The 144,179-nt window shown below is 40.2% G+C and overlaps 2 protein-coding genes across 3 annotated transcripts; one reads left to right on the top strand and one right to left on the bottom strand.

The window, feature by feature from the left end:
* The first annotated feature begins 37,777 nt into the window (after positions 1–37,777).
* On the top strand, positions 37,778–105,363 carry FBXL4 (F-box and leucine rich repeat protein 4). 2 transcript variants are annotated; one of them, XM_082856090.1, is made up of 9 exons: positions 37,778–37,845; positions 53,058–53,146; positions 53,827–54,410; positions 66,208–66,550; positions 71,977–72,221; positions 79,986–80,199; positions 96,375–96,446; positions 99,927–100,239; positions 104,847–105,363. In XM_082856090.1, exons 3-9 carry the CDS (start codon positions 53,899–53,901, stop codon positions 105,008–105,010), a joined length of 1,863 nt encoding a protein of 620 aa, XP_082712216.1. In that variant the 5' UTR covers positions 37,778–37,845; positions 53,058–53,146; positions 53,827–53,898; the 3' UTR covers positions 105,011–105,363. The 2 variants fall into 2 exon arrangements, with proteins under 2 accessions (XP_082712216.1, XP_082712217.1); XM_082856091.1 differs by lacking the exon at positions 37,778–37,845 and having other exon boundaries at positions 53,093–53,175.
* Positions 105,364–139,173: 33,810 nt separating this feature from the next.
* POU3F2 (POU class 3 homeobox 2) lies at positions 139,174–140,490 on the bottom strand (the record flags this gene model as incomplete). Its single annotated transcript, XM_082855413.1, has 1 exon — positions 139,174–140,490. One exon carries the CDS (start codon positions 140,488–140,490, stop codon positions 139,174–139,176), a length of 1,317 nt encoding a protein of 438 aa, XP_082711539.1.
* Positions 140,491–144,179: the final 3,689 nt, after the last annotated feature.

Raw genomic sequence — 144,179 nt, forward strand, 5'->3', positions numbered from 1 at the left:
ATTCCATAACAACATCTTCAACAGTGGCTTTCAGCTGAATAGAGTCCATTCTCACTGAAATCTTTAGTTTCATATCCAAGTTAGTGTTCATCCATTCTTCCCTCCCAGCACCAGCCTTTGATAGAGGGGCTTGGCTTCCTCTCCCACGGGGTTTCCTTCTCCTCCCATAGATTGGCAGAGAAAGGGGGATAGTGGAAACGGACAAGCATCTCTTATTTACCATGGTCTTCTCACTGCTGTCTCTGCTTCCTTGGCCAAGAATGACTGACCATGAGGTTCTCTGGGTGGTAGGTATCCACATGGCCTCTCTCTCATGGGATGAAGTTGTTCCAGGTCTCTTACATGCGGGTTCTTGCTCTTTGGGGAGACCCTGGAGGGATGCCCCGCTGCCCCGCTGCACAGTACACTGCCCGGCGGTCCTCTAGGCTCCATCTCTTCCACACCCCCTCCACCTTCCTCTCTAGGAATAGGTCCCACTACCTCCTGTTGCTGGTGTCCTCTCACTCTGGACTTCAGCCCAGCTGACCTGCTGCTGCATCTGCTTGATCCAAGGGGAACGCAGCCAACCTTGCCTCCCCAAAAGGGGGGAGTCAGCCCACTTGTGTCTGGTCCTCTCTCCACTCGGCCATCCCTCTCTTTTCTTTCTACTTAAAAAGGAGTCCAGAGTAGTAGGCTGCATAGTACATGTTCAACCAGTCTCTACAAGTAATTCTCTCAGAGCCCTCCTCCTAACTGGGCAGAGGACTTGAGGGCTGGCAGGGAGGACGAACGAGAGAGAAGACCCCCCAGGGCGCTCCGCACTCAGTTGATGACTTTTGACTCCAGTGATCCCTTTGAATCCCCCATCCCTGTTGGCCTATCTGGCCAACTCTTTCTTTCTTTTTTGCATGAATTAAAAAAAAATTTATTGAAGTATAGTTGATTTATAATGTTGGTTTGGCCAACTCTTAATAAGCTCTAAAGAGGTGTTTGTTTCTGTTTTCTGCTGTCTTTATAATATAGGGTAATTGATTCCTCTTCAGTGTCAGTATTGGGTCCTAGATGCCAATTCCAGAGGAATAAAAAAAATTTTCTAATCAATATCTTGTTGTATCCTACACATTTCTCACCATTTGCTATTTACAGATATATGCTACCAGCTGATACTGGGGTTGGGGGCATTTCCTCAAACCCCACCTTCTGGAACACAGGCCTCATCACTAGTTCTGTAAGTCATTCATCACATCCTTTTATATATTCTTTCTGCTCATATTTTTATGTGCTTATAGGTACCCAGTGTCCTTTGGGGGCAATGAATGAAACTGATGAATTGGCTGCCTCCATGGAGGGTGCGCTCTGGAGATGGAACAAACGTTCCATATGTAGCTAGATTATTACAGATAAGAACCTGAAAGGAGTTAGGTCTCACTGAATGCCTTGGGCGGTTCCAGATTCTGGTTCTTTTATAATGAGACTTCTCCTTCCCTCTCTCTCCCTCTCTCTGTCTCTCCCTCTCTCTCTGTCTGTCTCTCCCTCCTTCTCTCTCTCTCTCTCCCTCTCTCTCTTTCTCTCTGTCTCTCTCTCTCTCTCTCCCCCACTGATTAATCCTTAGTCAGTCTGAGCTATATCCTTCGGTCACCTACAAAACACTTCTTCCTAAAACTGCCCTCTGCCTCTTGACCCACTGTAAGGAGTTTACTTTTCATCTCTTATAACCTGAGACTAGAACAATCAGGCTCCTCCTGGATGAGCCATACTCTTTCCCCATCTTTCAGAAAGGATGTCTCCTGCCTCTTTGCTCCCATAGCCCTTATCTGCGCCTCCATTACAGCACTTCCACACTTGAGGACAGGGACTAGGTCATTCCCCTTTCTAACTCTCTCCCCTCAGAAACACACCCTCCTCGCCCCCACTTCCACCTCCAGCTCCATCACTGCCCGTGCCACAGCTTCCAACACTGCCATCTTTGTGCCTTATACAAAGTAGAAATTCAACAGAAATTGTTTGAGTTGAATTGTTTATCCATCAGCAATTAACCTTTCACAATGCCGGTGCAGTCTTTCAATAACTCTGCCTGGTCAGGCATCTGAAGAGCTCCTCCACTTCCAAACTGGCAACAAGGACAATTCATCACAGATAATTCTATAGGAAGTAACTGACCCTCGTGGCCCAGCTGTCCGTTAGCCGTGGCTATTGTAAGAATAACCAGAGGCCTTCAAATTCCATGTCCTCCCATGATCCATGAACTCCCAGAAAGATAGATACATAAAGGACAAGTCTGTTTCAAAAAGCTTTGCAGTGTTAGCCAGCCTTTAAAACCTTATTTATTGTGTTCATAATACGTCAATTTAGGACTCATGTTTGGTCAACTCTGCTGAAAAATGTTAGAACTGCTATCTGAGCTTCCTTTGTTGGTTTGAATTTTCCATAAAAGAATTTCTCCTATAATGAAAATAACCAAGAGGGCTTTCATTCATGAAAATATTTGAGGCATTCGAAAGCCTAGTACATGTAGGAGTACTTTTGTACTGGTCTTTTTGAGGAAAATTTCTTTTAACTCTTTTTTAACTGTATCAAAAATGTTATGACAGATCTCTCAGCAGCTGCCTCTTTGCAAACGAACATAAAATAGACACTAATTTTTAAAAAAGTTATTTTCATTAGGAGTGGACAAGAGTGGAGGGTAGATCAAGGTTGGTCTCAGTCAAAGAGAATAAAAATCAAAATGCTTCCTGGGGTAATGACCTGGAAAACAAAAACAATGAGTTTTCCAAAGCCAGTTTAGGGCAAATTTTCTATGGTAATTGCTGATTAAACAAAAGAATAAATAGAGGCTTTACATGTCATTTATTCTCCACCTGACTTGGAGAAATTGTGAATCCTACTTTCCCTAATTTTATCCCTTGCTAACTTTGAAACTCAGCTAAAGACTTGGTCATTGAGTTAGAGCCTTAGAAAAACAATTCCTTGAACATTAAACCACTCAAAAATTTCTAGAAATGTGGTCTTTCAGGAGATCTCGGAAGAAAAAAAGTAAAATTTATCATAACAGAGGAGAATGTAAAGGAGGATTACATTGGGGGTAGGAATGAATAGGATTATAGGTATTGATTTAAGTGGTTTAGAATAGAATTAGACTTTATTTGCTTCTGTTTGAAACAGGAAACTAGTAGATGATTCCCCCATTAATTCATTCAATCATCTAACAAATATTTATTTTGCATCTACTATGTGCCATAATGAAGAGTAACAGTGGATAATTAAGGCTTATAGGAGAAAATACCCATGTAATACAATTAAAATGACTTATTTTGAAGATCTTAATATCACATTACCAGCATATCATTTACTTTGAAGCATTTCATAATCCTCTGTCTTAAGGATTCCTAGAAGATTCTTAAGACTAATTCAGACTTAAATTCCAGCTTCCATAAAATCTATAAAATTCCACATTTCTGGGGTTTTCTGAGAATTAGGAATAGCAAAGCAGTGAAGTTTTGCACATGATGTTGGAAACTGCAGGACTGGTGATTACGTTAAGTGTATTCTACCTGTGGTAAAGTGTATGTCATAAAACAAAGTGTCTAACATATTGAAAAATTAATATTTTAATAATAAACTATTTACTAGTTATAATATATCAATATGATAAGAGGGATAGTCTTTCCTATCCCTAAAGAACAAACACAAAATTCATTAGTTTAGTAATTAAGAATACACATTAGGGCTTCCCTGGTGGCGCAGTGGTTGAGAGTCCGCCTGCCGATTCAGGGGACACGGGTTCGTGCCCCGGTCCGGGAAGATCCCACATGCCGCGGAGCGGCTGGGCCCGTGAGCCATGGCCGCTGAGCCTGCGCGTATGGAGCCTGTGCTCCGCAACGGGAGAGGCCACAACAGTGAGAGGCCCGCGTACAGCAAAAAAAAAAAAAAAAAGAATACACATGAAAAAATAGGAAGGAGAGAACCGTTCGCCTGCGAATCAACAAATGCCGTTTTACAATGATAGTGGCTATTTTTGGTGGGAGTTCTTGAAAATAAACATCTTCAAATAACTATCAATAGGAGGGTAAATTGATACAGTCTTTCTGGAAGATATTTTAACATATATATCAAGAACTTTAAAAATATTCATTCTTTCTGATCAATTCTGTGTTGAGGAATGAGAGCTACACAAAAAGGTAAATCCAAGGATATTCATTACTGCATTACTTATAATAATAAAAAATTGAAAACCATCAAAATGTCCAGCAATAGGAGATGGTTAAAAATTTAGGTTGCATCCATGTTTTGTCATATTTTAAAGCCATTAAAACCACATTGTAGAATAGTTAATGCATGGAGAAATATTCATCATATACTAAGCGAACAAAACACAAATGACATAGCAGGGTATGATACACCTGTTATTAGTCTGTTCAGGCTCTCAAAACAGAATACCATAGACTGGGTGGCTTAAATAACAGGAATTTATTTCCCGCAATTCTGGATGCTGAAAAGACCAAGATCAAGGTACCAGCCAATTTAGTTCCTGGTGAGAAGTTTCTTCCTGGCTTGTGGAAAGCAATTGCCTTCTCTCTGTGTCCTTACGTGGGAGAGAGAGAGAGACAGAGAGACAGAGAGAAAGAGAGAAGAAACTCTCTGGTGCCTCTTCTTATAAGAGTATTAATCCTATTGGGTCAGGGCACCATCCTTGACATCATTTAACCTTATGACATCATTTAACCTTAATTACCTCCTGAAGGCCCTGTTTCCAAACACAGTCACATTGAGAGTTAAGGCTTCAGCATATGAATGGGGGGGTGTTGAGAGTGCGGGCAAACAACCAGTTCATAGGAACATGTCTATTTACAAATACACATCGTGTATCATAGATACATGGAAAGAGGCCTGAAGGACATACGTCAAAATATTAACAATGTTTGCATTTAGGTAGTAGGATTGGAAGTAATTTACATTTTTTTCTTTCTTTGTGAGCTCCTGTCATTTCAGAATGTTCTATTGAGAAAGTGTATTACCTTTGTAATTAGAAAAACACTGTATAAATAGTATATGTATTTTTAATCTCATTGCCATAGCGCCGATCTTCAACGATCTGACCATGTGCAGCGCAAAGGCAGGTCCTGGAATCGCTCTGGGCAAGGTACACATGGCGCAGTAGGGAACAGAGACTTATTTGCTGAACTTCCCAGGGAACCCATAAGAGATAATACAAAGACAAAGCTTTCATGGGATTTCAGTAAACAGCTACTTCTCCAGGAGAGCCTTATTATAAATGGGATTTTCGAAGAATATGGAAGCCAAATAAGAATAACTAACGCTCGAAGGGCACTTTTAACTTTTCCAAGCCCTCTCATATTTATTAATTCATCTGATCCTCATAACAACTATGCAGGCAGGACAGCTATTAGTATTCCGATTTTAACAATGAAGACAGAAAGGTAGAGAGCGCTTAAGAGACAAACCCAAATCACACAATCCGTGGAGCAGGGCTGCGCTTGGCAGCCAGGCCTCTGGCTCTGAGTCCAGAGCTCCTTCTCCGCCCGTGAGCCCTCACTCACAGGACTCTTTCCACAGCAGAGCCTCGTGGAAACTCTAGGATCTTTTCAGCTCTTATTAAAAACAAAAAAAAGAAAAAACCCTAGCTTTCTTGTGAAAAGAATGACGCCAAGTAAGAAATAATACAATTCGAAAGGCACGATGCAGCCTGCTTTCACCCAGACCGGCGGCTCTGCGCCTATAGCGTGTTACATGATTGTTTCTGTGTTTTAGAAGGTGTCACTTTTTCCACTGATTTTATACTGTTGCTTATTTTCTCTGAGACCTGGGTAGGCAACAACGCAAGAAGTTAAGTGTAGCGAATGCTCCCCTGGTGAAGTGCTTAGGGACAATGCACATTTAATTCTAGGTCGAGTGACTAAATGTGCAGTACAAGATTACGCGGTCCTAACGTCTATCTTAATTAACAAAGGATTTCCTATCTAAGGACATTATTTTGTATACTAGACGACTTCACAGTTCTACCCAAATGCAGTGTAAGAATATGATTTAATCATTTCTTTGCTTTAAACACTCAAACATGGCAGTTTGGGAGATAGTTTACAACTCTGTTTTTAATGAACTGATTTAACTATAGATATTATAACTGCAAATAAAACACATTTACAAAAAGCTGTTGTCTTTAGAATTGTAAATCTGGCAAGGTTTTTAGCAGTAGAGTCTTAGATAAATAAAAAGTTGCAGCTTTTTAAACTGCGGGTGTTAATTGGGCTTTTCTTATCATCCGGGAGGAGTTAAAAGCAGATGTTGATCTGAAACAATCACTTATCGTGGCTAGTGGTCCTGAGAGAAGGCATTTTCTTTGATGCCCTTATTTGTTCTGATTTATTATCAACCAGATTTATCTGCTGGTCACATACTTATTCTGGCTTGGAAATATCAACCAACAATAAGTAATTCAGGAGACAGCTATTACTAGAGAGGAAAACGACAAACAAGAATGTCACAAATGTGTTTTGTCAGTGGACTCTAGCCGTGTCAAGGTGAGATAAACTAATCGTTTCACCTTGACGTGCTAAATTAAGTAGTGTGAAGAAATCAGAAGACAATGGTGAGTAAAATGAGCTGAGTGAATAACTTGCTATTTCCTTGCATAAATACATTTTTTGTGATGATTAAAGCTTAGTGAATAAGTTCAGGGGTGGGGACAGATGAGGCAATTATTCCACACAACAGGAGAAAGCATCTGTAATTACTTCATGATAACTATTTAGAGTCAAACTGGGGGAGTTATCAGAGGTTTGTGGCTGAATATTTATCTAGTAAGGCAGGAAAGGCAGAATTTGTCATTCTGGCTCAGAAAACGTGGGTTCAAATCCATCCCTTTCAAAATGACAAAGAAATAGAAACATGGTCATTGAAGAGAAGTTCAAGTAGAAAAAGGATGAATGCAAATACTGGAGGCTGTAGGGTTTGAGGCAAGTCGCTGAGCAATGAATGAATAAGAAAGCTTGCCCCTCACTTCATCTCTTTCTTAACTTCACTCTTTCTCACTCAGTTCTTTCTACTTTAAGAGCAACATTTATTGGGCATCATTCTAAGTTCAGGTCCTGTGCCCATAGGCGCCGAGGCTACCATGGAAGCACTTCTGCTCTCAGGGAACTTCAAGGAAGGGAGCTAGTTCCATTAGGTGAATTCTTACTTTAGTTAAGTGCTGCCCAATCAGAAGACTTTCCACATCAGACTGGATATGAAAAGCAGTCTCAGCGCAGTTTATAAAGGCTAAACAGGAAAAACACACGTTGTTAGGTAAAGTGTTAATGAGTGACAACTCCCTTCTGGGATTGTCCGGTTTGCCTCTCCCTCAAATGCACGTGCACATGTGTGTGCATGTCCATGCATATGGGGAGCCCAAGTGTGTAAATGTGAACATGCGTGTGGGCACAGGTGCATGCATAACTGTATATGTGTGTCTCTACTAGACCAGCAGTCAGCGCAGCACGGGATTTTGCAAATCTGAGGGCCTAAGCCCAAGACCTTAACAATCCTACTTTTACTCAACTATTCTATTTCACAAGTTGGCGACTTCCCATTTGTAACATAATACATTTTTCAATTAAAGTTGAGCAAAGTAAGGTCAAATGCCAAACCTATTAGCCCTTGGCTGCTACTTGCAAGAGTTTGAACTCAGGTTTCCTCCTTAGTGTCATGTGATGTGTCATGACACTCTACTGAACCCAAAAGAGGGGTATGGACCAGGGCTGCACAGATGGAAGTCTTCCTGGAGGAGGTGTTGTCTAAGCCAAGAACTGAAGGATGAGTAGGAGTTAGGCAGGCAAAAGACAGAGGGGAGGAAATGCATTTCAGGCAGAGGGCTTGGCAAGGGCTATTTTAGAGGTTAAATAAAGTTATACATTCAAGGAATTTGTATTCATTTGCTAGGGTTGCCGTAACAAAACACGACAGACTGAGTAGCTTAAAACAGAAATTTATTTTCTCACAATTCTGGAGGCTGGAATTTCAAGATCAAGGTGCTGGCAATGTTGGCTTCCTCTAAGGCCTCTCTCTTTGACTTGCAGACGGCGACCCTCCTGCTGCCTCTTCAAGTGGTCTTTTCTCCATGTGTGAGCATCTCTGGTGTCTCTTTTTGTGTCCAAACCTTCCCTTCTGGTAAGGACACTGGTCAGATTGGATTAGGACCACGCTAACAGCCTCATTTTAACAAAATCACCTTTTTAAAGGCCCTATCTCCAAATGCAATCACATTCTGAGATATTGGGAGTTATGGCTTCAACATATGAATTTTGAGGGGGACACAATTCAGCCTATAACAGAGCTCAAAGCAAAAGTTACTGCCATTTGAGCATTTATTAAAGAGGAAATACTTGCCTGAATTCTACAACCAAACCACAATATCAAATACGTCAGTATTTTGGGACAACTCAAGAAAATGCATTGTTTCAAAAGGCCCTGTGGGGCTTTTTCTTCTTGCCTCCAAATGGAACTGAAAACAGTACTTTGCTCACGGGAAGCTATGGGCTTAAAAACATCTCAGCAACTTGATAGTAGCAGTCTCCGGAATAATTCGTTAAACAAAAATCCCTGCCTTTTAAAAAGAGCATGTTCCCTTTATTCTATGAGCACAATACCAGACAATTCTCCTTCCTGTCACTGGGAGAGAACAACACAACGGTGACTGATTCTTGTCCCAGCACCTGGAGTGACATTATCATTAAAAAACCTGTTGACCGGTGGTAGCACTGTGTGGAATCATTGTTATTAACATGAAAGAAATTTCATGCATGTTTAGGGCATCTGTCTGCTGTAAATTTGTCATGAGAAAGGTCCTCACGAGTGAGGTTCGAGCCTTAGGGGTGCATCACTATGGTTTAACTCTAAGAGAATGACCTCTGCCTGTGCTGTCAAGAGCCCTGGATTCAAGTACAAGTTTTGCTGCTTACTATGATCCTGATGTCGCTCCTGGCATGGACATTCTATGGCTCTATATCCCTCCTCTATAAAGTCATGTCTGAAAGGGATCACAGATAAAGAGGTAAGGCTGCATTTACTCTTTGTCCTCATCGCCAATCGTAAATGATGAGCCGATGTCAGAAAGCTGTCTTCTTGTGCCCCCAGCCCTGCGATCATGAAGATAGCACTATTAATGGGAGGACGCCTGCTTTTCTCTTCCGGGCCTCTAGGCACTAGGCAGTGAAACCGTGCAAAACTTGGAAAGCTCTTGCCTGCATAATTTATGGCTAGAGCCAGTTCTTTATTCCCTCACTTTCATAAGCACCAAACTCTGTTAGAAAATTTGGGGGGAAAACCTGCCAATCCTGGGCTATTTTGGGGTTTCTTCATCATCTCTTGACCTTTGATTTGACAAGCCAAATAACAAAATGAAAAATGGGCTCCCTAGTGTTGACCATGATCGCAACCAGAGCAAGGCAGCACGAGGAAGGGGAAACAAAAATCCACACCATTTGGTACAAAAGATTCCCAGCTAGCCACAAAGGAGAAACTTGAGAATTTGGATACAAAGTCCCAATAAAGTAAATTATTTTAAGTATGACAAATTATGCTTCTAATTTGCACCTATCTTTGTGGGATAGAAGTGGAAGCTTAAGGAATTGTATTCCATTTTCTGTGGCCGTCTATATTAGGCACATCTCAGAGGGTAATTTTGATGTCCTTGACTTCTATGAGAGTGTGGCTATAGTCTATAAAATCCGCCTGGTATTATTAATATCCTTAAGCTATTCCGCAAAGCTAACGTTTAAAAATTTCACTTACGATGATCAAGATGTTCTTGTATCGAGTTGTAATTTTGTATGAACATCAAGGTATTTCAGTATTGTTGACGGTTTTCCATTCTTGCCTTATATAAAATGTCTAAATTTGAAAGTGAAAGCAAAGTAATGAGGAAATTTGCGAAGCACAGAAATACATTCCACTTGTTCCCTTCCTGATTTTTTTCTTGCAGGTAAGGAAGAAGGTGCGATGTGCCAGTTAATCTATTTAAATGAAACCGTAGCTTTTTAAGCTTTGAGGATAAATATTTTTCAGACATTTACATGCATAAACAATTGCCCTGTGAAAGCTAAACTTAGTCATACAATCTACCTAGATCTTGAGAACATGCGCATACATTAAACCCGCTCAAAATTAATAAAACTCTCTAAATTATGCATGGCGCAGAGGGTGAAAAAAGTTGATAACAGGAACTGCTGTCTGCTTGGTGCGATGAACTTGGTAATGCACTGAGAGCAGCCCTATGGCTATGCACTAGAGAAGATCATAATAAGGTATAATTGTTGCTGCTCATTTGCTTGAACTCCAAAACTATATCAAATAACACTTAATTATACACGTAGAATACCATTACAGCAGAGAACTTGTGCTTGAATAGCTCAGTGTAAGCGAGGACATTTAATATTATTTGGCTCCAATAGGTGCAAAAAAGATACAAAGTAACAACAGCTAATTAATCTGGAGTTCTAGGTTTGCAACCTCAAAAGAAAATCTAAAGAATATTTCCTGGAGTTTGAATATGCAAAGTTTTAACAGCTCCATCTGGTGCATGCCCTCTGATTACCCAGAATGTCGGCTGGCAGCTTGAGGGACGCATTTGATAGTGGGCCAAGTTTAAAGGTCTGCTGGAGGTAAAACAATGCCCACCCTTTAACAAGAGCGCCATTGTTCCTTAACAATGAAGCTCTCTGGCTTATTTGAATGTCAACAATTCAGAAAAGTTGATGTTTGGAGCCATCAAATAAAATGTTTTTGTGAAACAGTTTATTATTTCAGTGGTAATTATTTGAATCATTCATGGTAAAGGATGTTTGCTAATGAGAGCTTGGCTGCTGGAAATTCCAGAGAGACTGAATGCTCTTTGTGCTGACAAAAAGACCCAAATCACTGGAGAGCAACTGACTGGACAAATCATTCATCTATGCAAATGCCAGCCGAAATGGTCAGATGCATTTATTACCCTCCTCATTATAGTAAACAAGGCAGGAATCGTGACCGGCAGTTATCAACTTGCCCTGAAGTATGATTTGTTCTCTTACCACTATTTAAATGAGAGGAAAAAAGGCATGCCACCAGGGACTTTGTTGGTTTATAAAAGAGTAAATGTCACATAGCCCAGTGCTTAAAGACTTTTGATTGACAAATGTTTTATTTGACATATCAAACAATGATGGTTTTCATATCAAATAGTCCATATTTGTTAGCAAAAATCTTAACCCCTTGAAGTTTGGCCAATGCTTTTAGCTCACTTCTGCCAAAGCTTAGAAACTAGAACACAGATGGCAAGTTACATTAAAGGCGATACCAAATATCTCTACACATAATGTGCAAAGACCTAAAAATACTCTGCATTGGGTGACAGAAATGACACAGTGTTTTATCACAACACATATAGTGTAAAATGTTCTTCTGAACTGATAATGCAAATTAAAGTGATGTTGACCTACTTGCACTTACGAAGTATTCTTCTGCTGTTTAGTGCAAGATAAGCTAAACATTAAAGAATTTATACAGCATATGTCACAGTGAAATCTAAATTGTCTGGTGTAACTCTTCTTAAATGTCACAACAATGTCACAACACACTCAGGGTTTCAGGGCTTACAGTTAAAGCCACAGTACCCTCATATAACCTCTCGTTCTCATGTGCTCAAAACTTTTCCTTTCTTGTTTCCTGGGACTTAAGTCTTGTGTACATTTCGGCCCAGTGGATATTTATAAGTATACCTCAAAATACAGAAGCCTGCCAGGCGGACACGTGAGTTTATGGTATTTGTAATCAAGGTTGTGACTTGAGAAACACCACAAGACAACCTGCTTTGGAGACTTTTAGGATGACGTGTTCTCCCAAGTGCTTTCCTTCCTTTGTTGCTATGTTTTAGGCTGTCACCACCGCTGGTGGTTAGTGCCTCCTCTTTCTTAGAACCAAGACGGAACTGTTCATCTTGAAAAGCTAGGGACTTCTCTGTGGCCCACTGGTTAAGAATCCTCCTGCCAATGCAGGGGACATGGGTTCGAGCCCTGGTCTGGGACGATCCCACATGCCGTGGAGCAACTGAGCCCGTGCACCATAACTACTGAGCCTGTGCTCTAGAGCCCGCGAGCCACAACTACTGAGCCCGCACACCACAACTACTGAGCCTGTGTGCCTAAGGCCCATGCTCCGCAACAAGAGAAGCCACTGCAATGAGAAGCCCGCACACCGCAACGAAGAGTAGCCTACGCTCGATGCAACTAGAGAAACCCCACACACAGAAATGGAGACCCAATGCAGCCAAAAATAAATAAATTAAAGAAAGAAAGAAAGAAAGAAAGAAAAGCCAGAAAGTAACTACAATCACTAGAAGAGGTTTTAAACACACCCCAAGCAGTGGTATGTTTTCCTTGCACAGAATACAGCGCTAATTTATCATTATAGACTAAACTACTGGTTAGTTGTTTTCATTCCATTGTGTTTCAGTCAGGTAAGCTGACATATTTTTAGGCCTGTATATTATTATTACCTTAAACATAAAAATAAATTTAGTCATTTTCATTGATATAATTTGAGCATCCTAATGAGCGTTTTATCTAAAGAAATAGTAATATTCCTCCTTTAAGTATATGATTGTAAAGTCATTCATGTCATCTTGGATCTAAACTTTCTCTACAGAAGCATTTCCACCTTTGTAAGTAGCAATCACAAAAGAAAACATGATTATTAGGGGAGAACACGTATTCCCCAAAGCTGTTGTTGCCTTCTATGTGGATGGCCATCCATTGGGAAACTCTTGACCTATATCTTCCCCATCCTTCAGGGGCCTCTCTGGCTGATGCACTCAGGAAAAAACTGAGCCTCTTTATCTGCCTATCATTTTGGGGTGCATCTTCCCGGCTGCCTGGAGAGTCCACGAGCTCTGATGTGCCCTTGGAGTGGGCAGGTTGGATCTCCAACCCCTCCTGAGACTGAGTGAGTAAATCTGCCTAATAATTCACGCGGCAGCATGAGGAAGCCCACTGCTGAATTCACACGTGAATGTCATAAAGTTCAGTAGTTTTATCAGAAGTTTGATCACCTTCCCCTGACTCCTTTATTTCTCAGTCAGTTTGGAACTTGGGTGAGCCGGGGAAATATATTAATATTAATATGCAGTAAAAGTCATTTCATTAATAAGATTTGGGGAACACATTTCTTCTGAAAGAAATGGTACAAATGCATTAGGAAAGCCTGGGACTCAGCTGGCTCTGGTAAGTTGAGAGAAGTTGGAGTTGAACAAAGAAAGGACAGGACCACAAGAGGCAAGAGCACACAAGAAGCTTTATTGAGGGGTGCTCGGACAGGGTGGTGGGACAGGGGAGCCCCTCCCAGCAGGAGACCTTGCAGAGGCAACAGCACGCTGAAACCACCACCTAAAAGGGCACTAGGGCTGAAGGGGAGATTGGAGTGGGGAGCTTTGTGTCTAGCGATGTTGCTCAGCTGGAAGTAGGGAGTTTCTGGGTCCGAGAGTGCTGAAGGGCAAAAGTGCCTTGACGTCTTTTATAGCTACGGGCTTCATCTTATCCATGGTTAGCAGATACTGGGTGCGGTTTCAGGGAGTGTGTAAAGTAGGTAGGCTCCAAAGGGCTAAAAATACGTTTATTTGGACTCTATTTAAAGCAACTGGATGTGTGAGAATTTGAGTTTGGCTCCGGCTGGCTTTGGGCTGACGGTCTGAGTCTGCTGTGAAGTCAGTAACTCTGGGGCCATTTTAGGTGAATGCACGGGGTTGTCTCTGGTTCATTTACAGAACTCTCGCTCAGTCAATCTTTGTTTCTTTTAGAGGTAAAAACTATCTCTTTAGGACGAATGCACTAGGTTTTGTTCTCTAATGCACCAAAATGTCTGTGGGGGTAAGAGTTTTGGGCTCAGGTAGGAGTACATAAAAAAGGCCCAAAGTGAAGGCACTTTTCTGTTCAAATGAAGACTTGTAGTCCTGAAATCACGTTAAGTACATGGCTGTGATTTCATTTCTTGTAGGGAAGCTTTCTTGATGGAAAGCTTCCTGAGGACAGGGAAGCCTTAGGGACATTTAGACAGATATTCTCTTCCAGAGCTATGACTTTTGCTTGGCTTCAGTTAATGAATGCAGCTGTTCTTTGACACTGAGATGACGTGTGTGAATTTGTCTAATCAAACCTGCCTTTTGATTTGGGGCTATAGTTGCTGATTGCAAGAAATAATCATAAACTTTGTCACAGGGCTTTCAGCAAAGAAATGGTTCCATCTTGCATGGCAGTTGCTGTTGATTGCTTGATGATATGTGTTATATGATATTTGCCATTTTGCTTTGCTCCCCCAATACATGCCTCTTTTTCCAGCTACAAGCTTTTTTTTTTTTTGCGGTATGCGGGCCTCTCACCGCTGTGGCCTCTCCCGTTGCGGAGCACAGGCTCCGGACGCGCAGGCTCAGCGGCCATGGCTCACGGGCCCAGCGGCTCCGCGGCATGTGGGATCTTCCCGGACCGGGGCACGAACCCGTGTCCCCTGCATCGACAGGCGGACTCTTAACCACTGCGCCACCAGGGAAGCCCCAGCTACAAGCTTTTGACTCTGCCTTTTGAAATTCTGACTTCTGAAATGTTAGCATGGTCATCTCTAGATGATAAGGTTATGGACAGGGGGATTATTTGCTTCTTTAGCCTTGTTTATGTTGTCTTTATGCTTTGCCATGTTTTATAGTCTTTTAGGAAAAGACTATAAAGTTATAAATAGAAAATACTCAGATTCGAACAATCTCATCAGTTGCTTTCTGGTTTCCCTCCCTTTACTGCTGGACTATATTTTGTCTCTGTTGATTTTATTTTCGAACTTGTGACCCTTCTTGTGGGTGCAAGATGGCTGCCAATTGTCCTTGGGCTACAGGATTTCTGGCTCAGGCCCACCTGGAAAGGGTGAGAGTATTTGTTCCAGTATTCTCCTTTAAACTCTTGACATTTATTTTGATTGGACCAGTTTAGATCATAAGCCCATCTCTGAACCAATCACAGGGGTCATGAAATCTGACATTTTGATTGGCTTACACCAGGGTCTACCCCATAGGAGCCTCCTCTAACCCCTGACAGTGAGAGCTGAGTGTGAAGAAGGGGTACATCGCTAATCAAAAATCATTCAGGCAGGGAAAAAACAAATGTCCACTCTGTCTTTCTGGCCACCTTCATGGGAAGTGACCAAAAGAAAGTTACTAGAGTCGCAATGTTGACAGTAGTTTTATGACTCTCTCAGCATGTATCTGAATTACCTTTGCTTTGCTGGCTACAAAGATTTATTTTGTCATGGAGAGTTTTGAAAGTGATTTCATTCTCCAGAAATTTCATATTGTTTAGTGTATAGCACCTTGAGTTCCAGTTATAGTTTTTTATTTCCTCTTAGCCTTTGAAGTATATGAACACATATGTGATCAGCCTAACTTTTTTTGGAGGGCTAATTAACAATGATAACCATGGTAATTAACAATGGCAATAAACGCTATAGAATCCAACAATGACTTTTCCACCCTACATATATTGCCTAATAAATCATGATAGAAATTTTAGGTCACATTTGAAATATTTAGCTAAAAGTTTTGACAAGAGAAGGAAACACTCAAATTACTAATATACTGAATTGAGTGAGATTAATGCTTAGAAAAATTGGTATATGTACTCTAGATGATTCTGGAACTAAATTTTAAAATAGTGATTTATTAAAACACATATAGAGTTCTTTAAATCATAGAGACCTGCTAAATCAACTGTTGATAGATATACAGTGAGAGACTGAATATCTAGCAAGACAATGGCCAGGTCATAAATGAAAATAAAACTCTGACCCCCAGTCTGCAGCAACCAGACCAGGAAACCAATCATTACCTGCAGTAACTAGTCCAGGGAGCCAACATGCTGTAAGTCTCTATCTCTAGCAACCAACCCAGAAAGCCAAAGACTAACCTCTGTAACAAAATGGCCAGGACTTGATTAATAAGACAGCTTCCCTAATTGTTGTCCCTGCTCCCAACTGAGGACCAACCAGAGAAAGCCAAATATATACTCTTAACCAATCACACAGGATGCCCCACTTCTAGATAGCCTGTCTAAACTTCCCATGCTAACAGCCTTCAGTCAAGGCATACCTGAAGGATCCCTTTTTTCTACTCTAAAGCTTTCCCACTCCTCTGCCTGCCTTTGAGTCTCCGCCCAAATGTGAATGATGGCTGCTGACTCCCTTGCTATATAGCAAGCTCTGAATAATTATCCTCTGTTTGTTCTCATTTGAATGGTCTCAGATTTTTCCACAATGGTTATTTGAGAAGTCAGGTAATTATCTAATGCACATATCCTAATAGTCTTTCCTATGCATGCCAGGAAAACTGTAATTCTGTCCACTTAAATAACATTTTTCAGTTGCATAGTATCAGTGATTTTAAAAATATTAATTAATTCTACAAGGGTCCTCATCTTTGTATCTCTATTTTACAAATGGAGTGACCTAAAACCACTAAATTGAGTAACCTATAATAAATAAAAGGCAGAGTTAGAATTTGAACTTGACATTTTCGTTTCACAACTGATCTTTAAACAAACATATAATAGGGATTGTAAGAGAAAAATATAGCTAGAACTAGATTTTATTTTTTTTTAAATCAAAGTCTGAGGAGAGACAAGATTGAAGTTTATAAAATAAAGAGAAGTATGTTTACCATGGACATCCTCTGATATTTGAAAGGCAACATAAGACAAATGAAAGAAATTGCTATTTTATTTGGCTGGTATAAAACATATTTCTCAGTTGCTGTGTTCTTTGGACTGATAAAGGATAATAGGTAAGTGGAAGAACTGTGTACTTAAATGAAAATCAAAGGCCCAGTTCTTGTCCCAGGACTGATCTTCTCTACCTGAGTAACCACGGTCAAGAAACTTCACCTCTCTGGACCTCAATTTCCTCATCTTCTAAAACGAGGTTTCTAACCTCCATCTGCTAGACTATTGTAGGAATTAAATGAGATAACGTGTGGCATCTGATACATATTTGTTCCTCTTTTCCTCTCTGTTCTGAGTGCTGTCACTCTCAGAATTATACCTGTCCATTGATCGTATAATATCATCTTTATTGATTTGCCAGTCATTTTCTCTCCAGCTTGTACTCCTCCAGGATAGAGATGGAGTGTTACTCATCTCTGTACGACCAGAGCCTGATAAGATATAAACACTCTGCTAGTCAAGGCTAGTCAAATATAGATGAAGTATGTATGACATGTGATCTGGGACTTCAGGAAGCACATACCCTATAAAAAAAAAAGAGTAACATGAATGATGGAATAAAGGAATGACACAGACAGCAAACACTTAAAGGATAAAATGTGTGGCACTGAGTAAGTAAAAAAAAAAAAAAAGGGTAAGTGAAGTTAGGGAAAGCATCATTGAGAATGAATGAACCATGAGGTAGACCTTAGCAAAGAAGAGAATTATTTTGGCCAATTTTTTAAAAAAATTGAAGTATAGTTGCCATACAATATTATATGTTACAGGTGTACAATACAGTGATTCACAATTTTTAAAGGTTATACTCCATTTATAGTTATTATAAAATATTGGCTATATTCCCATGTTGTACAATATGTCCTTGTAGCTTGCTTTATACCTCATATTATAGTTTGTACCTCTCAGTCCCCTACCCTTATCTTGCCCCTCCCTCCTTCCCTCTCCCCACTGGTAACCACTAGTTTGTTCTCTATATCTGTGAGTCTGCTTATTTTTTTTTACTATCTTCACTAGTTTGTTGTATTTTTTAGATTCCACATACAAGTGATATCATGCAGTATTTGTCTTTGTCTGACTTTTTTCACTTAGCATAATATCCTCCAAGTCCATCCACGTTGCTGTGCAAAGAAGAGGATTTTATTACTAAGCGAAAGCTACGAAATGTAGTGCAAGAGGAATTCATACAGGCGTAGAGGTAGAAATAGACAAAATGTCTTGGAGAAATGGTGAAAATGGGAGATCAAGAAGCAGAAAATCTATTTGGGGCTGAAAAAAGGTTGCATAGTTATGTTCAGATCAAATGAGACCTTGAGCTTGCCAGCAGGTGTTTGTGAATACCTATCCATGCCTATGCTTCCATAGCTTACTTCCTCTGCTAGTCCCCTTACACCCAAGTTCTTGCTGTTTCTTGAACATTCTAGGCACTATCCTGCCTTAGGCTCTTTGCTTTTGCTGTCTCCTTTACCTGAAATGCTCTTTCCCCAGATATCTTTTGGCTCTCTCCCTCACATCCTTCAGGTTTATGCTTCTGTCTCACCTCCTCCTTAAGGCCCACCTTGATCTCCATATTTAATACAGCAACTGCTCCACCCTAACCCCTTTCCTAAATCCTCCCCATTCTGCTCTACATTTTCTTGTTCTCAAAGCACTAATCACCTCCTCACATACCATAGATTTATTTATTTATTATGCTCATTGTCATATATCCTTTCTCAAGTGTAAGCTTTATGAGTGAAAGGTCTTCATTTGCTTTACAGATGTATCCCAAATGTCTGGCACACGGTACACCCCCAATAAGGAATCATTTACTGAATAAATGAGGAATTGGAAAATATCCAATTTTACTAAAATGAAAACAAGACTGAGGATTCAAATTTAAGCAAATCCTTTGCCAGCCAGTGTTAGCATTATTGATGTTTTAGTTTAGTATTCTGACCACTTTGGTAATACATACTCAAACCTAAACAGAACCTGGATCTGTATGTACAATACTGAAAGTCACTTGAACTTTATAGGGGTTAGAGGGGAAAAGAGAAAGTAATGGATGGAGAGCCACAGACTTCATACTGACGTTAGCTGAAGCCAAAGAGACAAATGCAGAACAGAAAACTTTCGATCAATGAACTTTGTTTCAAATGTGTATTAAGAAAACCTGAAGTCTTAATTCCTTTCCTCAGAAATGTAGAAAGGTCAGGAACCTTTGTGACAGAATTTTTTGGTCTCCCAGCTGAAGTTTCCAGATGTTTTTCAGATATTTAAATGTGGATAAAATGTCAAACACCTTGAACTGAAAGTTACAATCAGGCTTTAAAACTTGGTTGAACAGTTACACTAACTAAATCACCATTCATCAGAGAGCAAGACTACTGAAGAAACAACAGCTATGGCACTTAAGCGTTACCAGCACAAGTGGTAATTTGGAAATCAGCTCAATTCTGGATAAGAAAACTTATTTTCCCAATGATAATGGTTGTAAGCATAATGAGACTTTTGTGCCAAATGGAAAAAATAATTTAGCCATATAATAAAAATTCAAATTGAAGTTTCTTATTAAAATTAATATTATTATTATTATTATTATTTTTGCGGTACGTGGGCCTCTCACCGTTGTGGCCTCTCCCGCTGTGGAGCAGAGGCTCCGGACGCGCAGGCTCAGTGGCCGTGGCTCATGGGCCCAGCTGCTCTGCGGCATGTGGGATCTTCCCGGACCGGGGCGCGAACCCGTGTCCCTTTCACCGGCAGGTGGACTCTCAACCACTGCGCCACCAGAGAAGCCCAATAATATTATTTATCCATGGCATTCCTGTCATATGACATTGGTACTTCAGCCAGGAATTAAAATTGGAAGACAGGAATCATCTTTATTTTTTTCCCCATCATACATTGTATTCTATTAACCAATCATCAGAGTTTATAGATTTTTCTTTTGTTTGTTATTTTATTTTTTAAAAGTTTTGTTTATTTATTTATTTTCGGCTGCTTTGGGTCTTCGTTGCTGTGCATGGGCTCTCTCTGGTTGCATTGAGCTGGGGCTACTCTTCCTTGTGGTGAGCGGGCTTCTCATTGCAGTGGCTTCTCTTGTTGCAGAGCATGGGCTCTAGGCACATGGGCTTCAGTAGTTGTGGCTCGCAGGCTCTAGAGTGCAGGCTCAGTAGTTGTGGCGCATGGGCTTAGTTGCTCCACGGCACGTGGGATCTTCCTGGACCGGGGATCGAACCTGTGTCCTGCATTGGCAGGCGGATTCCCAACCACTATGCCACCAGGGAAGTCTGTAATTTTAGATTCCACATATAAGTGAGATCATACAGTATTTGTCTTTCTCTGTCTGACTTATTTCACTTAGCATAATGCCCTCAAGTTCCATTCATGTTGCTGCAAATGGCAAGATTTCATTCTTCTTTATGGCTGAATTATATATATATACACACATATATGTATATATTATAATCTTTACATATAATAATGATTATATAATACGTATACATATAATCACACACACACACATATATATATATATATAAAATCACATTTGCTCTATCCATTCATCCATAAATTATGGACACTTAGGTTGCTTCCACGTCCTGGCTATTGTAAATAATGTTGCAATAAACGTGGGGGTGCACATATTTTTTCAAGTTAGTGTTTTTTTCTTCAGATAGATACCCAGAAGTGGAGTTGCTGGATGATATGGTAGTTCTATTTTTAATTTTTGAGGAATCTCCATACTGTTTTCCATAGGGGCTATACCAATTTACATTCCCACCTACAGAGCGCAAGTGTTCTCTTTTCTCTATCTTCTCTCCAACGCTTGTTCTTTGTAGACTTTTTGATAATATTCAAACAGGTGTGAGGTAATATCTCATTGTCCTTTTGATTTGCATTTCCTGATGATTAATGATGTTGGGCCCCTTTTCATATACCTGTTGGCCACAGGTATAGTGGCTTCTCATGTCTCCTTTGGAAAAATGTCTATTCACATCTTCTGCCCACTTTTTAATTGTATTGTTTGGTTTTTTTGCTATTAAGTTGTATGAGTACTTCATATATTTTGGATATTAACCCCTATCAGCTATATGATTTGCAAATATTTTCTCCCATTGAGTAGGTTGCTTTTTTATTTTGTTGATGGTTTCCTTCACTGTGCGGACGCTTTTTAGTTTGATGTAGTCTCATTTGTTTATTTCTGGTAAAAATATCAGAAATCTTGATAGCTCTTTCATTGCAAAGGCTGGTGCCAAGGAGCTTACAGCCTGTTTTCTTCTAGGAGTTTTATGGTTTCAAGTTAGTGATTTTTCTTTCGTTTCCTATTATCACTGCCACACCCTAATTGGGGTCTCCCTGGCTTTTGTTTCTCACTTAATCAGGACCTGTGACTTACTGCTTTCAGAATAATCTTCCTAAAATTCCTCTTCCAACATTCAACTTAAAGATGTGTTAACCCCTCCTAAGTGTAGTCCATCATGCTAGGTGTTACTCCTTCCTCTGTTATTTCCTACTAGAGACCCTGGGCTAATGGATTCTCCATCCTTCTGTCATCCAACCCAGAATATGGGCATCATGTCAGCTTCTTTCCAGCACATGTCAGTTTTCTCTGAATATCTCTTATCCAAAGTCCTCTCCACTCCCACGGATGCTATCTTAATCCATCCAGTTTTGCCTTAATTAATGCACTAATCTCCTAAATTGGCATCCATTCTCGTTTTCCTCTATCCTCATTGTGTGCAGAGCAATATTTTAAAAATATAAATTTTAGTCTGTCATGGCCCATGTAAATTCCTTCAACGGCTTCCCATTACCTCCAGGATAAATCCAGCTTTCTTAACATGCATGCATTATTTTTCTCCGTCTGGTCTTGTCTAACCGGAAACGTTGAGGATGGGTCCTTAGGTGTCATTATGAAGGGCATCATTCTCACCTCCTCTTTGTGTCTCAGACCCAAACATTCTGGCTAAGAGAGATGGAGCGTTGCCAATCCAGAGCACATGCTTTCTTCTGTAAGGTCACATCCCAGCCTCGCAAAGAATTGTCATTTTTCTAAAGTAGTCTAGTTAAAGGTTACTATTTTGCTGAATTCCAAAGAAGGAACTGAGAGCAGGTTCTTTTCCTCTAACCAAATGGATTCTTTAAGAACTGCAACTCACCAATGCCACAACAAACCCAGGCAACCTTCAATGCTTGCTTCCAGCCTCCCTCGGACCACATGGGTAGGGAGGGATTTCCAGCCCAGAGAACAGTAGAGAACTTTATTTCTTGTCTCTCTAGCCAGGGTACAGTGCTAGCTAGAGGCAAAGGAGAGAATTGGGGGTTGGAGTAGTATCACCCCAGGAATGATGAAAACACCTCTGAGGAGAGAAGGATCTGTGTTTCAGCCAGTGGGTGTTTCCTGTTACTTCAGGCTGCCTGGAAGAAAATCATAGGGTAAACCCTCTTCTCGTGCTAATTGGGTGTAGAACAGGTTCTTTTTAGGAACAGCTGGGCTCTCACGACCTGGGCTGTGGGGGGCAAGAAAGTGTTAACTCAGCAGGCCTTTGTTGCTCAAATTCAGTCCTTTCGAAATAAAAGTGTGGCTTCAGAGCTGGCCCTTGACTAACTCCTGGGAGATAGCCTCTGAGACCTTGGAGTATTCTGCCAGCTAAGAGTGTTTTGTGTGCCTGAGGTCTTGGGCCAGGCTACACCTGTTTGACCAGATAGATTTACCCTAAAAATATGATTTATGTGTGGAGCAACAGGAACTCTCATTCACCACTGGTGGTGCAGCCCGTTGAGAAGTTAGTTTGGTGGTTTCTTACAAAACTAACCACACTCTTACCATGTGATCTAGCAATAGTGCTCCTTGGTATTACCCAAATGAGTTGAAAACTTAACGTCCATATAAAAACTTGCTGACGAATGTTTATTACTGCTAAATTAATAATTTCCAAAACTTGGAAGTAACCAAGATGTCCTTCAGTAGGTGAATGGATAAATATATGTGGTATATCCAGGCAATGGAATATTATTCAGTGCTAAAAAGAACTGAGCTATCAAGCCATGAAAAGACATGGGGGAACCTTAAATGCATGTTACTATGTGAAAAAAGCCATGCTGAAAGGCCACACACTGTATGATTCCAACCTTATGATGTGTGGAAAGGGCAAAACTGTGGAGACAGTATAATGATCAGAAGTTTCCAGCAGTTAGTGGGGAGGGAAGGATGAATAGGCTGAGTACAGAAAATATTTAGGGCGGTAAAACTACTCTGTGTGATGCTATAATGGTGGATACATGTTATTACAAGTTTAACCCAACCCACAGAAGGTACAACACCAAGAATAAACCCTATATAAACTACGGTTTGTCAATGTAGGTTAATCAATTGTAGCAACTGTACCTATTCTGGTGGGTGATATTGATAATGGGGAGGCTATGCATGTGTAGGGGCAGGAGGTATATGGGGAATCTCTGTACCTTCTGCTCAATATTGCTGTGAACCTAAAACTGCTCTAAAAAGTGAAATATATTAAAAAAAAAAACAAATAAAACGTGACTTACAGTGAATGCCTGTTTTTGCTCTGGGCATATGGGCAGAGTCTGAGTAGTTGAGAGCATTCATACAGCCCTGCATGCCTGCATGATTGGCGTCCATTATAAACCCTGGACACCAAGACTCAGTTAAGCTGCTTTTTTGGGGAACATTTTGTATGTGTTGTCAAATATCATTGCTGGGAGAATTAAGTATGTCCCTGTGCAATTCCATTGGGATGACACATTTGGAAGCTTGTGCCTGGTGTTTCCTGGACTTCACCCTAGGTACTTTTACCCTTTTCTTATCTTCATCTGTATCTTTTCCCTGTAATAAATCATAACCGGGCTTCCCTGGTGGCGCAGTGGTTGAGAGTCCGCCTGCCGACGCAGGGGACACGGGTTCGCGCCCTGGTCCGGGAAGATTCCCACATGCCGCGGAGCGGCTGGGCCCGTGAGCCATGGCCGCTGAGCCTGCGCGTCCGGAGCCTGTGCTCCGCAACGGGAGAGGCCACAACAGTGAGAGGCCCGCGTACCGCAAAAAAAAAAAAAAAAAAAAAAAAAAAAATAAATAAATAAATAAATCATAACCGTGAGTACAACAGCTTTCTTGAGTCCTGTGAGTCCTTTCAGCAAATCATTCAGCCTGACAGTGGTCTTGGAACTCTTGACATAGCTGCCTATGCATACAAACTACCAAAGTGTATTTTTAGAAAGTAATCATATACTTAGTTCAAACATCATCTTTTTACTTAAATTTAAATTTATTGCACTGTAAACAATTTTCATCATCTTTTATTAGTTTAATGCTTGGTTCATTGGCTCCATTCTAAGGCTGCCTTTGCTTCATATACAATCTCTTCCCCAGTCAGCAGTGGCTATTGTGGCAGTTTGTTTTCACTTGAAGCTGGAGGCACATCTCACCCCAGCTTTTAAAGGGAGAGAAAAACAAAGCAAAGGGCTTCCCTGTTGGCTCAGTGGTTAAGAATCCGCCTGCCAATGCAGGGGACACGGCTTCAGGCCCTGGCCCGGGAAGATCCCACATGCTGTGGAGCAACTAAGCCCGTGCGCCACAACTACTGAGCCTGTGCTCTAGCGCCCTCGAGCCACAACTACTGAGCCCACGTGCCACAACTACTGAAGCCCGTGTGCCCAGAGCCTGTGCTCTGCAACAAGAGAAGCCACTGCAATGAGAAGCCTGCACACTGCAACGAAGAGTAGCCCCCGCTCACTGCAACTAGAGAAAAGCAACGAAGCAGCAACAAAGACCCAAAGCATCCAGAAACAATAAATAAATAAAATAAAATAATAAAATAAATACATTTATTTAAAAAAAAACAACAACAAAAAACCCAAAGCAAAACAAAGCAGTTCAGGAGACTCTTCTTAGAAAAGAGCAGCTTACACTGCAGACCCTTAGGTCTTCATGGGCTTGTGTAGCGTGGGCTTGTGTAGTACCTCCCTCTTTCTTCATCCTACAAATTATATGATGAATTCAGCTATAAATAAATATCCCAAACTAGGGCACATCCGCAGTGTGGTTCCAGGTGTGAGGAAGGTAACAATTTCTATCCTGCCCCAGTTTGGATGCTCTTTTTATATTGAGCTGGATCATTGCCTTTTTTTTCCCTGTCCCCCACTGATCAGGTCTTCAGTCATCTATGTTAAATGATCACTTCTCTACACCAGATCTGTGATGTCAATTCCAGAGAGTGAACAGCCTTTGCATTAGCAGTTGCTTCATCAGTTGTATTTCTTCCTGACAACATGCCATTGAAGTGCCTGCTACGGCTGCCTGCTTTTCTAGGAGTGAGGATTTTACCTGTGCAGTGTTCTGTGCTCTCTGCCTTGTCTCCCTGTGGTCTGTCTATACCTACTCTGCTCCAGGGCAGTGCCATGGGAAGCACTTTGCATCTCATGCTCCATTTCCGGGAGGAGGGAGTAGACAGAACTGGACTGAAACAGGCTCTTCTACTGTACAGAATGTATGGAGTTTATGATACCTTGTGGCATCTCAGGGGTTTATTGGTTAACCGTTTCATACCCATTTTAAGAGTAGGTGATGATTATGCCAAACACGGACTGTCTGCATTTTCCTAGTTCAAGTTTATCAAAATAAATTAAATGCCTTTTTTTTCCATTACAGGATGATAATATGGTTTTCCTCTTTTGATTTGTTAATACATTTTCTACTATTGAACTATCCTTGCATTTTTGAAATTAACTTTGCTAGGTCATTCTTTTTTTAAAAAAAAATTTATTTCTTTTTTATTTATTTATTTTTGGGCTGCATCGGGTCTTCATTGTTGCACGTGGGCTTTCTCTAGTTGCGACGAGCGGTGGCTTCTCTTGTTGAGGAGCATGGCCTCTAGGCGCGTGGGCTTCAGCAGTTGTGGCTCACGGGCTCTACAGTGCAGGCTCAGTAGTTGTGGCACACAGGCTTAGTTGCTCGGCAGCATGTGGGATCTTCCCAGACCAGGGCTCGAACCCGTGTCCCCTGCATTGGCAGGTGGACTCTTAACCACTGAGCCACCAGGGAAGCCCCTAGGTCATTCTTTAACATTTAAAAATATTCAAACTAAATGGGCTCATCTTTTACTTAGGAGTTTTGTGTCAGTTCTTTTAAGGGCAGTTGGTTTGAAGTTTGTATTCTCCTTGTTAGAATGGATGCTAACTTCATGTAAGGGAGAGAAACAGTTTCCTTCTATATCTATGTTCTGGACCAGTTTATATAACATAGAAAAAATTTGTTCCTGGAAAGTTTGAAATAATTCATCTGTAAAACCATCTGCGTCCTGCACATTTTTGAGGAGTAGTTCTGTGACAACTTTATTTTTTACATGAAAATTGATTTATTTAGATTTTCTACCTCGTCAAGGGCCAATTTTGGTAATTTATATTTTCTTAGACTACTGTTCATTTCTTTCTGATTTTATTATTATAGAGATGTGCAAAACATTTTCTTGGAGTTCTTTTAATATCCTTTCTGTTCTCTTTTTCATTTCTGTCTTTGTGTATAGGGTACTTCTGGCAGCATAATTGCTTTTTGTATGATTGTGAGAAGTCAAGTCATTTTTAGATAAATTCTTTAGATAAAGTCCTATAGATACAGTGTTATGAATCGGAGCTCTGGTCCTAATCATGCTATAAAAATACCAATGTTTATCATAAAAGTAAATGCAAGGAAATTATAAAATATAGTTAATTAGAAGCAAATATTTATAAATTCATAAAACAAATATTTACAATAAAATATATATTGCAAATATCCCCTTTTGAGGATTTTTCTCTGTGGAATTTCTTTAAATGAATTCAGAAAGTTTGGATTGAGATTGTTTTTCTCTGTTTCTTGAAAGATTCCTTGAAGCAAATACAGATGCTCTTCATTGATCAAGGTAAGATCTTCTGCCTTGAGAAATCCACTGTGCAGAGTTTTTGAATGGTAAATTCTGGAAGGCAGGGCTATTTTCATGATAATTCTGTATGACTGATCGTAGGGTACAAGAGGTAGAGATGAATCTGGACAGAGAGGCAGAGAGCAGTTCACGATGTGTCCTGTATGTTATGTACCATCTACAAAATTTGGGTCTAGATCCTTATAAACAATGGAGAGTCATTGAAGAGTTTTAACCATTTGTGTAGTGTGATCATATTGCATTTTATAAATATAACTCTGTCAATGTGAGGCCTGGATTAGAAGGAAGAAAGCATGAAGGCAGAGAGACCAGTTAAGAAGTCAGGGAAATGACTTAGGAGGCAGAAGGGATAGATTCAAACAATATTTAAAAGGTGAAATGGCAAGTCTTAGAGACCAATTAAATGTGAAGGGTGGGGTAAAGGAAGACATTTAGGTTGGTTTCCAGATCACTCATGGCCAGAATGATTGGGTGAATGACGGTATCATTTGTTAAGGTAATTTGGAAAAGGAACAGGTGTTAGTGGGAAGGTGATATATTGCTTTGCGCACATTGAATGTTCAATGAATGTTCTGTGGAACACTCAGGAAGAGCTGCGTGGGAGCCAGCTGTATACACTAGTCTAAACTTCAGCAGAGAGGTTTGAGCTGGATCATGAATTCTGGCACGATTAGAATACGCTAACCAAAGGCACGAGATGAGTTTGCCTAGAGCGTGTTTTGTGGAAGAATGAAGAGGGCCAGGACCAAATCCTGGGAAATACCACAGTTTAAAAACCATTATATTTATTTATTTATTTATTTTAAAATATTTATTTACGTATTTATTTACTTTTGGCTGTGTGGGTCTTCGTTGCTGCATGCAGGCTTTCCTAGTTGCAGCGAGCGGGGGCTACTCTTTGCTGTGGTGCATGGGCTTCTCATTGCAGTGGCTTCTCTTTGTTGCAGAGCATAGGCACATGGGCTTCAGTAGTTGTGGCACATGGGCTCAGTAGTTGTGGCTTGGGGGCTCTAGAGCGCAGGCTCAGTAGTTGTGGCGCAGGGGCTTAGTTGTTCTGTGGCATGTGGAATCTTCCCGGACCAGGGATCGAACCCGTATCCCCTGCATTAGCAGGTGGATTCTTAACCACTGCATCACCAAAGAAGCCCAATGTTAATGTTTTAACATAGCTTTTACTTTAAGTTAAAAAGTGTTATTAGCATATTTCTATTTCAAAATATTTGCTAGACTGAATAGCTTCTACTTTGGAAGTGAGATAAACTACATAAAATAATTGTTTAGAAAAAGTACACATGAATGAATTGTTCCTTACTAACAATATGATATACATCTTCCATTCAAAGATATTAATATCAATCCTTTCTTTATGCAAAACTTTTTCCAGCTACAGCATTTCAATTAACATACCCATCTATTTCCATATGAACAGGATCTGTGCTAATTTTACACTAATTCCTAAGATGAATAATTGAGATATTGGATGCAATGCCTCAAAAAACTGAATCTTGTTTGGTGCTTGAAGTAACAAGTCCTGAGCCATGAGTTAATCAAGAAAACTATAGATAGGTCTTCATTAACATACCAAGAATCAGCCCACCAATAACGAAATCACTGAACATGCACATTTAATGGTGCCAAATTCAATCACATTTAACTCAGCCTGAAAATATCAGTATCTTAATAATTCCTTGTGTTTATGTAGACGAGAAACTTTCCTGTGGAGAGAGCAAAGTTCTTTTGCATATCTTGATTAACCACATTTAAGAGCAAGTGCCACTATCCGCACTTGACAAAATATCAAAATGGTGAAGTAACTTAGCCAAGGTCACACTGACAGAGAGAAATCTAAATCAGCTCTAGACATCTTGGCTGCAATTAACACTCTCCTGAATCCAGAAATAAACAAGACAAAATATATTTCTATACTTGGATGCTTCCAACATATTATAAGGTCTCGAATGGTACTGTCACCCACCTGTGCCTCCCTCCCAGTGCTATATGCAATGAGAGAGGAAGTGTGGAAAGCAAAGGAGGCACCTGCCAGCAGTTTTGAAGCCTTGATTCTGGAAAAGGATGTAAATGGAAACCAGAGACACATCTATGTACCCAACTATTTTGAGCTGTGGCTTGGTCATAAACATTCTATAGTATGGTTCAAGGGTGCTGTAACGTGATTCTTTGTGACCATGGAATCAGGCACAAAGCACCCAGTCATAATATGGACCCCTTTAAAAATGCTAGAGGATGAAGCTTGCCATGTATGTGGTACTGGGGAGCCCCAAATGCTGGTCAATCATGGAATAAGGGGTAGAGGAAATCTGAAAGGGAGGTGAAATTGGCAGAGTTGTCCTAGGCTCTTGGTATGTCCCCAGTCCTTCCTCAGATGTAATTTTGCAGTCTGGTTGGTACTTGTGTCTGGATAGAGAAATAGTTAAAAAAAAAAAAAAAAGAGAGAGAGAGAGAAGGAAAGAAAAGAAAAACTCAGATTAGAAGTTAGGGTTGATACTAGATCTGGATTGGAAAATAAAAGGTACATCTGTCCTCGTTCCTCTGTCCTGCGGCACTGGAAGTGAAACTCATTTCTCCCTGGACTAGATGCCCTTTAGAAATCCTTCTAGTTATATCATTTTCGTATCCTGCTTAAGTAAAGAGCTTTTGAAAATTACAGAACAAAAAAATTTTTTCCCAAATGCTCTAGTCTGTTAATTGCTCCCTCTGAATGCATGAAAGTGTGATTGTTTTCTTAAAGGTATAACTTAATGTGGATACAGCACTACAAGGTCATCTCAAGCAGAACAGGTAAAAGAGCAAGATGTCCTCTGTTTAGATACATCAATATCTAAAAAAAAGCTCACAGAGGGCTTCCCTGGTGGCGCAGTGGTTGAGTCCGCCTGCCGATGCAGGGGACACAGGTTTGTGCCCCGGTCCGGGAAGATCCCATATGCCGCGGAGCGGCTGCGCCCGTGTGCCGTGCCAGCTGAGCCTGCGAGTCCGGAGCCTGGGCTCCGCAACGGGGGAGGCCACAACAGTGAGAGGCCCGCGTACCGCAAAAAAAAAAAAAAAAAAAAAAAAAAGCTCACAGAGAATGTCAACTGACTGATTCAACACATTTCCAGAAGATGAAGGTATATTAGAATCCTGAAGAAAACAAGGCAGAGAAAACTTTGCTCATTAATCAGCAATTACTGGTAACTAGTGAATATCACAGGTTTGATAAAGTGCTAGAGCCCACTAATGGTATGAGAGCATTAAGTCTTTGGTCACAAAGTCACAGCAAGACCTTGTTCAGATTTACTTTGCAGCTGTCTGGGCTTGGAGCTGTTGCTGTGAATAACAAATCTGATATTTTTCTTATGCCCCCGTTTCTGTGCTGCACTTGCACTTGGTGAAAACAAAAGCAGGCCAGAGCAGAATAGCAGCTAGAGATTGGCATTACTGGTTGAGAACTTTGACACATAGAAAGCTAAACTCATCCAGCTCATGTAGTCTTGGCACATGCCAGAATTCGGTCTCCAAAACTCTGCTAATACTGGCTGCTGGCTTCCTCAATTACCTTGAAAGATGGGCCAGCTACAGTCTTCTGAGACTAAAGGGATACCCACTTGGGCTATCGCCTCATAGATTTTTCTCTTGAATTGGCCTTTTCAGTAAAATGAAAATAGAATCTAGATTACCTCCCCCTATTCCCAAGGAAATGTAAAACCATCTAAAGGAGCGGTACACCTATTTAACAAGATTCTATCCACTTACTACCTTATTCAAGACTCCAGTTAAAGTTGAGATATTGCTCTGTAATACTGGTGCTTGGTCATGCTAACTAAATCTTCATAGGTCAGATACAATATTCGCAAGTGAAATGGCCTAAAGCTTTCTATTCAAAGTGTAGTTCAAGGCTTAGTAGCATCCATATAGCCTGGGAATTGTTATAAGTTCAGAACTCAAGCTCCACCCAAAATCAGAATCTGTATTTTAACGTGATTCCCAGGAGACTCAGATTCACATTAAAGTACTGGCATATATGACTTTTACTATTTTTACAACAAATGGTATTTGTCAGGCATTCCTTGTGAAAGAATGCCTACTTAGATTCCTACTTGCAGTCAGAAGCACAGACAGAACTGGAATAGAATAAACCACCAAACACAATTTGTATGTAAGGTCCAACTCTCTGTCTAAATGAACATAAATTCTTATTAATGGGAGAATAAATAGTGATATTGTCCTTACCAAAAACGGCCCCTCCCATCTTCAGAATATGACCTTCACAGAAAGTAGCTCAAAAACCCACTCTTCTGAATTTCAAATACTTGTGTTGTTTCCCTAAAGAGGTACTTTTCAGTGATTGCATTAAGCTTGCTTCCTAGCTGCACTAAAGGCTATGGAAAAATATTCATTATTAGGGAAATAGGACATACAAATATGAAATTAGCTCAGGACCTCTCATCCTATAAAATAGTCCAACATTATATGAATAGCAGTCTACTCAGGAAATAGTAAATAAAGTGCTCGGTTCCATAACTGATCCAAGCTGACCATTGTTAAATCTCGTCTGGCCCATCTCCAAGACGTTTATGTTGTCCTGGCAGCCGCAGGCGTTCTCAGGGGGCAGGAGACCAAGAAGCGAGCGGAAGGGGGAATGCTGCCAGCAGCCCATCCTGGATTCTCACCCTCTTCTTTTAGTGACTTGCTTTGTGAGTCATTTGATTTGGAGGAAAGACCCCCTACTCTAAAGCAATCAGATCTGTCACCATTAAAGGCTGAAATGATAAGCAAGAAAAAAATAGCAGAAGGATAGTGTATAACAGGAACTTTATCCTTGGTAACGTTTTGAGGAACCCATTAAAGGGGAAAGTCAATTTCTCCTCAAAACTTGGAAAACTTCTACCAATTTATAACCAGAAGAAAGAGAGAGAAAAAAAGAAAGCTACTTTTAAATTTATTTTCTATGTTTCTTTGACATAGAGGAATTTTTCCCAATAAGGCACTGAGGATTCTAACCAAGAAATCCCAAACAGTTGTAGTACCACAAAGGATGATACTTACAGATACACTTTTAGGGTGCTTCTTGCCAGATGATCTTTGTCTGCTCACACGCTATCCAGAAGAGATAATGCTGGATGAAGGAAATAGGTCGTCAATGGGTACTGGGTTTGGGGGAAGCTTTAAAACAAAGGTTCACCAATTAGTGTAAAGATTTCATTTTAAATTATGCATAATAAATTATTCTTGGTTCATTTGTAGTTACTATATAGGTGATATTATTTTTATAAATAAATTTATTTATTTTATTTATTTATTTTTGGCTGCATTGGGTCTTTGTTGTGGTGTGCGGGCTTCTCATTGTGGTGGCTTCTCTTGTTGCGGAGCACAGGCTCTAGGTGCACAGGCTTCAGTAGTTGTAGTGCGCAGGCTTCAGTAGTTTCGGCTCGCAGGCTCTAGAGTGCAGGCTCAGTAGTTGTGGTGCACGGGCTTAGTTGCTCTGCAGCATGTGGGATATTCCCGGACCAGGGCTTGGACCCGTGTCCCCTGCATTGGCAGGCAGATTCTTAACCACTGTGCCACCAGGGAAGTCCCTGTGATATTATTTATATTAACTTGATGGGGAAAATAGTTATGGCTCAATAACAAAAAGAGGATACACTTCTTTATGTTCCAATGGATATACGTAACCTAGAAAATCATATTTTCATAATTTTCTTTTAAATAATTGCATAGATTATATTACAGTGGGGACAGGCTATTCACACTTGTGCCAGAGCACAAATAACTGAACGAATACTGAGTGTTTATCTGGATAATCCAGTCCCCTCAAATCTTCCACTGAGGACAAAATAGTTGTAAGGGGTTAAAGACTTTCAATTATATGGAACATTACTACTGAAACTCTCAGTCACATATCATTTTTGCTTTACCTGTATGGACAGAGAATCTTTGCTTTTCTTCTGTGAATAGACCATAGGGATCTGCCTAATGCAGACACATAGGAGCTCTTTTAAAAGCATCTCCACTTCAAAAAGGAAAAGTAGGAAGGAGAGGGATTGTAGCCTCAACTGGGTTTAGTGGAGGTCCTGACCACAAGCTTCATTTTCACAGCTGTGTGCTCTAGCCATCATAGAACCACAGGTGTGAAGTTACTTCAGGAAGAGATCTATTCTGTCCACTGTCTCCAGGTGGTATTTCTCCTATATTATTCTTGACCAGTGAGAATCATTTATCAATGCTAAAATTTTAAGTAAATGATTCAAGCTACAGAAGAAAGAACAGTACAACTCAAAACAGCACAGTCTGAGTTAGATAAGTTATTTTAAAAATATATTTTAAAAATATTAAAAAAAATATTTCAAGATATCCCTTCGAGGCCTGTGTAGATTGTCTAAAGTTTTATCTGGTTATTTTAAACCATCTTACTGGTTTGTAATTAGTAGTCACTTTTCAAAGATATTAGAAGTTGTAAGTTAGGAGACCTATATTCGAGTCTTGGCTTTGCCAGCAACTTACCATAAGTCTTTGGGTAAATTACTCACATTTTCTGGGCTTTTCTCACCTCTGGTGACAATGGGAAGGATTAGACTAGAATGAACTTGAAGGTTCTGTTCTGACATTTTGTACTGGAAAGACTCAATTTCTGATCTTCAACACCTTGTAATAAATATTAATAATATTCATACACTGCATAGTACTTTATAGCTCACAGATTACTTTCAAATATATGATTTCTTTTAAATCTCTCCAGGGCCTGTGAGTTAGGCACATTTCATAGACCTGAGAACAAGCTCAGAGAAGTTGTAACTTATCCAAGATCACAGAGTTACTTACATAGCAGAGCTAGGTAGACAGGTCTTCCTACTCCCAAGTTCAATTTTCTTTCTATTGTATTCAGCTCTTTCAAGGTTATGGTAATATAGAAGCATGATTAGTTTAGTTTTTGTTAAATAATAACATGAAAATGTGGTATCATTAACAAACAAAAAACAAGAACCCCAAAGCCTCTGGATTTAAAGTCAGAGAACTAAGTTTCATGGACAGTTCTGACACTTTGATTTGGGGAAGTCACCTAACCTCTCTGAGCCCCAGTTTCCTCATCTGTAAAAAAAGGGGTTTGGGGCTTCCCTGGTGGCACAGTGGCACAGTGGTTGAGGGTCTGCCTGCCAATGCAGGGGACGCGGGTTCGTGCCCCTGTCTGGGAAGATCCCACATGCCGCGGAGCGGCTGGGCCCGTGAGCCATGGCCGCTGGGCCTGCGCGTCCAGAGCCTGTGCTCCGCAACGGGAGAGGCCACAGCAGTGAGAGGCCCGCGTACCGCAAAAAAAAAAAAAAGACAATAATAATAAATAAATTAAAAAAAAAAAAGGAGGTTTGGACTACATAACTTTTGGGCTTACTTCTGGCTTAAAATTCTTATTTTCTTCTTAACGGCTGTGACGATTTCCAGACTAATTTTGTGATAGATTAATATTAAAGTGAAACTCTTTTCTAGACTGTAAGAGGTTTAAAAAAGTACACTGATAGACCACTTTCACTATTATTCATGCTCTTTGGCCACCTGCAAATTAAACACCTTGGAATAATATTACTGACTGAATGCCATTTTCCAACAAACTAGTTAACTTAAGATTTCACAGAGGGGTAAATTATTTTGGCTGAGTTATGTAGGAAATGTATGGAGTTGCATTTTCTGAGAGGTCTTGACAGAAGAACTTATTTGGGAACCAATGGCAGAACACCTAAGGGAGCTCACTATGAAGACATTTTGGGTCCTCTTGGCAGCGTATTGAATGACATCTCTGCCTCTCTGGTGTAGTATCTTATTGCCATGCTTACTCATTGCCCTGAAAGTTTATAACTGGTAGAAATTTCTTTTTAAGATGAAGAAAAGGGACTTCCCTGGTGGCGCAGTGGTTAAGAATCCACCTGCCAATGCAGGGGACACGGGTTTGAGCCCTGGTCCGGGAAGATCCCACATGCCGCGGAGCAACTAAGCCCGTGCGCCACAACTACTGAGCCTGCGCTCTAGAGCCCGCGAGTCACAACTACTGAGCACGTGTGCTACAACTACTGAAGCCCGCGCGCCTAGAGCCTGAGCTCCACAACAAGAGAAGCCACCGCAATGAGAAGCCCGTGCACCACAACAAAAAGTAGCTCCTGCTCGCCGCAACTAGAGAAAGCCTGCGCGCAGCAACGAAGACCCAATGCAGCCAAAAAGTAAAATAAATAAATAAAAAGATGAAGAAAAATCACTTGAAAATAGCAGAGGGTATGACGGTGAGTGTTTCAAGAGTTAGAGACAAAGAAGAGTTTTGAACCTGCTGCTTCTTTGCCCGCCTCCCCTTCTGAGCAGAACATTGTAACTTTTGAAGCTAACATAGAATGGATCATAAGCAACTTGCTGAGCTGGTGACTTTATGCACAATTAAGCTTTGTTGGGACTTTCTTTATTTGTAGTAGCGCTGTTACGGCGTGGGATGCTATTCAGCTCTAAACAACATTCCATTTAATAACAAGGCATTAGTTCACCCATTAAATCAGTGCCATCATGAACTGATAAGTATCACCCTTTTCCTTGGCCTCACTTGGCTCTTCTGCCCAGCAAACAAAGCACGGCAATGGCATGGCCCTTGAGATGAGAAGGATGGAGGGAGGATAGATTGAACAATGATGATCGAAATTCCATCTACTCACAGAAACGGAACTTTGCCGTGGTCTTTTCCTTTCCTTAAATAGAACCTTATATACGTTCCAAGCAGCACTTCAAGTGCCTTTAAAAACAACAGCACCAACTACTACATCTCTTACACACACACACACACACACACACACACACACACACGCACACACACAATAGAAAATGTATGGAAGGGCATGCAAAGGATGTGCACTGACAAATATGAGTAAGAATGTTCATAGCAGCATCACTTGTAATAATCAAAACTAAAAGTACATCAGGAGCAGAATAGATAAATAACTTTTGGTATATTTGTACCACAGAAACTCGAGAAACTACCACTACACTCAATAATATGAATAACACTCACAAACCTAATTTTGAGGGAAAGAAACCAGATTCAAAAGAGTGTACATATAATGCATGAATCCATCTACATAAAGGCAAAAGTTAGCAAGATGAATCTCTCTGGTATTCGAAGTCAGGATAATGGTTACTTTTTTTTTTTTTTTTGCGGTACGCGGGCCTCTCACTGCTGTGGCCTCTCCCGTTGCAGAGCACAGGCTCCGCGGCCATGGCTCACGGGCCCAGCCGCTCCGCGGCATGTGGGATCTCTCCGGACCGGGGAACGAACCCGCGTCCTCTACATCGGCAGGCGGACTCTCAACCACTGCGCCACCAGGGAAGCCCAGGATAACCGTTACCTTTGAAGAGGAGTAAAGGGTAGAGATTTAGAAGAGCAAAGAGAGGCTTCTGAGTGCTAGTAATTATTTTTTTTTACCTGAGTGATGAATACATGTGTATGTTCACTTTTCATCAAACTCTGCATTGTATTTTGTCTTTTTCTAAAGACATTTTTTACTTCAATGAAAAGTTTATTTAGAAATTATATGAGAAATGAGAAACTGTTTTAGTAAGACTGAGTCTGAGTGCTCTATGGACATCAGCTCAATTAAGTCTAGCTGGCAACCATAAACAGTCAGTTTCATTTACTTACAATTAATCTATTATTTGTAATCCACTCTTTATTTTAGAATAAATAGAGATTTACAGAAAAGTCGCAAAGGTGATACAGAGAGTTCCCTTACATCACTCATCCATTTTCCTTTTATTGTTAATACTTTATGTTATAATAATACGTTTGTTACAACTAAGAAACCAGCACTGGCACATCACTACTAAATTCCATTCTTTATTCTAGTAGAACTAGATTTCCCACTAATGTTCTTTTCATGTTCCAGGATCCCATTCGAAATACCATGTTACATTTAGTGGTCCTGTCTCCTAAGGGAGAGGGCTCTGGTCTGTGACAATTTCTCAGTTTTTCTTTTTTTTGTTGTTGTTTTCATTAACTTGGCATTTAGTTCAGGTTTTTTATAGGATACCTGGGCTTTCTGATGTTTTCTCAAGGTTAGACAGGGTTTACAGGTTTTGAGGAAGACTGTCACAGAGATGAAGTACCCTTTTCCTCTCACCGTATCAAGGCACATGCTATCAGCTTGGCTTATCACTAACCGTGTTAACTTCCGTCTGGCTAAGGAAGTGTTTCCCAGCTTTCTCCACAATGAAGCTACTTTCCCCTCCTTTCCATATTCTTTGCAAGCAAGTCACCAAGTGCTGGCCACACTCAAGGAGAGTTGAGGGTGGAATGGGGATTAAGCTTCAATTCTGTTAAAAATTTTCCATTTTTGTATACAATTTATACTGCACATCCTGTATTAGCTCAGTTCATGTATATAATTTATAAATAAATATCCTTATTATTTTGCCTCTTTAGGAGCAATTAGATAGCAAGTAATGTGTAGGTCAACCTTTCTTCATTATTAAACGTTTTCCATCCTAATGGAAACCTTGCAATATGCAAGATAAATATGCAAACTAAAAAAAGGGTAATATTGTATCTATTCAAAACACATTAAAATGATTAAGGGAGACCGTGAGAGCATCTTCTTCAATAGAGGTAATGATCACGGCCTTCGGAATGTTGGGAGGGAGATGAGCCTGCAGGAAGGACTTGTATCTGGGACAGAAGAGGTTTGCAAACTTGGTGAATTATGCCTTTAGGAGCGCCTATAACTTTTGTTCCACTTTTCCTCTGAGAACCTTAACATCAGTAATCCCTGTGCATCCCCTGACCCAACAACTCTAGACTGGAGAAGTCCTAGCAGGCTGATGAGAAGAAGAGATTATTTACGCAGTACATTTGCAACCGCTGCCTTCTGGGGAGTAACAGGCAATTTGTAGGGTACGACTCCGGCAAGGAAAGCAGTAGGAAGCTCCTCCCCTCGGCCTAGGAGGGCCGGTCCAGACGCCGCCGTGGCCCCGCCCCGTCCCTGGCCACGCCCCTCCGCGAAGCCTGCGCCTCTTCCTTCCGGGTCGTATTCGGCCGGGCGCGCCGCCTTTGCGCCGCTGAGCGGAGCCTGGGAGTCGCCCCCGCGACCCGGCCTCCCTGCGCCGGCTGGCCGCTGGTGGAGCCTACGGCGCGCGCCTCTACCGGACCCTGCAGGGTACGGCCCTTCCATTACTTCTCCCTCCTGCGGGTCTCCGTCTTCCTCTTTCGGCGCTGGGGCTGGGCCGGGCCCGGGCGGAGCCGCGCTTCGGGGAGCCCGGGCGTCCGGCAGAGGTCCCCTCCCCGGCCTTACCGGCCCCGCCGCCCGCCTGCGCTTGCGGGGCTTGCTGGTGACCCTGCAAACAGCTTACTTGCCTCGGGCGGTGCTTCTCTGCTCCACTGTCTGCCGGGCGTGAGGCGTCGCCCAGTGCGCGCGGCGCAGGGTTGTTTACACCGCGGGGTTGGCGGGTAGTGCTGACCCTGCAGCCCTGAGTCGGCCACCTGCCCGCCTGTGTACTTGCTGCCTCCTGCGCGTGCTTCCTTGGTTTCTTTTTGGCACCCGGTGGTTTTTACCTAACCAGGCCCATGTCTTAATTCAGGACTGCCACGAGATACCCGGCAGCAGCCCAGTTTATGTGTTTTAGGGATATCCTTAGAATACAGTGTGATGATGAACATCCACTTGGCCTCCTTGTCAGCATGTTTGCAGTGGGAGTGGTTTTGGATTTCCTTGATGGTTTCCCCAATGCTCGTTGCCACAGAGCCTCGCTTGCAGTCACTAATTAAAATATACAAATAACTAGAAAGTCAAGATGCTATAAACCTGTGGTCAGGTAGTTGCGTTGGCAAGGATGCTGTGTCTGGCTTTATGCCCCGGAGGACTCACGGCAGGTGTGGGATCTTGCTTGCTTTTATCTGTTAGAGGACACAAGCTGCCTTTACTGCTTCTTGGTATTCTTAAGTTCAGAATATAAGTACAGTTTTTTCCACTTAAAGCTCACTTCATTGCTTCTGTTGTCCTATATTACATATTGTACCTGTTGGTTGAGTAGAGGGAGAGTTTCCTGAGACATCAGTGCTTCTCTAGCCCTTTATTAGATACTAAGTTCTTGGGGGAAAGGGACATGTACTTATTTTTCTAGTGACAGTATGCATCGCCCCGTAGTAGGTGCTCTACTCGTTCATTGAATTGGATCCTTCTTTCCACACTTCCTTTCTGAGTACCATATCTTTTCTTTTCTTTCTCTCTTTTTTTCTTTTTACTACTGTCCCAAATTTTGGCTTCTCTGAGTCCTGCATTTTCATACTCTTCCCTCTGTTATGGACTTGAAAATCAGAGAGGTCATCAGCTCAATGTAAGATGGTTAATTCCTTTTTACTAGCGCCGTGATCCAGTAATGCAATTATAGTCCTCTGTACAGTGACATCGTAAAATGTTGCTGTTATCTTTTACTTCTAAATATGGCCAGTTAACAAAAACCGCCCTTTCTTTCTTTACTGGGTTAGTCTCATTGCCTCATCCTCTTAAATTTTGCTGTGATCAACATAATCGGTTTTAACTTCATAGATCTAACTCTGGTATCCTCTGAAGAAAGACCTTTTGCCACGTGAATTGTATATAAGTGTCCTCCTCTCTTTTCTTCTAGTACTTTTAATGGTCTTATTCTTCATATTGAAATCTTTAACCTACCTCAATTATATTTTAGTATAAGGACGGAATTAAGGCCCTTTATTTCCTCTCTCATAGTTGTTAGTCATTGTCCCCATCATCATTTGTTGAATTCTGTTTTTCCCTACTGATGGCAAGTACTGTATTTATCTGAGGCCCTAATTCTTGTATATTCTTGGGACTTTTTCTGAATTAATGTTTAGCAATCTCTGGCTTCCTTTACTGATACCATACTGGTCTTATTACTTTAGCTTTATAATGTGTTTTAGTGTCTAGTGATTCAAACAGTGCCTAAATATTTTTGGAATGGACACATTTAGTGAGGGTAAGTTGATTTCCTTTTTTATCCCTTCCTCCCTACTCCACCCCCTCCTTAAAGTTTCTTGCCTCTTGTTGAAATTATTTTTTAGCTTGCCTTTCTCATGGTCAGTTGACTCATTAACCATTGTTAAATAAATCCCTTCTCTTGCTAACTCACAACTTGCCATGTTAGAGTTGCTCCTTAGAGATGTACCTAGAAAAGCAGCTTGATTCAAAATCTGCATGTCTTTTGACTTTGCATTGTGTACTAGTAAGTGGAGTGTGTCTCTCCTCATCAGCTGTGACTCAGGATGTTCTGTACCTGGTCAGTAGCTCTAAGGGATAAATGCCTATAGAAGTGATCCCTGGGACTGCACCATGCCCATTTGTATTTTACTATCCCAGTTGAACATCTTAAATGTAATGATTTTCAAGTGTTGCTATAATAGATACTTACAAATGTTATTAGATCATAAAATAAATGTATACGTTCTTTAAAAAAAAAGTCAAGTAATACAGAAATAGCCAAAGGGGAAAGTAAAAGTGCGGTGTGACCACCTATCTGGTAACCCCATTCCCCAGAGATCATCACTGTTTAATCATTTGTTCTCTTTCCTTCCAGACATTAAAAATACATGTGTATAAGCCTAAGTGTGTTTAATAACTGGCAGTATACTACATATAATTTTCAGTAACTGCCAGTTGGTAATAATTGATGAAAATCTTTCTGTGTCAGTGCATATAACATTATCTTTTTAAAGTATTTTGATATTTCATTGTAGGAATAACCCAAAATTTATTTAACCAATCCTCTGGTGATATTTAGGCTATTCCAAATTTATTTCTGTTAGAAACAAAGCCTCAGGGATTACTTTTATGTGCACATATTTGCACATTTACTTAGTTCCTTAGTGTGAATGTTTAGACGTGGAATTGCTGGGTCAAAGGCTATATACGTTTTGAAATTATGATAGATTGTTCCATATTTCTCTTCAAAAGGTTGCCATAAGAGTAAATTTATACAATTTCTGAGAATGCTGCCCGCTGTTGCTGTATCCTTGCCAGGAATTGTCAAGGCTGAGTTTTACCCTACTTGCAAGCTCATAGTTTCATGGTTGCTGGTAGAAGACATGAGATCCTGGGTCAGAGACAAAGCACAGTAATTACAGTAGCCAGAGGATCATCATTGTCTTGTGCCATTTCCTTGAACCCTAATTTCCACAGGGTGATGTGATGAGGGTCAGATGATTCTAGCACATGCAGTAGATTGCATTACAAGAGAGGAACCCTGAGCTTAGGGAACCTGACTCGTTCATAATAGGCTGCAAGTAAACCTGCTTAACCTTTGCCCTAGAGAGAGACATTATCTTTATTATGCTGGATAGTAAAAAAAAAAAAAAAAAAAAACCTTCCCTCTACTCCAGAGGGAGACCTCTCTTTATCTGCCAACAACGTTTGCTGTATGAATACCCTTGAAAGGATAGTTTGGAACAGAGATTATCAGTGACTGCTTATAGGATATGCAGAAATGTGAGAGACATGTGAAGAATTTCCCTGAAAAAAAAATCACTGCTAAAATGATACCATTTTTTACATTTTAGTAATTTTATGGATGAAAAGTAGTATTTTTACTGTTTCAATTTTGCATTTGTCTGCTTATTGATGAAGTCGAATATCTGTAAATGTTTTGTTACTTACCTGTTCATATTCTTTGCTTAGTTTTCTGTTGAAGTGTTCCTCTTTTTCTTACTGATTTGTAATAGCTCTTTACATGCCATGCTATCAATGACCTGGTAACCATTTCTAGTATTTTTTCATAGTTTATTCTTTAAATGCTGTTTCTGGGATCTTTTGCCATGTAGAAATCTTTAATATGTATGTTGTCAGTTTCTGTGTTCTCTTCCTTTATGGCCTCCTGAGTTTCCGTTCCAAGGTTTTTAAAATACCCTTTGTACATATTCTCTTATTGGATATTTTGTATTATATATTTAGATTTTTAAAAAATGGTTGCTTTGGTGCTTCCCTGGTGGCTCAGTGGTTGAGAGTCCACCTGCCGATGCAGGGGACACAGGTTCGTGCCCCGGTCGGGGAAGATCCCACATGCTGCGGAGCGGCTGGGCCCGTGAGCCATGGCCGCTGAGCCTGTGCATCCGGGAGAGGCCACAACAGTGAGAGGCCCGCGTACCGCAAAAAAAAAAGGTTGCTTTGATAATATAGTTGACCAGTGAATAACATGGGTTTGAATTGCATTTGCTAGTATGACGTGGATGTTTTTCAATAGTTGATGCTCAGTACTACACAGTCCACTGTTGGTTGAATCTGCAGATGCAGAACTGAGGATGAGGAGGAACTGTGTATATGCAGGGCCAGCTATAAGTTATACATGGATTTTCAACTGCACAGAGGTCCCATGCACCTAACCCCTGCGTTGTTCAAGGATCAACTGTATTCTAAATTTACTTTTCTAAATGTATGGACATTTTCCCAAAGCATTTTTGATAAGCTGTCCTTTCCCTGTTTTTGGTTTGACACATTCATTGTACTATATCCTTATTTACTGTTTTCTCAAAACTGACAAATCAGTAAGCAAAATATATTAGTCTCTTACTGTGACTGTGAATTTGGTTGGATTCATCCTTAAAGATGTTTGTTCTTAGTGGATTTTAATCTTATAAAATATAAATTTTTTTGTTCTGTTTAATGATTTCTGATATTACTGTTGCCATCTCTGTCAGTTTTGTGTATACTGGATAGATCTTTATTGCCCATATGTTTCTTTCAGTTATCTGCATCATTTTGCTTTACTTGCCTCTCTTTAAATGTAAAACATCATCTAGCTAGACTTTCATTTTTCCTTAAAACCTTCCCCCCTCTCAACTTGAAAATTTGTCTTTATTTATTATTTATTTTGCATTGTTAGAAAACTTTTTAAAAAAGATATAGATTCACAAGCACTTAAAAGAAATTATACAGGAAGATCTTGTGTATATACTTCACCCAGTTTCTTCCTGTGGTAACATTGTGCTCTAGCACAATAGTACATGCAGGAAATTGACATTGACACAATCTGCACACTTTACTCAGATTTCATCAGTTTTATCACTACAGGCACTTGTGTGTGTATGTGTGTTCTCTGACATTTTATGTAGATCTTGTCACCACCACCATAGTCAAAATACAGAATCACTCCATTACAAGGATCGCTTGCTAAAGGGCTTACTTCTTAATAGGAAAATTTAACCTATTCATATTTACTTTTTTTTCTCCCCTGCAAGTTTGGAAATTCTAAAACCATGTAGAATTGACTTTCTGTTGCCCTCACACCTCCATTTAATAAGGTGAGACCTTGACTCCTTGCCTTCCCCACATTCTTGATTCAGTTGATTTGATTTCCTTTTTAAATCACTTATCTTCTGGTTTTTTTTTCCCTAACCATCCTTTTCAACTTTACCACTACTGCATCTATAATGATTTAGACTTAACTATAAGGTCACTGGTTACTTGAATATGTCTTCCCTTTTTAAAAATTATTTACTTTAGTTCATTTGTTTTTTGACTGGAATACTTTCTTGAGTAATGTTTTTAAGAAGAGTTATGGGAAGTATACTTGCATGTCCAGAAACAGTTTTCTGTTTGTTGTTTGTTTATCTATGTGAATAAGAGTTTGAGTCAGTTCTTTTTCCTTAAGAATTTCTAAAATATTACAGTATCTTCTAGCATTTTTTTGAATTTTCATCAGCTTCAATCTCTTCTTGAATTCACTTTATATAGATATTAGGTTTCTTGCATCTGTGTTCCAGGTTACTTATTATTTTTTTCATTTAGATTTTCAATTTATTTTGAACACCATGACTTTAATTTCCACGAACTTAAAAAAATTTTTTTTCTAAATTCGCTTGTACTTATTTTATGGATCCTATGCCCTATTAATTCACACTAAAGATACTAGTTATTGTTTTAAAACTCTTCTATTTTTTGCATTAACTTTTGTTGGAGACCACTTGCTGTAATTACCCAAGTTATTTCTATGTCTTTAAGATGGCTAATTCTACTCATATATATAAATTCAGATTTGTAGTGACTGATTTGTTCCTGGTCGGGAATCTCTCAGAAGTCATGAAGGTCTCTTTTCTGGGCAGGTGGTCCCCAAAGGCCAGGTGAGTGGCTGGGGCTCTGAGATCAGGCTTTGCCCTGCGCATAATGAATGGGCAGGACATGCCAACTAGTAGATATCTTTCAGGGTGTGCTGGTCAAAAACAGACTAATAAGCTAGGATGCCCATAAACAAGCTGATTCTGGGATACCACATCTCCAACTTGACTGTCTTGGTCCACAGCAAAGACTGAAAACAGAAGCATACAGAAGGGTTTCATTGCTGTAAAAATTCTTTTGCGTGGCCCCTTTGTAGTCATTGGAAGCAACCCTGTCTTCTCCCCTAACTCCCTGGTGACCACTGATCTGCTTTCCTTCCCTATAATTTTGCCTTTTCCAGAGTATCATGTACATGAAATTAAACAATTAGGTAGCCTTTGTGTGTCTTCTTTCAGTCAAAAAATGCATTTTAAGAGTCATCTCTGCTATTGCCTGAAGCCGTGACTCATTCCTTGTTATTACTGAGTAGTATTTCATTGGCTAGGTGTACCACTGTTTATCCATTTGCCTGTTGAAGGACATCTTGGATATTTCCAGATTGGAATGATGATGAATAAATCTGCTTTAAACATTTGTGTACAGGTTTTTGTTTAAATATAGGTTTTAATACACTTGGGTAAATACCTAAGAGTGGGATTGCTGGATCGTTTGGTAAGAGTATGTAAACTTTATAATAAACTGTCAGACTTTCCCAAAGTGGCTGTACCATTTTGTATTCCTACTGGAAGTGTTTGTAGCATCCAGTTTGATATCTTAAAATTTGAATGATCTGTATTTAACTGTTCCCAGATTTAAGATATTAAACACTATCTGTCTTAGTGTTTGAAACTTGAAACTGCTCTTAAGTAAAGCATTTGCTAGGACACACAAAAATATGTCATAAAAGACAAATGATAAATTGCCCTTAAAAATTGAAAACTTTTCTCTTTAAAAGATATTATCAAATAGATAAAAAGGCAAGGGCTTCCCTGGTGTCACAGTGGTTAAGAATCCGCCTGCCAATGCAGGGGACACAGGTTCAAGCCCTGCTCTGGCAAGATCCCACATGCCGTGGAGCAGCTAAGCCCATGAGCCACAACTACTGAACACGTATGCCACAACTACTGAAGCCCACGAGCCTAGAGCCCGTGCTCCGCAATAAGAGAAGCCACCACAATGAGAAGTCTGCGCACCGCAATGAAGAGTAGCCCCTGCTCGCCACAACTAGAGAAAGCCCCCTCACAGCAACGAAGACCCAATGCAGTCAAAAATAAATAAATAAAATAAATTTATAGGAAAAAAGAAAAAAAAGGGAAGCACAGACTGGGAGAAACTATTTGCAAAAGATATATCTGATAAAGATTGTATCTAGAATGTATAAAGAACTCTTACAACTCAATAAATAATAAGAAAGCAAAAAACAATGCAAATGGGCAAAATAGACGTTTCACTGAAGAAGATACGTATGGGAAATAAGAACATGAAAAGATGCTCCACATCATTACTAGTCCATTGAGAAATGCAGACTAAAACCGTAGGGTATCACCACCCACCCACTGGAATGTCCAAAGACTGACAATATTAACTGTTGATGAAGATGTGGAGCAGCTAGAACTCTCACTTATTGCTGGTGGGAATGTAAAATGTTACAGCCATTTTGGAAACATTTTGGTCCTAGAAACAACCCAAATGTCTATGAGCAGGTGAATGAATATGTCTGTGTAATAGATATGATTTAGCAAGAGAGGAACAAACTGTTACATGTAACAACAGGGAAAAATCTCAGTTATGCTGAGCAAAATAAATTAGACACAAAAATACATACATATTTCACTTATATGTTAACTCTAGAATAAAGGACAATATGATTTATAGTGACAGCAAGAAGATCAGTTTTTTCCTGGCACAGGGAGTGGATGGGTGATTGGGAGAATAGAGATATTCTATATCTCGGTCCTGGTGGGTTGCACTGGTATATGTCTTTGTCAAAACTCGTTGAACTGTACACTTAAAATGGAGTACATGTTTGGAATGTAAGTTATACCCCAAAGTTAATTTAACAGTATTACACCATTTTAACTAATGGCTCTTGTAGCTTGAATGGCTAGCAGTGACATACCTATGACCTTGTACTTGGATCTTTGTTAGGAAGGCCAAATAAATTCAGTATATTTTTATTAGGTAAAATGCTCTTTATTTTAATGTACAAATGTAGTATTTGGCTAAAATAAATTCACATTTACTTTGTGGTTTTAATAGCTAGAGAGAGATTTTTTTCTCTCTTTAGTGTGTCCATTAAAATTATCTGCCACCAGATATTCCTAATTTTTAATACTGTAGGTTTTAGTTAAATATACGTTTTGTGTCAGCTAGAGGTTTAGGGTTATTATAGTTCTTCCCATTCAGATGGTTTATTCTTATTCATCATTAAACAATTAAGAAACATGTAAAATAGAGATAATATTGCATTAGTGACATTTGTAAGTAAGGTACTTTATAGTGTCATACCTGTGTAATTAGAAATATGTCCCTCTTTGTCACTTGTGAGATAGTATCTTGGGTAGGAAGAGGGTTTCCAGATCTATTGTATCAGAAAATCACCATTCATTTATCCTACAGTTGTGTGTATGTGTGTTTTTAACATTGAGTCCTTAATTCCTTTTTCGTGCTACTAAAGATTGCTTATGAAATATTTTGTAAGTTTAGATATGCTTGTTAAAGTCTAGGAAAGAAAGAGGAGAAATAAAACATTCTGTAGAACTAACCATTGTCAATTCCTAGTTTAAATTGATTCTAAACCTCCTTTGTTTTCTGACAAGTGTATTCCTAGTTTCACTGGTTAGGCACTTCCTGCTTAGTCCTGGCCATTTGCTCATTAACTCAGCAGAAATTTTGAAGAGCCCACTGTGTTCCATACTTTTTGTATTTTCAAAGCTGACCTTGATTCCTGGAAGAGAAATGGATACTGTTTACCTCTTTGGTTTTCAAGATTTTTCCCTGGCCTTTAGGTTTTTCTTCCTGGTTGGTTCCCTTGCCTTCTCCTTCTGCTTTATATGCCTGGATTTTCAAAAAGCCTTGAAGCTGGATAGGAGGCTCTCTTCTCTCTGTTCGTCCACATGGTTCAGTTAAGAACTCAACCTGTTTATTCTATATTGGGGCCTTGTTGATTACAAACTATAGTCATAATAAAAATGTTTCAACTGGAGGAGAATTTACTTAGAGGAAGAGAGAGAAACGTGAAGTTATAATATTCAACCCCCCATAGTCTGCTTCCTGACACTGTCATATTTTTTCAGTATAGTACATTGTAAGTAATTAAGGGATGCTATTGTTAAGACTTTGCTCCTCCCTATAGCAAATCTAATACCTGAACAATATGAACCTGTCTTTTTACCCTTACTCTTATATTATTGCCTCTCTTGGCCTGTCTCTCTTCTTTTGCGTGAGGTTATCCCTTTTTTGTTTAAGAACTTCTTTTTCATCCACAGTTTTTCCAGTTCTCCATAATCACCGTATGGTCTTAACATAGATTTGGAGTGTTAAAAAAAATCACCATATTTGAGAGAATAGCTTTCTTTTACCTCTCTAATCATCTCTTTCATGAATCTTTCTTTAATTTCAATCAGAGTTTCTTTGTGGCCAAGGTCAGGTCTTTTTACGTATTCAAGGCTGCTTTTGTACTAATAGAATTAGTACAAAAAGTTACCACTGTTTCACATTCTCTTTGAACAGTAAAATTTCAATATATATACTATTCCTTATTGGAGTGTTTCAAGGAAAGTCATACATTTGATTCTTACCTATTGTGTTTCCGTTTTCCTTATCCACTTCCCCCCTCTTTGTCTCTATATCCAGATATGGAACTTTTTTTGCGTCATTTTTTGGTCTACATGTGCCTTGTATTGAAGGGTTTTATTTCTGTGTCTATTTTAAACTTATTTAATTCTCTTCTGCCATCTACTCTGCCAGTCTCCAAAAAAAATGAATAAATGTTTATTGAGTATATATTGGCATGTGCTAAGCCCTAAAGATGTAGTTCTAATTAAGACACATTCTTAGAACTTGAGGGGTTCGTAGTCTATTAAGGTAGAAAAAATATCTCAGCATGTAAGAAATGGCACACGAAATGTAAGAGCAAGGAAAAAGCGGGTAGTGGATAAGGTCTGAACCTTAAAGATGAGTAAGAGGGTGCCAAGCAGAGGAGGAGCAAGGGAATTCCAGAGCCACGCAGCCTCAGTGGGAGACTTGAAGATGCTGAGGTGTGAAAGCACAAGTGCAGTTGAGGCCGTGGTAGAGGTTCTGGTGGGTCTACAGGAAGGGTGGGGTGTGTAGAAGTGGAAGGGACAGGGAGAAGACTGGTCCAAGGTAGGTGGGAGGTTCTCATGTATCATGTTATCAAGAAGACAGCCTTCCTTTAGTGGGACCTCTGTATATTTTAGAAGAATGAGGAGGGAGAAGGCCCAGAGAGGAGACTGAGAAGTTACCAGAGGGGTGGGAGGAGATAGGAGAGCATGTGGTGGCGTAGAAGCCTACAGGAGGCAGGCCAGGGAAGGGGGCTGGTTATGTCAGCTGCTGCACCAAGTTCAAGTGTAATTCCATTCTTTTCTTGATTGATATTTTCCTCCATTCCCTCGTGTCTTGATGTCTAGACTCAACCAGAAAAGTCCTTTCCTTAAAGCAGTGTCTCTTGATCAGTTTCATCAGGATTCAGAAATGACAGCATTTAAAGTTCAGCCATTTTTTCTTGATCTGTTACCACATTACGCCTTCTGTGACATTTTGTTAACATCCTGCAAGGCTGCCGAAACCCTCGTTTTTTTCTGTCACTTCATTGACACATCTCTGTGGGCTATTTTACAAGTAAGTATTGTGTTATTTTACAAGTAAGTATTGTGTTATGACTTGCCTTCAGTGTAGAACTCTGCCTTTTTGCCTGGCCTTTTTATCTTTCCCATATCTTTTGACTTTAATATAAGTTGAGAATCCTCTTTGGAGTTTTAAACTTGTTTTCCAGGTTATTCCATCACACCATGAACCTAGGCTTTCGAGTTCATCCCAACTGCCTCCTTTCGTTGATTTCCTGAAAAGCCCTGTTCCTTCCTCCACTTTCCTCTGCCATCTTCTCTGCAGTTCCTGCCATCCTGCTTCTCTCTGCCTCATCGACTCCCCATCTCACTTCAAATCTCAGTAGTAAACATATGTTCTCCCTTGTCTATACCTCTTAATTTCTCTTTTCCACTGTTATTGCTTTCTCTGTAATTGTATTGTTTAACTTCGTTAAGCATTTTATAATATGAAAGATGTGGTTGAAAATAAACTTGTATTAAAATGATATCATGTCGCATAAAGCGAGTTGTTTCCCAAGGTGTATGAAAGTCTCCTGATGCAGGTTAAAATGGCTGTTGTTTTGTATTCCTTGATTGTGCTAGTATAAAATTTCAGTGAGTTGTGGGGAATTTCTTACTTTGTAATCATTGTTGACAATTGATTAGATAAAATAACTTGTAAAATAAAGATCACCCTATTTCTATTTCAGACTTTTTTGTTAAACGGAAAATAATATTTTTATGTATTGTGAGAATCCTTAAAATTAATGTAGCTTTTTTTGTTTTGCTCAAATGTTTTATTATAGTCAAAATTATTTGAAAAGCACATTTAATATATTACAGACATTTCACTGTAAAAATGATCCTTGTATAATGTAGCTTTTTGAATGAACTGGAAAAGAAATGTATATACCTCCCAAAAGGTATATCTTATAGTCACCCTCTTGGACAAATTTAGTGTACCAGACTAATATTTGTTTATTTGCACCAGGTGGGAAAAATCATTTTGTCTTTGAATTCCATTCTCCTCCTAAAGGGGAGTTATTGTATCTTTTGCATTTGGTTCAGTGCCCATTGGGATATTCACTGGTTATCACAAATTGCCTCAATGCCTTGGCAAAAGTCCAGATGGTACATGGACAATTTAAACTTCTGCATTGGTCGTTGCTGCCCACATGAGTCCTGAAACTGCGGCTCTCTTCCATTTTTCAGCTTCATTTCCCAGGGAAAAGTAGAGTGAGCTATCCTTTCTTCTCCATATGTTCGTCCCCAACCCCCCAAATACTTTGATGTATCATCTTAGTTGGCTGGAAAGGAGTTTAGAATCAAGAAGGATGTTAACAATGGGTTTACACATTTCCCTTTTTTATTTCCATGCCGTGTTTGTTTTCAAAAACAGGTTTTAACTTCATTACATTTTTCCAAATAGTATGGCTGGAAAAAGAATAAATATATTTGCTTTTCCAGTGCTTTATTTCCAGTGCTTTTTTTTTTTTACACTGCTTTTCCTTCTTTTAAAATTTTTTGTCATTTTAGCTTTATCTTACAAAAAATTAACTCTAAAGATTATTGTTATCCATAGTTGGAAAAAATCAAGCATCCATTTACATTTCTCGCTGAGAAGTTTGAACTTCTTCATCTGTAAATGTGAAAATGTAAACTTCATGTGTAAATGTAAACTTCTTTATATGTTATAAAGTTATAACTCACTTGTACATATGTTACTTCAGTGCAGAATTTTACTTAACTTTAACAACAGCTTAAAAATGATATTGCCCACATGACAGTCTTGCTGTTTTTGATATTATCCCATAATCTATGATGGTAAAAGGTAGCTGGGAAACAGTTGTAAAGTTCGTGGCTTGGTAGGTCAAATAGAATTTGTCTTTCACAATTTGTCTCAACCTTTTTGCCAGGAATGATTGTGAATGTTCACATGAATGATGATATCTTATTTTGCAGGTGTTTCTTTGGTTTTATAAAACTATTACTTTCTGATAAATGCAGTTTTATAAAGAAAGTAAAAGGAGCTCGGTTGCAGCAATTTATAGACTGTGGAGAGAGAGGTGATGTCCATAGATTATACAGTCAGACCCATCCATCCACCTTGGCAGATGGGTTTCTGTCCTTCTCTTGAAGATTTGCAGGAATAAAACATCCACAATCTTCCAAATTAGCTGAGCTCCACAGTCTTCCAAATTAGTTGAGCTGTCAATTGAGTTGGATACTTGTACATTATTCTTTATTTCATAAATTTCATTTTTGCAGTTTAAATTTGTTTCAGTAATTTTCTTTTAAGAAAGAGATGGGCCAAGTAACTTCTTTAGAAAATTACACTTCTTAATTTACCTGGGGGCCTATTTTGAAATAAAGTGTATGTGGTAAAAGAAAGAGCTATTTCACTTCAGGTTTTGGTGTTAAAGATTTGATATTTGTGCATTTGTAAATTTTTTAATTTGACATATACTTGTGGTAGGTGAAATGTTTGAATAAAGAGGTGATATTCTAGATAATTATTTTCCCCACATTTATAACCTGTCCTATACTTCAGCACTTGGTGTTGTATGTCCTGAGGTGAATCTGATTTGTCAACTCATGATATGTCAGCATTAGAGCATGTGCTGCAGAAACTCCTTATTTATTTTAATACATGCTTTGTTAGTCTTTTCAGGAAAAGTCTTGTTCAGAGTGTTCTATTATTTCTTGTTTTTAGGGTGCAAGTTCTTCCATTTAGTGTGTCTGCCTACTGACTGTCCGTCCCTGTGGTTCATTTTCTTTTACGGTCTGCAAGTTTGTACTGTGATGCATCTTTAGTAAGGGTTTAGTCAGTCTCGTGTTGTGGAAGCATCCCTGCAAAGAGGTTCACATCTGCCCCTACCAGTTCAGGACCACTCTTTCTTTTTAGATCTTTTGCCTTAGGGATGGTGTAGAGATTCTCAGCCATGAAGACGGTGTGAATTTAGGCCCACACTCTGCGTGGTACACGCCTAACAGGGTTCTGATTTCCCTCCGGTGACTTTCCGCCACTGCCTAGGTTGATGTCAAGTGTACTTTGGCTTCCTGGCCGGTGAGCTAAGTTTTCGCGTTCCTGGCTTTACGGATAGGGTGATTTTTCCTGAATTTGGCTTTATGAAGTTTCTTCCAAATGTGACCCGTGGCTTGAAATAACCTCTCTGCATGTGTGTTAGAAAGTCCCCTTATTACAACCACTAAGACCCATAATTGTTTCCCTGACTCATATTAGCTTCAGCTCCTGCTCTCCGCCCTTTGACTTTCCTCTCTGTTTCTCACAACCGTGGGTTTTCCTCACGTGTTTCTAACTCAGCTCTTCATTTACTGTTTTGCCGGTTATATTTTTGTCAGGCGTTTCAGTGTGGATCTGGCTGGGATTGAGAGGAAGAGGATGCTGTTATCCAATTTTAAATTATTTTAGATTTGTATAATTTTTTTGTTTGCTCATCATCTTTCTGTCAACACGTGACATATTTTGTGCCTACTATGTACTGAGTACTTTGATAAATGAAATCTTTGGCCAGATTCCTTCCTTCAAGAAACTTGATCCTAATGTAGGCCCTTGTGGAACAAGGGTATATATCTGATACAAAGGTGGTACCAGATAATAAGCCTACTTATGGAATAAAGTGGCTAGAAAAGGAATGTCGAGGTAGAGTTAAAGTAAAATAGGAAGGGTGTTTAGAAAGTGAAAGAGTTTACTGCATTAGACAAAAAGAAATGGGTCTAGCTTGAGGAGAGCCTTGAAATGTCAAACCAAGGGATTTAGATTCTATCTTGTACGTAAGAACAAAAAGCTGTTAGAGGTTTTGGGTTGGAGAGGCGTTTAATGTTTTATAATCTTAGTGTTAACGTTTTGAGAGGCGTTTAATGTTTTATAATCTTAGTGTTAACGTTTTGCTCTACTAAAGAAAAGTTGTTTTATTTTCCTTCTTTTACTTAGGAGAAATTAAACTCAAGACTTTACAGGTAGAAAAATGAATATGCTTGATTTCCCTGTTTGTGTAGACAAGAGATTACTAGTCAGTGCAGACAGGGGCCAGGCCTGTGTTGTAAACTAGTAGAGCTGGCTGGGAACAGGAGCGGCCACCAGGCCTCTTCTCAACAGGGTTTTCTGGATTGTTAAAGGTTGCAAACTCATCCAAATTTTAAAAATCACCAAATATATTTGGTCCTAATATATCTGCTGGCATGGTTTGACCCATAAGCTATGGGTTTGCAACCTCTATATAAAAAGGGTTCATTAATAATATTTTTATTACATTCTGTGATAAAATTTTAAAAATATATTAATTATTCAAAATTGTCCACACAATTCAGGAAGATGTGATGTGTTCAATTTGAACGTTCTGTATCTAGTAAGTAGCTATTTATCTATGATAATAAACTTGTTGGGATATTTGACTTCCTAAGTCAGAAATAAAAATATTTTCTAAAACTCTTGTCTTACAGGTAAAAGAATGTCATATTTCAACATTGGTACCTGAAATCAGAGTGTAATTGCCAGGCCACATGGATGAGTGCCAACCTTTGCATTTCTGGTGTGTATCCTGTGACCATTCTATCTGGGGTGAGTGATTTCTAAGAGTAGCTGGCAACAAACCAGATGCCAGCCAGCCATGGACTACCCTCACAAATGATGCTAGGGGTTATAAATTAAACACGGTCTGGTGATCTGTGATGTGTAAGGCAGTTAATATAGTTGGTCTGGATTAACTGTCAGCTCCAGAAATCTGTATTCCCATAATGTGAAATCTGTACTTAGCATGTTCGGAAGTGAGTCATAATTAACAATAGGGAATCATTTGTTTAAATGTGAAGTTATAAAATGCCTAAGATCCTTTTGGATTTACAGCAGGATTTTAGTGGTTCCTCATATATTTTAAATAATTTTAATTTTAAAAGTTCAAGGACTTAGTATTTCTTGAAGGATAGTTATAATTTTGCATAAAATAGGTTTTTTTTGGGTCATACATCTGCCATTGCCTTATAATATCAGTTTTGCTTCCCATATAGCATAAAATTGTATACATTTTCAGTATTCAGTTTCCTTAAAAGTACATTAGATAAATTATTCCAGAGAGTCTCATTTACGTGAATGTTGTTTTTTTCAGTTTCATTCTGGGAAATTACATTGGGTAAAAAGCCGTTTATTACCTTATCCATGCATTTTCCTGTTTATTTAAATTATTTTACTTCAACAAGCCATTCATTTTTTTAGAACATCCTTCAAAGAGTTCGCGCGTCTTACCGAGGACACCTGACCTTTTGAAGCTTCATAATTCACACCTAGATGCCACCAGTCTTTCCCATGTTAACAGTTCTGACTATGTTTTATTATATGTGCCTTCGGCGCCGAGCCAGGACAGCTACAAGAGGAGAAATGATGAACAGCCATAGAACTATAGAAGCAAACAGCCGGACTTCCCCTCTCAATGCAGAGGTGGTCCAGTATGCCAAAGAAGTAGTGGATTTCAGCTCCCATTATGGGAGTGAGAATAGCATGTCCTATACCATGTGGAACTTAGCAGGTGTACCAAATGTATTCCCGAGTTCTGGTGACTTCACTCAGACAGCTGTGTTTCGAACTTACGGAACGTGGTGGGATCAGTGTCCCAGCGCTCCTGTGCCATTTAAGAGGACGCCGCCTAATTTCCAGAGCCAAGACTATGTGGAACTTGCTTTTGAACAACAGGTGTATCCTACAGCCGTTCACGTTCTAGAAACCTATCATCCTGGAGCAGTCATTAGAATTCTAGCTTGTTCTGCAAATCCCTATTCCCCAAGTCCACCAGCTGAAGTCAGGTAAGACTCATTTTTTAATGACCATGTTCTATGGCTGAAAGGTTGTGGTAGTTTTAATACTGGAGGTCCTTTTTCCACTGGAAGCATTCTCTTAAGTCATTTAAACAAATTCGATTTTTAAAATTTTCCTTAGTTTTCTGATAGGGAAAGAAAGATCAGACATATGAAATGTAATGCATTCTTTATACCTATAAAACCTCACACCATAATAATCATGGATTGTGAGATTTGTGTGTGAATTTACTGTAAATGAAAAGCACGATTTGAACTAATTGGGACATGGACCAATCTGAGAAGTTAGTTGGAAATATGATTTCTAACAGATTTTCAAACAGACATCATATTACTGCTTTTAAATACTTTGAGTAACTCAAAGTCGACCTACAGAGTGACACTTTAGAGGAAGTCCGTAGGGGATTAGCTTTAATCTTAGGTGGATGTTTTCGTAACAAGTATATTCATTTAAAAATAAATGCTGGGGACTTCCCTGGTGGCGCAGTGGTTAAGAATCTGCCTGCCAATGCAGGGGACACGGGTTCAAGCCCTGGTCCAGGAAGATCTCACATGCCACGGAACAACTAAGCCTGTGCGCCACAACTACTGAGCCTGCGCTCTAGAGCCCACAAGCCACACCTGTTGAAGCCCACGTGCTACAGTTACTGAGCCCGTGTGCCGAGAGCCTGTGCTCCGCAACAAGAGAAGCCACTGCAATAAGAATCCCGCGCACCGCAAGGAAGAGTAGCCCCTGCTCGCCGTAACTAGAGAAAGCCCGCGTGCAGCAATGGAGACCCAGTGCAGCCAAAAATAAATAAATTAATTAATTAAAATAAATACATGTTGCCTTAAGTATTCATGCATTCTCCCTAAAGGCGCTCTCTCTCTCTCTCTCTCTTTCTCTCTTTCTCGTTTCTGTAGTTCAGCCTCCTGATTTTTTAAAATATAATTATTTGACTAGGTAATATATTCACATGGTTCAAAAATCTAAAAATTACATAATGCAGTCTTGCATGTACCCTGTTCCCCATGTGCCTAGGACCCACCCCTCCCTCAAAGAAACCACTTTTATCCACTTCTTTGCATTGTTCCAGAGTTTCTTTATGCAAATATAAGCAAATACAAATGTATTTATTTTATTTTTCTTTATACACAAAAATAAGCACACTATTTGCATTGTTCTGTACCTCATTTGTTTCACTTACTGGTGTATATTGTATCTTTTCATGTAAGTGCAAAGAGAGCTTCATTATTCTTTTCTACAGTTGCAAGTAATGCAGTGTATGTGTACCCCAACTTATTAGCAACTCCCCTATTGATGGGTTCTTAGTTGTTTCGATACTTTTGCTCTTATTAATATTAATGCAGTGAATAACCTTGCCATGAGTCACTTCGCATGTGTGCAAGTATATCTGTGGGATAAGTTGCCAGAAAGATTGCTGGGCCAAGGGTCTGTGTATTTGTAATTTTAATACGTAGTGCCAAACTTCCCTCCCAAGAGGCTCTCCTAGTTCTGTTCCCACCAGCAATGTATATGCATGCATGTTTTCCCGAAGCCTCACCTACAGAGTGTTTTAATAAATTTTAGCATTTTTGTCAATTTGTTAGGGGAAAAATGTTAGGGGAAAAATGTTATCTCATGTTAACTTTCATTTGAAATGCTTTTATCATCTCTGAGGTTGAATATCTTCTCATGTTTCAGAGCCATTTATATTTCCTTCTCCTTGAACTGTCTGTCATGTTATTTGTCCATTTTTCGAGTACTTATTGATCTTATCAGTTTTTAACCTTTATATTACTTGATTCATTCATTAAATATTTGAGTGTCTACTATGTGCTAAAGCATTGTTCTGGGTATTGAGGATACATTAGTAAACAATGAACAAAATAGACAAAAACCTCTGCCCTTATGAGCTTATTCTAGCCCAAGGGCAGTCTGTGACACCTGTTAAACTGTAGGAGCCCAGCTGCCTGTGGAGGAGGAGTGAGGGCGCAGATCACATTGCACGTTGCATCTAACACACTGCTTCCTTGAAGTCCCTGTCCCCTCAACTCCCAGGGAGCACCTCCCAGTCTACCAGGAAGCAAATGCAGAGTACAGCTCAACTCAAGCTGGAGACTGCTGGTATAATCTTTATGTGTTCTTATCAGAACGATTTTGATAATTCATTGTGAACAATATTATTAATGGGTCAGTTTTTTTAAAAAACAGGAAACCAGCATCCTTTAATATACAGGCTTTTTTTCCTGAGAGGAAAAAAAAGTACTTTGAGTAGGATCCTTTCTTATGTGAGAATTGTTTCGTTGGACTCTGTCATTTTTTGCCTCTTTCCTACAAAGCTATCTAGTTTTTTTTCTAAAAAGATGAACCAATATGGGGATAAGATCTATGCAACATGTAATGTCTTTCCTCTGATCTAAAACTTAATGTCTGCATAACTGATTTTGAGTATGAATCATGCTCTTGGGTTCCTAGCTGAGAGCTGTAGTGCGTGATTGTGATCAAAGTGACAGCTTTATTTATAGATGTATCTCTACTTTGCCTAACTGATTTTTAGCCTTATTCCACAGAAAATACCATTAACTTTTAAGAGAAAAAGAAGCTAACCAATATATATTATTGTAGAATAAAAAAGGGCCTTTTAAATTTTACTGATTATGAAATCAGTTTCAGTGTTTAAAAAAACTTGTTAGGAAATACGAAAAAAGAAAATATATATAAAAAACCCCCACAGTTCTTCTGCCCAGATTCAGTAACTGTTAACGTTTTGGTGAATTTCTTTAGACAATCAGAAACATTGATTGAACACCTTCTCTGCTCACTCACTGCCAGGAACAAAACAGAGCCAGACAGATGTGGGTCTTGTTCTTTGAGTTTTACAGGCAAGCCTGGAAGAGGGCCGTGAGATTGCAGGTTGCATGTGCTGGCAGAGGGGAACGCCTAACCTGTGGGGCTCCGAGAAGTCCTCCCAGAGGAAGTGACTTAACTGGGACCTGAGGTTTGAGTGAAGCTTTAGTTTGGGTAGGAATGGTGGAGAGAGAGTACTACGTGCAAAGGTGAAACCATGAGGTGAGATCTTGGTGTTCTAAGAAGTGAGAAAAGCCCCGGAGTGGAGAGAACAAGCTGTTGAAGGGCCACAAGCTTTGGGATTTCATAGAGCTCTTGGGTCCAGTTTCCCAGAAGCAGACCTTGAGAGGACTGTTCCTCTACCAAAGGTTTGTTAAGGAAGTGCTCCTGAAGAAACTGGTAAGGGGTGGGGAAGATAAGGGAGTGGGGAAAGCACTGTAGGGAAGGGAAGAAATCAGGCAAGGATGCAAAGTCCTGTGAAATCCCAGTCAGCCTGGAGGCACAGTTGCCCAGGAGCTGGGCTCTGATGCTCCTGCCTGTCTGTCTTGGGCTGTGGGCTGGGGGAGTAGGAAGGGGAGATGGAAGTCTTCCAGGCACATGCCACTCTCAGGATGAAGAGGAGGCTCTGGGAGCCTATGTAGTTCTCTATAGAAGGCTGCAGGTGGGAGCCCTTAGGAGCAAGCCCGCACATCTGGGACATGGGCACCAGACTTACCAGGAGATCTAAGCAGAGCACAGGTAGAGAAAGTCAACTCCAATAAACTGGTAAACATAATGGTATAAACATAATGGTATTGATAATAAAAGTTAGAGAACTGATATAGGGTTCTCAGATTAGTTACTTTGCTACCAACATCATTTTTCATCACTATCATTTCATAAAAGAAACCCCAGTTTATACTGAGAAATTAGCATGCTCAGAATCTCGAATAAAGAGCGGTTGGCAACTTACATGTATATGTGTGCATATCTTTATATATACCAATGTATTCTTTATTTTTCACATTTAATCATGGAAAGCTCTATCACACACTGTGGTTTAGGAACCACTGGACTGTACTGCCTATTACTTTAATTAATTGCATACTGTTTTATTTCTCCCTTAGGAGTTAGCAAATAAGAGAGTGTGTTGGAGTAGCTCAGGAATTTATGGGAAATGAACTTGTCCCAGAACATTTAAAATTTAAAAGCAATCTTTCTCCATTTTGTCTGATTGCATTTCTTTGTTCAGTGAGTGAGGTAGGAAAGTTACAGGTAGTTCTGTAAGATCTCAAAGTCTTCTGATTTCGGGCCTAGTGCTCTACTAAGAGAAAAGAAAAAAGGTAGTATAGAGTGTCCTGGTTCTGAGTATAAGATCTTAATAGACGCTTGTGTAAGAGTCAGTAAAAAGGCTAGTGCAGGGTTACACATGGGAAAGAGAGACGGAAAAGAGGAGGAAGAGAATGACAAATTGAGGTCATATTAAGGAAGCTGACTGGAATGAAGCTATTTGGGGATAAAATTTAGTGGTATGGATATTTTTTTTTTTGAGTGTTGAAAGCATTTTCACTACAGAATTTTGAAGTTAAGAAGGCAGGGAGGAAGAAAGTGGCCGTCATAGAAAGAATTTGTTGCCAAAGGAAGTTGCTTAAGCAATGATTTCACGAATTGGTCATAGTCTGGTCCCCTTGACTTCGTGAGTCAAGAAGCATGATTTTGTCATTTAAGTCAGAAATGATCAGACCCTTTATCGGTTAGTTCTTTTTAAAGCAGATGCCACTTTGTTAGTTACAATTAGAGACAGGCTGGGAAGCAGGGAGTGAGTAGGTATACCTATTAGAGTACTTAATTTTATTCTAGTTTGTTTTCCTATTCTATCCCTTCACTTTCAGCAGGTAAAATGGAACAGTGTTGGCAAGAGAACTTTCTTTTTGCTGGTTACTAGTTGTGCTTACTAACCAGGGGGAATTTTGGTTATAGGGAAGCTCTTTGCATCCATGCAAAGAGCTTCCAACCTGAATATGTTAGAAAACTTGCTTTCTCCGGTTTCCATTGATGAACATCTCTCTTCCTCTCTTGTCTACCTGCTGCTTCCTGGGAGCCCTAGAGAGATGTTCTCAGTGAGTAACAACAGGTCAACAGTTACAGAGACAGAGTGCTTTGTGTCCAAGCACTGGACATATAGTAGGCATTCAGTGCAATCAACAGAAGGAGAAATAAGTGGGCTGGTAAAGAGAATGCTGGTTACTAACCCAGAACTAAGGGCTCCAAGTGCAGACAAAGTGCAGCCTGATAGGGATTCCATGCCGAATTTTGCACATGATTCTGTAGATTTAAAATACTTACAAAGGACATTAGTGTTTGTCAAATTTGTCCAGTAGATGAATACAGTGTGTGGGCATATATAGTCAGCACATAAATGTGCAGACTACAAAGGCCATGACTTAAAGCAGTTTAATCTCATCAACACTGTTCTGGGTCTAGAGGATTAAGAGTCAGGGCTATCTCATGGAAAATTGTGTGTGTGTGTGTACACACATGCACGCACACGTGCATTTGCTTGTATTTGCTTATTTTCACTGACTAGTTTTTTAAATTCTGGCATTAATTTTCTAGAATAAAAAGAGATTGGCATAGGAAATATAGCCATTATTTTATAATAAACTTAAGTGGAATATGTAAAAATATTGAATCACTATGTCACACACCTGAAACTATTCTAATATTGTAAATCAACCATACTATAATTAAAAAAAAGATTGACATATTCTGTTGTTGGGTAAAGTAGATATCTTTCTAACTTTAAAATAATATATTCTAGTTCTATTAGAATTTTAAACAAAAACACCTAAATACAGATACCCCCAAATCAATTTGTATTGGTCTCAGAGTTAATTTAATTCAACTGGCCACAGATCTATAAAATAATTTTTCCATCTTTTTACCACTTTTCTTTATTACTTCTTAGGCTATCAAGAAAAATCAAAATAAAATATAAATAAACTAATGATACTTGAATTTTTTTATGTTTAGACATTTAAAACTATTTTTAATAACTGATAAGGTTTGATATTTTTCAACTTTAAGTATGCTCTGATATTTAAACTTATACGTATAACTAAATATATAATGTTTATGCTATATAAAGTCAGAAGCAAAAATGATGCTAACATAGCATTAAACATTTAAACTAGATGCTAGAAATGTTAAGGAAGTCATTTTAAAGCATCATCTTAACCTTGTCCATTCTGCAAGGCAGAGAGAGAGAGAGGACTTTAGTGGATTAATACATTATTACAGTAGAATATTTCTGCTCTAATCAGTGCTTGGCAAGGGACCTGGCAGAGGTGATTTCTATATTACATTTTCAGTGTTTCTGTTAAGGCTCATAAAAACTTCTAATTGAAGCTAAACAATAAGATAGGCTGGTTTAGTCCACATGTGTTGTGAACCGGTACAGGTAGTTATTTCACAGGGTCCTGAGTGGTCCTTGTTTCTTGGACATAAGACATTCCTCCAGCATCATTTCGTGTCATTTTCCAGCAGCAACAAAAGGATGAGTAAAACCACAGTTTGAATTTTCTAATACCTTCCACCATTTACCCCAGGATTCTTGGAAATGTACTGTTCAAAACTAGGAATGCGTTTTCCCACGAACGTGGTTTTAACTGTTTCGTACTTCTGTTCCTGTATGGCTAGCTCTATTTAACGGTGTGGATTTTCAGTAGAGTGTTCAAATCAATTCCATGGTTAGAAACCCTAAAGATTTTTGCATTTAGGCTTTAGGGGCACTTCTTAGGTCTAGGCTGGCATTCCAAATTTGCTTTTCTGCCTTGTCACAGAAAGTGAGAAGATGCCCAGCTAGCTTTCCTTTCCTCCTCAAATCTGCCACAACCTGCTCTGTTCCTTAGAACTCTTCCCCTGCCTCCCAAGATTGGATGTAGAGAGGGACCAGTCTCTCCATTCCTACTTTCAGGTTGTCTCTGAATACGAATACTCACAGGTTCTTTATATGTTTGATGGGTTTTATTCCTAGTTTTCAGGAGAGAAGTAGCAAATCTAACAAATATGGGGTGATTATAAGGGTTCTGTTAACTGCAAAAGTCCTACTGTTATGGTTAATGATATGTTTACTGGAATCCCGTTGAGTTTCTGCCTTATGCTTTTATTCCTAAACGTAGAAATTAACCAAACTTCCCTTCTCCTGAGAGTGGTGCTATATGCCTTTCTTGCCCCCATCTTGGCCTAAAGACCATTATGGTACTTGTATGTCGATGACTTCTATAGTCTCAGCTCAGATTTCTGCCGAGTTTCATACTCTTTTGTCTATTTCAGTTCCCTAAATGCCTTGCTGTAATCAATTTTTACCTGGATCTCAATAGGCCATTGGCTTATCAAGAAACAGAGGGAGAGACCGGGCTTTCCTGGTGGTGCAGTGGTTGAGAGTCTGCCTGCCAGTGCAGGGGACATGGGTTCGTGCCCCAGTCTGGGAAGATCCCACATGCCGCGGAGCGGCTGGGCCCGTGAGCCGTGGCTGCTGAGCCTGTGCGTCTGGAGCCTGTGCTCCGCAATGGGAGAGGCCACAACAGTGAGAGGCCCGCGTACTGCAAAAAAAAAAAAAAGAAAAAAAAAGAAAAAGAGGGAGAGGACTCAAATAAATAAAATTAGAAATGAAAACGAAGAAGTTACAATGGACACTGCAGAAATAAAAAGCATCATAAGAGACTACTACAGGCAACTCTATGCCAATCAAATGGACAACCTGGAAGAAATGGACAAATTCTTAGAAAGGTATAACCTTCCAAGACTGAACCAGGAAGAAATAGAAAATATGAACAGACCAATCACAAGTAATGAAATTGAAACTGTGATTAAAAATATTACAGCAAACAAAAGATCAGGACCAGATGGCTTCACAGGCTAATTCTATCAAACATTTGGAGAAGAGCTAACACCCATCCTTCTCAAAGTCTTCCAAAAAATTGCAGAGGAAGGAACACTCCCAAACTCATTCTATGAGGCCACCATCACCCTGATACCAAAACCAGGCAAAGATGCTACAAAAAAACAAAATTACAGACCAATATCACTGATGAATATAGATGCAAAAATCCTCAATAAATACTAGCAAAGAGAATCCAACAACACATTAAAAGGATCATACACCATGATTAAGTGGGATTTATCCCAGGGATGCTTCAATATATGCAAATCAGTCAATGTGATACACAATATTAACAAATTGAAGAATAAAAAACATATGATCATCTCAATAGATGCAGAAAAAGCTTTAGACAAAATTCAATACCCATTTATGATAAAAACTCTCCAGAAAGTGGGCACAGATGGAACCTACCTCAACATAATAAAGGCCATATACAACAAACCCACAGCAAACATCATTCTCAATGATGAAAACTGAAAGCTTTCCTCTAAGATTAGGAACAAGACAAGGATGTCCACTCTTGCCACTTTTATTAAACATAGTTTGGGAAGTCCTAGCCACGGCAGTCAGAGAAGAAAAAGAAATAATAGGAATACAAATTGGAAAAGAAGAAGTAAAACTGTCACTGTTTGCAGATGACATGATAGTATACACAGGTAATCCTAAAGATGCCACCAGAAAACTACTAGAGCTAATCAATGAATTTGGTAAAGTAGTAAAATAGCAGGATACAAAATTAATGCACAGCAATCTCTTGCATTCCTATACACTAAAAACGAAAGATCAGAAAGAGAAATTAAGGAAAGAATCCCATTCACCATTGCAATGAAAAGAATAAAATACCTAGGAATAAACCTACCTAAGGAGGGAGAAGACCTGTACTCAGAAAACTATAAGACACTGATGAAAGAAATCAAAGCTGACACAAACAGATGGAGAGATATACCTTGTTCTTGGATTGGAAGAATCAGTATTGTGAAAATGACTGTACTACCCAAAGCAATCTACAGATTCAGTGCAATCCCTATCAAATTACCAATGGCATTTTTTACAGAACTAGAACAAAAAATCTTAAAATTTGTATGGAGACACAGAAGACGCTGAATAGCCAAAGCAATCTTGAGGGAAAAAAGCAGAGCTGGAGGAATCAGACTCCCTGACTTCAGATTATACTACAAAGCTACAGTAATCAAGACAATATGGTACTGGCACAAAAACAGAAATATAGATCAATGGAACAGGATAGAAAGCCCAGAGATAAACCCACACAGCTATGGTCAACTAATCTATGACAAAGGAGGCAAGGATATACAATGGAGAAAAGACAGCCTCTTCAGTAAGTGGTGCTGGGAAAACTGGACAGGTACATGTAAAAGAATGAAATTAGAATGCTCCCTAACACCATACACAAAAATAAACTCAAAATGGATTAAAGACCTGAATGTAAGACTGGACACTATAAAACTCTTAGAGGAAAACATAGGAAGAACACTCTTTGACATAAATCACAGCAAGATCCTTTTTGATCCACCTCCTAGAGTAATGGAAGTAAAAACAAAAATAAACAAATGGGACCTAATGAAACTTAAAACCTTCTGCAAAGCAAAGGAAACTACAAACAAGATGAAAAGACAACCCTCAGAATGGGAGAAAACATTTGCAAAGGAATCAACATACAAAGGATTAATCTCCAAAATATCTAAACAGCTCATGCAGCTCAATATTAAAACAACAAACAACCCAATCCAAAAATGGGCAGAAGACCTAAATAGACATTTCTCCAAAGAAGACATACAGATGGCCAAGAAGCATATGAAAAGCTACTCAACATCATTAATTATTGGAGAAATGCAAATCAAAACTACAATGAGGTTATCACCTCACACAGGTTAGTATGGGCATCATCAGAAAATATTCAAACAACAAATGCTGGAGAGGGTGTGGAGAAAAGGGAACCCTCTTGCATTGTTGGTGGGAATGTAAATTGATACAGCCACTGTGGCGAACAGTATGGAGGTTCCTTAAAAAACTAAAAACAGAATTACCATATGACCCAGCAATCCCACTACTGGGCATATACCCAGAGAAAACCATAGTTCAGAAAGACCCATGCACCCCAATGTTTATCGCAGCACTGTTTACAATAGCCAGGTCCTGGAAGCAACCTAAATGCCCATCGACAGATGAACGGATAAAGAAGATGTGGTGCATATATACAACAGAATATTACTCAGCCATAAAAAGGAACGAAATTGGGTCATTTGTAGAGACGTGGATGGACCTAGAGACTGTCATACATAGTGGAGTAAATTAGAAAGAGAAAAATAAATGTATATTAATGCATATATGTGGAATCTAGGAAAATGGTACAGATGAACCGGTTTGCAAGGCAGAAATAGAGACACAGACGTAGAGAACAAACATATGGACACCAAGGGGGAGAAGCGGGGAGGAGAGGGGGTGGTGGTGGTGGGATGAATTGGACGATTGGGATTGACATATATACACTAATATGTATAAAGTAGATAACTAATAAGAACCTGCTGTATCAAAAAAATAAAATTCTTAAAAAGTAAATAGGCCATTCGGGCAACGAAATGAACTGACAATATATTGGAGGGGAAAAAATTTGATATGATTAATAAGCATATGAAAACATTTTAAGTGTTATTAGTAGTCAGTGAATTATAAATTATGTCACAGAGACCTGGGTCACTGTGGAATTAGAGATTATTTTTTAAAATAAAGAGTGCTTTCAGTGGTCATTCTTATATATTGTTGGCATAAGCTTCTGTGAAAGCAGTTTGTAGTATGCATTGGGAGACTTAAAAATGTTCTTAATCTCTGACATAAAATCTTTATGTAAAAGTTCTGCTAGCTAAAGTAAATAAATAGAAATAGAAGTATTTATTGAAGTATTTTTGTCTGTGTTTTTTAACTTTCTCTGTTACATTAGAAAACAATATTAGAGAAATGGTTATTTATGCCATATATTGGAGAATATTATATATCTAATGATGCTGTGTTACATAGAATCTTTAAATAATTTTGGAGACTAATTTTTTAAGAAGACCTATATAAAGACATGGAATATGAGTTAGGCCTTGAAGAAAAGATGGGCAGATAATTGTAGGTTAGGCATTTCATTGGGAGGGGAAGACAACATGAGCAAACACCTTCATGTGGAAGTAAGTTTATTATCTGGAAAGTAATGATTAACCTGGTTGAAAAGTAGAAGTTCATTTTGAAGGAATAGGAGAAAATGTTATTCACCTGTTACGTGTTAGCTACTTGCTAGGTACTGAGGATACAAGGATGACTAAAAGATGACAATAATGGAAACTTAGGAGAAGGGCATATATGAGACAATTTCATGAAAACTCTGATAAAATTTAATGACTGGATAAAAGAAAATCAAAGAAAATGATAGTTTTGGGACTTCCACGGTGGTCCAGTGGTTAAGACTCTGCACGCTTCCAGCGCAGGGGACACGGGTTTGATCCCTGGTAGGGGGATCTAGGATTCCACATGCCGTGTGCTGTGGCCAAAGAAAAATATAATGAAAGTTTTGAATTTGTATGGCACCAGTAACAGAAACAGAGAAGGAGACCTTCGTGAGGCAAGGTGAGAAGTTTAGTTTCCACAGTTGGTTTAGGGCATGCACACAGGAGTGCTTTCTACCGTGTGCGTTAATACTTCGTGTTTGCTTTATCTGTAAAACTGAGTGTTGTTCATGTACCGCTGACTACCTATTTCCAGTTTTTAACTTACCAAAGTGAAATCTGCCAAAAAGGACTTTCTAGGGAGTTGTAAAAATAATTTAAGTAGTAAAAATATCTTAAGTAATAAGGTCTATGGCATTTATGTTTAAAATTATTTTCATGTCCTGGAAACAATTCTTGGTTTGATCCTATCCACCTTGTTGAATGCTTTTGCTTCACACTGTAACGTATTGGGCTGGGCCCCTAACGTTAAGATAACAGTAAATCTCATTCTAAACTGTATTATAGGGAAGTTTCTTTCTTTGGCAGATGGGAGATTCTTTGGTCAGAGAAACCTACGAAGGTGAATGCTTCCCAGGCTCGCCAGTTTAAACCTTGTATTAAGCAGATAAATTTTCCCACAAATCTTATACGGCTGGAAGTAAATAGTTCTCTTCTGGATTATTACACTGAATTAGATGCCGTTGTATTACATGGTACAAAGGACAAGCCAGTGCTTTCTCTCAAGACTTCACTTATTGATATGAATGATCTAGAAGATGACTATGAAGAAAAGAATGGATGTGGAATGGACAATCTGAACAAAAAGTTTAGCAGTATTGCCCTCAGGGAAGGGACAAGTAATGGATATTTTGATAAACTACCTTATGAGGTAAGCCAAAGATATTCAGTAGCATTATTGGACCTACTATCATTTTAAAATGTTTAGATGTTAATGTTTATTTTGCTAGATGTCAGAGAAATCGGAGCATTAGCAAGGTATACATAATCTGATGTATTGTGTATTTTGATTTTGGAAAGACTAGACAAAATTGTGTTCAGTAACTTCGCCACCTTTGTTTTGGATTTGACTTTAGTGATTCTGGATAAACTATTAAATATAGGTTATTTTATCACTGATTAACAATAACCAAAATACATAAAGCAATGATAAATTACACTCCACTTTAATTCATAATTACACAGTGTTAATGTGGGCAATATGTGATTAACTTGATACTGGTTATATTAAAGATGATTTGCTATGAAAAATAAGAGTATTAAGACTGTGAGAGAAATGCTTATTCTGTTTAATAGTGCGCAGTTTCTCCAAGTGTCATATACTCTTCTATACTAACTCTATTCTATATTCTAACTAGCTATGATTTTTGGTCTAGGCAGGTATAGAGTGCCTTTTACCTAAAGTCTTGTTTTCAGTGTGTCACTGCAGGGGTGTTTCCAGGGTATGTTTAGCACTCCTGGCTCCCAGGCATCGAATGCCATTAGCACACCCCCTGGGGTGGGAGTAGGGCCAGGCATTCCTTCCCCTGCTGAGAAGAGCTGTGTGTGGTTAAAAATAATATAATCAGATCTTTTAAAGAAAAATTTTATAAATTTAAACTTTAACCAGTTCAACTATCCCCCTTCCACACTGGTGGGTATTTCAGGTTTCATTGTAATAATACAAGTAGCTTAACTTGCATGGAACAATAAGGTAGCCTCTTGAGTGCCTAACAGGAGCTATAATGCCTGTTCAACATTTCACAATTCTAATGCTATGGTACATCCTGTGAAGTAGCTAAAGTTGCCACATAAAGATGAATTTAAGGGTCTAAGGTAATTCAGTCAGTAAGCCATGGAACCAGGATCCAGCCCAGGCCTTCTAGGTCAAGTCTTGTGTTATGCAAGGAAGCTTCATAGGTGGACAAGACACCCTGGCCCTTAGAGGGAGGAGGGAGGAAAGATGGAGGAGCATCTGAGCTGGGAGAGAGGAGCGTGGGATGTTGACAGTGTTGTTCCCTGGGGCTTCAAGGAGGGTCTGTTCTGGCAGCAGTGGCAGCAGCTCATCTGGAGGAAGCTCACTTCCTTGATTCTTACCCGTTTCCTAAAACTACAGTATAGAGATTTAAATTCAGCAAATGTATTTTAAAGAGTTTGTTGAATTTTATCCAGACCTGGTAAAATGCTTAACATGTCACATTCAAATGAATAATGGGAACTTCAGGCAAGGGGAAGAGAGTATCCAAAGGTGAGAAGAAGTGAAACTGTGTGACCTGTTTGGGAACTCCAGTATTTCACTGTGGCTGGAATAGGATTTGGTAGCAGAAGCTGCAAGAGACGAACTTGGACACAGGCTCAGGGCTGCCTCGGTGCATCACTCCATAGGCCACCATCCACACAGATGACAGTGATTGGGACATCCCAGCCCTGGCAGTGCACAGCCCACCCTGCCACATTGTAGAGGGCTCTGTGGGTTTTACCGAGAGGTTTGCATTTTCTCTCTTCAGCCAGTGGTCCTCAGGCTGCTCTGTCTCTCCTGTACACTGCACAATCATTGGAGGGGAGTCATAGAGACCTTAGATTTTATAAATCATTTACTTTTGGTAAAAAATTAGAACAAATCCAAGATAATACCTGTAATAATTTCACACTCACTTTCTTGTGTTCTCTGAATTCTTCATATGCTTTTTTTAGTGGGAGAAAAAGATGTGGAATAATAGCATTCCAGAAATTATCCATAATATGCAGGCATTTTCGCACATGCTTTGTCCCACAGTGAGAATGATTGCCCAGGTGTTTGGCCCCATGTAAAGTTTGTTTTTTGTATGTGTCATGGTATGAAGAAGATTGTGAACCTTTTCTGTAGTCAGTAGGGAAACATTGAAAGTTTTATTTACTTTAAAAGAAGAATAACAAAATGAGATTTCTTTCTTAGATTATTCTGTTGGTAAATGAAGAATAGACCAAAAGGAGGTCAAGGTGGGAAGCAGGGATACCAGTCGAGGAGCTACTGCAGAAATGTAGGCAAGAAGTTATGAAGCTCTGGGTACTGGAAAGTTTGGAAAGGAGGTAAGCCGGAGAAGTATTCTAGAGATGCAGAAGGTAGAAATCAAAGTAACTATTGAATGTGGACATGAAGCAGAGCATCACAAGGACTTTTAGGCTTCTGGTTGAAATGACCTGGTGGATGGATATGCCATTAATCATAAACCAGTGGGTGAAGGTGGAAGGGTGCATTGACTTGGAGGTGCCTGTGATTCATCAAAGCCAACTTCTCTGATTGAGAAGTTGACAGTAGGCAGTTGCTATTTGAGTTTGAAACGCAGGAGGAAGGTCTGAGTTTACATTTGTGTGAGTCTTCTCAGAAGAGGAGAGGGCTACCATGGTAGATGAAACTGACCAGGAAAACTGAGGGTGTGAATAAAGGGCCAAGAATAGAATTCTGGGATTACTAACATCTAAGAGTCCAGGAGAGGAAGACAAGTCAGAAAAGGCACTTGGGACAAGGATGAGATTGTCTTAAAAACAACGATAGGAAGCTAAAGAGGTATAGAGAACAAAAAATGGGTGTGGTCGGCCACACTGCTGCAGAGAGCTCAGTGACGAGTGCCCGCTGGTTTTGGTCATCGGGAGATCTCTGATAATCCTTTACCAGTATCAGTTCAATGGAACTATGACCATAGGGTGAGAGATGAGAAAAACCTTACCATATCTGGTTGAGGCATCAAGGAGCGGGGGAGAAGCAGAGACAAAAAGTGTTTGCTCTCTGAGCATAAGCAGAAAAATATTTCTATTAATATCCACCAATCATGGGCAAGACTGTCCCCCAATAGTGAATAATACTTGGCATCCTAACACTCCACCCCTTCATGTCACACTCAATAAGGCATATCAAAATGAGGAAGAGTATGAAATTATTATAGATATTATTTGCTCTAATTTATCTTTTAAAAGGAGAAAAGACAAGTGGCAGAAGATGTAGCAGGGTGGGAAGGTTTCTGCTTGTGATGCAAGCTGGGAGAGATTTCAGTATGCTTTTATGCTGTAGGGAAGGAGCCAATAAAGAGTGAAGGCTTCCAGTACATGCAAGGGGTTTAATCAATACAACAAGATCACATAGACGAAACCGAGAGGTAGAATCAGTCGTCCTGAAGGACATTAATTAGTCATGATGAAAGCAGTACAATGCATAAAGAGTTGATGCTGCAAAACACTGAATGATCTCACAGTGAGTAAAAAGAGAAACTCTTTTTTTAAAAGTTGCCTAAATTATATAATCCAAGTTATTTAAAGGAAAAAAAAACCCCACATTTAAATATGTCAAGTGACATAATGTTTCCTTAGTTGAAAATAATTGTATTATGAGTGGAGTGTGTTTTGAGGGCAGATCAGCTGTGTTTTGAGACATACAACATCCTACATACAACATGGTGTCAAATGGTACTTTAGGCTAGGATACCCCCATATAAAAACATCTTCTGACAGACACTAGATACTAGATGAGTAATAATTAATGGGTATTATCTTGGCCTAAACCTGTTATCTTTTGCTTAATCAGAATCCAAAAGTGCTTTTTCACATGCCAATGTCATGGTCTCAATAACTTCATTATTCTTCTTCTACTTGGATGTTTGCTTAAAATATAATATTAAGGATCAGAAAATGTTTTCACACAATATACATCTTTTAATAATGGTGACTTTGGAATGATGCCAGCAATTGCTGGGAGTTATTTAAATTATAAATCATCTGGAAAAAAGTAAATTATTTATCCTCTGATACATGGATATATTTAACTTTTAATGTCTCTTTGCACTAACTGCTTAAAAATTTTACTGAAATAGCTTTTAATATTGTAGTTAAAACAACAAATTTTTAATTCATTCTACACATATTTAAGGTCCTACAGTTGCCAAGCCCAGATTCATAGGTTCTTTCAGACATTTAAGAAGTGATCAAATCCTGTATTATTTAAACTCTTTCATAGCATAAAGAAAAGGGAAAGTTTTTAACTTCTTAGTGAAGCTGTTATAATACTCTAGCACATAAAAATAAAATTACAGACCAATTTTACTTCTGCAAACAAAATATAGTGAATAGAATTATTTAAAAATATAATACAGGGGCTTCCCTGGTGGCGCAGTGGTTGAGAGTCCGCCTGCTGATGCAGGGGACACGGGTTCGTGCCCCGGTCCGGGAGGATCCCACATGCTGTGGAGCGGCTGGGCCCGTGAGCCATGGCCAATGAGCTTGCGCGTCCAGAGCCTGTGCTCCGCAACGGGAGAGGCCACAACAGTGAGAGGCCCGCGTACCGCAAAAAAAAAAAAAAAAAAAAAAAAATTGATTTTTTTTCTTAGTATTTCTTGGTTCAGAATAGGCTATTTAGCAGTGATTCTTTGAAAATTAGTTTAGGAGCCCCTGACTGTTCACCATTAAGAAAAAACAAATCTTGAACTAGTTCAAAGAAACTATTTTAATTAGAGATAAAAATCTTCTTGATTCCTCCTCCTTAATACTTTTTTGTATCTGTTAGCTACTCCCTAGTCACTGCCAGTTGCCTTAAGCAGGCCCCTGATTCCTCTTTCTTGGAATCTACAGTAGCCGCCAGGCGGGTTTCCCTTCCTGCCTCCGGTAGTGCCCCCTGCAATGATCTTTCTAAACCATAAATATGACTCTGTCACTCTGCAGTTACATAAATCCCTTCAAGACGCCTCATTGCTTTCAGAATAAATCCAGGCTTCTCGGTGAGGCTCTCTGTGATCCAGTCCTTACCACTAACTAATCTTTCCTCTCCCCAGTTTTGCCTCTCACTCTTTAAAGCTGAGCCTTGCTGGTCCAAGTCCGCTTTCACTGAGGTTAGGCCTGTGTCTTGTGTCAGGCTCTAGTAGCAGTCTGTGCGTCTATCCAAGCTATTAAAACATATCATCGTACTTACCAGTCCCCACTGGACTCTGGAAACCCTGAAAGTGGGAGCTCTTCTCACCAGTGTTTGACGTGTAGTCGATGTTTAGTAAATGTTAAGTATGTGAAAAATTGTATTATTCAATAGATTACCAAAATATACCTTTGCACTGTAAAAAAAAAAAAAATAGTCGACATGAATTGAATATACTTTGAATGCTCTTGAAATGTAATATATATAGCCTTATGTATGTATGGTTACTACTGATTTGGATAATTCTGTTGAATTATTTAGTATGTGAAAATATTGTTATAAAATGTATGATACTGTTATTCTTTATTAGATCATATCATATGCTTCAAAGAGTGATATTGTTTTTTCAGTCTGGGTGATCTTGGTTTCTCTGTTTTATGTAGCTCATTCAACTGATTCTGAATCATCTGACACTACCAGACCTGTGTAGATTAGCACAGACTTGCAAACTACTGAACCAGCATTGCTGTGATCCTCTGCAGTACATCCACCTCAATCTGCAACCATACTGGGCAAAACTAAATGACACCTCTCTGGAATTTCTGCAGCCTCGCTGTACTCTCGTCCAGTGGCTTAATTTATCTTGGACTGGCAATAGGGGCTTCATCTCTGTTTCAGGATTTAGCAGGTCAGTGCCAAGCCTTGTTGAGGTTATTTAAATCAGCAGGCTATACTTACTATGTAGTAGTTTCGATAATAAAAGTTTGAAATTATATATCATGTACTTTAGATCATGTTCAGAGTGCTTCTGCTTACAAAAGTGGATGAGTTAGTTTCACCATCCTCTTCAGCTAGACTTCACAAGATGGAGGGAAATTATGCCCTTTACCTCATATTTTTTAAATCCCAAGGAACTTTCAACAGAGCTCCTTTTTTTCTTTCTCATATTTTCAGCACAGATGATTAACACATTCTAAAAATTATTTCCAAATCAAAATCTACCTCCCTAATGTGATTTGTCAGAAATGGAAAACAATTTATTATAGAACATTTTTAATTAAATCTTAATTACATGTGCAATACATCTCCCAAATTTAGAAGCTCATTTAAACTAATTATGTTGAAAATGCAATTGCATGTTAAATAGGCGACCACACTTGCAGACCTGCCCAGGTGTTTCTGCTCCTTTCTATTTAAGCATTTAGTTTCCTTACTATTAAACGTCACCTGTTAAACATTTGAAAGCTTGCACGAGTACATATTCATTTAGTAATGCCATAGTCATTTTTCTTAGGAAACAAACAGGTGTTTTTCTCCTAACCTTGATGGTTATTCTCATTGTATGTTACAGTGTAATCCGTTTCATTAACGAAGAAGTAGACACTTTGGGGAAATTACCTGTTTGTTTGTTTGTTTGTTTTTTGCGGTACGCGGGCCTCTCACTCTCGTGGCCTCTCCCGTTGCGGAGCACAGGCTCCGGACGCGCAGGCTCAGCGGCCATGGCTCACGGGCCTAGCCGCTCTGCGGCATGTGGGATCTTCCCGGACCGGGGCACGAACCCATGTCCCCTGCATCGGCAGGTGGACTCTCAACAACTGCGTCACCAGGGAAGCCCTACCTGTTATTTTTGATTAACAAATAATCTCCTATCCTGTTTTTAGAAGTTAGAATGAACTACAGCCCTCCCTACACATATCCCCAGTGGATACATTCCTGAACAGTGGTTTGTGAATTAGAAATCTGTATTTTGAGCTTTGTTCCCCTTGACTTAAAGTATAAAAATAAAGATGCAGTTCCAGAAATAAATATTTGATACCATTAGATTCAGATGAAGTCATGTTTGAAATAGCACCAATGTGTTCAAAATGCTAATATTGATAGTTTATGCATCAAAGTAAAAAATAAACACAAGCAGTAATGGCTTATAGCACATGTTGAAACCATGGATGCACTGAGTTTCTTTTCTGCCAGAAATAGAGCCAGGGGAAGGGGTTCTTAGATAAAACATGATGGAAAAAGAAAAGAAAAAAAAAAAAAAAAACATGATGGGATTGTGGGTCAGAGTCTAAAGATTTTACAACAGGCTATGTATACAAAATTCTTTTTTATTATGTAAATTTGCTTAAAAGGGGATATATATATTATATGTATATAGTAGAAAAATTAGGCATTTCTTTTTGGCAGTGTGATTTTGGTAAATTTTTATAGAATCCACATTTTGAAAATTGCTGGATCTTTGACAGCTCTCCAGTGGAACACAAGCTTAGTCCTTTCTACTTCCTTTTGCTGCAGACACACACACACTTCATTGGCTAATTTTCCTCGCTATTAATGGGACCAAGAAGAACTGAAGCTAATGATGACTGTGGGTATTGAGAGCATACACTATAGATCATAAACCAAGACTAACTGACTCTGAGAGCAGATAGAACCATTGGTATCAGTAAGCATTATTTTACATTATAAGGACTTGTGGGTGCTTTAATCCCTCATAGCTCTGTTTTCAATGTTTCCCACCATTAGGAACTTAGTTTGTTTTCACTCTTGGTGTGTAAGGCATTATGGTGAGTGTCGTGGACCATGTAAAGAGATAGATAATATAGTTCCTGCTACAGAAAAGATAAAGATATAAGAATAAACATTTAAACATATCCTTCCTATATTTTATAAATAAAATAACAGGGAGGCAACTAATGAATTAAAGAAAATATTGGTAATGAATGACTGAAGTCCAGCTTCTTTGCCAAAATGTTGCATATAACCATGGTATAATGAATAAAATGTAGAGATAGTATTAAATCAGTTTTTAAAAACTTTATGTAGCTTCTTCGGGTGCATGAGCAGAAACATAAGTTGTGAGAAGAAAACTTCGCGATGCTATTGTTAGCATTTTAGACACGTGATGGATAAAGATCTTCTTTTATGAGGTTAAAGCTCCAATCTACTTTCTCACCAGCAATTTCTCTTCCATTTTCAGTTCAGCCATTTAGTTGCCACGGGGCTGTTTAAATAATCACAAAAGTACATACATTAATTTAAGTTTTCCATATTTCACAGGAGTATTTCAGCCAGTAAAACCATAAATAAATCTTGATAGCATTCCTTTAAGTATAGTCATTGTTCTCATTAAGAAAATAAAAAGGTTAAATAACAGGGAGAGGGAATCTTTTCTGGGTGGGAGATACTGGAGTTTTGCCTACTGATTGCCGTTGGCCCCCTTGACCCGACTGCTGAATTGATAGTCATTACGGCTTATAGGCAGCATTCCCAGAATAAACGATAAATATTCATGGCTTGATTATTAATGAATAATCTATGAGTAAGTATGGTCTATTTATGCTCATTACTGTGAAGAAGACTTACTTGTAATACTTTAAAGAAAAAAAGTACATTTTTAAAATAGAGACCAATGATGATGAGCTTGCTTTTTTTTTTTTTTAAAGAAGATGTTGGGGGTAGGGGTTTATTAATTAATTTATTTATTTTTGGCTGTGTTGGGTCTTCGTTTCTGTGCGAGGGCTTTCTCTAGTTGTGGCAAGCGGGGGCCACTCTTCATCGCGGTGCGCGGGCTTCTCACTGCCGCGGCCTCTCTTGTTGCGGAGCACAGGCTCCAGACGCGCAGGCTCAGTAGTTGAGGCTCACGGGCCTAGTTGTTCCGTGGCATATGGGATCCTCCCAGACCAGGGCTCGAACCCGTGTCTCCTGCATTGGCAGGCAGATTCTCAACCACTGCGCCACCAGGGAAGCCCGAGCTTGCTTTTTGAGTCTTTGGGAAAAGTTTGATATAGTTTATTTTTGTTACCTAAAAACCTTATCTTCACAAGCTGGAATTGTTTCACTGGATTTTAAAGAACTTAGGAATTTATTTTATTCAAAATAACAGGGAAATTGGAATAATAAGAACTTAAAACTTTTAATCAGTTATTAAAATCCTATTCTATCTACAGATTTGTGATTTGTAACTTCAAGTACTGCTCGTTTATATCATTACTCATTAAAATCACATCTACTGTAATTCCACTTTTCTCTTATAATACACTTCCCTAAAGTCTTGGATATGCCTTTGCCTCCCTGCCTGTTGGTGCTCTGAGGCTTAATTATATCATTCTGATGTTCAAAATGTCTTAGGTTCTATTTATTTTTCCTCTATCGTTTTTCTTCAAAATAATCAAAATAATCAAAATATGCTCAAAATAATCACCTTGAGCTCCACCTCAGTTATGTAGAGATTTCTATCCCTCACCCTTCCACTTGTTCCCTTCAGAAAACATTATTGGATGCTTTCTAGATTTAAGAACTTGATGTTTTGACACAGAGCTACAGTTTTATGGAATAGAGAGCTTTTTGCTTATTCATATATGTGTTTATTCAGTTGCCTGCCTGTGTTTTACACTGTTGTCTCTTTTAGATGGTCAATTCCTAGAGATTAAAGACAATTTAAGACTTTCTTTTCCACTTCCTTCTACCATTGCTAGATAGTACCGTACACAGTTAAGCAAGAAGTTTTGTTTTTAATGACTTTATTTTGGATCGGCTATAGTAAATAATGCTCCAGCTCTTTGGGATTAAAATTATCTTAAATATACTGTCTTATAAAACTCAAGTGAGGGTCAGCTAACAAAACATGAGGTTAGCAATCAGAAGCCGTGGATGTTTATACCTAATTCTCCCCTTTACCTTGATACTTCAGGCAGCTTGTAAGGATTAGTGCCTTTTATTTTGTGATGAATAAACTCAGATTAAATCATTCATTCATGTGATGTTAATTATTTTAGGGTGCAAGTTACCATTTAGTAAATTACTTTTTATGTACTTATATTAATCTGGACAAATGAATTCACCTCATAAAGATAAGCAATTTATTTCTCTCTCCAGAGACTCCATTTCTCGTAGCAAGAGACCTCGTTTGGGATTGTTTATCTGAACTTAGGTCTTCTCTTAATACCCTCAATATCAAGAAATACTTGATGAGAATTCATAACATGGTATGAACAGGCTGCAGGAAGTATACAAGCTATAATTCTCCTTTCAAGTGACCAGTATCACAATTGAAATGAATAAATAGATGACCAAGACAAAAACATATATGTAATTATGCGTTAAAATAAAACTTTATGAGGAGCATTAAGGAAAGAAACAAGAGTTGTGTTCAGCTAATTAGTTGATTCTGCTGCTAATTCTGCCTTCTTGGAATGGAAATATGAAAAAGTAGGTAGTGTAGATCTTGTAAGTTTAGGAAGAGAGACTGTGGGGATATTGACCAAATAATCTCAGTAAAAATATGCAATATATAAAAAAGAAGAGAGAGAGTCATAAAGGTAGATAAGCATGATCATTATCTTTATTGTGCTTCCAATTTTTTTCATTCATTCAATCAGTTTGGGATGTTTTCTAATCTGTTAACAGTTGTCTTTCTGGTGATTTACTTTCTATCTTTAGAAGGGAAAAGTTCATTAATGAGAGCAAAGAGAAAAGAAATGTCAAAGTATTCCAAGTCCAATACCAAAAAGAATTGTAGAACAAAGTGCTTTGCCAAATAATGAAGACCTTCAGGAGATAAGATGCCTCAAGATTTTAAGTTTAAGAGTTAATATACTCATTTAACTTTTGTAATCTGCAAATAATTTTAGAAGTATCAAATCAAAATAGGATACTCCAGATCTCTGACACCCTACATTCATTTCTAGATTGCTAGCTTATAAATAGTGAAGAACTAGTCATAACTATGATGTATACTCAGAGTAAGGTAAAAATGTTAATTTTGTCACATTTCTTAGGAGTTTGACCCTCTTAAGGGAAAAGTTCTCTGAGTCCATAAAACTTAGTTTGTTCCAGAGTAGAGGAAATTGAAATTCTTCAAATGAATTTTCACCATTGGAAGATTTATTCAACAAAGTCATCCAGTGTTTTTTACATGCCTGACATCATGCTAAGTACTGGGTACACCAAGAATCTGTTTCAATTGCCGAAGGATTTGAGGCACCTTATAAAACTCAATGTAAACGAATCAGTATGTAAGGAAACTGGTTAACAGAAAACTAAATTATGGTTGAGAAATAGGTGAGCCTGAGTCCAGTTCAGTATGAAGAAGGTATGTCATAATGTGGTACCCGATGCCTCCCTTTGAAATAGATCCTGAGTCTGAATATTGAGCACAGCATTCAGTGCCACCACCGGATCCAGTGCACCATCCTCTCTTCCCTGAATGTGGTCGTGGTGTCCTGAGGGTCCCCCTGTTTTTACCCCTGTTCTCTTTCAGTCTGTTCTCCGCACAGAAACCGGAGTGACTCTGTTAAAAGACAAGCAGGTTGTGCCACACCTCTGCTCAGCACCCTCTGATGATTGAGGATCCCACCTCCCTCAAAATAAAAGCCAGAGTCTTTATAGGACGCACACTCTGAACTGCCCCCTACCTCTCTGATCTGCTCCCCATGTCCCTCTCACTTTGAGCCTCCTGACAGTTCCGTACTCTAGGCCTTGTCTGAGCTGTCCTGCCTCAGAGCTGTTGCGCTGCCCCTCCCTTCGCCTGGAGTGCTGCTTCTCCAGGGAACTGCTTTGCTCACCCCCTCACTTCCTTTGGGTCTTGATTCACCTTCTCAATGGGGCTTCCCTTACCACCCTGTCTACCTTTGACACTTCCTCTTGTCCTTCTCTGCTTTTATTTTCTCGTTGGCACTTTTCACTCTCTAATATACTATTAATTTTACTCATGTAATTGATTTGTTTATGATCTACCTCTCCTACCAAAATGTAAGTAAGCCCCATGAGAGCAGGAACTTTGCTTTGCCCACTGCCAACTTCCAAGTGCCTAGAGTAATGCCTGGGTCATAGTTGGAGCTCAGTAAACATTTGTTGAGTGAATGAATTAAGGTGCTTGATGCAAACTGGCAATTTAGCTACTATAATACAAAGGACACAGCAGTGAGACAGGTCGGAGGAATTTAAGGAGGGAATAGCTAGAGGACTATCTGAGAATTTGAAGGAAGGTGAGGGCGGTTGTGTGAAATGCCACAATAAATCAGGTAATACAAGGACTGGAAAGAAAGGCTGTTTAATTTGGCATTTAAAAGGAAAGGATGAATTTAGGGAGAGCAGAACATACGCTGCAATGGATTAAGAATAAAGGGATGTTCTTGGATGTTTGGGTGTAAATAAGATGTGTGGGCTACTGAGTTATTTGCAACATTTAAAATAAATTTGTAGCAATTACATTTTTTAATTGTTGTTTGAATGTGTGTTGGCCAAGATTTCACTTTCATTTTAATGTTCGTGGGGTACTTTGGTCTTTGCAAACTGCTTTCACATTATTGTGGGATGTTCAAAACCACAGTGTGGTGAATGCTGTTAACATATTTCTAGTCTGCCTTCTACATCTGAGGAAATGCTGAGACTTGGGTAAATGCCTTTTCCAAGGTCACATGCTAGGAAATGGTGGAACAGGGCAAAATATCCATCTTTTGACTTAGAAGTCCAGTGTTACTTCCTTTACTTTCGTAAGTGATTGATTGTCAGTTTTATTTTGCATGTGTATTTGTAAGCTAGTAATTAAATCATGTAGAAAAAAGATGCAGCATAAATAAAATAACAGGATGTGACTGATGTGACACTGAGGTGGGCAAGAAGACGTCAAGAGACCTGGACGGGGATGAGTGGTGCGCTTGTTTAAGGGATAAACAGGCGCACCGCTTGTTGATAAAGTTTCAGGGATATGAATACTTGCAGGCTCACATTTTACTTTTATTATCAGATGATGATTATGGAAAGGCCTATTTCCCCCCCATCTGTAACGTAATGAAGATAAATATTGTTGTTACTACTCTGATAAAGGGTTTTGTGTCCTCCACATGAAGTTATTTCTGTGTATTTTGTGTGAAGCTGCAATTGAATATCTTGTAATAATTTCAACATCAGTCTAGGCGTTAAATAGTATCAGTTACAAGGAACATATCTCAACAGTAGAGTGAAGCCAACCCAGAAATTTTCTTAGTTGAGAGGCGGCTAGTCTGATTTGTTTTCAGGTCATTTAGAGATGACACTTTGTGTGCCACATTCCAAATAAACTATCCAGTCCTGAATGGGTACTGTTTAGGGAGAAATAACTTCCAAGAGTTTAGAGTTTTGTTATGTTTTCTTTATTGGCTCTCCCAGCTCAGATGTGAATTACCGGTAAGTAGACGAAAAACACCCTCTGCTTTCTTAATTTCCCACTTAGCAGTAGCTGACTTTTTATGTGATGTGAATCCATTTTATCTTCTTAGGTTGATATATTTTAGCCTACCCGTGCCTGTTTTGGCATGCAGTAAATGAGAATTTAAGTGAAACAAGTTTTTTATTTTCCCTAATAGAAAGCTATTCTTCTGAAGATGACTGCTTAGAGTCGATATAATTCCAAAGTACTTGCAAAAAATATCTTTTAGTTTTATGAAATTCACATGGAACATTGTTTTTACAGGTTTCTGAAGGTCTGTGGATCTGAATTAGTGCGTCTTGAATTATCTTGCAGCCACTTCCTTAATGAAACTTGCTTGGAGATTATTTCTGAGACGTGTCTAAATCTGCAGGACTTAAATCTCTCATCCTGTGATAAACTACCACCTCAAGCTTTCAACCACATTGCCAAATTATGTGGCCTTAAACGACTCGTTCTCTATCGAACAAAAGTAGAGGTAAGATTTACACCTCTGCTCGTGTTAATAGCCAGCCGAATATTTAGTTACCTGTAATTGCTCATAATAATGTGATTTCTGACTTTCAAATAGTTTAAGTATATGATGCAACCTGACTATTCTAAAATCATTAGAGCTGGCTGATTCAGTCATTTCAGAATTAGTCTATTGTGTTGTGGGTTTTTCTCATTTTAAGAAAACGTTATCCTCTGTGCTCTTAGAATTTTTGTCATGCTGTTCATGTTTGTAGGTAAAGAAACAAGCAATGGGCTGAGGTGAGCCGAAATGCTGGCAGGGAATGAATTAGAGAAAGAGGTGGGAGGAAAGTATGTAGGAGAACATTTGCTTGGAGTGGGAGGAAGCAAAGTGGAGTTTATCCAGGACCAGACTTTGGAGTTAAAATCCCTAATACATAGTTTAGGAGTCTCATTAAAGAAAAATATTTATTGATCTGCTTGCTTTTTTTCACATAGCTCTAGGACATCTTACCAGGTCATTACATATACTACCACCTGACCGTTTTCATTTTATTTTTTTATTGGAGTATAATTGCTTTACAATGTTGTGTTAGTTTCTGCTGTAGAACAAAGTGGATCAGCTATACGTATACATATTACATTTTACCATAATCTACTCAACTGTTCCCCAAATGGTCAACATGTCGGTTTTTCCAGCTGTTTTTCTTTTACAAACCGTCTAGCGATAACATTATTTTGCACAGAGTTTTATATGTACCGGTTACTATTGCTATTGGATAGAGTTCTGTAAGCGGTATATCTGGTCACAGTATGTGCCTGAGCCCCTGTGATAAACATCCACTTACTGCCATATACTTGTTTCCTCTACTCCAGTAATGTTGGCCTTCTTTCTATTCCTTGAACATTCTGATCCAGTCCCAGCTCACAGCTTTTTCCCCTCTGCCTGTCTGGAATATCCTTCCAGCTCATTACATGGCTGCCCTCTTCTCAACTCAATGTCCAACTTAAATTTTTTTTTTTCAGAGATGGCTTCTTAGACATTGATAAAAGGTAACCCTCCCCCCTCCTTCTAGTTTGCTTCTGTCATATCACCCACAGTGTATTTTCTTTTTAGCAACTTTATCACTATGAGATTATCTTATTGGTTTTCATACTGTCACCTATCTCCTCACATTGGGATATAAGTTTCATGAAGGTAGGACCCTTGTCTGTCTCTTTCATTGCCGTGTTCCTGGTATCTAGTATCATACTTGGTAAAGATTGGCCATTCAGTAAAGATTTAAATAGCCAAATTACTTTTCCAAAATGGTGTACCCCACTCTAGTGACCCCTTGCCTGTCTTGAATGTTGCCTTGGCCAAGTATTCAGTCTCTCTGTTTCCTCATATCTAAAGTGGAGATAATAAAAATACAGATCTCATAGGGTCATTGTGAGAATTAATTACCTGTGATGTACTTAGAGGGTGCTGAACACATAGTAAACTCTCAATAAATATTAGCTACTAATAACAGTAGTAAGAGTATGGCAGTTTTGTAGTATGTTTTACTATGTGTTAGGAAAGTCTCCTCTCTATTCTTTTTAAACTTAAAAAAAAAATCCTTGTGTATTATTCTTCCAGATATATCTTTCAGCAAGGATTTTATTAGCAGTACCTTTATTATATTTCATTTTGCTCTGTTATAAGGCTTCCTATCTGTCCATATAGGTCTTGTTTTACATCCAAGAACATGTTATAGTTTTCTTCACTTAGGTTTTATATCTTTCTGGTTAAATTTAACCCTTCTATTTTTTAGTCTCAGATACTATTTTATTTAATTTTAATTGGTTATTGTTAATATAAAGAAAAATTGGGTTTTTGTATATTTATCTTGTATCTGCTCACCTTACTGAATGCTTATAGTTGTTCTAATAACTTATATCTTTTGGGTTTTCTAATGATACAGTTATATAATCTGGAAATTAATATACTTTTTCTCTCTGTTCCAGTATTTAAAGTGTTGCTACATTAAGTAGAACTTCATAAATAGTGTAGAATATTAGAGTCACAATAGGTATACCAGTTGTATTTCTAATATAGAGGGAATGTTTTTTTCTTTTTTTAATATTTATGTAACAAATATTTGCATGCCTGTTACGTGCCGGGCACTGCTGTAGGCACTGGAACTTCATTAGTGAACTAAATAGAAATTCCTCATGTAGCTTACTAATTTTATATATTGTTTGATGTTTCTTTCTGATAAGTAGTCTTTATCATTCTCATTTGATTAAGAATATTTTTATCAAAAATGTATATTGTATTTAAAAATTTTAAAGCCTCCATTACCACACTGATCTTTTTTCTTCTTTTATTTATTAATATAATGACATGTTGAACAATCCTTACATTCCTGCGGTAATTCCTACATTTTTTTTTTAACATCTTTATTGCAGTATAATTGTCCTACATGTTTTTTTTTTTTTTTTTTTTTTTTTTTTTTTTTTTTTGCGGTACGCGGGCCTCTCACTGTTGAGGCCTCTCCCGTTGTGGAGCAGAGGCTCCGGATGCGCAGGCTCAGCGGCCATGGCCCACGGGCCCAGCCGCTCCGCGGCATGTGGGATCTTCCCGGACCGGGGAACAAACCCGTGTCCCCTGCATTGGCAGGCGGACTCTAAACCACTGCGCCACCAGGGAAGCCCTGTCCTACATGTTTTAACTGAATACACAGCTGGGTTATTTTCCTAATGTTTTGGAGCCAAGCTTTATCACTTAGAATCCAATATTTTGGATTCTAGCTTTATCACTTACGAATTATGTTACCTTGAGAAAGTTTCTTGACCCCTTGTGCTTCAGTAAAGTGGAGATAATGATAGTATGCCTTTCAAAGAGTTGTTATGAGGATTAACTGATTTAATATATATAAAGTGTCTACAACAGTACCTGGTTCATTGTAAATATTCTTTAAGAGTTAAGACTTATCAATAGTTTTTACATCTGCTTTCTTCAATGAAACTGAGCTGTGTTTTTCCTTTTCATGCCATTTTGTCAGGTTTGGAGCTGGGATTATGACACCTTAGCAAAATGATTTGTGACATTGACATCGTTTTCTTTGATCTGGAATAACTTTAACAAATGAGAATTATCTGTTAGATAGAATTTATCTATAAAACCATCTGGGTGTGTAGCATTTTTTATTGGTAGATCAGAGTAGATATCTTTAGCTTGACGTAGGTTTTAAACTAATCTGTGGAAGTCTGAATATAGTATGCCTGGTTTGGGGCAAAATTTTTACCTAAAGTTTAACTGGTGACCTGCTTTGTTGGAAAGAAGACTTTGATTCTACTTCTGGCCCTACCAGTGACAAACTTAACTCACATAGTCTCTCAAATTCCAAGATTCTTTCTTTGTAAAATGAGAGGACTATTGTCCCTGAATGCCAGTTTAAAGATAGTGATAGCCCATGTTTTCACTGGTCTGTGGTGAAATGACTCGTCATTTATGTGGGTGTAAAATTGTCAGCTATCTTTTCTTGGGTAGACCTATCTATTCTGAAATTATGCCACACCTGCTTTTTACTGGTGTATTTACTGTTTTATATTGCTCTGTGTGTCTGATATCCTCTGAGCAAGATGATGCCTCATTTTAAAATATTCTGATTAAATTTAACTTTAAGAAGAAATGTAGCATAGTTCATTAATAAGTGAACCTTCAGGAAGAAAAATCGGGTAAAAACCAAGAAATTATATCAACTTGCTAGGCATCTTACATCTGTGATGATTTGTAAAAATGTATTCCATGTGATGCTTTTGAAATGTCATAAATTAACATGATCTAAGTGTCAGGGAATCATTACATAGTCCACAGTTTTCTTCCATTTACTCCAAGAAACTGATAGAATATGACTACATACTTTTTTAAAAGTGTGATTTATAGGAATTGAGAAGATTTCATCTCGAGTGGAGACCTATACATATGCATCCAAGTCTAAATAGCATCAGCTCAGCTTCCCTCAGTTACTTAAACATAGATGTGAAATCACTGTATGACTGCATTAAGTAAAATTTGGTTTGTACCATATGTTACTACCTGTTAAAGTTTGTTTTTATTAGTCTATCTGCTAAAATACCATAAAATCATTTATAAACTTACCCTACACAATTTTTCTGACATTTAGTACATAGAAAAAATTATAAAATTGATTTTCATTGATCTACAGTTGACTTACAATAAAATAAAAAATAGTGTCATCTTAGTGATATAAATGGCAAAATTCAAAATTAAGAAAAACCTACCCAGGCAGTGTTTACTTTTACAGCTTCCCAGGTCTCTCTGCCTATACTTTATTCACTTCTGTTATCTTGTCATTCTTGGGATCTGCATCAGACTCCCCCACGGGCACCAAGTAACTCAGAGGAATAAAGGGAAAAGACAACACAATCAGCTGGTCTCTTTTAAAACAAACAGAAGCCACAGCATAAGCACCTCCCTTGTCACTTAGGCAAAGCATTATGTCACCCCCTTTTCCCTTCCATATGTTCACTGCTTCAGTCCTGCACTCAGTGATGTTGGTGGATGGGAGAAAACAGAGTGAGAAGACAAGATTTAGGGGATTGGCTTCTCTCTAAACCTTCCACGTAATCGCTGGCAGTACATTCAGGTGTTATAAACTGTCTTGGAAAGAAGGAATAGCAGTTGACTTCAGATGCCTCTGATGGCTCTAAGGAAATATATGAGGAGAAAAAGAAGATATGAATTTGAACTTCCTGGGAGAGGTTTTTTTTTTTTAAAGGAATACATATTATCCAGTGCCACTTTTACCCTTGTTTTTCTAAACATTACATAATTATAAAATAAGAAAAAATTAGTATTTCAAAATATTGACTCTATTTTAGTGTATAATCTTCAGAGAGGTCAGATTTATGATGTAGCAGAGTTATATTTATGTGCCTATATATAATTTACATTAATAAATGTAATGTATTTATACCATTTTATAAGATTGAAGCAAATCTGTGTGCATAGTGAATATAGCTTTAGAGGATATTGGAGACCTGGGTTTTAGTCCCAAAGTTTGGGAAAACTTACTGAATATGTTGTTTGCTGTCCTAGACATTCCGCATATTATTTAATCCTTTACACTAGTCTATTGAGAGTAGGTGTTACTCTTAAATCTTACAGATGATGAAATGAAGGTCCCAAAAGATTAATGTTTCCCAGTGGCACAGAGCAATAAGTTAAAGTCAGGATTTGAACCCAGATTTGGTGACCTCAGAGTTACAGTGGAAACTGTAAGATACATAAGAGCATAGAATAGTAGTTATTCTAATAGCTTGGCTGTCTATCTAAAATAGAGCTTTTCTCTTTACTGCTTAATCCTTTTCTAATCCATAATTGGTAAGGAAATATAACATTGTAAATAAGATACACAACATTTTGATCCAGTGTAAAATGCAAACTATTAAGTTATATTCTGTAAACATTTTCTAGTCTAAAATATCTACTATAAACAAATGGACTTTTGCCTTTTATTTTTATTATGAACAAACTTAGTTTGACATCTTAGTTCTGAATTTATAATAACAGTTAGTTATTCAAATTACATTTAGTATAATTTAAGTAATAGTTTGTAGAGTCCGTACTTAATGAACTACCTCAAGCACATGGTATATATATATATAGGCCAACTCTCAATATTACACTATAGTGGGGAGCAGCATTGGAACATATAATTTCCCCAAATATTTTAGCATGTAAAGGGGTGCATTGTTGATGTCCAGGTAGTGTGTTCTTAAGTGGTTAGGTAGAGCCAGACCTATTGCAGGTCTGGTTACTCAATAAGAATGAGAATGCAGGAGAACAAAACTATAGTAGGGTCAGAATTGCCTCGTATGCAGGTAGGTAGATCCTGGTGTGCTGATGTAGCACCTCCCTGAGCCAATGGTGAAACAGGCAGTGGGCCCAGGGCACTGGTCTTCTCTGTACCTGACATTTTACCAACAAGGCCTGCTGCGTTGACCACTGAGCCTCATGTGTAACCTTGTCAGACACTGGGGCTCTATCCCAGTGCATTTCATTTGTACTGTTTAATTGCTGCTTTGGTAGTCAACTGTGTGAGAGCAACCTTAAAACAAGCCCCAGGTGTCATTGTCACCAATTTTTGAGCCCAGCCTTTTATGACCTGGCCTAGCTCATTAAGATTTTTCTCCCCAGCTCCACTGCTTTGGCTAATACCATAGCTAGTACCCTACAGTGAGAGGAAGCAGCAGTAGGATCTTGTTCAGACTTTAGGTATGGTTAAAACTGCTTAGCAGTGAGGTCTGGGTGTTGATTCAGACATTATTTGATAATTTAAAAGCTGGGAAGATATTCGTTATTTCATCTGTATCAGAGATCAGTGTCAAAAACCTCAGTCCTAGAGAGTTCCAAGGTGATGGAGGAATAAGAGGACGTGGAGTTCATCTCTGTCTACGGATGCATCAGGAGTACATCTACAGATGCAACAGTTCTCACAGAACACCAGCTACACACTAGCAGAAGACCTTGGACACTGGGAAAGACTGTAAAGATCCCCGTATAACTGGGTATGACAAAAGAAAGAAGGGAGAAGGAGGAGGAGAGGAAGCGGGATGGGACCTGCACCCCGGGGGGTGGAGGGGTGGGAAGCTGAAGCAGGGGAGAGATTCCCGCATCCGGGGAAGCCCCCTCACTGATGGGGAAATCGGTTGGGACAGAGGGAAGCATTTGAGGCTGTCAGAGGAGGGTGAAGCGACCAATCTGTGGCAGGTGGGACAGAATGAAAAAACTCAGTCCTTCTCTTGACTTTCCCACTTGAAAGATTTATGTGCTTGGGTAAGTCACTTATACTAAGCTAAAAGTTTATCTGTTAAAAAAAAACTTACCCTATCACATAGGCTATTGAGAAGACCAAATTAGGTCGTACATGTAAACAACAACACACTTTATAAATTAGATGGACTTGTGTAAATGTGAAAATGATAGTATAGGTTTACTCAGCATAGTCCGACACAATCATTCCCAACTTTGTGAAGTATTCTTTTAGGTCTTCCTAAATAGGAATATCTTTTCCATCATGTGCTAAGAGAGATTTAGGCCGAATTACTGCTTTCACACTTATGATCTGTTTCTGGTAAAAGGGATGTTCATTCCTAACTTATAAACTCCCTAATGGGAGGGACCATGTTTGACTGTTTACTTTTTACAACCAGTACGTAGAACAGTGTCTGGTATTCACTATAGTGAATATGTCTAGTAGATATTCAGTAAACTTGTTTTGAATGAATGAGTGATAACTCTCGCTTGTCAATTCATTTTTTCTTTATTTGCTAAGTTAGTAAGCATAAGTTTGTCTTTCTACAGAATAACCACATCAACTAAGCAGAGGGGTGGGTGGATCTACAACTTGGAAAACTTGTAAGAAAATATTTGAACTGTATTTGTCCAGAATTTTTAGCTCTAAAAAATAGTGAAATATAGTTCTATTGGTTTGGTTAGTTTATTTCATGAGATCTTTTTCTTTCTTTAGGTATGTTTAGGATTGTGATGAAAAATCGCTTCATCAGAGAAATAGCAAATGTCTTCTTATAACATCAACCAAAAAAAGAAAATCATTAAATAACCTCTTTTCAGAGTTAGGGGTATACATTTGTTGGATTTCAGCAGTTGCGGAGCAGTAAATGTATGCCTGGTGAAAAACAAGATAGTACTAGGTGATGGAGAGATAGAAATGACCCTCAAGCTGAGATTTAGACCCTATTTATTGCGTGATCCCAGTATAACTAGTGAAATGAGTGGTTAAATGCAGTAATTTTCTTTTTACTGAATTTGGTAGCTCTTTTAGAATTGTGTAGGCAAGACTTTTAGGCAAAAGATGGGAACTTAGAACAAACAGGAAGGAGAACTTTAGTTGTACTTAGTTTCTTCTGCCATTCGTGACAAAGAAGTAATTATACTACAGTGAGGTATATAATGATTGGAAAGACTTTAAGTACCTTTAGTCCTTTTCATCTCTATTCACAAGATTCTTATTATTTATGATAAACATTAACTGCAAGTACTTCTTTAGCCATACATGATGATGTATTCTCATGAGAGGAGGGCTATAGAAATTTAACTCATTAAATAGACTTTTAAATACTTAAAAGGAAAAAGCTTTTATTTTGAAATAATTTTAGACTTACAAAAAGTGGCATAAAAAGTAGATTTGCCTACTATATGCATATATTTTTCCTGAACCATTTGAAAATAAGTAGAAGATATAATTCTCTTTTACCCCTGAAGGGACATATACCTGCAACCTATTCGTAAACACTTGTGCCATGGGCTGAATTGTGTCTCCCCAAAATTCATATGTTGAAGTCATAACCCCCAGTACCGCATAATGTGACTGTATTTGGAGATAGGGCCTTTAAAGAGGTAATTAAGTTAAATGAGGTCATTAGGATGGGGCCAAATCCAATATGAGCGGTGTCCTTATAAGAAGAGGAGATTAGGACACAGACACACACAGAGGGAAGACCATATGAAAACACCGGAAGGAGATGGCCAGTTTCAAGCGAAGAGGAGAAGCCTTAGAAGAAACTAACCCTGCTGACACCTTGATCTCAGACTTCTAGCCTCCAGAATTGTAAAAATTAATTTCTGTTGTTTAAGCTACCCAGTCTATGGTACTTTGTCATGGCAGTTCTAGCAAACTAATACAACTTACAAAGGATAGCATAAGGATAACTTTTTAACATATTGCATAAAAAGTGACTTCAAGGGAAGTCCTTTGCATTGTCTAAAACAATCTGGATTAGTGTTAGGAATTTGAGCTTATTTACCTTTTCTTTGTTTGGGAAAAAATATCTGAAGTTGGGGGTGAGATGGGTCATGATAGGTAGCTCAGTAAGAATGTCATTCTGTTGCTTAGCAGCAGACAAGAAAACCAAGAGTGTTTTTTTAAAATTTGGAGTTATAAATGGAACACCTGCATCCAATTTTGATTGCCTCACTTCAAGAATGATAGAGCATAAATTGAAAGGATCTGAAGTAGTGCAAAAACTGATTATAGGTATTGTAGGGGACTAGTATATGACAGTAATGCATAAATGTGGTTCAGCAACTGTTTACTTGACCTGCTAGGCAGGGATGACAGTTTCAAGGACCCCACTGCCTTCATCTTCATGAACTAGAAGACACACAAAAGTAGCTGATCTCTACTTCTGTTGGATATCAACACTCTCCTCCTAGTTTCTTTTTTCTGTGCCAGTTTATCCAGCAGAGTGAATATATAAGTAAAAATGCATACCACCCTGTCTGTTAATGAAAGCACCTGAGCTTTCCTACAAAAGATACATAAACTGTCTTTTGCAAACAGCATGATTTGATTTAGTGCCACGAATTTGCTTTCTGACACATAGATAATGGTATTCTCCTGACTGCGTTCTTATTTGATTTAGAGAACACATTCCTGTATATTGGTAAGTAGAAGCAGGGATGGTCTTTCTTTTAGTAGAGCAAGTGCATTTAACAGACTTAAGGAAAGGAGTGGCCTCCCACCAGAGTCACTGCTGATTATTAACTAAGATCGAACAATTGAAGCAGGAAGAACCTACTTTGGTCACCTAAATTGACTAATGCAGGCTGTCATTAGCTGTCACCTGAAAGGCAGTCCATTTCAGACAGATTTGTTTAGCTAGACAACATATAAAACAAAAGATATTAATAATTACTTTGTTCTTAAACAGAATCAAGAATTAAGATTTTAATAACTTTTACTATATTATATTCTAAAACTAACAAACTTTTAAAAGTCTTTATGTCTCCAGGCAAGAATATGTCTCTACTTCTTTTCTATCCTGGATTGCTTTATAGAAGTGCCAGTGGGAAGTACCAGGCTTTTTGGTGGGATTGAGTGTGTGTGACCTGCATGATGGGCTATGATTCAGTCACAGTTGAGATGCTTCTTGGGGGTCAGATTCATTATCATCCACATTCATGACAGTAACCAGTATACCGGGTATAAGAAATCTACCTGGTAAGGACACATTCATTAGAGATAGCTGATTAACACATTCTCTCACTGTTGACATGTCACAGGGGAAACCAAATTACAGTTATAAGACCTGTCTGGTGAGTTCAGAATGAGAACAGTGAGCATTAGTTATGTGACTTAAATGCTTAAAGGCAACAACACAAAACAGATTGATACCATCCTCTTAACAGGAAGGAAAGACATGCTTTTGGAAGAAAATAGATAAAGTCTTTGGACCAGTGCACCCTCTTCAGCTGAGCATCGTTTAGATGAACAGTGTCAATCAACCAATGTGTGCTTCAGATTCCTATGCTCCCTTGGTGGTCCAGCCCTTACCCCTCTGATCAAAATATTCTTTCTTTTATATAGGCAATAAGGTTACAGTCAAGTCCAGCCGGTGTGCAAACTGCCATGACTTTTTGACTGCACATCTCTGCCATCATCCATCATGGGTTGATATGGAAATTGATCAGTTTAGTCATCTGTGAGCAAAGATGTATTCAACTGTATTATTATAGGAGAGATCCACTACAGTGGTAAAAATAGGCTCTGAAAGGAGACTACAGGGCAAGGCAAATGTGTGTGATTTAGTCTTAGGTTTTGTTCTTTCACACATATGGCTTTTTGGAATTTAACACATTATTTGAACCTTATACTAAAATTTCTGAGACTGTGGTCTAGGGTAGGTCTACAGTTAGGTTTAGAGAACTTTCCTTTTTTTTTCCTCAAAGGCATGTATAAGAGTTTATTAATTTATGTCATTTATGATCTTGAACATTCTCTTTTTAGAGAACAATCAGAAGTCTTACTTTTCTACCACAATGCTGATCTTCAGGTTTAACCTATAAAAGACAATATTATTTTCAAGTTGTGATTATGTATCAGTATATAAACTATACTGTATTATATATTTAAACTGTATAAAAGGACAATTTGGTTTATAGCAAATATCTTTAAAGTAATTGAATTGAAATATTCTAAATATAGTTAGTTTCAAGTACTTTAAATAGGTCTTAAAATACTTCAACTTTTACTCTACATTTCCCTTCCCCAAATTTAGAGATTGGAACACTGGGGCAAAAAAAAATTAAATTAGAGAAAGAGAAATTCATACATATATGTAGATGGATATTCAATTACAATAATTGAGTGATTGTGTTCTTAGGATTTCTTTGGTGGTATTTCTTATGTAAATTTATAAATTTTCATTTAATCAGCATACTTTTATAAAATCCTATCTCATTACTTGTAGTTATTGCTGTGATATGTTTGAAATATATCATCAGTGAAAGTATACTTGTGATCAGGTGATGTCACTAGTCTCTCTGTTTTAGCTGGTGCATGTCTGTGATATATAAACATCTATTTCTTTAAGATGCTTTCTAGGAATCACGGTTTGTTTATTTGTTTGTTTGTTTGTTTTTTGCCGTGCCATGCAACATACGGGATCCTAGTTCCCCGAGCAGGGATGGAACCTGTGCCCCCTGCATTGGGAGCACGGAGTCTTTTTTAATAAATTTATTTATTTATTTATTTATTTTTGGCTGTGTTGGGTCTTCGTTGCTGCGTGCGGGCTTTCTCTAGTTGCGGGGAGAGGGGGCTACTCTTTGTTGCCGTGTGCGGGCTTATTGCAATGGCTTCTTTCGTTGTGGAGCACAGGCTCTAGGGGTGAGGGCTTCAGTATTTGTGGCGCATGGGCGTAGTTGCTCCGCCCCATGTGGAATCTTCCCAGACCAGGGCTCGAACCCGCGTCCCCTGCATTGGCAAGCGGATTCTTAACCACTCGGCCACCAGGGAAGTCCCGGGAGCACGGAGTCTTAACCACTGGACTGCCAGGGAAGTCCTTAGGAATCAGGACTTAGAGAAATACAGACTTGGGATCCTATCTTCCTATACTGAGTGTTACAAGTAAGGGTTGTATTCTTTATTAAATATAAGCAACAGTTAATTTTTAACTGCAAAAATTTTTAATTGCAAAAATTATTAATTAGTTATAATAATTATAAACCTGCATTAATATAAAATATGAACACAGCATTGCATATGTGGCTTATGTAAGGTCTCATTATAAAATGTATATGGTATGCATAATTATAACTCTACTAAGTTACAAATCTGGAATATCTAAACCATTTATGTGAGTATAATAAGTATCAGTTATCACTTTATTAAGTATTTTTGCTTAGCACTTTAGTAGTGTGGAGCATAGGAGATTTTGAACTTTATGGGTAGCATCTCTTAAAAAGCTGTCAATGAAAATTTGAATTCCTGCCTTCTTTTACCTCTTAATAAATTTCCTTGTAACAAGTAGAGGCAGTAATAATTCTCTATAACTTAATAGTTATCCATTGGATTTTGAAGCTGCTGAACAGAGTTAGTAGGTAAATTTTAGGTTGAATATAAAAGGGTCCTTTATTTCTTTTTTTAAAAAATATTTATTTATATTTTGGCTGTGTCAGGTCTTAGTTACAGCACACAGGCTCTTCATTTTGATGCGCGGGCTTCTCTCTAGTTGTGGTGTGCGGGCTCAGTAGTTGTGGCACGCAGGCTCTCTAGTTGTGGCTCACGGGCTCAGTTGCCCGGCAGCATGTGGGACCTTAGTTCCCCAATCAGGGATCAAACCAGCATCCCCCGTATTGCAAGACGGATTTTTAATCACTGGACCACCAGGGAAGTCCCCAAAGGATTCTTTCTTTATGAACATAAATCCTACTACCAGGTGCCAGCTTCACCTAGAGTATGTTTTGAAAATTTTGTAAAAGAAATTAACATGGAGCCAGTCACTTCTTATTGCCTCCGGTTCCACAGTAATTTAAATAAGGTTGGCCTTTGTTTAAAAATTGCAAACTCATTTGAAAATGAATCTGCTGCATTGCATTATTAAAGCTGCTAACTATTTAAATTGTGTTTTAATTTTATAGAGCTACTCTTGTGCTTATATTGAATTTTACAGGTCTAACGAGCAGAATTTGTCAATTTGGGAAGCTAAAACATATCTTAAGTCTTAAGTAAAAGGTTCATAAAATTGTTCAGTTTTTATTTCTGAATACCTTTTTTTGTAGTATGCTTAATATAGGTTTAATCCATCTATTTGTGTGTTCTACAAGGGTAAAAGTGATGCAAGTACTCGTTAAGGTAGAATTGTTTTCTTAGATTGGGGGTGGGCGAATTCTTTCTGCGAAGGGCTGGATAGCAAATATTTTGGGCCTTGCAGGCCATATGGTCTCTGTCATAACTATTCAGCCCTGCTGTTGTAGTGTGAAAACAGCTGTAAACAATACATAAATGAATGGGTGTGCCATGTTCCAATAAAACTTTATTTACAAAAACAACCAATGGGCTGAATTTGGCCCATGAGCAGTATTTTCTCAACTGCTCTAAATCACTGAGACTGTGGTCTCTCTAAAATCAGGTCATTTTATGTCTGGAAGTGAAGAGGTAGTTTCTCCTTTTTGCTTTAGCATCAATAGTAGTACTTTAATTCTGAATACTAATAGCATAGAGAAAGAAGATACTAAAGATATTCTAGGAGGAAATCGGTTAGCTGGATTTGGAGAGATTGCAAGCTGATCTATAGATGTGTGCTCTATACCTGGGTACTCCCACCGTCTCTGGCTTATCTTGAGCTCTGCTGGAGAAAGTCAGGAAACTGTTAACTTGTGCTTTCTCACCTCATTGCTACCAGTCAACCCTTTTATTTATCTCTATTTGACTCCTTGTTACATTCCTCACAGCATCCCTTCCAAGGTCATCCTTATCCCCTTATAGCTTGGTCTCAGCATTTGATCTCACATCTCTTATTTAGCAAAGATGTGTGATATTCAATCTGAATCTCTTATGTTCTATGTTAGTTCCTTTTTTAAGGTGGGAATGAAAAATGATAATTCTACTATTAAATGAATTTTTTTTATAAATTTGTTTATTTTTTAAATTTTATTTTTGGCTGCATACGGTATTTGTTTTTCTCTTTTTGGCTGCGTTTGGTCAGCGTTGCTGCGCTCGGGCCTTCCTTAGTTGCAGTGAGCGGGGGCTACTCTTCGTTGCAGTGCATGGGCTTCTCATTGCGGTGGCCTCTCCTGCTGAGGAGCATGGGCTCCAGGCATGCAGGCTCAGCAGTTGTGGCATGCAGGCTCAGCAGTTGTGGCGTGCAGGCTCAGTAGTTGTGGTGCACAGGCCCTGCCGCTCCGTGGCATGTGGGATCCTCCCGGACCAGGGCTCGAACCTGTGTCTCCTGCATTGGCAGGCGGACTCCCAACCACTGCACCACCAGGGAGGCCCTAAATGTATTTTTAATTCTCAATTTACTATGCAGACTGTATAAGTTATTGTAAAATATTTGCCTGAATAAGTATAATAGGCCATTAATTCCTCTTCTACGACTTGAAATGCATCTACCCTTACATAGGTGTTTTTTAGATACATAATTATGAGAATATTAATTCAAAAGTGATCATAATGTATAGTAAAGTTATGTAATTTTCAAGCATGTTTTTAAACCCTGAGTCATGATAAAGGTCACTTCTGAGAAAGTATGTGAATGGATGGAGGGATACACAAATAGAGTAGATAAGCAAAGAAGGCAAAATGTTAAGATTTGATAAATCTGAGTTGTGACTACATGGATGTTTATTGTCTTGGACTTTTGTACTTGTCGCATATTTGAGGTTCTTCATTGTAAGGAATTTAAAAATAAATGACCAAACAATTTCCATGAATCATGAATGAGGTATATGTATATGTATTTTTTTAATTTAAAATTTCTTATCCACAAGAGTATGTGGAATCTTCTCTAAAAATTCTCTACTATGTTCTGGATCTTGCTCTGGGAAAATCTTATAAAACAACTTTGTGATAAGATCTGGTACTTTAATAAAAACAAACCTAATGTCATTTTCCCATCAGTAAGTTAAAATAGCTAAGTATGGAGAATCTGAAACTTATTTTCATATACCTCTTCTGATGTCAACATTCTGAGAGCTACATGGCATTGTCTTATAAATGTTATAAGTTGTGTTGAAACTTAAGCATAAAATCAATATAAACTTTTTTTTTTTTGCTTAAATTTTAAAAAATGCACAACAGTGAAACAATTAGTCTTAAGTTTGGTACCAATCTAGGGCCTATTATAACTACTATTATTTTATTTTTGCCCTAAGTTTATTTTAAATGAAGTACTTTGTTACTTTATTTTCTCAATAAGAATCTGAATAAATGTTTTGTGTTGTCATTGGCACTTTCTTCAGTTCCTCCCCAACTGATAATTTTTTCACTTCTGAACACTTGGAATAGATTAAACAGAGGCTGTATAATATCATCTTAATTTTGTTAGATATGATTTATTTAGTTCAGATGTTTAGAAAGTTTGCCACATGTTTGTGTAGTATTTTTTTTTAATTTATAAAAGGAAAAACTAAAAATCTGAATGCTTTGCATTGCTCGTTTTTAAATTTTTCATGGCAGGCATGTCATCAAGTGAAATTTTGACTGTTCAGAGATATTTCAGGAACCATGATTATGTAGCAGTGTCGGACACCTTTGGGTTTCTTTAGTGGTGAGACCGTTTCCATTGCACAGGATGGATGGGCTGAAATGGCAGGAACGCGACTAGAAGGTGCACGTTTCAGTTAGCATGGTGCTAGTGACAGGTGCTCGATGGTTGTTGGGATCCTTGTCAACAAAGAGAATTCTTTGACATTAAAGTCACGGGCTCAGTCCTGATTTGGGGTGGCTATTGGCAGTTCCATCAGCCTGCAGCTGATCAGTGAATGTCAGAGCTGCCGCTGTTCTACAGTTGTCACCAACCCTTGGTGCTTTTTTTTTTTTTTTGGAGCGAGGGAGGGTTGGTTTAGCTTGTCTTGTTCAGTCTTCACCAGGCTTTCAAATTGCTTACGTTTGGAAAATGCACTGAGAGGTCATAGGGAATATAGGTGTCTTTAGGGCATGCAAAATCATATACAGAGTGAGGACTTACTACGTGGAGACAAGTAATGATTACCTTGACTCCAAGCCAATCAATGGTGTGAACACCTGGGGACTCATTAAATGGCATTTGTGGTGTTTGTAACCAAGGTTTTGAGCTCTATTTCAGGAAAAGCAGTGACAGCCTTTAATGTCTAATTGACCTCTTCTCTTTGTTTCACTTTCTTGTCCTTTCCTTATTTGCCTCTGATGTGGTTCCTGATGGCAGCAAACAGCCCTGCTCAGCGTTTTGAACTTCTGTTCAGAGCTTCAGCACCTCAGTTTGGGTAGTTGTGTCATGGTAAGTATTGGAAAATTCTTTATTCTCAATTGCTGCTTCTCTTTTTCTTCCCATGGGTGACTTTTATCCTGACCCTCCCCACACCCACCCACAGCTTTTCAGATTTATGGATAACTATGTGCAACCTGCTTTAAAACATTTTTCTTAAATGGGAGAATTTGTCTTTGACATTATTTATCTGTGAGAACAAGGAAAGGAGTATAGTGTGGTGCAAAGAGTGTGGTTCTGCCTCAAGCCAGATGTTATCTCAGACAAGCTATTTAGCTCTCTGGGCTTCTTTACAAAATAATATATCAATCATACCCAAATGCCAGTAGTCTGGTAAGTTTTTCACAAAGCTAATTTTAGTTTTTGAGTTCAGAGATTATTTTCTGGAAATGCTGATGATAGTAGATAGGTTTATTTTGTTTGTTTCACTGTCCTTACTGAGTAAGATGAAAAGATGGACACCAACCTATGTTGGAACTAATTTCTTTAAAACGTTACTGGTCTGTGAAATCCAAAAACGTAGGGACTGTTGGAATAAATAATCTTGAAACTCCTTTCAGATATAAAATTATAATTTATATGTCATTGGAAGAGTTCATGGGATGAATTAAATGTTTTTCAACTAAATTACATGGTTAATAAATAAGACTGACACTCAAGGGACAGTAGAACTCTGTGTGTGCGCGTGTGTGCGTACGTGTGAGCCTGTGTGCGTGTGTGCATGCATGCACACTCACAGGAAATGTATCTCCCAATATAACTGACTGTGGAGCGATCCATTCCTCTTTATCTTCTTACCTGCCCCCCCATACCCAAAGCAGATTCAGGAGATCCTAAACCATTCCAGTTTTGCATCCACTTATTAGGAAGACCTGAATAAGCAGGATGGTTGCAAGATCAGAGAAGTTTTTAGGCCTTATTAAACCCCATGTATGGGCTCAGGCCCATCCCGGTCTCTGGAAACAATCTGAGAGCCCACTAACTCAGCATTAGGTTTCCCTTCCGGTCAGCTTTTTACGTTAGTAAGGCATTTCATGGGCTTCTGTTGGGTCCTTCTAGTGGCTCTTCTAGATGGGCTCAGTGACACTCCATGGCACTTTCTGTGACAGCATACCAACCAGTTACTGTCACTTGGACTTTGCTTATTGTTAGCCTGCCTTCTTTAGATTGGTAAGGACCCTGCTTTGACTTTGGCCAGAGGTAATCTTATTCTGCCTGTTAATTACCTCCCATAACCTAGAGCAGCATTCTCTAGAAAAGCAGGCCTCTAATCAGACACTTTCGAGTTGGAATTATGTATGTTTATAGTTGGAGTTAGGTGTAGTTGAAGTCAGCATTTTCCTAAGTTGACCTATGGAACATTAGTCCTAAAAGATATTCAAGTTAAAAAGTTGTGTATTGTAGGGGGAAAGAAGGAGGAATAGGAATTCTGGGTCTAAATTAGGAAACGATGCTCCTATATCCTCCCCCTGGAGTTTTCAATGGTATGTCCTACAATAAAGAAACAGTTTGCCTTTGCTTAAACCAGTGTTTTCCAACTTTACCTGACTAATGAACCCATTTTTTCATGTTACATCTATTATTATGTAATATGGTATGGGAAATGCTACTTCAGATAAATAGGCCATTTTTAAATTAAAGTATGTAGTTTACCAGTATTGTTACAATTGATATTTATTTGCCAGGAAATGAAGTTTTAAGGACTTGACATTCGAAGTTCAGAAATACTGCTAATATTGCTGATACTGCTACTAACGTGATGATTGAAACATTTCATACTGTCACAGAAGTACTGTTCTTCACAGCAGGTCTGGGTTCACCAGGACAGTAACACAGACAGCTCTTGTTTGATACTTTAATACCATGTTTATTTCAGTTTCTTTCCTGTCAGCTGACCAAAAGGCAGGATGATTCATTTGATATTTTATTTTTGACTATCAAAATAATAGCAATCAGAATCATGGGTTTTGGAAAGTTTTTAATTTGCTTCTTCCTAAAGAAGTTAATTGGCTGCACTAATGATCAAAGCTACAGTTTTGTGTTGTTTGGGTGCACTCACTTAAGAAGATAGTTGTATTTACCCAAATCGATTTCTCGTGGTCTTCTGCATGATTGTTCCTGAAGAACCTTAGAAATCATCACCACTGTATCTAATCTATCAGCTCTTTGGTTCTGACTCAAAATATAGCCCCCAACCTGTCCACTTCTCCAATGCCACTGCTTCACCTTGATCCAAGACCCAGCATCTCTCCTCTGCGCTAGTGCAGGCCTCTTCACTGGGCTTCCTCCTCCATTCATACCCACCTTAGACCATCCTCCAGAGTCCGGAGGGGTTTTTGTTTTAATGTGGATCATGTTTGTTTCAAACCCTCCATTGATCTCCTTATAGTTAAAATAAAAATTCAAAGTCCTTCACGGCCTGATGGCCTGGCCCCTGCGTAGCTCTCTGGCTTCACAGCCTGCCCTCTCTCTCACTCCCCTTGGGCCGTGTACCCATCATATTTCTGTTCCTTGAATGAGCCACGCTCATTCCCGGAGATCCCGGCAGCCACCACTCCCTCCCTCAACCTCTGCCACTCTGATCACTCTCGTGTCACCCTGTTTTATTGTTTTACTTATCACTCTCTGAATTTATTTTGCTCATTTATTTGTCTGTATGTCTTTCCAAGAAATGTGAACACAGTCTTTTTTTTTTTTGATTCACTGTTGCTCCCAGCACATCGTAGATGAAAATATGAATAAACAAATGGACAAAAGGAAGTAATCATTGGAAATGTTTGCTGTTTCGTTTCCTTTTGACTTCTGATGATAATGCTGATACCTGATTATAACAAAATCAAATGAAACTCCTAAAAGAATCTGTTTAAAGAAACATTATTAAAACATTCAAAGCCCATGAACTGAAATGTTTAATTCTTGAATAGTAGAAGCTTATCCCACGATCATGAGGTAAATCATTGGACACCTCCAATAACTGACAGCAGCTAACTTATCACAATCTAAATTATTTTTCAGGTTGCATTTTCAGTCCCCAAATGCCTCATTTAACCCAAAACGAGTATCCTTATTAGTACCATCAGCATATTCACTTACTATTTTAGAGCCTAGCTAAGTGCATACCTTTATCAGGGAGATCTTACATATATCAAAGTAGCAACAGCTACTGTCAAAATGGGAGGCATACAAGGACAATACATAATCCTCAAATTCTTTAAGAGGGACTGAGGATTTCAGGCTGCTTTGGGATTTAATTCATTAACGTCCTCTGTCTGGAATTCTGTTAAATGGATTTTTAAGTAAGTGATTACTCTCGCTGTTTTACGAAACGGTGGCAGGTCTGTGAGATGAGTGGGCACATCTGTGTTAATGACAGTGTGGGTATGTTTGCACAGAAGCAAACAACGGGAGATGATTAAGAATGCTTTAACATGCTCAAAACGGTTTGTGTTTCTGAGCATAATATGGGAAAGATTGAAATTATTTGATTTCCAGATTGAAGACTATGACGTGATAGCTAGCATGATAGGAGCCAAGTGTAAAAAACTCCAGACTCTGGATCTGTGGAGATGTAAGAACATTACTGAGAACGGGATAGCAGAGCTGGCTTCTGGGTGTCCACTTCTGGAGGAACTTGACCTCGGATGGTGCCCTACTCTGCAGAGCAGCACCGGCTGCTTTGCCAAACTGGCACGCCAGCTTCCAAACTTGCAGAAACTCTTTCTAACAGCTAACAGGTCTGTGTGTGACACAGACATTGAAGAACTAGCATGTAATTGTACCAGATTACGCCAACTGGACATACTAGGTAAGGATACAATCTATAAATTTCTTTTAAAGCCTTGACATAAAAACTAACCTCAGACTTTTTATAGGGAGAAAAAAAGTTCTTGGATACAATAAAAATGTTGTCCTGATAATTATAACTGTACTTAAGTAAGAGTGAGGGCAGTAACAGAATTTTATAGTTGAACCTATCAGAAAGCTCTAAATAACCATAATTCTTGGTCTAGTAAGAAAAGTGAGAATTTGTGTGAGCTGTGTTCTCTATTATTATTGACAGATAAGAAGTTAATCCGTTTGTTTAATGAATTCAAGACACACACACACACATATGGCTTCTTGATGTTAAATTCTTGATTAAGGAATCTTGTGAAATTTCCATCCCTGATGAGTCTAGTTTTTAGGAATAGTTCTACCCTAAGGCAGAGCTATTGAAAATCCTTCCCAGTGCTGGGATTCCTTGTGTCTTTTTTGCAATTTACAGCCAGAAACCCTGTGATATTTTGTTACTTCTGACACTGGCCAGAAGTGCTAGCAATGCCACGGTTATAATTGCCCACACAGTGGTGAACCCAAATAGCACTTGCACTGTGTTGCTAGTAATCTATTAATACTAACAGATTAGTCCTTGAAGTGCTAATTATATCCTTTACTGTTTATTCAACATTCAACCAAAGGGAAACCTGAAGATTTTTCAACACTTATGTTTCTGGTTTCAGTTAAAATCTCTCCACAGTCCAGGCTTATGGTACATTTGTAGATGTTGCTTATATAGTTGCATGTTACTTATTCAAGTTCCTTGTAGGCAGAAATTCTTGCTTAAAAATTTAGGAAGGGGAAATTAGGCATATGGGATTAACAGATACAAACTACTGTATATAAAATAGATAAGCAACAAGGATATATACACTGGAATTATATCAAGTGTCTTATAATAACCTATAATGGAATATAATCTGCAAAAATTACTGAATCACTGTGCTGTACACCTGAAACTAACACAATATTGTAAGTCAACTGTACTTCAATAAAAACAAATAAAATTTTAAAAATCAATAAAAACAGTTGACTGAAAAAAAAACCTTAGGGAGAAATTCTTGCCTATTATATGTACACTTTAGGCTAGATACTTCATCTGTGTTATATTCTCCTTAATCTTCATCGCTCAGGAAGCTGGGTATCATTGTCTTTTCATAGATGAGGATACTGGAGCCAGCAGTTAATATGTGGCAGAGCAAGGGTTCACGTACAAGGGTTTTGTCTCCACAGTACTGTCTTTTCAAAACACCACACCACTTACCTTGCTTGTTTCTTTGCCTGCCTATCTACCTTCCCGCTTGAATTAGCCTAGACTTTTTTTTAATAAGGTAATTATTTTGAAACATTCAAGAAAAAGTCATGAATTCACAGGGACAATGAGGAAAGGCAGTCAAGGGCCTTTTAAAATGATCACTAATTGCGTCAGGCTTCACTTCAGAGGATGGTGCCATTGTTGTTTAAAATCTAGTTTACAATTCTCCCTCCAAAAACCCTCAAATAAACCCCAAAACATACACTTGAGATGGAGAGTAGCCAGTATCTGAAAGAGATGCTACCAAAGAAGTCGGTAACACTGATCCCAAAACAAAAGCACAGTTGTGATGAGCAGTGGGTTCCGTTGTCAGGTGGCCTAAGTTTGGTCTATAAATGTATGAACTACTTGACAGAGACATAAAAGAAAAGCAGGTACGAAGTACAGAGACTTCTTTTTGAAGACATTTGTGACTTTCATGAGCGTAAGAGCAAGGCAGTATCATTATTTATTATGTCAAATCTAATTACCGATGCAAGATGACTGTCATGCGAATATATTGGAACATCTTATTTCAAATATAAAGAGCACAATAAAAAGTAATATCACTAGTAGTCAATAATTAATATTGTTAACAACAACATGACTATGTGCTTTATACTGTTCTGAGCATATATTAACTGATTTAATCATCACAACAACCTTATGAGGTAGATATTATTATTAGCCACAGAGGAGGAAACGGGTGGAAATAGGTTAAGTGATTTGCCCAGGGCTCATAACTAGTAAGGAATCAGGACTTGAACCAGAGTCTATGCTTCTAACCACTGTGCTATATTTTCTTTACTTTTATTGTTGTTTTTTGGTCTCCTTTCATCGTTTAGTGTTAGAATCCTTATTTTTTTTTTTTAAAAAAAGGATTCTTAGTTAAACCATGCTGATATTCATTATTTTATTTGTCATTTTGTGATTAGCACACATGAATGTTAAGTGGCAAATCTTAGTCATACTAAACGTACTTACCGATCAGTACAAAGCCGAATAAGACACAGTCCCTGTCTTCAGGAGTTGAAAACCTAGCAAGAAGGAATAAAACAAGCATATAAATAACTGTAATGCAAGCCAGAAGCAAGTCCACTTTGATGGGGCTCAAAGAAAAGAGAGTATATATATGATCAGAGAAATAAGGAAAAGCCTAATTTAAAAGGCTAATAGATATTTGAAAGGTATCCTTAAAAAGTAAGCAGGAAATTGGGGGAGAAGGGCATTTTAGGCAGCATGAATAGCATGAAACGAAAGCAAAGGTGTTAAAAGTACAGAATATCTTGAGAGAATAGGCAGTCTAATTTGATCTAGAATGTTGGTATAATGGAGGGTATCCTGGAGAGTTTTGAGCACCAGGATGAGAAGTATGCACAAAATTAAACAAGGAAGAGGTTTTACTGGGTTTTAATTAGGGATATGAGTGATATTATTTAGAGCTGTGTTTTAGGAATACTTATCTGGAAATGAGTAGTAGGTGAATTGGAGAAGGAAGAAGTCAAAATCAAAGAGATTAGCTTCAATAATCCATCTCACGAGGGTCTATACCAGGGTGATGGCATCGGAGAGTTAACCACCATTCCTTCATTTTTTCATTCATTACACACTTATTGAGCATACACTATGTTTGGCATTATTTTAAACACTGGAGATATTCAGTGCCCTGAAGGAGCAAGCTGACTGAAAACAAAATTGTGTCCTAAGTGGATAACAAAACAACAGCACAAAGTACCCTGGAAACATAGGACAGGTGACCCTAGCCCGGTTAAATGTTCAATCTCTGACTTCCTTCCCTGGCATTCTCTTAGGCCTTAGGAACTCCTAATTTATCAGGAAACTCAGATTCTAATGACCAAGACTGGCAAACAGAAAAAAGTCACAGCCCTAGGTGAAAATCTCCACAGAGCCAAATGGCTTAGGTGAGGTTCTCTGATCTTATATAACAGAAACCCCCTCAAGATAACTTAAGCATACGAAAAAGGCGATTATGATGAAGATACAGGTGTCCATCTCAGATCCCATGGGTAGAAACTGGGTATGGTCAGACCTCAGGAGAGACTGGAAAACCATCAAAAGGCGAGGAAGCTTTCTTCTCTTTTTCGTCCCTTCTCCTGTCCTGCATACTCAGGCCCCTGTCCCTAAGCCACACCCTCTGCCGCTGTGCACTTACAGAGGCGTTTGTGTCTGCTTCTCCCTTTGGTTTTGCTTTGTTCTTTTCTTGTCATGCTGGCCATCTCTGTTCCTCTGGGCACACATGGCTACATATAGCAGCCCTGACCCAGTTTTCCATGTCTTTAGTTCAAGAGATCAAATGGGCACTGGAGGCTTTACTGAATCCCAATTCTAAATTCCCAGGAGAATCTGCATTGGTTTATCATGGGGCCAATCGCAGCCAGGGTAGCAGTATAGTTACAGCTTCTGGTAGAAGTATAGTTACTTCTCCCTTCTCATGGCGGGGAGGGGCGAAGAAAGGATTTCTCAGAGAAAAAGGCATAGACTAGTGTTTCAGAACATTTAATCCCCATCCCAGGTATATATGTGTAATACGATTGGGATGATTTTTTTTTCTCCTTAGAAAAGCTATAGTTACAACAGATGACATCTTAGAGCCTAGTGATATTTGGTACTTACTGAGTGCCTGCCGTGCATCAGGTGCTTTACATAATTTATATGATTTATAACCCATCCGAATATCTCATAATCACTTCAGATTTAACATGGGCTAAATAGTACTCATCATCCATCATTTGTCTTCCAGTAATGACATTTTATACCTACCACTTACTGTAGAACTTATCAAATTGTGTTGTAGTTATTTGCTTTCAACTCTAGTCAATGAGTTCCTTAAGGCAGACACGTGTCTTACTCATCTTTGTAACTCCAGTGCCTGAAACAGAAGTTTCTACAGGGTAGTTGCTCAGTAATTGCACTGCATGGAATTAGAGGTTGAATCATTAAGTATTGCTGTCTGATTTGACCCATGGGTTCAGGAAAATGAGATGTGCAAACAGTTTTGAACTGGGGTGAACAGAAATAGGAAAGTCTGGAGGAGCTGATTGGAAAGGGTAGGAGGTAGGAATGAAGATAAGAATGGGTAGAGATTGACAAAATTCAGGTCCTAGATACCAATTTGGCTGGGAATTTTTTTTTTTAACAGGACTATTTCAATATGAAGTCTTGTTTTAAGAAATGTTTTTAATTTGTAAAAGTCTATTTTAAGTATTTTAAATAATAAAAAGGGACTTCTATCAGGATATTATATGTGTTATATAATATTTTGTTTGGTTTTTTTTAAACAGGAACAAGAATGGTAAGTCCAGCATCTTTAAGAAAACTCCTGGAATCTTGTAAAGATCTTTCCTTACTTGATGTGTCCTTCTGTTCACAGATTGATAATAGAGCTGTGCTAGAACTCAATGTGAGCTTTCCAAAAGTGTTTATAAAAAAGAGCTTTACTCAGTGACTTCATATATGTCTTATAATAAAATTAATGTGCTTTTGTAGGGTTTTGTTTTGGGGTTGGTTTTGTTTAGTTTTTATAATGGTGGGAATATCTTAAGACATTTGTGGATTTTAAAGAAAAATATGGAAATGTCCATTAAATCATTAAATCAGTGATGTAAACAAATGTTTTCACAAAATATTGTAAGCACTTTCCTTCAAGAATATGTGAGTGGCTCATATTATTTTTGTCTTATGTTAATCAGTGATATTGTGCTTTAGTCAATAACTAGATGTTTAATAAAAGAGTAATATGGAAATATTTTAACTTATTTTGAAAGGAGCACTTTGAACAATAAAATATCATGATATTTATGCAAGAATAAAGTTAATTTTTCACACTTCCATGTAAAGATGCCTTATTAATTATAAGCCTTATGACCTGGCCAGTATTTCTTTTGGTATGTACAAAATTGTCAGAGTTGGTTGGAGAAAGAATCTTACTTCTTATCTGTTAAGATTATTTTTTACGTGATACACTAATTCTTCAACTTGAAAGTTTTCAGTTTTTCCAGTTTTCTTCTGATATATTTATCTATTTTACTACTGGATAATAACAGTAGTAAAATATGGGCATAATCAAGAACAAGAGGTAAACTATTAAATGAAATAGTTTTCTAGCTGTTCAGCAGATGCCTTAAAAATTTGCCAGAGGGAAAGGTTTAAGACTTCTGAATTATATGTGGATTTTATTTTATTTTATTTTCTCTGCCCCAGCACCTTAAATAATTAGAAATCAGGGACAGTGGAGAAAACAAAGCAAACAAACACTGTTTTGTCAAATAGTAAATTGATTTAGTTCTGCTGCTAAGAAAGTAGACAGAAAATATTTTGTGGAATGAAAAGGCAGGGCTGTTTTGAATAGCAAACTAATACTAAATATATAGTGTAATAAAATTTATTTTCCCACACAGGGCAAAATGTTAATTTCCAATATCCACACATCCTAGAGTGATCCCGTAGAACTCTGCTGTCCAATACAGCAGCCACTAGCCACATGTGGCTATTTTATTTAATTTTAGTTAAATTTAATTAAAAATTCCATCCCTCAGTTGTACTAGCCACATTTCAAGTACTCGGTAGTTACCTGAAGCTAGTGGTTATCATATTGGACAGCACTAGTCTAGAATTTCTTGCTATAAGGTGTAGTCATTTAAGAAAAAGCATATTTAGGTTAAAAATTAGCACAGTTAATATATATCTCTAGGAAATTTTTGAGGATACTCTCAATAGTACATATATGAAAGCATTTTACCCCCAAAGTAAAGCTAGTGGATTTATACATACGGAAAGTAGTAGGCATTCAGTAAATACTGAATGAATAAGAATATATTATTGAATTAAGCCATATGTCAAATTTTAAAATTATAAGTGTTATAAATTACTAGTAGTACTGTGTTTATTCTTTTATAGAATATAAAGGATGTAATACGTGACATTTAAAATATTAAAATAGTAATCCAGTCTCCTCCACGTAAGAAACCATTGTATGAGAGCTGCTGTCTTGTTGGTATGCCCCACGATGTCTTCTATTTGATGGCAGAAGCAAAGGGCAGTTGGAAAAGGGCTTGGTTATCCTCTATTATTAGCTTCATGCATTTGGATTTTCTTTTCACCCAGGAATGTATGTAAACATCTTAAATGTTTTATTCAGTGGACGTTTTAGGAGGATGAGATTTATAATTGGACTACCAACTGGGGAGAGCAGTGCTTTTGTCTTAAGCTAACAGCTGCCATTGAGTTAATGCTTACTTTGTGCCGGGCACTCTTTCCTGTGTTTTGCATTACTAACTCACTTAGTCCTCTTAACAACCCTGTAAAATAGATACCATTGCTTACTCCCATTTACAGGTGAGGCAGAGAAAGATTGAAGAACTTACTCATGATCCCATAGCTGTTAATGGCAGAGCCAGCAGCATACAGACTCAAGCCATCCAGCTGTAGAGACAGTTCATTCAGTCCATGCTTTTAAAAGTGTCCAGGTAGTATCTGGTTCTAGAGCAGAGGTCAGCAAAAAATTTTCTGTATAGGGCCAGATAGTAAATATTTTAGGCTTTGTGGGCTAAGAGGCAAAATGGAAATTACTATGTAAGTACCTATGTAACTAAAGAGAAAATGAATTTCCACAACATTTTTATTGACAGAATTCAAAACATAAGAATAATTGAGAACAGTTTTTTGTATTACAGTTCTACTAAGAAGAAGAAAGAAATACTTTGGGGGAGGATATTTCACTCAATTGGGATTCAATGTTAATAGTTCTTGTCATCAAAATTGATTGTACATATTCATCTGTTAATGTTGATCTATAGTAAGATTTTACATATTTTGTTTTTGGAAATATCTTTTCATACAGATAAGTATTGCCAGATACTTACATTAATCCACGAGAAGATGATTTTCATGGAGCATATTTATCACTTGGAAGGCATTGAAAGAATTCCATTAGGTCCTTTCTTCTCTTGATATTTTTCTTTTAGAATGTTATTACATTGCAGATTACTCACTTCCCGACTCACTTCCTGGTTGAAGGTTAGGTGGAAGCTCCTCAGTTGCATAATTGAATGGATTTTGACACTTGCATTGAGGTCCCGGACATATCCTTTGAGCTCAGAAAGTATATCTGCTGCCAGTTCATGTGAGAATAGAGCTCCTGCCGCTTATCTTACCTTTGATAGCACAGGAAGTATATAGAGCAGCTTGACATGACTTCATGATTCAAACACTGTTAGTTGTCATCAAAATTACTTTACTGTAGTCTGTTTCACATCTAAGCACTGTTTTGCTGGCTTCACCTCCAGAGCTTCTGATTCAGTAGAATTTGCATTTCTAATGATAGTCAGGTGATGCTCGTGCTGCTGGTCTGAGGGCCACCCTTTGAGAAGCACCACTCTACAGTTCTCCTTGAGTCGGAAGCTTTTCTCTGAATCCCAGTGAATCCCACCTACAGTGGGAGTAGCTATTCTCACTGTTGCGCACTGTTTCAGTTTTTGGTTGCATTCATTACAAAACATTATCAAGGCTGCAACAGAAGCTAAATTACAAAGCCATTCAGTACTCTGTAATATCGGTTGAGTGCATTTCTTCTGGTTCCGAAAAATCTCAGTATCAGCTCTGATCTCAAAAACTCAACAGTAAAACTACCACTGCTCAGCCAACAGACTGTTGGGTGGGAGGGTATTCAGCTTCTACATCTGATGAAAAAATAACAGCTGATGAAGTTCACCATTGACACTGCTAGTTCAGTAACATAAGATTGAGTCATACATATTCCACAGAGTACCTGCAGATGAATAATACAGTATATAACCATAGGTTTTAAACATTGCATTTTCACAAACTTTGTAAATTTGACCAACTAAGCCCTTGTTTACCCCACACATATTTTTACCACCACAAGTTGTAACACATCTTAGCAGATTCTACTTCAGGTTATACTGAGCTCATGTTTTCTTAACTTCTTAGAAAATATTCTTGTCCGTAATTGTCCTATGCAGACGACTCATAGAAGCCAACTCTTCAGTCCCTTCAACCTTGGCATTGACTCATCAAATAAATCATAATGACTAAGCAGTATCAATAACACCTTTTGACACATCAAGAGCCAAGGAGAACAACTCAGAATCATTTGCCTTGGTTTTTTATTGACTAATGATGTTGTTCTCAATGTTCTCAATTCTTTGAGCAACTGTTCTTGCCAAAAGGCTAATTTAATAGTCTTAAGCAAGTTTACTTTGGACACATTTCTTTAGCTGATGAATCAAAAACAATTTAATTAACTCACCATTGGTAAATGGCTTTCCTTGCTTGGCTAACAAATGAGCCACTCAGAAACTTACCTTGGCTGTAGCTTTATTTTCATTTTTTAATTTTTGTAAAGAAATTCTGCTGTGATGAGATACCTTGTTTTAATTTTCTAACTTTTCTGGCCACTACATTCCTATGAGTTGAAAATATTGTGGTGAGTGCTTAGTGTGGTAATTCCACCGTGTATAATATTCTTTCAGAGCAGCTACAGGGTCTTTGCATTTTAGACACAATGCTTTGCCATCTAATTCGATAACAAAATAATCCATACTCCTCCGTGCCTTAAACACATGACACTTGAAGTCTACTTTTTTGTTGTTCCGACATTATCGGTATGCACTGGTAATAAAAAAATTTGAAATACTGTGGAATGACAGTATGTGCGGCATTCAAAATGTTGGTAGTAATAACTATCACTACAGTTTGTAATGTGCTGAGCAGTAGTGCAAAATTATGAGAGCACTGCATAGGTCTCTGCTGCTACAGCTCAACTCTGCCATTGTAATGTGGAAGGCACCATAGACAAGTAAGTGAATACATGTCGCCACGTTCCCATAAAACTCTATTTCTGGACACTGAAAGTTGAATTTCATGTAATTTTCATGTGTCACAAAATATTCTTTTGATTTATTTATTATTAGCCATTAGAAAATGTGAAAACCATTTTTAAGTTGCAGTCTGGATTTGGCTTGTGGACCGAATGTGCGACCTCTGAGGAGATTCTCAAATCAGTTAGTTAACCCAGGTTTGCCCATTCCTAATTTTATAAACCACATTCAAACCTGTCCTCAGCTTATAATCTTTCTCATTTTACCATTTGGATTTTAAAATTAAGGACAGTATTTTACTGACTCAGAGAAAACAAAACTTTTTTACCATAACAAGAATTTCGGATTTTTTTCTTTTTTATTGAGGTATATTTGACAATTTAGAATTGTATATATTTAAGGTATACAGTTATTCAATTGATAATTCGATATACATTGTGAAAAAAAAATCACATCCAAGCTAATTAACCTATCTGTCTATTCAGATAGTTAACACATTTTTTTGGTGGTGACATTAAGATCTACCCTCTTAGCACATTTCAAGTAAAAAGTATTGTTAACTCTAGTCACATTGTTGTACAATAGATCACCAGAACTTATTCATCAGCATAACTGAAACTTGGTACCTTTTGACCAGCCTCTCCCCATTTCTCCCTCCCAAGTCCCTGGTAACCACCATTATACTCTCTGCTTCTATGAATTTGACAATTTTAGATTCCACATATAAGTGAAATCATGTAGTATTTTTTTTATCTGAAAAAAAATTTATTGATGTATCTCTGGAAGTGAATCAAGTGGATGTACAGCAGCAAGAAACAGCATTGAAAATCAGCTATACACCATTATAAAGTAAATTATAAAAAAGAAATACAAAGACAGTGAGAAATACTTACAAATTACGTTCAGGGGCTGTGATGCAATGTGGACTGACCGCACTAGACCCACAGCTGCATGAGACCTAAGACTGGACACTCGTGGGGCTGAGAGAATTGGTGAGGATGGGTCAGCAAATGCAGCCCCTTTAGGGTAATACTTCCTGGCCCCCAATTCCATGGATCCCAAAACTCCAGGTGCAGGGGAACCTTCCTACAGCTGAAACATGCATGGGACACAAAGAGGATGGTACATCGTCTGATCGGGAAGAGTTTGGAAAAGGCCCTTCATCCCCTCATCTCCTGGTGCTCGGGTTCTCCCCACTGGCCTCTTTCCTAACAATCTCCTCACTTGGGGAATCCGCACCTTCAACATCCTGTTTCAAACAGTTTGCAATTTGTCTGGAGGATGAAGGGGAAAGGGGGGAACCAATCAAAGACAAGCCCTAGGTGTTTGGACAGGCATCATGTAGTATTTTTCTTTCTGTCTGGTTTATTTCACTTAGCACAATGTCCTCCAGGTTCATCCATGTTGTCTGCAAATTGCAGGATTTCCTTTTTTTTTTAAGGAAGAATAATATTCCATTTTATACATATCCCCCCCACCAACACACAAACACCATATTTCCTTCATCCATTCATCTATTGACAGACATCTAGGTTGTTTCCATCTTGGCTATTGTGAATCTGTGAATAATGATGAAATGAATGTAGGGGTGCACCCTACAGATCCTGGTTTCACTTCCTTTGGATGTATACCCAGAAATGGGACTGCTGCATCGTATGGTAAGTTCTATGTTTAATTTTTTGAGGAACTTCCATACTGCTTTTCATAAAGGCCATACCAATTTATATTTCTACCAACAGTGTACAAGGGTTCCCTTAATAAGAGAGAATATATAGACTATCCATTAAAATTTGAAGCCAGATGACCCGTTGTTACTAGCATTGTCAATTGACTTTTAAATTTTTTATAATTATCTTAGAGTTTTGGTAAGACAAATTATCTTCCCAGTGGCTCATAATAGATAAAAGGTATGTTCCTGACTCTGGGAGCATAATTAAAGGATCCTCTCAATTTAAATGGCTCTGAAATAAGACCCTAAAAATAGACAACATGTAGCAAAACCTTTAGACAGTTAATATTCTTCCTCTCCTTCGGAGTGATTAATTTTGAACCAACATGTAGCAAAGAAAAACACTTCTTTTCAGAAATATTTCTATTTTTTGGTGTTTCCTAGGAATTAGAGACTGAAAACTCATATTTGCTAGTGTAATAATACTAACCAAGGAGAGTCAATAAAAAATACATTTGGGGGCTTCCCTGGTGGCGCAGTGGTTGAGAGTCCGCCTGCCAATGCAGGGGACACGGATTCATGCCCCGGTCCGGAAATATCCCACATGCCGCGGAGCGGCTGGGTCCGTGAGCCATGGCCGCTGAGCCTGCGCGTCCGGAGCCTGTGCTCCGCAACGGGAGAGGCCACAACAGTGAGAGGCTCGCGTACCGCAAAAAAAAACACAAAAAAACAAAAAAAAACATTTGGTTACCATATATATTATTAATGAATGTTTGGCTTTTCATTTTTTACTTTAAGGTATAAAAGGATGTCTATTACTAACAGAGTAATTTTCATTTTCAAAGCCATTTATCACACGTTTATTGGTGTTGCATGTTAGTTTCCCCCCATTTAGCACATTTAATATTGCTACTTCAGAACTTTTTTTAGCCACTCCAAAAATTTTGTCAATGACCCTTAACAAAATGTTAGCTATTGCCAAAACACTACTTCTTGCAGCTATGGTTTTATACTTGCAGCCTAGTTCTCTAGCAGTACATTAATGTCAATAAGCAAATGAGGTGATGATTGGCAGCTATAGCTACAAGTCAAAAGGGAAGAGAGAAATTAATCAGATGATTTATTATATATATTTTATATATTGCTTTATAAATGTGGATAGAGGCCAAGATTTTTCCTTTGGCAGAGCAGAGTGTATTTAATGTTTTTGCCTATGAGTCTGAATTTTTGGCTTAAATTTTTGTGCATATGAATACCATTTAATTGTCTATTCGATTTTGAAAGGAAAAGGGCTGTTATGTCAAAATCGACATTTTTCAGAGGAAGGAAGATTTTTTATCAATGTATTTGGTAAAGTAAATTAGTGCAGTCTTAGCTGTAAAATTTTTAAGGAAAAATTTTAAAGCAAAGCAGTCATATGATCAGATAAATTGAGTAAATTATGCCAAAGATAAAACAGCTCCGTTACAAATGAGAATCTGTGCAGACAACTGACTGAGATGTTTTTAAATTTTATTTGTATAAAAATGCTGTTCATGGGGCTTCCCTGGAGGGGCAGTGGTTGAGAGTCCACCTGCCGATGCAGGGGACACGGGTTTGTGCCCCGGTCCGGGAAGATCCCACATGCCGCGGAGTGGCTGGGCCCATGAGCCATGGCCGCTGAGCCTGCGCGTCCGGAGCCTGTGCTCCGCAATGGGAGAGGCCACAACAGTAAGAGGGCCGCGTACCGCAAAAAAAAAAAAAAAAAAAAAAAAAAAAAAAAAAAAGGCTGTTCAGTGTCTAATGATTTTTATTGTTCATATTATCCTGTACTTTAGAGTAATAAGATAAGCTTGAGTATCTCATTAGTTCACTTTCAAAACTGATCATTTCAGGACACTGCTGAATATAATGGAAGGTTTGGGTAAATAGGTTTGTGTCACAGCCTCTATGAAATTAGATGAAAATAAGCCTGGAAGATAAGCTATCATCTATGTGCTGAACGCTAACAATCCATCCTCATGCTATGAAATGACATCCGCTCGGGTCCGTTGTAAACCCTAAAATTGCTTGCATCTGCAATTAAACTGTAAACTGCATTCACACTGTTATTTACTTTTCCTTTATACTTTCTCAGTAGTTACCCCAAATAAGATTTATTTACTTAAAGTTTGTTTAGTTTGTTATTTAAAACAAACCAGGGAATTCCCTGGAGGTCCAGTGGTTAGGACTCCACACTTTCACTGCTGAGGGCCCGGGTCAGGGAACTAAGGTCCCACCTGCCATGCAGTACGGCCAAAATAGTAATAATAATAATAAAATAAAATAAAACGAAGTTTGATACAGTATTTTCCTACTTTTACTTATAAGGTGTCATGTACCTTATTTGTTTTTTGTAGAAGCCAATTCCTTCATTACCAATAAACTCCTAAGTTGTTCCACAGTTCTTGGTCACACCCAAACTACTTTTAGTGAGCTAGAATGGAATAAATGACACAAGATAAAACACATTCATCTATTCATTTAGTCAGCAGTATGTACTGACAACAAAAATGTACTGACATCTGTGTGCTAGGCAAAGATGCGGCGGGTGGTTACAGAATGTATATAAACAACCAGGGAGCGATTTTCAAAAATGGTATGTGCAAAGTAAATTTTATGGTGAATAAGCATAGGATACGATGGAGTCAACAAAGTCAGGTTTCTTTACTACTGAACTTCAGAACCTTTAATATCTAATGGACACTGTGAAGGTGGGGATAGAGTGAAGATTTGTAGTGTTTGCTAATTTTCTGCAGAATACCTGTAAACATTTCTTGGAAACTTTATAGTTTCTCAGAGCACAGTTCGGAAAATGCTGCTAAGCAGCATTATATGGTGTATTATCAAAAGTATTCACTACAATAATTTTTAATATATTTGCTTAAGATTATACATTATAATTTGTTTCTAATAAAAATATTTTAAATTTTTATTTAAGAAGATTAGGAAGTTGACTAAATACTTTGATAATATGAATTTTAAAATAATATTTCTCAGCATGATTACTTTATATTTTGGCCCAAAATTTCTCACTCAATTTTTATTCATATATTAGGTTTTTAGAATGTGTTTACTATTGGTTTCCTAAAATCCTGTGAAATATGAATCATGATCTAGTCACTGGAAATGCCTAAAGGAACTGCTGTACCATCTGATTATTTTTAATATTTTTTATATTTAATTCAGTATTAATAACACTGAATGGCAGTAGAATTTCACTGTCAAGTTGCTTTATTTAATATTTGTGCTAGCCCATATACTATTCTAATCATCAATTGTGTAGTAATAGAGAAAAGTAGAAATGTTAGATTAACTTCTGATCAGTGACTATTTTAAAAATATTTAATATGTAATATATTTTTTAAAGGTATAGTAATAACAATTCACTACTATCATCTGTTGCTAAAGTCTTTTAATAAAGGAATGTGGTAATTTGTTATGAGACTTGTTTCTTCCCTAATAGATACTTTTATATGAACTCTATTAGATGTTAGTTACATATATATACATGTATTTATTTGTCTCACAAAAAACAATATGTGTTTATTTTGTTAAACTTTTTTTTAAGTGGGAAGTTATATTTCAGCAATGTGTTCTATAGAATATTTATGAATTGCTGCTAAGATTACAACAACACAAGATAGAGAACTGTTAATACTAACACACATTCTGGCATACCATTCTTCTTACTTGAGGTGTTTTTGCTGACAGACACCCCAAATAAAGAACTGATAGGGTTGAAGCCCTGCTAACTTGTTTAAAAGTCTTAAAAATAATTGCACCCAGTAAAACCCAAAATAAATATTCATACATTTTTATAATCACAAGTATTTGTAAAGTTGAAAGACCTTTAAATGTGTGTTTTTAGCATACTTCATCCTTACTGTTTGTCAGCAGCGTCTGACCATGTGTATCTACCCAGAAAAGAGAAACACTATTAGACTATTAGATGACTGTTCAGCTTCTGTCTTTTAAAGTATCTTCTGACTTCCCATCTATGGGCACTCCTTGCCAAAATCAAGGGTCTCATTTCTTAAGCTGGGTGCATCAGTTTTACCAGTCTCGAGTCTGAGTGGCACAGGGCTCCTGGCGCATCATCTAGTCTCATGCCTCAGTGCCTTCTGTCCTTCTGAAACCTCTGTAACAAGCCACTAGCTTCCATTGTAACTGTAGCCTTACATCCTCCCTCATAAATCAAATTAGGCCATCTATTTTTTAATATTTTGAACGTTAAAATACCAAATGTTAAAGAAGGTGAATTTTTAAGCCCAGTGGTACACTGATAAGTGTTTAAAAACCAACTCTGGCAGAGGGGGAAAATTTGTAGTGCCCTGATTTGTAGTGCTTTCCAAGTTTTGTCTTATAAATTCTCCCACTGTGACTGATTTCAAGCTATCAATGGGAAGTCCCTCAAGCCTGAGTTGGAATGAGATGCACACTTTGCTCTTTTGAGTTGTTATGAACTGGCTGTAGTTCACCACTGCCGGATGACGTTATTAAATGTTGATCTCATAATTTCTGAGAAATAGGCGTAATAAGCTATTGCTAGTTTTCCCCCAGAGGTGTAAACAGGTGGTCCTTCAAAATCTATGAAATTCTTCCTTGCCATTGAATACGTTGAAAGAAGAAAATTCAAAAGCATTTTTTTCTAAATTAATATTCAGTAATCAGTAGGAGAATTAAGAATACTAAGAAGAAAAATTTTGAAAAAACTCACAAGGAGAAGCAAGTTGTTTTCGCTAATGTAAAACCGACACTGGTCATGTACACACAATAGAGAGCATTGTGTGTTTGTGGGATTATAATTTTAAAAACCATTTCCCTATATTTCCATGGACTGAACATTATATCCACAGATAAATTGTGACATTTCCTTTCCGCATGTTGGTGCAATTTTACATTATGAAATTGTCATGTAGATTCATTACACCTATTTTCCAGACACAAATGACTGTAACTCAAATATGCACCTATCGTATATCAACCTCTAAACTACATAAAAAACATCACTAACATATATGCAGGCGCATTGATAAGATATTTACACGGTTTTGTTATAACAAAGACTCTTGGCTTGGGACCCTCAACATTTTCACTTTTGATATTTTTCTGCCTCAGGTACCAGATTTTTGTCCTGGATATGGAAGCATTTGTGTGCTGGCTTTATCAGGTTGCAATGAATAACAACCTCAAAAATGTCAGTGGCTTTCAATAATGTTTATTTCTCAGTCATGTGGTAAGTTGGCCTCTGTGGGCTGTTGGCTGTGGCTGTCCTTCAAGATGTGGTTCAGGTTCAGGTCTGCCCCACCAGGACCCAGGCTGACAGAGAAGGCCTTACCTGGGGTACGCCCTGTGGTGGCAGAGGGCACGGATGCAGGAGAACTGGCAGCAACGGGAAATGCATCTAAAAGTGTCTTAAGTGCTCTACAGTAGGTCCCTGTTGGTTACAGGGAACACTGCTCAGTGTGATGTGGCAGCCTGGATGGGACGGGAGTCTGGGGGAGAATGGATACACGTATATGTGTGGCTGAGTGCCTTTGCTGTGCACCTGAAACTATCACAACATTGTTAATTGGCTATACCCCAACATAAAATAGAAAGTTAAAAATAAAAAATGAAAGCGTCTCAGTGGATATACTGTTCATCAAGTCTGTTCATATTCTGTTGGACAGAGCAAGTCATGTGACCAAGCCCAGTCACTAGACAACAAGGCTACTCATCCTGTTGGAGCTATGGTTAAGTCATAGCCCACAGTGTGGGGAACAGATGATTTTGAACAGTGATACCACAATGTACCACATATATTTGTGCTCACTATGAGTAGCCAGAGGACGTCAAAATAATATGAAAGGAAATAACATCTTAATGTTTAAAAAAAATCTATTACTGTTTACATTGGCTTAGGTTCAGGATTTTTAGAAGGATCCTCACTCTTTGTATTTCATGTTTTGGAAAATAAAATAAATTTTTCCCAAATATCACTGTCACTTAATTTTGTAGGAAATTAAAAATATGATAAACTCGGGGCTTCCCTGGTGGCACAGTGGTTGAGAGTCCGCCTGCTGATGCAGGGGACACGGGTTCGTGCCCCGGTCCGGGAGGATCCCACATGCCGCGGAGCGGCTAGGCCCGTGAGCCGGGGCCGCTGAGCCTGCGCGTCCGGAGCCTGTGCTCCGCAATGGGAGAGGCCACAGCAGTGAGAGGCCCACGTTCCGAAAAAAAAAAAAAAAAAAAAAAGATAAACTCACAGAAATATTCCTAGATAAGTGATGGTGTAGTCATGAAAATAACAGAGGGGAAACGAGAGTCATGAGACCACAGTCTGGACTGTGCTTCTTTTTGGCTGTTAATTCAACTTTTCTGAGTCTCAATTTTCTCATCTGTGAAATAAGAAAGTTGTTCCACAAGTTTCCTAAGGTCATTCTTACTGTAAAGCTCTCATTCTAATGCTTTCTTATCATCATCTAATTAACAAAGCATATCCTTCTGCAATTTTTATTATAGTTTAACTCACTGTTTTTTTTAAATTATGGCAGAGTGATAGAATTTTAATTTTCTTTTATTCATATTGTGCCCAATTAAAAAATAGATTTGAGACCAAGTAATAGAATGCAATTCTACTTGTTTTTATCTTAATATTTAAACTACTATTCTTCCATTACTCTGAGATTTACTGGTTTAAACAACATTATATATAAGAATCATCTGGAAGCTTGTTTAAAATGTAAATTTCCTGTCCCCAAACCCATGGAGATTCTGAGACTAGATAGAACCCAGAAAACTACATTTTTAACAAGCACCCCAGGTGTCTAAACTAGTCTAAGCAGTACAAATCCTATAAATTATTTTGGTAATAATAATTTTTTAAAAACCCACATACTGGGATACTATACACTTAGTATAATAATTTAAAATTAGTTATTAATACCGTGCTTCTCAGCTATACATTCGTTATTTGGTGTTTGTATTTTGTCTTTGTGAATTTAGTTCTTTCATCACCACATTTAGTGCATGGGACCTCTGTAAGTGATGGAATTATTTCATATATATATTTTAGAAATGTGGAAACTAAAATATCTTAATATTCCTTTGAAGTAAAAGTGCTTTGATTAGTGTTAGCCTTCTCCAAATGCATACAGGGCAGATCCATCTCAGAATGAAATGAAAATGAAATACTGCAAACTTACAACTACTGTTGGATTATTACATCCAGTCCCCTGCTTCTTCCCTTGTTTCCTTTCAATCTAATTTCCATATCCATATACTCCTTTTAACATGTACTCACATCATGTCATTTCTCTGCTTAAAATCATCCAGAATAAAACCCAGAGGGGCTTGCCGATGCAGGGGACACGGGTTTGTGCCCCAGTCCAGGAAGATCCCACATGCCGTGGAGCGGCTGGGCCCGTGAGCCATGGTCGCTGAGCCTGCGCGTCCAGAGCCTGTGCTCCGCAACGAGAGAGGCCACAGCAGTGAGAGACCTGCGTACCGCAAAAAACAAAAAAACAAACAAACAAAAACCAGAGCCCTTATCCTATGAGATCTTAGTTCCTCAACAGTCCCCTCACCCTCAGCATCTCGCTCCCTAATGAAATGCTCTGCCCCATGTATCTTCACCACGCCAGCTCTCACTTTCCTTAGATCTCTGCTCAGATATTGTCTACACAGAGAGGCCCTTATTGACCATCCAAAATAAAGTAGCACAGTCTCTTCTCTGGGCTCCATACATTGCTATATTTTTGTTCATAAAAGGACTATTATGACTATGGTACTTATGACTATTCGACAAACTATGGATTGATTTATATCCACCCCTCTTTCATTCTTAGCTCTATAAGCACAAAGACTGCTTTGTTCGTTGCTAAGTCTCCAGGGCTTAGAATAGTACCTGATACATAGTAGGTACTCAATAAATATTTGTTGAAAAAAATTTGGGAGATTAACCACAGCTTGGCCTTGTCTCTAGTATAAGGCAAGACTATTAAGATCCAAGTTTTATAAAATAGGCAATATTTTAAAAGCCAGTTTTACTTTTTCTTAATTTCCCATCTATGTTGAAAGTCATTTTAATTTATTACTTTCAGATTTATCATCTCTTTTGCAAACTCTCTTCTTTCCTTCTTTTTCTTGTCTATTTTTTAATTATGTGTGATACTTTATTTTAAATGGTGGCAATTTAAAGTGGATATTTCATTTCAACAAGTTTTAATTACTTAATTGAATATGAAACTCCAACTATGAATTCAATGTTGGTGAAAGGCACGAGATTTACATTCCCATAAAATGAGCACTTATCTTCATGTGAAGCACATACAGGATAGTATATGAATGGGTAATAGCATTCAGGATTTCCTCTGAAAACTAGAAAACTTCTTGATTAAAAAACAAACTAAGAGGATAATTTATTCCTCAGCATCCTCTGAAACATGCCCGCTACAACCAACACATATACTGGTAGAGGCTTTTCTGCCATAAAAATAAGCCGACTGGAACAGAACTGAGGTTATTCAGACAACAGGTCCAAAGCACTAGGAAAACTGAAGGAAACAAGTAGCTGTTGAAAAGTTTACAACATTTTTAGTAAAATAAGATTAAAACACATTAAAACAGTCCACTTATTTGGACATTTTCCCCACCCAAGACTAGACTTCCCTACTTGTCACTTACTGCCTGGCCTGGTGCCTCAGTATACACTGTCAGGTATGAAGGTTTGGGTCACCTCACCAGGTAAAGAACCAGGACCAGCAGAGGTGCTCGCTAAAGGCAAAGGGAATACAGAATGGGTAGTGGAAGGAAGTAGTCAGGAACACCAGCCAGGACCATGTGACCAGTTATAGAAATTGTCATATTTCTTCCTTATTTTACTATGAATATGTTTGTGTGTGTGTTTGTATAGCAAATATCTTTGTTTCTTCCTTCTCCTATCTCCTTATCAGGTAATATGAGGCACTCTCTTTATATCATAATATTTAAGTATTGTTAACTTTCCATTGTAGTATTTAAGTTAAGGATATCAAGAAGAGTAAATGTCATCTAAGGACTTTGCATCCTCTCCTCAGGAAAGGGTTAGTGCACTTTTGGTTGTATGCAGAATAATTGTGTCATGTTAGGTGGAATTGTGACCTTCTTATTGTCTTTATTTGGAGATAAGTATGGTTTCAGGAGATATGTATGGATGCCAAGTTGACAAGGAGTGCATTTGGAATGGTCAATTGTACATGTCAACTTGACACTATGGAGTGCCCAGCTTTTGGGTCAAACATTATTCCGGGTGTATTCTTTGTGTTTGGGTGAGATTAACATTTAAATTGATGGACTTCGAGTAAAGCATAATGCCCTCCCTAAGGTAGGTGGGCCTTACCCAATCAGTCGAATGTCTGAATCGAACAAAAAGCTTGGCTTCTCCCAAGCAAGAGAGAATTTCTTCAGCATACTGCCTTCAGATTTCTTTTGCAACACTGGCTCTTCCTCTTCCTACTGCAGACTACCTTTGGGCTTCAACACTGGTCCTCCTGGGTCTCCAGCCTGTCAGCCCACCCTACAGATTTTGGACTTCCCAGCCTCCATAATCCCATGAGCCAATTCCTTTATGTATGTATATACATACATACATATGTATCCTTTCTCTGGAGAACACTGCCTAATCCAAAAAAGCTTATGACCTACATATTACATACAAGAAAATAAAAAGATTTTATTAACTAGATTCAGAATATTGTGTAGGTAATAATGACGTCATACAATCACTCAAGGCTAGCAGAAGTTTACATTACATATACTCTTCTATCGCCATGCTCTTGCCTACCTTACAAACATCTACTTTACTTTTTAATAAACATCATTTTTGTTGGACATTTGCTTTTTTATGAACTTGAGACCCAGAATATTCAAGTTACTTTATCACTACAGACATTTTTTGTAAATTCTATAAGTTAACATAACACTGATGCACAATGAAACCCATTTTCAACTTTGCGTATTACCAATAATGGTAACAATTTATTTCTTACAAAATAGTAGAAAATGTTTCTGTTGCATATAGTGCTAATATCTGTAGGCTGAATACAAGCTAGGAAGGAAAGTAAAAATCATATTTAAATATGTTGGTGACTACAGACATTAAATCAATTACATATGAAATTGGGCCACAGAGAAAAGTACAAAATTATGGGATATATTTTCAGAATCATTTCAGAAACTTCTGTGAGTTGTCGGGGCTCTGTAGAACAGTTTACAAAACAACATACAAGAAATTAGAGTATAACATTTGTAAGCTTCCTACAAGAAAAAAAGCAATTTTTGAAGTCCCTTCAAGGACAAAAGATAATGGATGTTTTTATAGTTTGCATCTGGACTAACTCTATTAGCATCATTAGCGGTAATGTATTCCAGAAGCCATTTAATGTAATTATGCAGATAATATTTTTTCGTTAAGAATGTTGTGGAATTTCAAATAAGTACATTTTTTAGATGAAATCTTTTAATCTTCTAAGGGTAGTTTCCTAGAAAGGTCTATTACCTCTATAGTAAGAAATAAGGAAACAGTAGGGTAAGAGACAAACAACCTTCTCTTTTGTAACTCAAATATTGATACAACCTATTTCTTTAAGTTGCTAAGTCAAGATAGAAGAGAGAAAGAGCTCTCCAAGTATCCTTACTTTAAGTCATAGCCAACAGATGATTAAAATACAAGTATTACTGTATTAAAAGTACATTGATTATAGTAGACACTTTATTTTATTCCATTTATTTTGTCTATTCAAGCCACATATTACCGCTTCCTGACCCACCACCCTGATTTTCTTTAGGAACACTCAACTCTCAGACTCTCAGGACATATGGTTTGGATACAGCTGATTCCTTGGTTTTAGAAGTTGGCATGTGAACTCAGGACTGACCAGAACATTGCAACCCTCCTTACACACACCTGTACACACACACACACACACACACACACACACACACACACACACACACACTTACTGTTTAAACTGATGGGCATTTTAAACAGTAAGTGTGTGTGATGGGCACTAGTGATGGGCACTAGTTCTGGGCCTCAGGTGGAACTCTTCAAGCTAGGGCTCCTCACTGTACAGAATACAGACTTACACATTCAAGCCAGCAGTTCCAGTCACCAGGGTGCGTTCAGCCGCCAGGAGATGAAGTGAGCCAGACTCAGTCCTGCTGATGCTTTTTCTCCCCCGGGATTGAGTCATTTCAGAAGGGTTATGTTGTCTGATCCAATAAATTCCCATTTTTGCTTACTTTTGGGTTTTGTTTGATTTTGAGGGTTTAGAAGCCTGTTTGATTGAATTTCAGTAGCTGCAAATGGGAGCACCCTAACAGTCAGATCCTACTATTTTGAAGAAATAAGCAACTTCTCCTCCCAGCCATTTCCTATAAACGGCAAGTCCTCTTTGTCTTTTCTATTCATCCCCTCTGTAGAGTACAATCTCACTTCCTGCCAGATCCTGTCTTCTCATTTTTTTTTTTTTTTTTTTGCGGTACGCGGGCCTCTCACTGTTGCGGCCTCTCCCGTTGCAGAGCACAGGCTCCGGACGCGCAGGCTCAGCGGCCATGGCTCACGGGCCCAGCCGCTCCGCGGCATGTGGGATCTTCCCGGACCGGGGCACGAACCTGTGTCCTCTGCATCGGCAGGCGGACTCTCTACCACTGCAGCACCAGGGAAGCCCCCTGTTTCCTCATTTTATTAAACACTCCTAAATCATTTTCTTACCCTACTCTTCCTAGCTTTGAATTCTCCTCCAACTAAGGATTCTAATTGAGTCAGCTGACACATAATACCTATCTGTTTCTGTTGTTCTGGAAATTGGTATGTGTTTGTGTACTTGGATTATAAACTCCTCACGGCAAATATAAATAATACTGATATCAGAGGAGTTCAGGGCTCCCCACACGCTTAGGGAGTCACTTGGACTGGTTGCATCATTTGGACTGGTTGTGTGAAAAATTTCATCTAGTGTAAAGTCTCTGTTCATATTAGACATACCTTGGAGGACTGTGAGTTGGGCAGGAATGGCACCCCGAGAACTTAAAAAATATTTGGTTTTACTATGATGCAGAACTGGTAAGACTTCCCTCTGTGGACATTTTCCTACGACTTCACCTTACCGCGCAAATGTGCCTGAGCTGTAACACAAGCCCATTCTCATATTACCTTGTTTCAGTTAGTTATTCCTGCGTTGTAACCACGTCCCAATGTCTGGCTTAAAACAATGATGACTTATTATTCCTCTTGATTCTGTGGATGGTCTGGGCAGTTCTGATCTTGTGTGAGCGCCGTTGTGGCTGCCTTAGGCTAGCTGGCCGGGCTTGGGCTCAGCCAGGTTGTTGGCTGAGACATCTCATCTCTCCTCTCCCCTCAGAGGTTCCAAGAGTGCAAAAATAGAAGTGACAAGGTCTTTTAAAACTTACCTTGTAAGCCATGTAGAGTCATGTCTATGGCCGCGTTTTCTTGGTAACAGCAGGGACCAACCCAGCTTAGGTAGGAATGGTGGTGGGGGAGTAACTCTACCACCTGATGGGAGGAATGGAAAAATCACATTGCAGAAAGGGTGTCGGATGGGAGCTACTGTGTGACGAGCTTTGGAAACAATCTACCTCCCTCTTGTTTTTATTTATAATGGAGAAAGAAACTAGTACACTTTTAATTTCCAAATTGTCTTGATATATATAGTAGCATCCTTCCTGAACCATGTAATACTTATAAAAGTACTCCAAATGAAAAATAATGCTTTCTATTTGAAAGTACATATTTCTGAAGGGCCAAGTATTAGTATATACAGTTATTTATAAGTACACATACATTCCAGTCTATTTTCTTTGGCTTATATACACAACCAAGCTGATAATTCGTAAAATATAGAGATTTTGCTCCTATTGAAAAATGCAAAAACACATTGTAATTACTAATTCTGCCTTTTACTCTGCTCTGCAGAGCTTCAATTTTTGAAAACATAACTGGTTTGGAAGAGCCATACAGGCCTTTGAACCAATATGTTGCATTATGTAAGTCTGAAAAGTATAGCAGTGTACCCCAGATGCCTTTTGCATCTGAGATATTTAATATTGTTTCTATGAAGTGTGGTTTATTCAAAAGTTTTATATCATTTATATGAAGTTTTAAAACATAAAAAAATAGAAATGCATGTGTAAAAATTATGTAGAAAAATATTTTAAAATTCATGGATGGCAAAACTGTATTCAGGATAGCAGTCACCTCGGAGTGAGGTGGCCATCACGGAGCCATAACTGAGGGGTGAATAACATTGGCAATGTTTTATTTCTTAAATGGTGTGGTAGGTATGCAGGTATTTGTTATATTTTTCTTTTGACCTTTCTGTATGAAATACTGCAAAATTATAAAGAGAATGGTATCCATTAGAGTTATCATCTGATTAAGATAACATTCAAATCTATGCTACCTGAAATGCTTTCAGAAATATTTTTTAAATTGGTTTCTAAAATGTTGCCTCACTATACAGATTATTCTGATAATGCAGCCCCCATGTACTATCATTTCACAATACCCTTTTCTCTTCTTTCCAAATTAATTATGGTAATGACAAGAAGAGAGGCTCCACTGTACACATACATCTTCCAACTCAGAGCCAAAAGCCTGTCCCATCCACTTATTTGCACCTGAGAGGTTTTTTTATATGGCATATTTGTAAAACATTGCAGGGGGTGGGGTGGTCTTGGAGTAGTATGTCTACATCTAAAAAAAGTGCTTGTGAAAGTACTCCAGAAAACTTTCTCTTAACATATTAGGACTACATCTTATTCTGACAAATATTGCAGAAAATGGTTTCTCATTTTTCTCCCAAGAGCCCCCAAATATTAATTTCTAACAAATTTTTCAGGTGAAAAGTTCTTTTCTGAATACTACTTAGGAAGCTTCTAAGAAAAAAAAATCAAGATCCTCTGCTTAGCTTGGTTTTAAACGGGAAACAGCAAATAGAACCACCAGGGAATTCCCTGGTGGTCCAGTGGTCATGACCCCAGGTTCAACCCCTGGTCAGGGCCTAAAAAAAAAAAAAAAAGAACCACTGTAAGGTTGACTATCAGTGGCACACAAAAGAGGAAAAGATATGATGTGGAACAGTTTGTGCTCTGTCGTTTAAGTCAGGCAGTCTCAGTTTCTTTATACTATATTCAAGAGAATATTGACATATTTGTATTCCATTGGCCTCTATTCAAATTGCCTGCCTTTCCTCCTAACAAAAAGTAATCCAGTATACCATTCCTATCTTTTGAAGGCTAGGAAATCTTAGAAAGGGGTTTCTGCACTTTAACTGGGAAGTAGTATTAAATGTGAACAAATATCCCCAAATCTAACCCCTCCCAGTTTTAGATGACTTGATGTGTTCAGGAAGGAAATTTAACGGATGTCTAAATTTCTTAAAAATAGGCTCCTTTCTTTAACTTCCTTGGAAGCAAATAAAGATTTGGATGAAAATATATGGTAGAAGATACATGAAAAAAAGAAGTGATATGGCTCAAGCAGGCCTCCTTCTGGGAAGTCACAGGAAGCCTGGCTGTGGTCCTTCTGTAAAGGTTTCGCAGCCCGTGGATCCCGCCTACTATGAAAAATGTGCGGCCTCTGATTTATGTTCATCTTCTCTTCCTTCCTGTTCTCTCCAGCTCAGTTACAGAAACACCATTTAAGAAAGAGCCTCGCATATGGTAGGTAGGTGCTTAATAAAAATTTCTTGAATTGAAATTAAGTTGATTCTACTAAGGTCTGCCTTAGAGGTAGGTTCAATAAACAGACAAATCTTGCTGAGAAAGCTGCTATCCTGATGGCTTCATGAGACTCGTGTGTGTGTGTGTGTGTGTGTGTGTGTGTGTGTGTGTGTGTGTATGAGAGAGAGGGAGAGAGGGAGAGAGGGAGAGAGGGAGAGAGGGAGGGAGGGAGAGAGGGAGAGAGGGAGAGAGGGAGAGAGGGAGAGAGGGAGAGAGGGAGAGAGGGAGAGAGGGAGAGAGGGAGAGAGGGAGAGAGGGAGAGAGGGAGAGAGGAGAGAGAGAGAGAGAGAGAGAGAGAGAGAGAGAGAGAGTTCTCCTTGCTTCCCATTCTCTATCCTGGGCCAACTGATTCCCCCGAGGTGTAATCATGGCCTCACCATTCTCTTCCTCCTTTCCATCAGCTGCTGTCTCTTTCAGACTTCTCCAACCACTGTGGAGTCCGGGCCCTCCCGCAGGTCCCCAGCTAACCTTCTTGCCTTCTGTCCTCCCAGACTTACCCAATGCACTGCGCCGACTGTCTTCCTTCCTGAAGCCTGATATTCATCGGATCATTCCTCTACAATGGCTCTTAATTGCCTTTCGAATCTAATTAAAACTTCTTCAACACCCTCTACTAATTAACTCCATAGGAGGTTCCCTTAGCAGCCTTCTCAAGCCAGGTGCCGGCTCCATTGCTCTGGCCCAGGGACCAAACCAGATCACCTGCTTTTCCTGCTTCCCCGCCTCCCCTTGGGCCAGTCGCCTCCTACTAGAGGGCCCACTCCAGTTTCTTTTTTCTGCCAAAGCACTCTCTCTCTTTTTAACAAAAAGAGTGCTAAATTACCTTTCCCTTCCAAATTGGATTATTCCAACTAAGGATCCTAATCAATGGAACTTGGGTGTGTCCTTTGGGAAACGCGTGTGGGTTCACGTCCAGGCATTAGCAACGCCTTGTTGCGGGAAGCAGCGCCCACACATCTTGGTTCAGGACTCCGTGCACTTGGTAGAAGTCCTGCGGTCCTGGGGCTAGTGTTTTGGCTTTTCCTGCAAACAGGTGACAGTGCATCTAGTGTGCAGTCCTTGGCTCCCGCCCAGAGGCCGTCCGGGTGCCCTCTCGCTTCCCTTCCCCGCGCACAAGGCGCGCTGCCCTCGGGGCCTTCGGCAGCCTCCGCAGCCCCTCTGCCCCCATCGTGGCGCGGCGGGACCAGGGAAGCTTCAGGGGCCTCCAGGCGTTCAGAAGGAAACCAGCTAGGGGAGAGCCTTTGGATCGCGGCTGGGGCCGCCGGGGAGCGGATCGCGGGACCTCAGGTCATTTCCCGGCCGGGCCACCTCCTCGTCTGCGCGGGGCGGCTTCTCCGGGTCCCGGGGATGCGGTATGCTGGGGCCCCCGATACTCCGCTCGGCGTGGCGGCTCCGAGCCCCGACCGATCGCCTCTCGCCTCCCCACTTGAACTCCTGGGGAGACAGTGTTTGTAAAACTTGGCCCTGGCCCAGCCCCGGCCGCCCCACGTTACCAACAGGAAGAGGGAGTGCAGCTCTGAGCGGCCCTGGGCGAGCCTCGCTCCGGCTGCACATTGGGCGCCCCGGGCCTGCCCGCACCTTCGGGGCTCCCGCGGGACTAGAGCGCAGACTCCGCCTCGCCCACACCCGACGCGCACGTGGGACCCCAGCTCCGGCGCGGCCCTTCCCGGCTGTGCGCCCCAAGGGGGGCCTCCCGGGGCCAGCGAAAGGAGGCACTGGCCCGGCCACTCCTTAGGGTGGTGGAAGGGAACTTACGGTGGTGGAAGGACTCTCTGAGTGGGATGGGGCCCTTGAGCGGCGAAGGGTAACCGGAGTGGGGGACCGACTTCCGCCACAGCGCCTCTCCGGGCGACTCCAGAGTGTCGCAGAGCGCCTGTTGGATCCAAACTGTCTTTATTTGCAAGCCCAGTGGCTGGACGTGGCCCTGGAGCGCTGGAGCTTTCCACAGGTGGGAGGCCTGTATCTATTCACAATGAGCTGCCGGTGGTTAGTGCTCTTGTTGCTGCTGCTAATTTACGTGCGTGTGTGATTGGTTTTTAAGTGTATGATCCCAGTATTCCCTTCCTGGCTAAGGCGGGCAGCTATAAATGACTCCCGGAGAAGGATGCAATAAACGTCAAGAGGTTGTAAGATGTCAAAGACATGGAGTGGTTTGCAGGAGTCCTGGGATGTGGCGCTGGAGGCCCTCATGACGGTTTTAGCTACAAGCCAGGGCCTGAACATCCTAAATACAAAAAATCTCATGCAGCGGCAGCCCGGTTTTAAAGTTAATCAGAATTGGTGATGCCTTTCCTGGATAATGCAATTGAGATGGCCGTCCCTGCATTTCTCTTTCCCCACTCCGGTAGACATAAGACTGCATCATTGTTTTTAAGTTAAAAACGTTTCTTGCTGGACAGTCACAGCAGAAGCCTCCACTGGAGTTGGCAACAAGAGCCCCTTTCCATTAGACTCACATTTTATATGCATTCCTGGACATTATTTCATTTGAGCCTTACTTAAATCCTGTTGGAAAGAAAGAAGTGGTATTAACCACTTTCTGCACAGCAAGAAACTGAGATTCAGAGATCAACTGACTCCCTCAGGTTGCTCACAGAGAAGTGCAGAGCTGGTGCACAAACGCAGGTGTTCTGACTGCAGGCCCAGTTCCAGTACCTCCAGACCCTTGTTCTCCTCTTCTCCCTCCTTGTCATGTTACTTGGGAGAAGGCAGAGGGGAAAATCGCCATCCATGGTGAAAATGGCCTATAGAGTGAAAGAGGGACTAATTCACTGGGCTCTGAAGAAAGCAAAGCTCAGCTCTGCGTGCTGAATTGACACCCCTGGTAGGTGTTGAGGGAGTGGGGGAGATGTTTTTCCTATTTTGGAAAGTTCTTTCATGCATGGGTCTCTATTCAAGTTACAGATGGAAACTCTCTTTTGAACCCTAAAACTGAACAAACCTACTAGATAGGAAAAAATCACAGGTGAAACCTAGGTTGAGTTAAAATAGCATTTACTGGACACCCTTTTTCCTGATATTAACCATTGCTTCTAGCCTGGTATTCTGGTCTTGATGGCCCTGAAAAGCTGGGGCTTCTCTGAGAGACTGAAGACTTGCCCACCACAGTCCAAACGTGCAGGAACCAAGGACTGGGGGAGCGCGCTTTCCTCTTAACTTTGTTTGGGAACTTTTCTGTTGTTGCATGTACGGTCTTCGCCGACGCAGTTTTGGGAACCAAATGGTTTAGAAACTACTTAGTTTCTAGAACTGGATGTTTAGAAACCTTTGTATGAGTCAGATGCATAGAGTCACCTTCACAAGCGTTTGGTTAGTAGTTGAGGGAAAGAACGCAGAGTGAGGAGGCAGAGGAGGAGGATAGGGAAGGAGAACTGGATCTTCAACAAAACATTTGAACAGATTAGGAGGCTGTAAAACCCAGAGTAATTCTGAGCCGATGCCACTGTGGGGCGCCAAAGTTCTACTCGGCTAAGGCCTGAGGCCGTCTTGGGTGCGAGGACAGAAAGTCCTGGAGAACAGATGCACCGGGGGAAGAGAGGGGGGAGGAAGGAGGGAAGGGGAAGGAAAGAGGGGTGGGGCTGGGGTGTCCTTTATTCTCGTTAAACCCGCCTGGGAGACTGTTACATAACAAGTCTGTGAGTGCGGGAAGAGGACTTTGTTAGGAGGAAAGAAGGAGGGGTGAGTGGGGGGAAGCTCTTAGAAAAGAAGAAACTCTCGGACCACTGAGCTGACCAAGGAGCACAGACGCTCCTCTTCGCTTCAGAAATTCTTGGGTTTCTTCTCAAACTGGGGCCACGACCTCTTTTAAAGAGGGCGAGCGAGGATGGGAGAGAGATTTGGAGAGGCTCCGATCCCCACCATCACACCAGCTACCCCGCCCAACCTCCCCGCCTCCCACCCGCCATTTGGGGGCTGCCGCATCCGGGAAGCCGAGCGCTTTCTCCTCCGGGACGCCGCGGGGTTGCCCCAGTCCATCTGCAGCCCGGGAGGACTCCTCGGCCGGGATAAAGGGCGGCCTCCCCCAGCCTGCGAGCGCCCAGGATGCTCAGCCGTCAGCTGCCGGGAGGCGCTGATTTCATTCCCGCGCGGCTTTCGCTGAGGGCGGCGGGGGGCGGAGGGCGGGGGCCGGGGGGGCGCGGGGGGGGGGGCCGACGGGGCGTGGGTGGGGGCGGGAGGCGGGAGGCGGCGGCAGAGACCGGGCTAGACTGAACGCCCCGGCCCCGCCAGGGTTTATTACATCCCCGCCACCGGCAAAGGTTAGGAACGCGCATTTAGAGATGGGATAATCCGAGTTTAAATATTAACAGTAAAAGCAGAACCGGTGGAATATTTACCTAGAAACTGAGCACATCTCCTTCTGCCAGGGGAGAGGATCACCGAGGAGGCCCCGCTCCCAGGCCTGCGGCTCTGACCCGGCGCTTCCCCGTGGCTTCGCCGAAGCCGCCCAAGACCCACCTCGGGAGCTTCCTCGGATTGTGGTTAAGCGGGGAGGGCCGCAGACCCCCTGGCTTTGCCAAGTGGATCGCAGTGTGTGGGGCTCGCTCCAAATCTTCTGCTTTGTCATATTCTCCTTTCTAAGGGCCTCCCCGACCAACAAAAGGTGGCGAAAGTACGTTGGATCAATAGCAAAGATTGTTATTTAGATAACGAATTAATCTCCCTGTTATAATACTTTTTATAGTGAACTTTGCACCCCTTCCATAAGAAAAAAGGAATTTAAAGGAAAAAAAGTCTCAAACAGGATTAAGGTTTTAATTACAATTCCCTACCGAAATAGTATGTTTGATGAGCTGATCTTATCAATTAATAGTAACATTAAAGCTCAAGAAACAGATTCACGGGAAATATGCTTAAGGGCGTCTCTTAAAAGTAATCGCAACCGGGGAACTAGCGGGGCAGCGGGCCAGGGACGCGGGTCCGTCGGCCAGTGCGGGGCGCGCATCTGGGACGCAGGATGGGGCGGGGGCGGCGGGCCCAGCTCTGGGAGACGCGGCCGCGCGGGTGGGAGGGAAATAATAAATAACAGACGCCTCTTCCAAGCCGAGGCCCACATCAAAGTTGGGGCCCCGCAAGGGCCGTGCAGTTCACTGCGTTTGGGTCAGCGTTATATTCCAGGGGCAAATAAAGTAATTTGAACATGCACCAACAGTTTTCCATAAAATACGAGTTAAAAGAAGTAATAGAACTAATCACTGTCTCCTCAAATCAAGTAGAAAACATTTCAATGCACTAATTAGAGTAATTAGAATAATAAGCCTCTGCCTATATGTGGTAAGACAATGTGTACAAACAACTTTATTTAATGTATACTGGTAATCAGCGATGCGTGCCTGCTTGAATGCTCAGCGCAATAAAACTACCCTCCGTCCGCCCAAACAATCAAATACAAATTAGTTTAATGATTGTGCCTGCTGAATGTCTTAGAAATCCACAGGCAGAGGCGAGTAAATAGAAGCATCCTTGTTTGCGTGCGTCCCCGCCCGGGCTGGCTCCGGGGCCCGGTGAGTGGCCGCGGGCGGGCGCGGCGGGAGAGAGCAGGAGGCCCGGCGCGCGGGGCGGAGGCCGGGCCGGGCGCCAGCCCAGACCTGCGCCGCGCCGGAATCCCTGCTTCTGCCCTGGCCGCCTTCCCACCCCTCCTCGGCCAGCTTCCCACCTCAGTGGCCCCGCCACGCACCCCAGGCCCTAAGAGCCCCAGTGCCTCGCTGGGCCTGCCCTCCTCCGGAGGCGGAAGGCCTTGCTAGAACTCCCAGCGCCCGTCGACAAGGGTTTTAAGAATTGAGTGATTTCCTCCCACCAAGCGACCCTTCCCAGGGGCCTTGGGGGGACCAAGGCGGGCATCCGCCTGGGTTTCGGGTACCCAGACCCCAGAGGAGAACCCCAGGCCTCGGGTGGTGCGGCGCGGCCCCTCCCTGCTCGCTGTCCTCAGCTCTGACTTGGGACGATGGGGTGCCCAGAGGGGCTCCCAGGTTCCCTTCGCTGGGGAACTGACTTTCCTCCTGTGTAGACGTAAGAGCGACTTTAGGCCCAGCAGGGAGAGATCGGTGTCCGAGGGTTTAGAGGTTCGTTTTCTTCCCAGTTTCAGCGCTGGGAGACTCGGTTCCGCTCCACTGGAGGCAGGCAGCTGAGGTCGGGGGCAGCCACAAGCCTGATGGGTGTGGGCTGAAGCGAACACGCTCAGAACTTCGCTCACCAGCTCTCGGCTCCCCTTGCTCCATTCCTTGACCCTCCCCATCTCCCCACCCCCTCTCCCCCCAAAATAGACAAACAGGACAAGGCCAAATTATCTACTTCGCAGGCAGCTTTTTTCCTCCCCAGTTTTCCTGCAGTCGCCTCCTCTGCCCTCTTCTCTTGTGGCTCCTTCTCCCACAATTGCCTCTCTCAAGCACAAAGCCATGTCCTGGGCCCAACTTTGCAGAGTCAAGCGGAAAAGCCGCGCAGGCAGAAAGCTAGGAGAGTCACTCGCCCCTGGACCCTCGACACTTAGTTGCCTCTGTGCCCCATTGAATCTCTGCCCCGGCCACGCGCGCCCCCAGAGAGGCACCGCCAACTCACCGCGACTAGGAACAACTTCCCCGGGGGCGGTGGCCGCACCCAGGGCATCTGCCCTCCTTCTTCTGACCACCAGCTGTACCCTCAGCCTGGGGTGGGCGAACCCACCAATCGCCGACCCCCCTCCGCCTCCCAGGGTCTGCCTGGAAAGGGAGAGTTCTGGAACAGCCCAGGAGGTCCGGACTGGCCACCCTCCCCCTAGGGGTCGGGGCGCCCGAGCAGCGGGAGCCGCAGAGAATCTCCATCTCTGGCCCACACGCAGGGGCAGTTCAGCGTCCCGGAGCGAGGGCCGGGGCTGGAGTCAGGGAAGAGCCGGGCTCGTCTTCCTTCGGTCCCGCCCCCCCCACCGTGGCGGCTGGCCGAGGTGCCTGGGCCTTTCTCTCGGCGGCCGGGCTCCCCGAGGTGGGGGGCGCGCAGCGGGGCTGGGGCGTCTCCCGTGCGCCGTGTGCCGGGCCGACGCCCGCGCGCAGCACACTAGCCTGCCTGGCCCAGGCGCTGTCACAACTTGGAAAGAATATTGTTAGGGTAGCAAACAAACGACCCAAAGTTGTTAATGTCAAATCATTCTCTTCAGAATCCTGTGCTGTGGAACGTAAAAATCCTCGGACGGGATGAGATTTCTTAATAGGAGGAGGGAAAGAACTCCCAACACTTTCCACAAGGATTTTTTTGCCGGAACCGTAAAGCCCAGTGATTTACAATGGCTAATTTGTGTTACAAACCCGCAAGAAACTTTTTCTTTTTCCCACTCTGCTGCCAAACTTTGGCCATATTTAGTTGTGTGTGGCTTTCTTCTTTCCTTCTTTTTAAACAACAAACCCAGAGGAAACACTGGTGGGAGGAAAAATATATGCTCCAAATCAAAATGGATGCAGATTCAAATTTACTCCACAGCGAGGTTTCCTATCGCCGTCGTTCTGCACACCGAGAGTTAATCGTATACAATTTATAACAATCAAAATCCCCTCCATATTGCTCAGATGGGGTCCAAGTGCTCCCCTGTCTTTCTAAAATCAGTGACAAGTGAGTCTTTGTGGGGCATTTATTTTCTTCTTTTTTCTAGATGACAGCTCCCCATTCTGAGAGCAGAGAGCTGTTTGCCGCCAGCCACAGGCCACTCCAGAGCCCAGGCTCTTCATCTGCGATCCGCGTAAGGAAGTCCCCCCCGACCCCCCGCCTCCAAATCCCAGACAAAGAGCTATAAAAACTCAGAAAGACGTGGAAGAAATGAACTTTAAGATATAGATGCACTTTTACTGGTGTATTAAATAACATTTCAGACATTAAAAAAAAAAAGAAATACATCTTAATGTTATCAACAACCAGAATTCTAGGAACAATAAGAGAGGCCAGGGTTGTTTTGATGGGATATGATATTGTGTCTAAAACCTCTAATAGCTAGGCCAAGCAGAGTTGTTGGTATGGTAAAGGGAAAGTACTACATGATAAAGTTAATTAACTTTTTTTTTAAAAAAAAAAAAAAGGAGGAAACAAATTTCCTAGCTTCCCACCAAACACAAGAACAATGTGAAAATATTCTGATTTTTCTTTATCTCCACAACCAAGCAAAGCCTTAAAGAAAACTAAAAAGCCATTTTCTGGCCCTTCTGTACCCACATCTACATAAGGGTCATTGAAATAACTCTGGCCCAAGTTCTACAAAGGTGGGCAAGTTTATTCCATGATTTTGCTAGCTGAGTGGCAAGCCCCTGCCACTTTTGCATTATTTCCCATCCTGAATCAAGTAGGGGCAATATGTACCAGGAGCCCTGGTTCTCTCCTAACACCATCTGCCCCCTGTTAAGAGACTATGCACCACTGAAAAAGTAAACTTTCCTGAACAGGGAAAACGTTCATATAAATTTAGCTGTACATCCCATTTAGTCATATTGTCAAGATTCATTCATAGTAACTTCAAAGATGCATCTTTTTCTTTCATTTTAAATAAACACTGTCCCTTTTGCCTCACTGAAATACACAAACAGACCCGAAGAAACACTTTTACCTTTGGCCCTCACTTCACCATCCTTCTTCCTTTTTCTGTACAAGCTCCGTTCTTTACCTCATTCTTTAACTTGTCTAGGAATTCAATAGAATCTAGAACAGAGTTCTATAAACTGATTGAAAAATCAACAAAGACAAATCACAGAGACCAGTGATAAAAAGATCATTTCTCTCACCCTGCAACCCAGCACTATGCAAGCTGCTTCCACAGTAAGGCAAATGAAAGGCAAATGAATGCAGCATATAGACACACAGGGCAGGTACCAATGTGCTCACATGACATTTTTTCCCCATTGTTGCTGTTGCATCTCTTTATTAGTTGCTTTTGAAGACATAAGAAGATAGAAAGATTCATGCCTTTATTTCACCAGAAAATTTTGCCAACCAATGTGTGGTTCCCACTGGCAGAAGCGGGAGGGGAAGGAGAAGAGTGCTTTTGTTGTTGAATCTGAAATATAAGGGAGGTAACTTCATGGGAACTGAGAATGTTTAGAAGTGCCAAGCGTAATATTATTTATGGTCACTCCCTCTATCTGACCTTCGCATAACTCTCCCACACGATCATTTCTTCCCCATCTTACCCCATAAAATTTAAAAGTGACCTATCTTGAGGAAACACAGGAGCTCTTTCAGGATGGCCGTGTTCTGCATTATTGTCTTTAGGGAAACGGAAGGGTTTGTCGTTGTGGCTAGTCAACATTTTAGGGATGACTGCCCCACAAATTTCTCCCACTGGCAGCCATGGAGTTTTTCACCTTGGCATGCCATACACTCCCCAACGGGCATCAAAACTGCCCAAGTAGCTCTAGAGTCTGAACGGCAAGCATGGGTCAAAACCGTGGCGTGTCCGTTTAACACGTGATGGTTTCCAGTCAGTAGCCCCTGTGGCTAAGAACAAAAAAAGCCTTCTCAAGGTCCACTCAAATGCCCTGCAGAGGGCATATGCTGCTTGTTTTCTGCTTACAACGGAGGGGGATATTGACGCAGAACTCAAATCTATAGCCAGCTTAAACATTTTACCCATCAGCATGACTGCAGTCACCAAACACTTCTTCTTTCTGTCACTTCTTGTTCAGACTATTGATAAGATCATTTGGCTGAATCTGTTTGGGACCTGTGTAATATTGACTAGGAGTTAGAAATGATGATCAGATGTAATAAGCCCAGAAACTACCTTAGAATGGGCATATATATACTTAAACCACTGTTCCAAGCAGGACTTTAAATAGACCAGCAAACTTGTAAACTAATGCAACACTGCTTGGATTTCTCACTAACCTTGAACCTTGTGATGTTCCACCTAAGACTATCTGAAACAATTTGTTATTAGCATCCCGGTCTTGAGTCTTTCCCCTATGTTCTTTTCTTTTTTTTCATTTCTTGTTTCAGATCCTGTTTGCTTGCCTGATGAGAAACAGACACTCTGGTATAAACCACTGCAAATTCCATCTTTTTCTGTAAGCCTAACAGGAACAATATAGAGGACCTACCGCTAATCACTTTGTAAACACACATAGTGCGTATTGTCAGAATCATTCTTTGTTGAAAGATATTTGTTAATTATGAAAAGGAATAATCCTCTTTACTGAGGCTTGCTCTTCTGTAGGTCCCAAATTATGTGAGGACATGTGGGTGAAGATCAAAGTCCACCTAGTTCCAGGGACGCTCTCCAAAAAAGCACAATCAGATAAGGTAAAGCTAACCTGGAAAGATGATGCAGGGGCACTGCAGATATTTCAGGGGACAAACACCTCTTTGTCAGACCATGAAATGGCAAACAAACTGAAGTTCAAACCCAATGACCATTTCAATGGAATACTACAGGCTTAGTGACTGCAAGGTTTGGGACTGATAGTTTTTGCAAAGAAAAGTGAATCAGAAGAGTATTCTCTCTTAAAAAAAAAAAAAGTTCCTGAAAGTTATAAACATGAAACCTGGCAGTATATGTAAAAAATTTATTCCAAAACTTTACGAAGTATAAAGGAAGGGAAGTGTTTTACACACAACTCAACTCAGTCAGTATAAGGTCTAGGGTTTTCCCCCCTTAAAACTTGGCACTATTTTTAAAATAAAATAAAGATATTTCAATAATTAGAACAAACTATGAAGGTATTGTGCATTTCTGTTTTATGTAGATAATAAAATATTACTTTAACATAAATATATAAGGATCTCTGCGTTTTTATTTTCCCCACAAGCACAACCAAATGTACCAAAACAAAGTATTTTTAAAGAGACTGAACAAAAAAAATTACATCCCATATAGATTTTGCTCACCTACTCATTTAAAGCTACAGAAAAACAGTTTCCAGAACCTTTTTGCTTTAAAAGAAATAAATATACATTGAGGCAGGCCACTTAAAAATGATATGAAAATATTTCCCTGGGTAGCATTAAAAAAAAAGAAAATAGACAAAGAAACGTTTAAACTATTTCTGCATTTCAAAAGACAGATATTAAACATATATACATAGTGGTAAGGTTCAGTGGTAACTTTCATCTTAGTAAACCTATGAGAGTTAGAGGAGCTATAGACACGTCCCCTGAACTCCAGCTTCTGACCTTATCCACTTGGTAATAAGAATGTGAAAATTCATTTCCTCGCTTTACCATTGGCTCTATGCCCTGCTCTGGATTGCTTCACTAAAGGCCAGTTCCCACACCTTAGGAACAGGCGGCATGATGCACTCCCCGAAGCAGCTCCATGCCCATCTCCTTGTGACAGTCATTGGGGGAAATGAAATACAGGCAAATAAATATGCCCATTATAAGCCATCATTTATCTTGCAAAAACATTGAAAATGAAACAATCACAGGTGTTTGAAAAGACAATATAAAGCATAGTTCCTAAAACATTAACTACTGATTGCAATGCTAATCTGATGCCGAACAATAATTTTCTGGTAGTGAGAATTTAATTTCTTAAAATAAAAATGTGTCTAATAACTAACCAGAAAAAAAAGCCCCAAACTTTTAAGATGAAAAAAAAAGTGTTTTCCCTTTTAGCGCCCTTTTGTGCTGATTATTATTTAATATTTTAACTGATCACAGTTTAATGGTATTTATTTTCAATAAAGTTACAAGTTTTTTTTCCCACCTTCACTTCCCGGTAGAGTCTTTTGTTATGAGAGTTAATCGTTTTCCATCAAGATAAGGTCAAAAAACGCACTTAAAACTGTTAACAAAGGGAGAAAAGGAAGGATTGAAAATAACATTTTTTTCTACTTCATTTGGCTTTAGTAAAAGAGGTGGGAAAACTCTCCAAGTCAAACTGGTATTTTCTGTCATAAATTACAGAAGAAGAGGGTGTGGGACCTTATATATGATTTGATAAACAAATGAGCTAGTGAAGACAAAGTCAGCCTAGAGTGGAGATATTCTCTGTATGCATATGGGTATTTGTGTGCTCAGAATCACAGTCTATGCATACACCATTAAGTTCCCAGATTATTTCCTTTATGTTAAAAAACGAAAGCTATTAGAGGAACAAAGTTTAACTGCTGCTGTCAGCACAAATAATTCCTCATAATTAAGTTATTAAAACCGAAGGCAGAGAACTGTACAGGGGTGTCTGAAGAGATATATTTCCCTAGTTCTCTTCGAAGTGCCACTGTCCTTCTGTTGGACAACTCTGGAAATATATTTAACCTCCACATCTCCTCTGAGCTCTTTCACAATGGGCCCGCCTGATAAAATGAAGCAATCAGTCACTCACTATCGATTTTTCTTTTTCTTCCCTCCTCAACCTGCCCCAGAAACACTGCCTGAAAATGAAGTTTACTTTGTGGCTGGTAAAAAAAAACCAATGCTTCACTTTCATTTTTGTATCCCAAACAGAATTCTTGCCTTGGATAAAGCGGGTAGACCATGCACATTTCCTGAAAGCAGAGAATTATTTATTTTGTATGAAGTCAATCGGTTTGCTTTGGTAAAAGGAGCAAATAAACGTTATACCGATGTAAGGAGGGGGGAATCTGAAGGTAATCAAAGTTCACAAACAGTAAGAATAACGAGAGGGGCAACACAAGAACATTAGAGATGGAGAGTGGCCAAAAGCTGGCTTCAACTCTCTCCGAGGAATAAAAACCAAACCAAACCAAACCAAACCAAACAACCAAACCAAACCCGGCAACTTCAAAATTAACGCTGGGAGAAAGAAAAACATGTTTGTGAATTTGTTCATGTAAACTTCAATTTTCTTGCAGTGCAAATTTATGTGGTTAAGTTTTGCCTACATCAAAGGACGTGTGTATTTTTCCCTCTTTCCTGATGGGGATCCACATTAAATAAACACTGCAGCATGTGCCAACTCCAAGCGTCAGGAGCTGTGTTTTGTGTTTATCACGGTTTGGTAGATTTTTTTGTCTTTTTGGTAATTTATTTAGTTTTGCCAGGTATTTAACTCAGTGCTAGCCATCTCTCTCTCTCTCTCTCTCTCTCTCTCTCTCACACACACACACACACACACACACACACACACACACACACACATTCTCTTCTCACTCTCTCTATGAGACACTCCACTCCATTGACTGGGTACTAGCCTGTAAAGGTCAAAACATATCATTACACCTGCTACCGTTTAAAGGATAGTCCAGTGCCTTAGTTGTTTTCCTTATTTTTTTTTTTTAAGGTACGGGGAAATAATAATTAAAAAGAAAAGAACAATCAGAAGTTAGAGAGGGAACAAGGGGGCCGGGAAAGGGTCGCGGACCGAAGGGGAGGGGAGCCCCGCGCTCTGCCCCTCCCCCCCGCTCGAGTTCACTGGACGGGTGTCTGTACCCCGTGGTGTGGTGGCGTGTCCCTACTCCCCCCGTACACATCCTCGGCGCCCGGCAGAGTCCCTCCGGGAGGGGTCATCCTTTTCTCTTTCTGTCTCCTGTTACAAAACCAAACTCTCACCACCTCCTTCTCCAGCTGTAAGCTGTCCGCGAGGGAGGTGATCTCCTGGGCCGAGGGCTTGGGGCATTTGAGGAAATGGCTCTCCAGAGCCCCCTTGACGCTCACCTCGATGGAGGTCCGCTTTTTCCTCTTGCGCCCCTGCGCTGCGATCTTGTCTATGCTCGTGGGGCTGCCCGAGGACGAGTCCGCCTCCTCCAACCACTTGTTCAACAAAGGCTTCAGCTTGCACATGTTCTTGAAGCTCAGCTGCAGGGCCTCAAACCTGCAGATGGTGGTCTGCGAGAACACGTTGCCGTACAGGGTGCCCAGCGCCAGCCCCACGTCCGCTTGGGTAAATCCCAGTTTGATCCGCCGCTGCTTGAACTGCTTGGCGAACTGCTCCAGGTCGTCCGAGGTCGGCGTGTCCTCATCCGAGTGCGGGTCATGGTGCGCGCCGGGGTGGCCTGGAGGGCCCTGCGGGGGCGGCGGGGGCGGCGGCTGCTGGTGGGGGTGCGAGTGCGGGTGCGGGTGGTGATCAGCGTGGTGCGGCTCGTCGTGCGCGTCCCGCAGGCCGTGGTGGTGCAGCCCGGCCGGCTGCCCGCCGGCGCCCAGCATACCGTTCACCGTGAAGCTGGGCTGCGAGTAGAGCAAGCCGCCGTTGGACGCTCCCATGGAGGGCGGGAGGTGCGCCGCAGCTGCCGCGCTCCGCCATGCCCCGGGCCCCGGGTGGTGGTTGGCAGCGTGGTGCACCAGATGCGGCGGCCGCTGCTGCTGCTGCTGCTGCTGCTGCTGCTGCTGCTGCTGCTGCTGCTGTTGCTGCTGCTGCAGGGCGCCCGGCCCGTGCAGCTCGTCGCCGCGGCCGCCCTGCTGTACCACCACCGAGGGCTTGATGTCCGGCTGGCCCAAGGGGCTGGTGGACCACGGGGAGCCGTCGCCGCCGCCCCCGCCGCCACCCCCGCCCCCGCCGCCGCCGCCACCGCCCCCGCCGCCGCCGCCGTGGGACAGCGCGGTGATCCACTGGTGAGCGTGGCTGAGCGGGTGCCCGTTGCTCTGCAGCGCGCCGTAGTCGCCCTGCACCAGGCTCTGCGCCTCGCGGTAGCCCCCCGCGCCCTGCTGCATGCCGCCCGGCGGCTCGGCGTGCACGATGGAGGCGCTGGAGGTGAGCAGGCTGTAGTGGTTAGACGCTGCGGTCGCCATGACTCTCGGAGCCGGACTGAGCGCTCTGGTTAAAGGAGCCGCGCATTTGACAGTTACTTTTTCGCCTCGGGCTCCTCTCCTCGCTCGCTCTCTGTCTCTCTCCTCTCTCCCCAGCGGGCAGCTCCGACGCCCGCTCCGACGCCTTCTGTTGCTGCTCCTGCTATTACTGCTGCCGCCGCCGCCGCCGCCGCCGCCTCCCGCCCGCCCTCGCTCTCTTTCTCCTCCTCTCCCTCCTTGCTCTCTCTCACTCTCTGACTAGCTCCGCGCTCCCCCCCTCTCCCTGCTCTCTCCAGCTCTCTCCCGCTCTCTTGGCAGCGCCAGCTCGCAGCGGCACGCGCCTGGGCCCCGCCCCCTCCGCCCCCTCCCATTGGCTCCGCGCCCTTTGATTTACGTGGATACCGCTAGCAACCTCCCAGGCCGGCGCCACTGATTGGCGCAGAGCTGTCCCCTCCTCCTCCCCCTCGGGCGCGGAGTCCTCTTAGCCCTCCTCTGGTCCCCCCTCTCCACCCAATTCAGAATCTCAGAGTTCTCACCTCCCCTTCTCCCCCACCCCCGGCCTCCTCCGCCCCTCGGATGGGCCCGCCCCCCATCTGTCTCCCAAGCAGACGCGCCGGGCGGTCCCGGTGGAGGAGGGGGGCGCCCCAGCCATCTATCGACCACAGACACTTGCAAGACTTGGGTGGCGAAGGGGAGGGGGGTGTCTGTCCACCTTCTCCTCCCAATAGGGCGGGAGAGGGGGGTGAAGAAGGAGGAAGAGAAAGGCTGAGTCCCAACAAGCCATGGGGAGTCCGATTTTTTTTCACTTTGGGACACACACACACACACACACACACACACACACACACACACACACACATGCCAACGTCTCATATCTAGAGCCAGAAGTCAGACTAGACCCACTGTTGAAGTCTCCTTTCCCCCACAGTTAGAATTTCAGTGCCCATGAGCTTCTTGCTCCAGGGTGTGCGGACACTTCTGCCCCAATAAAGGTCCTCTTCTTCCCCTCCACCCCGCCGCTAGCGTAGGATGTCTTCCTTTTAGGTTCCAGGCCCAATTGTCTTCCAGCCCCTCGGGATGAGTACCCCACGAGAGGCAGGCTCAGCCCGTGCCTCGGCTTGTAAGAGACTCCTGTCCAGGAGAGGAGTTGCCTGCTCTGACAGCGCAGCGGGCTGGACTGAAAACAAAACTCTGAAAGTCTCTGACACATTCAAACACTGGGGCGCGCGCACAGTTTTTGGTTTAGGAAACTAGGACCCTGAGCCGGTAGACCTTCGCCCTGTGCCAGGCTACAGGAGTGCCTGGCAAGGGGGTGTTCGGCCTCCGGGTGCGGGGGAGGCACCAAGGGCGGCTCCAGGAAGCGGAACCGCGGGGACTGCGTGAGCGCTTTCTCGTGCTCCTGGAGCTTTTGGATGCAACTTTTCCGTTAGCTGCTTCGAAAAGAAGGAAGAGCGTGTGAAGAAAAATGGGCAGTACTAGGGGAAACTTCCTGATCCTAAACTTCGGCGGACGCCAGCTGGTGGGTTGGTCTAACTCAGCTTCCAGGCGCTCACTGGCGAAGCTCCGTGCTTAGCCTTCAGCCGTGAACTCCAGAGCGAGATTGCGGGACCCTGCCCTGGCTGCCCAGCTCTTCCCAGCGCGAGCGCGTCGCGCCGTCAGTGCCGTAGCCGCCGGGAGCAGGTGCCTGCCGCGGGTTTCGGAGCCTGCTAGCCGGGTAGCAGAGACCCGGGCGCGGACCCATGCTGGAGCAGCGGAACCACCACGCAGGCCCGAGTGTACCGGACGGATACTGCAAAACGAATCAGAAGTTGCTGCCGGGAAGGGAAACAAACAAAAAACCACAGGGAAAGTGAGTTGCGTCCCCACCTCTCACCCTCGGCCTCGCGCGTTGTAGCCCTAGCGCCTGCGCTGCCGGTGGTCGTGAGTTTGTGAGGGAAGCCAAATCAACGCTCAAGGGGAGCAGTTTGGGGCCTCCGAGCATCTTAATCTAGACAGCAAAGTGGAACGGGCCAGAGAATTCATCATGACTAACGAGGAGCGGAGGTCTTTGGGGAGTGGCTGAGCTGTTTATAAATCACCACGTTGAGCACCCGCCCGGGCAAGGCGCTTTGGCTGAGAATTTCCACGTGCCCTCTGTTTACGAGCGTGTGTGTGGAAGAGAGAGAAATCATTAGGGGAGGGGCGAGCCCACAGGCGGCCAACGGAACGGACCTGCATCCCCCCACGCGCGCACCCGCGCGGCGAGGCGAGGACACACACCTTGTGGCGCTGGGTTCCCGCGCAAGCGCGGAGCCACTCCGGCCGCTCGCCTGGGGGCTGCTAGGAATCCCGTAACTTTGCAGGGCTACGAAAAAATGAAAAAGTCCAAGCCTCGGAGCGCGCAGACTCGGCGGCTGGCGCCCGCGGCTTTTCGACTGAGAGTGAAGGGGATGGGCGGAGGGCAGGACCGCCTCCCTCCGCAGCAGTTCCGAGTCCCCAGCGCTGGGCGCTTGGCTCTCCCGGGGCTTTGGGAGCGCACAGGCCGCTCGCCAGCCGCGTCCCGCCCGGCCCGCCGCGCCTCTTCTCACTCCCTGCCCCCGGCGGCCCTCCTTCCCCGCCTCCCGGCTGGGAGAACTCAGAGCTCCCACAGATGGAAGGATCCAGCCGCCGGGAAGGGCCGCGTCCGGGCGCTGAACAGCTCGCCACCCTCCCCCTTCCGGGGCAGGTGTCTGCTTTTCTCTGGATTTGATTTCTCATTTCTCAAGGGACAAGGCCCTTTGCAGCCGGTGGGGTGAAACACTCGAGGGAAGAAAAAGGTTTCCAATCTCAGAGGGAACCGAGGCGGCCTGACTCAGAGACCGTTTAAAAGTCCCCCTCCCTCCTCTCCTTCTGCCTCCCTTTCCCCAGTCTCGGGCTTTGGGCGCTGGGGTGTTGGGTAGGGGAGCAAGAATAGGCTGCACGTGTACATCCCAACTTCCTGTCTGCAATGGGACTTCACTGGCGATTACTGCTCGAAGATCCATGCCACGCTGACGTCCCGGGTCTCCACTCCACCCCCACCCCCGCCTCATTTCGCTGGCAGGCGACGGAGCCGAAACGTTCCCAACAGGGTAAGCCGGGTGGTTCTACCGGATTAATACACCCAGTAAATCCCGGGGAGTACACAAAGCAATGCCTTACTCCTGGGCCTCAGCCTCTGCATCTCACCCCCACCCCCGGAGCCGGGCCAATCGCCGGGCCGGCTGGGCTGGGCTGGGCGCTCACAGTAGCTCTGGGTACCCAGCCCCCCCGCGCCACTCCCGCCTCCCCGGCTGTCGCCGGAGGCCCGGTTGGCGCGAACGCCGGGTCCTGAGTAGCCTCGGCTTCCAGTCTGCCTTCCGGCGCTGCCCCTCCCCGGGGCTCCGAGAACCTGGGCTCTCTGAGGTTTCAGCCCCAGATGGGGGCTTCTCGGTCCTCCCTTACCTTTCTCCCCCCATCGTGGGCGCCTTTCTTTGCAGCTGACCCCGCTGGAGCAGAGTCCGCACGTCTGCCTGCCTTTCTCCACCCTCATAAAAGCATGTTGAAGGTGTCTCGGGGAGACACCTCCAGGTTTCGATTCAGCTCATTCCCTTTCACTGTTCAAAGCAACTGTTCAAATACAGAGGCTGCTTACGTTGACGAGCAGAGGATTTCAAACAACCCTAAAAATGCTTTGAACTGACAAGGTGTCTTGA

This window comes from Leucopleurus acutus (assembly GCF_964270905.1).
Source record: "Leucopleurus acutus genome assembly, chromosome: 15".
Taxonomy (NCBI): domain Eukaryota; kingdom Metazoa; phylum Chordata; class Mammalia; order Artiodactyla; family Delphinidae; genus Leucopleurus; species Leucopleurus acutus.

Excerpts from the sequence above, each read along its gene's own strand:
- FBXL4 (XM_082856090.1), top strand. The coding sequence starts at position 53,899 with ATGCCACCAGTCTTTCCCATGTTAACAGTTCTGACTATGTTTTATTAT. Across the intron at positions 66,551-71,976 it reads TTGATAAACTACCTTATGAG|CTCATTCAACTGATTCTGAA; the intron begins GTAAGCCAAAGA and ends TGTTTTATGTAG. Across the intron at positions 100,240-104,846 it reads ACGCCAACTGGACATACTAG|GAACAAGAATGGTAAGTCCA; the intron begins GTAAGGATACAA and ends TTTTTTAAACAG.